The following is a 124,915-nucleotide window of genomic DNA, read 5'->3' on the forward strand; positions in this document are numbered from 1 at the left end:
CGAATTTATTTAGTAAAATAATCAATTCGAAAATGTTTTTCTCCTCTGTGCATCCTCGCTTATTTTCTGTGGCGTTTTCGCGTGACGTCAGGAGGAAATGACTTGGCTTGACTGCGCTACTGCACGCCTCACCGACCTTCGGACAGCGTCAGTCGGCCCAGCGTTTAGTCCGCCGGCCGCCGACGGGTCGGTCGTCGCAATTCGTTCGCTCAGTTGAAACGAAGCCATCACACGTTTGTGATCGAAAGAATGTGCCTTTCTTTACTTTGTTAGTTTGTACACTGTATCTAGCTCCAACTCAAGTTCGCTGCACACAAGCGCTGCACAAGCGCACATGCGACGCTCGGCTGACTGCTACGGTAGTAGGAAAATCTAAGGCCACTTGAAGGTGGGAGAAGAGTCAGCGAAGTCAATATAGGTACTACGGAAATAAAATCAACTGATGCGTTTACCACAGAGTGTAAAACTAAGGAGTACGAATCACTTTTTTGTGTTGGGAGAACAAGCACAACGGGCAGCAGCATGACCACATATCTGCGAACGCTTTTCCGTCTAAGAAATGCAATTGTTAGACGTGAGATGTTGTGGAAATTGAGGGTATGCTTACTACACGAGAGCTATACCCGAAATAGTCACCTAAGATACTTGAAATGCTCAAAATAAATAAAAGTGTACTGGTTTTACAATATATACCCATATTTCGAACGCTGACAGCGCTGGCCCGTGGCTGGATGGTCTGGAGAGCTAGGTATATATATTATTTTGCAAGCAAAACTTTGAATCCCCGCAGGTACTTTTTTGTTTTTTTTTTCTTTTCGGCCTATGTTTTGTATACTCAGTTCACCAGTTTTGGGCGCCAACGTTCACTGCTCCACGAACGAGTTCTCGTTGGCGTGCTGCGGTCATAAGCACCGACTGCTTGCGGGTAGTGGGCACAGGCCAGAATCAACAGACCCGTGGCCTGGTGCGGACACGCTTTTTACGATACAGGCATGCATAAGGCAAGCTTCAAATATGGGGGAAACGCGCATGGCATTTGAGCGTCTGCGTTGCCGCGGAAGGCATTCACCGATTGCGTAGACCTCGGCTAGTGATTGTTACAATTCCAAGCTGTCCTAGGAGGCCTATTTTAGGCACTTTACAGCCGACAACATGGCGAAAGCGCGGTACAACTATTACTGAGATATCGAGAATGCCCATCCAACGATGCCGTCAGATGTCAAGCATGTTGTTTTACAGAACCAAAATAAAACTTGTTTGAATGCTAACCTTGGACATCGTCCAATAAAGGTGCATCTCCTGGTGTCGTCACAGCCTTCAGTTGGTGTAGCCGCCGCAGACAGCGCATGATAGTGTTTCTTCCTTCGCGCTTTTTAAAATAGGCAGCGTCTTCTGCCACGCGCGTGGCAGCAGCCACGCCCCCCTGGCAACGGCTGCTGCCACGCGTGACGTCATAATGACGTCATAACATTAATAATTGTCATTATTTTATGTAGTGTAGTCCGAAATACACATTTTTTTTATTTGCAGTACAAAATAACGCACCATTGAACTGCTAAAACTTTTCTAAACAAACAATTTTTGTTCTTGCGGGAGCAGCCGGCGATGCTGCTGCTGCTGCCAGCTGCCGTATCGCGCACATGGAGTCGCGTATCCGAAAGCGTGACGAAGCTCCGATTTTCTCGGGCCGACAACGTAGATAAACCGGAGTTCATATTGTTAGAAGCACTATCTGAAAACGTGAGAAAGTTGCTTGTGATTATGTATTGCGTGGGGACCCAGCCAGCCTTTCCAGACCGCAGCAAAATAGCCGCTCTCGAGTAATGTTGACCTGTGACCGCTTGGTTATGCTTGGTGTACGCCGATGGTACCTGCGTGCAGTTTCAGCGTACGTGAGACGACATCGCACAGCCGACTGGCCTCGTTCGAACAAGCTACGTTCCACACAAGAAAAGACACCGTCCGAGCGTAATTCTGTGAACCTTCCGACGCATGTCGGCGCGGCGGCATCTACTATCAACAGTTTGCACCACGGCAAGTCCAGAATGCTTAAATGGGCGACCTGAAATCGCGGTGTGTGTTCTCGAAATGAAGACAACTTAGCAGCGCCAAAAGATAATCAGAATGTACAGTGCCGAGGACGAAGGGTAGTGGCGGCAACCGTTTTTTACTAGGCACATGTGCGCATTACAATTACAGACAATTGCGCCGAGAATAGGAAAGGTAATCTTTGGTGTCCCCACACATGTACCACGTACGTACCACTACAGTAGATCTCCTCTTCTGAAATATTAGCAAGGAAAACTCGAAAATCGGGAAGTTCTTATTTTCTAGTGGGCGAAATTGTAGCTTAAAATTTGTTTTACACCCACGATACGTTTTATGAGCAGAAAAGTCTTGTGAGCATGCGCCACAAGGATCATAATTGCGTGATATTCAGTGCTTAAAAAGATTTCCTAGTAGAAACCAAATATTTCGTAGTAGGATACATGATTCTACAACAGTTTAGGACCTGCGACCTTCAAAAGGTAGACTAGCTAGACGCTTCATCTCATAGCCACTGCACTGGTATAACTTTCACGTCTCACTGTACCGTGGTGTACGCTATGTTGGCCAGACTTGACTGAGTCCCTCATGCAAAGGAAGTTAATTCAGGACACACACCCAGACGATAGGGTCAGAGAAGAGGCTGTAGAGACGGCAATAGGAAGGGTATATGCTTGGCCGGCCATCATGTCTAATACACCTACATGCACTCCAGCATATGAAAACCTATGGGTTCTGCACAGGCTCAATAAGCAACGTCAAAGAGAATCTTAAGATGTGCCTGGAACGTGAAAGCATCTACGGATTGTTTGTGTAAACAGGTATAAGCAGCGAGCATGCTGCAAATGTAATTGATAGGCAAACGTCAAGGCTATCATGGGGCGAATTTAACAAAAAGAAATGGTGCAAAAGATCCCAATTTCAAACTACATTGATGTTATATGTGCATGCACTATAAACACAGTCATCAGTATGTTAACTGTACGTAAACACTCAAGTGATATGATCAAACGGAACTAGAGGCCCCACTGCAATCGCCCAGTTATGTTTCTTTGCAGTGGAATAGGTCGGTATCTGTTAGTCGCACAAACAAGATTCTCTGATGGCATGGAGAAATACCTGGAAAGTGGCTATGGAGCTCCAGCTGCTTTACACATTTTCTGTAATACCAGTTGTTTGAAGTTTTGCAATAAAATTGATCTCATTTGTTAGTCTTTTTAATTACTGGAAACCAGTGCGGCCCACAGGCTCCATAGGTGGAAACCAGTAGCCCAACCACAGTGCCATAAAACAGCTAATGAATGGAGTGAGTCTCTGCTAAATATTAAGCAGGTTCAAAGGGTAGGTTCGCATTGATAGATTTTGTGCCATCGTTCACTGTGCGTAGATTAACTATTTAACGGGCACAATAGTCATTTTTGTTATTTCGGACAGTTGAAGGGTTGCCTAAATGTTCTTTAACAAAACAAAAAGTGAAAGCTCTCAGGGATTTTAAAAACATTGTTTAGCCTCTCCAGCAATTGTCCCAGCCTGAAGGAACTCAGCTGATAGTTGGTGCCGACTGTCGTCCTCGCTTGCTAGATCCCTGACCAAGCACATGAATGCAGTGACTAAGAAAGATGGTGACCAAAGTGAGAAGAGAAGGTGGATCCCGTACAACAGCCCTTGATCATCTAAACACCAGAAAAAAGCGCCGATGACTCACAGGCCACGACTAGGGCGTTAAAATACCTTTTGACATACATTTACAGGGCATTTACAACCTTTTATCAAAAAAATCTTGATTACACACACTCCCTCCATGGAAGGGGTTTGTTTCTGACAAGGTCGTTGAAATTTGTTATTAGTGACAACATAAACTCATCATTGGTCCCTTTCATTCAGCACACTTACTGGCTTCGTTTTAAAAACCCTGCTGTTTCTATTTTACGTATAAATGAACTGCTTATGCAATATTCTCTTATTTACCTATGTTCGAAGTAAACTGTGTTATACCGTAAAATGTGACGTGCCGAGTGCATGCAGGTGTAACATTCTTCAATGGGACATGCAGAACATGAAGCTCAGTGCTGATAAACTTAAATCAGGGAAAATAAAGCTTCCCATGTTGCTTCTTTATTTTTGTAACTATTCTCTCTACCAAATACCTTGGTGGTAAACTCAACTAAGCTCACCTTTTCCCTAGGCCTTTATAATTGTTTTGCTCTGCAATTATACATTCTCAGCGGGAGCATGCCTGCTGAATTCAGGCCCCAACCACGCTTTACTATTTCTCAATTGCAGCTGTATGAAATGTTGTTCTTTAGGTTTTGCCAATGATTTCCAACAGGCCATTTAATTGGTGTCAGAACCATTTTATACCTTTAATTGCTATTTATAGCAAACAGTATTATATCATTTTTCATAACACATTTTGTTGTAACCTCATTCAATGATTTTGTTACCCCGCCAGCCTGGCTCATAAATCTTTGCGTGAACATGCCCGTCTTGCAGCTAATCTGCATTAAGACACCACACATTTTGGCTTTCCAGCGTAGCTTTGGTGTCCGCAAAAAGGAATCTTTTTCTTGGCTCCTCTGCAGTGCTTTGTAGAAAAAGATCACTTTCTGGTTTGGCTTTCCCGTAGTGTAGTGTAGTGCAAGAAAGTATCGCGTGCTTATTCCTTTTTTGTTGAGGTTTTAATGCTGTGCATCTTCCAGAAGAACCCTGGCATTTTGTTTAGAAATGGAACTTCACAGCACAAACAGTGCAGAGATAGTAGAGCTACTCACTTTTTGCATAGACACGGAAGTTTGGCAGATCACTTGTCATTGACAAGCAAGTGTTTGATTTCTGGCTTAAGGTGCAACGCTGGGATAGTTTACTAGCTGGGGGGAAAAAACACAGCACTGATAAACGGTACTGAAGTACTAGGAAAGGTGCCGTGATCAACATGGTTTCCATGTGTTGGCAGCTTTTTGGTCCAGTGTTTTTCATGAATATTTGCCAGGGGGCCTTAACATGGCCTGCTTTTGTGTAACAAAAATGTCAACAGTGAAGCACTTATCAATGCTCACATGCTGCTCATTGATACCAGAGCAAAAGTACGTTCAGCAGTCATTTTATTGTTAAAGCCACCCATGATCCATACACCTTACAGCCACCCATGATCCATACATATAGATGTCACAGCCACTTGGAATTTGTGCAAAGACTGCAAGCCTCCGAGATAAGCTCTCATCATCATTAGCCCATCCTGCTGAGAGTGAATGAAAGTATTGTGCCTGGTTATGTTCAATTCCAACCAAGCCAAACACAAGAGTAAAGAAGGAACGAGCCTATCAAAATACATACTCAAAGCAGATGCAGGAGGAAGTTCTGTTGCCTAACCAGGTTAGAGGAGGCAAAAGGTACTGGAGCGAAGGAAAGGGAAATAAGAGCCAAGCAGTAATTTTAAGCCTTGCCTATCATTTCATTAAGACTTCCTAAGTTGAAACCACAATAGTACTAAGCAACAAATCTGAGCATAGATGAACAATAACTGAATTGTCACTTGTTAACCTTATGCACACCAGACTTTTAAAGGACTATTAGCAGAAGTTCCAAACTTGGCTCACACGGCGATCTTATCGGCTGCACTTCTCCCATGCTTGCACAGTTGGAGCTTGAGCCTCCTTGCACAAGAAGCCAGCCAGTCAGCGAATGGTTTCAGTGGTATCTTGAATAGATATATCTTTGGACGGGCAGTTGGGCTCCACCCACGGAAGTGCAACTGCGCTCCCTGCACGGATTCTGCAGCGCTACGTGCACAGATCGTTTCTGTGGAATAGTCAGGATACATTTCTCGGCGACAGTACTACTGCCCCGGGGGAAAAATTGCAGAAGCTACATGCGAGATCGGATTGCGTTCGATGATGCCGTGCGCTACCTGACGACACTCGATTCGTGCACACGCTGACACTACGTCGCTCGCTACGGCGCGACGCGATGGAAAATACTGATCCCTACGTTTTATAATTGAGCCAGCACTCCAGAATCAGAACACAAGGCTTGGCATGGAAGAAGCGAAGCACAAGTAGACAACAAATGCAGGCGCGTAAAGCAAATAGCACGCGAACTGCAAAACAACGTGAAGCTTACAAAATATTAAACGACAACAGTACAGTTCTAGGAGCATGTAAAAAGCAGGGCGAAGCAGCGTGCAGAAAACAATGCGTTAGGCTTACCAAGACGTGCAACAGCAAGTTCACAAAAAATACCCAATCTCAATAATTACAAGCACACCTCCCAACAAGAAAAAAGCGCCGCGAGGCAGCCGCTGTACAGGGAGATAAGGACGTAACGATGCGTCAGGCCTGCCATTCGAACCACGGGCGGAGAACGTCGGGACACAAGACGCGAACACCCGGCTGCCGTCGTCAACACAAAAAAGTGGCATGATCAAATGACGTAAATATGACGTTTGTTTTGTGACGTCACAGGAAGTCACGTGATTACTTTAGCTTGACGTCACTTCTGCGTGGCAGCAGCTGTTGCCAGGGGGGCGCAGCTCGTGCCACGCGCGTGGCAGGAGACTTAACCTTTAAAATAATAACCGCCCTTTCAACCCAAAAAACGGTGAAAAGTGTGTTAATTTGAGCCAGTATACACAGTGCAAACAAAACCGGGAGCTTCACAAATTCACTTCAGTGTCCCTAGAAATATATCTAGTGATAAATTTTTCCTTTCTATCTTTCCAAGAATTTATTCCTTTGTTTGTAGTAGCTCTGTCTCTGAAGACCTATTTTTCCTAATCGGAATTGTTCATTCCCAATTATGCTGTTACAACTGCAAAATCCAACAGGCCTTTTGGTTATATACCGCTTGAATATTTTCGCAAATATCGATGACAGAGATTGGTTGACAGTTTCTGAATTAAGTGAGTGAACTCCCCCTATGAACAGCCGTCCCCTCGGCTAATTTCAGTTTGTCTGGAGATACGCCGCACGGTGGGACTAGAATACTTACATACGCAAGTGTCATGCTTAATTATTCAAGAACTGCTCTAACTGGTCGTGCTTTCACGTCATCGGCAGAGGAGGCGCACGAGTCTTTTAACAATAAAATCTCTGTTATTTTGTTGTCGTCTGTGGGATGTAAAAAAATTGCAATGGGAGGGTTGGAGTGGAGAAACTGCACGCATGGTACTCAATCACTATTGTTTGAGGGTCTGCCATAATCAGTAAAATGGGAATGAAATACATTTGGTACAGTGACACTGAGCAAACCATTCCTACGAAACTGAACTTTCTTATTGGAAATATGTAAACTGATTATTTATTAATGGTCTGCCATAGCACGCGAAGACTTATTCTCCTTTGCATAAATTTGGCAAATAATATTCACGTTTGGCCATTTTAAGGTAAGACCCCAATTTTTTTCGTACAAACTGGTACGTCCAAAGGTCGCTCTGAATGATGAGACAGTTCTAGTGGGTCTTTCATTCACATTGATTGACCCCTATCAATAAAGACCTCTTCAAATCGTATTTAAATTGGGCTATCCAGACCGACATTGATGTTATCACTGCCGCTAGCACGTTTCACAGTTTTACTTGAATGCTAGTTTAAAATATACTATCCAGAAAAATCACAAAATTGTTCAGCGTTCCAGTCGGTGGATGGCATAAAACAACAATCATGACGTCGTAACACTGTAAAGCTATGAATTCATAGTCGTCGCTTATAATTTTATAATTGGAAATCTGTCTATACGGTAAACATTACCTCATGTACAATGCTGAACCGCAACCGCGCTTTTTCTAACGGCATGCTGAGATACAGGTGTACCCAGAAAACAGAACGCAATCAGTATCACACGAAAACCAGCTTTCAGTGAAGCGTACCACATAGAGACAACAATTCCAATCACACGAAAACAAATCGAGCTCCTCGACCTTACTTATCAGACATTGAATTTAAATGAGATAAGAACTGTCTATTTTGCACTCTTGTCAAAGCAGTATCTCGTGAAAAGTTTTAACGAAAGCCATTAGATTAGTTTAGAACGAGGGACCAAATGTTATACAGCCACCACTACTTCAGGCAGTTGCTCGGGGGGTAGCGTACTGGCACCACTCATTTCTGCAAGGTGTGCTTCACAAGATATTTGCACGGCAGCAGAATTTCCTGTCCGTTTCGCGAAACTTTACCAGTGTATGTCCAGACAGACTTCCAATGACTGTCATGTTTTGTTTTAACCCCCTACCTGAGCAGCCATATATATATATATTTATATATATATATATATATATATAACACAGAAATAAGGGTTGGCAGTCGAGACTGCCAACCCTTATTTCTGTGTTATTTTCAACGAGCCCCTCATTTCCTATTCTGATTCGCTATATATATATATATATATATATATATATATATATATATATATATATATATATATATATATATATATATATATAGAGACAAAACTGAGGGTAAGCAGTGAGTCAACAATGACAAGGAAAGCAATGGCGACAAGGCGGTAGTTCATTTATTGTTGAAACACATGAAGAATTTAGAAAGACAGAAAGAAAGTGGAGAAAAAATCACACCCGGGGGGCATTTTGTTCTAGTTTCTTTCAGTATTTCTAAATTCTTCATCTATCTCAACGAAAATAAGTTACATACCGCATTCTCTGCATTGCTTTCCTTGGCATTCTTTACTGCGAATCCCCACATTTCTGTCTTAATTGAACATCGATTGCCAAAATTGCCCCTACAACTAAGGCTCACAACCAAAACTGCAGTACTATGTTCCCATTTATTGAAAGCCACCTGTTACAAAATTGCAAATTCACCAGAATCGTACCAGCAAAAAATTCCTATTACCCATAGCGCACACTGACTATGGTAAAATGACGTCCGCTTTTTCAGCTATTTCATTTTAGGACATTCCTTCAGCAAAACAACAACCATCATCATCATCATTTTATTCCTTCGAACACATGCTACAAAAATGGTGAGTAGATGAACGTGTTCGTTTGGTCACCAGTAAGGTTATTTTACTGTTATTACATTATCCAAGTTCCCTGTCGAAGCTAGTACGTATGTATATTGCAAGAGCCCATTTTAGTACTGTTTTCCCCAAACTATCTTTTTTTAATTAGGATTCTTCTAATAAAACCTATTTTTGCTCTGCATTTTGTGAAGTGGAGTTCTTTGCTTTTTTATGTTGTACTTGACGCTTTTATTGACTTGTTTTTAGCTACTCCTCGTTTGATTTTTGCTGCTTTTTCTGTATTTTTTTTATTTTGCAATAAAAAATAATGGGTCCAGTGGCAGTTTCTTGAGTTGAGCACCTTTGTCTTGATACTAGCGTGATTGTATTTTGCCGCAGTTTTAAGTAACTAAAAATTTATGTCGACCATGCGGGGGCAGGTATTTCGTAACAGTCAGTTCCATCGTTTTACCTCGTTAATACGCGTTCTACTGGTGCTTAGCGCAAAAAGAGCGACTGGGTGATCAATCCGCATCGGAAAAAAGAAGGCGGAGGGCTCCTTTCTTTCTTTCTTTTGCTAACGCATAAGTTGTCATTTTAATGAATCAGTACAATGCACATCTCGAAGCCCGCACCCCGAGTTTATCGCAGGCCATAACTCATGCGATGAATATGCACCGCAAGCAGCACACCTTCGGCCGCTTCGATCCCCTACTTTGTGGCAGAGCGACATGCGGGAGGCTCGCAGCAGATGCGTCTCCTAAAGCTTGTCACCATTACAGTTGCAGGATTATCCTTATGGCTTCTTTAAACATAGCGCTAGGTTAACATGACAGACAAAATCAGCAGTGCGAGTTTGCAAACAGATGCATCTTACGACACTTAGAATAAAGCGAAACAGCTACGTACCTCTATACACGCCGCTTATTTGCGTTAAAATGCGCAGACGGAGCTGCGGGAGAAAAAATATTCCTTCGTACTACGCTAACTTCTGCAGTGAAAGCACGGATAAGGAAATTTGTCACTTCTAAATGGCTATTTCGTAATACCCACAGAGATGGTGGAAGAACGGATAGAAAAACGAAACAGTTTACTCTCAAAAGAACCCAAGGACGATGACGAGAAGGCCTCCCCCTTTTTCGCCACACCTGGAAATCACAATTTCGTCCTTGGGTCGACTTCGGTAAAAGGGCAAGACGTCTTATCGCAGCCGGGGAGTACAGGACTGTGACGAGGGGGGAACAGCGATATTTCCTTGCTTTTCTCGACGTTTAAGATGCGACTGCATCTTATTCACTCGCCTTGTCCCTCCATACGGCGTTGTTGTTGTCCGTCCACGCCCCTCCCCCATTCTCCTCGCCGCGCGAGCTGCGCTCTCCGCCGCTCACCCCCTCTCCTCTCCGATAGCGAACACTCTCTCGCGAGGGGCATTGGATTTGATTCGATTGGCTTGGCTTGGCTTGGCTTGGCTTGGATTGGATTTGGATTGTATTGGATTAAAGTGGATTTGGTTGGATTGTGTTCCGTCATAGCCGCGCCACGTTGAGTCATAGCCGCGGTCGTTTCAGCACCGGCATTCCCATTTCCATCGATGTGTTTAATGGAGCCTAACAATTCTGCTATCGCTCGCGCAACCGTTACAAGCACTGATCACTGTGACAACAGGAATGCTAGCCCCACTGAAGACAAGGCGGCAAAGCGGCGTGAACGTGACGCTGAACGCAAACGATTGAAGCGAGCAGTCCATTTCGAAATTCGTAAACGTGATACCGAACGCAAACGGTTGAAGCGAGCAGCCGATGCTGAACTTCGTCAACGTGAAGCCGCTGCCGTACACGAGAAGCGAGCGGCAACGCGTTGGAGGAGTCTCACTACAGCGTCAACGCGACCACACTGTTCCTCTTGGCCGGAGGCTTCAACGTGGACGTGCGCAGGCACGACTGGTTCGTGCGTCACATGGCGGTCAAGTACTCTCTGGAGTGCATGACGACTAGTGCCCCAACAACGATACGGGGCACGTGCATACACTTGATCTAAGCTGGAAATTGCACGGTGGTCCCGTTACTTCACAATCCACTACCCGTACACTTCAGCGACCACAAGGCCGTCATCGTTAACGTTACGCCGCGTGTTAAATAAGTGAACCCCCAAGATGCGTCGCATCTCCACAGGGTTCCCCTCGCGGGAATGTGGAGTAATTTTTCAAAAGCCTGCAGCATGGCGATAATTAACACAGCGGCTGCTCCGCCCACTGTTGGCTCCACTCCGCCCACTGTATGTTGGCTCACACCACACTGATTGCTCGTATACCAATTACTGGCAGGGGAAATGATGTATTACTGCCACTTTCAAAATCTGCCCGTGAGAGAAACGTTACGATTATTTTATTTCACGGGGTTCTCGGTTTGCTAAAAGCTGAGAATAATATGTCTGAACGGTGGGGGTGGTCACTATTTTCTGGGTACTGGGTAAGCCACCATGGACGTGCGTAATGATAGCTTGCTGGGAACATTTTGAGAAAAGCTTGAATGGCTGGGTTCCGGGATTTTATGGCGTCTGCACGGGCACGAAAAACACAATGTGGCAAAGGCAGCTTACAAAGACCAAGCTTCTCGGTAAAAGAAACGCGTATCACCGCTCGCGTCGGAGAAGAAACTCTCCCCTTAGAGCTGGCAGTATAAAAACCAAGTAACGAGATAAGAGCGCACGAACAAAGCAAACGCACACGTTTCAAGCGAACGGATACCATCGCCAGTGTCAGAGCTATGAGTCATAGTGAATGCATGATGTAGTGCGCGACGTAGTGCGTGATGCAGAGTACAGCTCGTATACAAGGCGACCAAACACGTGGCGTTGGAACGCTACCTTTTCAGTGTGTGAGAACGCGGTCACCGAGAAAGTCGTGTGTTAACCTTCAATTCTATTTGTTTGCATCAACGGCTGCAGTTTCTGCAGCCCGTCGGCACATTGATGGCTCTTACGGAGATTACTTGTTGACGAGCAGGAGTAGGTTCAACTGCTGCACAGGAAGCGAGGCAGGTAACTCTGGACAAACGCAATATCTTCCGAGAAGAATAGCAAAATTCATAAATGAACTATAAGGTAATATATTCATAGGAGTAACTGGTCTACGAAAAAGTACTTCCCCTAAAATAGTCCTTCCCTCATCGACTACCACACTCTCACGTGCGGTAATCGATGATTGACTTGATGTGATCGCCGCTGGCGCTGTGACCTTGGCGATGGCGCAGACCGTTGCGAAGGGGTGAATGGGCATTGAACCTCGTGCGATGGCCAGTCGCGTTGCAGAAGCTCTAGGGACGTGGTTGATAATCTTGAAGTCCATTCGAAGGATGTGGCGCAGCCTTGAGGTCTTCTGGTCGTTCTTGCCCTGCAGAGAACTTGCCGTTCGCTCGTTAGTCCTGCCTTCTACTTGCCACCTCCCTTCCACTTCCTCTATTCTTTTTTTCCGTTTATTTTTCTCAGACAGTGCCTAAGAGGGCACCGAGGCTAAAGGAAAAAAATTTCTCACGCGGCGACGGAGCCTTCACACAATTCAATACATACATTCTGAACATAATGAACAGTTCAGCTTTGCGGTTCTTTATATCAAACGTAACCTCACAAAAAAATGCAATCAGAGGCAAATACAATGCCTATACAATACAGGTTGTACATAAACTCAGAGATCATGAACTCGGAACTCATAAATCAATAAAGCAACACGTATTCAGAAGCAGCATTTTCATGATCAGAGAACATAGCCCATTCATCAAATTGGGACATACAACATATATATAGAAAGTGGCAGATATTGTAATTACTGAATAGTCGTCAGTTGAAGCGTGTGATCCCATTATCCAGGAGAGGCCTGAATGAATGAGAAATGTTCGGGATTTCTTTTTAAATCAAGTCAAAGATTGATAAAAATTTACGTTCACATCTAAGGTATTCCGCAGTTTATTGTTTTGATACTGTATTGTTTGTCGCCCGTAGTGTGTTCGTATCGAGGGTACCTTTCTTTTTTGATGAGGAATTGCGTATGTACTAAGATTTCCGTTTGTAATTTTTTTAGTATTATTGTTGTGTATCCATTGCATAGGTTTAAAATTAAAGACTTGGCCGGCTTTAAATAAAAGGTGTTTTTTTAAGAAGTGGCCCAGTTCTTAGATTACGTCTGTCCCCTTTGTAATTCTCAAGTATACGAAGCATTTCTTTCCAGGATAACAAGGTTCTTATAAATATAAGCCGTAGTAGTGCCCCAAACCAACATTCCCTAGATTAATTTGTTTTAAAAAGGGAGTAATATCGTATACGTTTAGGCCAGGTAGGCACCAGGTTCTGAATTTTGTAAATACACCCAATGACACGGGATAAATTGTATTCACGCTTGTTAACGCGAACAGTTTACGACAGGTCTGAAGCAAACCACACGCCTAAAATTTTAACTGCTTAACCCGTGTAAGTGAAATACCTTGATATTCTATACTAATATCCGTGCAGTCTCGTTTATTTACTGATTTGAAAATTTTATAGTTGGTTTTGGTTGTATTAAGGCTCAAGTGATTTTGCTGCAGCCAATACGACAATTTCAGAAGATATAGGTTTTTTTTTCAAGCATTCTTAAGTTTGTCCCGAGAAAAAGACTTTTGTGTCGTCAGCAAACATTATTACATTAGAAAAATCTGTTATTGTCGCAACATCATTAATAAAAAGTAGAAATAACAGTGATCCCAAATTAAAGATCTGCGGAATGCCGTATTGTATTTTCATTTTCGAGGAGATTTGATTGCCTACCTGAACATACTGGCACCGGTTTGTGATGTAATTTCTAAGTAAGGTTATAGCTATTACTCGTACGCTTATTGTCTCAAATTTTTTCAATAAATGTTATGTTATAGACGCGAACGTCTACAGCCTGTCATGAGCGGTCAACTGTCGATGGCTTTTCGCAAATCCAGAAAAAGTTGCAGCGTGAGCAATTGATTTTCAATATTGTCGCTTATGTTTTCCTTAATGTGCACAAGATCTAGTTCAGTAGACTTATTTTCGTAGATGGCGTATTGAGATTGGCTTATTATTTGATGTTTTTAGAAGAAGTGACTCAACCTATCATTAATAACTATTTTAAATATTTTTGACAAAATGGGAAGACCTGAAGTAGGCCTATAATTAATAATGTCGGCATCTCCGCCTTCCTTTTAAACGGGGGTAACTTTGGCTATTAATTCATCAAAGAAGTCGCCTGTCTCAAGCATACTGTTTAATTTGTGTGTTAATACTGGGTTAATGATATTGGAGGTGTACTTTAATGGTAGGGATTTTATTCCGTCATATCCAACGGCTGAATCATTATCAAGGCTGCCAATTATACAATCAAATTAAACAAATGTAACTGGTGAAAGAAAAATTGCGTCTTGGAGGTAATTGCATTCGAAAGGGTAATCTGTTCTTTGAATTTGTCCATTTTATTTCCCAACTCTTGTGAAGTGATTATTCATTCTTTCAGCGAGTTCTTCCCCAGTGACACGCCTCGAATTTATATTTATTTCTTGCACAGAGCCATGCTGTTTCTTCCTGTTCAATAAGCCATTAAAGCTATCCCACATTTTTTTAAGGTGCCCTCGTACGTTAAAAAATTTGCTCTGATAGTAATCGCTCTTCGCCTTTTCTAAATCCGCATTTACCTTATTCCGTACTTATCTCAACACAGAGATTAGTTCAGAATCACGCTTCTGATGGAAATTATGAGTCATCCTATCTTTTTCTTTGATTCTTTTATACAGTTCCGATGTTATCCTCAGCTTACCAATGTTTTTGTGCTGTGTTTTGCATTCTTTAAGAGGGAAAGCACAGTTATAAAATATCTGAAACTTCGTAAAAATTATTTGTAAGCACTTTTCGGGCACTCCTATGCATATACATCGCTCCAATTTGCTTGTTCTATGAAAGAAAGGAAATGCCTTAATGATTCCTTTTTTATAATTTGTACCCAAATTTAGCACGTTTTTGGGGGAATCATTTTTGATTGTCAAGTACCCGAGGCAAACAATTTCTAGGTGGTGGCTAATATCATTTAGCAGAACACCTGCTGAAACATTCTCAATATCTATGTTAGTTATGCAAATATCAACACATGTGGCAGTGTTAGTGGGGATTCTAGTTGCTATGTTGATCAGGTTATTACACCCATGTGCATTGATATTATCTCTAAACTCCCTTTCAGAGCGTCTTTCTGACATGACATCAATGTTTATATCTCCAATAATCATACATAGTACATTCATAGGATGAAGACAATAAAATGCGCTTTCAAGAAATGTAATAAATTCACACCCATCGCCCGCTTTCCCGAGGGTGGCCCCTACAAGGCGCCAACAAAAACATTAGCTGTTATAATAAATAAACTTTCCGCGTTTTTATTGGTTCTTGGTACTCTTTTTTTCGACACCGGGACAGGCGTTTCGTCGTATTCACTTGTATTTCTCTGGCTCCTGGCTCATGAAAGGGCATTTCACAATGGCACTGTCATGAGCATTTATACTCAAGTTAGCTGTTATATCTATCGGAACAGTAATAATAAAGGCATAAACAGCAGCGACCTCACAACTGTTCCTTGAAGCCCAGTAGTTATGATGAAATTTAAAAGGTTGCCTATTCATATACACTGTTTTCTTGCACTTAAGTAGAACGTGAGTAATTTGAATAGTTTTCTTCGATTACCAAAGTTTACCTCGATTTCTATCAGGCGCTATGATTGAATTCATCAAATGTACCTGTAAGTAAAACATACCAATTGCCCCAAGGTGCAAATATTATTTATGCCTTGTAAAATGTCCTTTTTCCAAGCGACTAAAGCGGTTTGTGTTGATTGCTTCTTTTTACAAGCAAACTGCGTACCGCATCAAAATATGCTTTATTTGCTGAAGATTTGCATTACCTACCGAAAAATAATTTCGGCGATCTTTTGGGAAACGCAAGCATAATAGGCATTGTCCCACAATTTGGCGGCAAATGGCCGTCGCAACATTTCAAAGTAAAAATTACTTCGTAATATATCATCGCACTAGTCAATACCTATTTTAGAAACTAAATACCATCAACCACAGAAATTATAGTTTCTCCTATTTATTATGCTTTATTTTCAAGCTTCAGCCGCTAACGCCTTATTACACTCACGATCATGGCTGTTGCAAAAATCTCCATTTATTGTGTTCGTCATAAAAACATAGTTTTGCGTATCCTACGTGCAGTTTTATCCGCTGCCCGCAGTTTTAGCTACCACCAAAATGCTATCTCCCTGAGTGACACTGTTAAAAAAAATATGCACTGAAGAGTCTATCCATGGCTTTAACAATCATATTAGGAATGATACCCCGAGAACAGCATTTCCTTTCATAGCAAGGACAAGTACAATAATGATTAAATCAGCGCCAGGATGCCTGCGAGTGACAGCAGCTAAAATTAATTGATAGCAAACCTTTCCTTGTATTGTTTGTCTTTTACTTTCTTAAAAATCACCTCGTCTGGCTGGTTGAAGCATGCGCCGAATCTTGTGGTTGCGATATCTCTTCTTTTAACTCGGTGGACGAGCGTTGTGTTGATGCAGGGCATTTTAATTTTGTTGGATTGCTGTTTTTCTTAAAAAGAAAAACAGCCTTTCGAGTAGGGACCGAAACCATCGAAATGCGTGGGTTCGGTCCCCACTCTGGGCGCGTGTTTTTCTTTCTTTCTTTCTGATGTAATAAATAAAAAAATAATGTACGTCACTAATGGTAAAAAATAGTCCAACCTTTCCCCAGTGCCTTCTTTGGCATTGTAGACTGCAGGCATTTCTTTCTGTATATATATATATATATATATTAATATATATATATATATATATATATATATATATATATATATATATATATATATATATATATATATATATATATATATATATATATATATATATATATATATACAGAAAGAAATGCCGGCAGTCTACAACGCCAAAGAAGGCATAGGGGAAGGTTAGACTATTTTTTTACCGTTAGTGACGTTACATTATTATTAATATTTATTAATTACGTGAGAAAGAAAGAAAAAAAAACACGCTCCCAGAGTGGGGACCGAACCCACGCCTTTCGATTAGATCTCGAATGCCTTACCAATTCGGCTATCTGGGCGACTGTGTTCTGCTTCACTTTCTGGGGTAATTTTTTTTTACTACAACTGTATCTGACGCTTGAGGGTGGTAGCCAGCGCCACTCAGACTACACGGGGAGAAGGGGACCTTCTTTTTCAACCCCCGGGGCGTGACGCGAACGTCTACAGCCTGTCATGAGCGGTCAACTGGCGGGAAACCCTCTTATGCTACTTTGGCATCAAGGCTACCAGGACCGAGGCCCTCGCTAAGCTTTCGCGCGATAATAGGGTTTGGAAATGAGGGGCTCGTTAGGAAATACAGAAAGAAATGCCGGCAGTCTACAACGCCATGGAAGGCATAGGGAAATGTTAGACTATTTTTTTACCGTTAGTGACGTTACACTATTATTAATTTTTAATAATTACGTGAGAAAGAAATAAAGAAAAACACGCGCCCAGAGTGGGGACCGAACCCACGCCTTTCGATTAGATCTCGAATGCCTTAACAATTCGGCTATCTGGGCGACTGTGTTCTGTTTCACTTTCTGGGGTATTTATATTTACTACAACTGTATCTGACGCTTGAGGGTGGTAGCCAGCGCCACTGACAGGCTGTAGACGTTCGCGTCACGCCCCGGGGGTTGAAAAAGAAGGTCCCCTTCTCCCCGTGTAGTCTGAGTGGCGCTGGCTACCACCCTCAAGCGTCAGATACAGTTGTAGTAAATATAAATACCCCAGAAAGTGAAGCAGAACACAGTCGCCCAGATAGCCGAATTGGTAAGGCATTCGAGATCTAATCGAAAGGCGTGGGTTCGGTCCCCACTCTGGGCGCGTGTTTTTCTTTCTTTCTTTCTCACGTAATTAATAAAAATTAATAATAATGTAAAGTCACTAACGGTAAAAAAATGGTCTAACCTTCCCCTATGTCTTCATTGGCGTTGTAGACTGCCGGCATTTCTTTCTGTATTTCCTAACGAGCCCCTCATTTCCAAACCCTAAATATATATATATATATATATATATATATATATATATATATATATATATATATATATATATATGAACAGAAAGATACGGGATGAGGGACTCAGTAAGGACACATATCAAGGTTGCAGTCGTCATTGCCAGTGCTATTCGGTTGTTTACGAGATATTTAATAGTGCCGAATGACATGTCGAGAAAAAATCCGCCGTTTTTCCGGGAGCGTGAGTCGAACCCACATCTCCGCTTAACGCGTGCGGTGCGTTAACCAATTACGCTACGCCGCAGCGGCTCCCCTCTCGACTTTTACCGGGGGGATCTATATTTACTAGTGCTCTGAGGCCGGTCAACTAGCGCTACCCCTCGACTACCGCGGCAGACGTAGAACGTCCTTTTTCCCTGCGGCCGCCACGTAAGACGTGGTCGGAGGTCGGGGTTAGCAATTGGCATATCCGAACTGCTGGAGCCAGAGTCCTCGTAATGCATGTAGCAGAACAGAAAGATACGGGACGAGGGACTCAGTAAGGACACATATCAAGGTTGCAGTCGTCATTGCCAGTGCTATTCGACTGTTTCCGAGATATTTAATAGTGCCGAATGACGTGTGGCGGCCGCTGGGAAAAAAGACGTTCGACGTCTCCCGCGGTAGTCGAGGGGTGGCGCTAGTTGACCGGCCTCAGAGCACTTGCAAATATAACCCCCTCCCCCCCGGTAAAAGTCTAGAGGGGAGCCGCTGCGGGGTAGCGTAATTGGTTAACGCACCGCACGCGTTATGCGGAGATGTGGGCACGACTCCCGCTCCCGGAAAAACGGCGGATTTTTTCTCGACTTATGTTTTCTCCTATTTAGCACTGTATTAAAGAAACATGACAAACACACGTCATTCGGCACTATTAAATATCTCGGAAACAGCCGAATAGCGCTGGCAATGACGACTGCAACCTTGATATGTGTCCTTACTGAGTCCCTCGTCCCGTATATTTCTTTTCTGCTACATGCATTCCGAGGACTCTGGCTCAAGCAGTTCGGATATGCCAATTGCTAACCCCGACCTCCGACCACGTCTTACGTGGCGGCCGCTGGGAAAAAAGATGTTCTACGTCTCCCGCGGTAGTCGAGGGGTGGCGCTAGTTGACCGGCCTCAGAGCACTTGTAAATATAAATCCCCCCGGTAAAAGTCGAGAGGGGAGTCGCTGCGGGGTAGCGTGATTGGTAAACGCACCGCACGCGTTATGCGGAGATGTGGGCTCGACTCCCGTTACCGGAAAAACGGCGGATTTTTTCTCGACTTATGTTTTCTCCTATTTATCACTGTAGTAAAGAAACATGACAAACACACGTCATTCGGCACTATTAAATATCTCGGAAACAGCCGAATAGCGCTGGCAATGACGACTGCAACCTTGATATGTGTACTTACTGAGTCCCTCGTCCCGTATCTTTCTGTTCTGCTACATGCATTCCGAGGACTCAGGCTCTAGCAGTTCGGATATGCCAATTGCTAACCCCGACCTCCGACCACGTCTTACGTGGCGGCCGCTATGAAAAAAGATGTTCTACGTCTCCGCGGTAGTCGCGGGGTGGCGCTAGTTGACCCGCCTCAGAGCACTTGCAAATATAACCCCCTCCCCCCCGGTAAAAGTCGAGAGGGGAGCCGCTGCGGGGTAGCGTAATTGGTTAACGCACCGCACGCGTTATGCGGAGATGTGGGTTCGACTCCCGCTCCCGGAAATACGGCGGATTTTTTCTCGACTTATGTTTTCGCCTATTTAGCACTGTATTAAAGAAAAATGACAAACACACGTCATTCGGCGCTTTTACAAATCTAGGAAACAGCCGAATAGCACTAGAAATGGCGCCTGCAACCTTGATATGTGTCCTTACTGAGTCCCTCGTCCCGTATCTTTCTGTTCTGCTACATGCATTACGAGGAGTCTGTCTCTAGCAGTTCGGATATGCCAATTGCTAACCCCGACCTCCGACCACGTCTTACGTGCTGGCCGCTAGGAAAAAAGATGTTCTACGTCTCCCGCGGTAGTCGAGGGGCGGCGCTAGTTGACCGGCCTCAGAGCAATTGTAAATATAAATAAACCCCCCCGGTAAAAGTCGAGAGGGGAGCCGCTGCGGGGTAGCGTAATTGGTTAACGCACCGCACGCGTTATGCGGAGACGTGGGCTCGACTCCCGCTCCCGGAAAAACGGCGGATTTTTTCTCGACCTATGTTTTTGCCTATTTAGCACTGTATTAAAGAAACATGACAAACACACGAAATTCGGCACTATTAAATATCTCGGAAACAGCCGAATAGCGCTGGCAATGACGACTGCAACCTTGATATGTATATATATATATATATATATATATATCAAAACTTGGGCGCAGACACTTGGAGAACACTGAACAAGGGCTTTAAAGTTCCCAACAGTTTCGAAAGGCGGACCTTTCTTCCCCGGCGGGTTTAATACCCCCGATCAAGAGCGCCATACGCCTCCTCTTTATTAAACATTATCAATACAGTTGACCATACCTGACGGAAAAAAGTTTCTTTAAGAAATCCAACACATCCTTCGTCAGGTGTTATAGGATCATAATATGACTGACTATTCGGGCGCCATCCCTCTGTATCGAAGGAAATAAAAGTAGGGCAGTGGTCGCTTATATCTGACGGTACGCTCCCAGCGCCTTAAATGGCGGCTTGAACATTAAAATAGACGATGCCGATGGCGTACCCAATTACCAATTGCTGTGGTAATTATCAGCAAAACCTGCATTGGCTGACTTGCACTGTCCGTACTGGCGCATGCCGAAACGCCGACGTGTTTTAATAAAAATGCTAATGATGATGGCGCTGACTTTGATATTTTCGGCCCAATCAGAATAGGAGGTATTGGCGAGCAAAAAAGAGTTGACTGTGCCCCTATCGGAGGCTATCGATATAGTGCCGGAGCTGGGCCTTCGCAACTGGCGTGCATGCCGTTTGCGCGCCCATCGGCGAGCACACATACATGTGTCGCTATATTGTGCGGTAAAGATAAGGGTAGGGAGGTGTCTTAAGGATTGTCGTACCTGCGGATGGGTATGGAGCGTAAGTAACAAAAATAAAAACGTGGTGCCTTGCCTAAAAATTAACATTGAGGATTTGGAACGATCCGCGGAAGTACTATTGTTAGGTGCATTATTGCCCACATTGAACGTCTATAGGCGTACACAGACAACCACCGCCATCTAATGCTAGATATGTGTGAAGAACAAACCTGATCATAGTATATAGGAGAGAAAAATATCAGGGTCAACTAACGTGGGAATGTGGTAGGAGATAGTCGAATACCGACTGCTGCCATTCGCGGAGGAGATTTATGCATGGTTAGATGGAGCGAACATCAATTACGAAGGGGGTTACTGTCTGGCAGCGACCACAAGCATATACAGCTAAATTTTGGGAAACCGGGACTGACCGGGACAGTACAGAACGTCAAGCAGTAAAGAAATTGCGGCTATAGCCAAAAGTATGGAAACCGACGTAGCAAGAAATCGGTGCGAAATATGGAAATGTGACAGGCTCATTAAAACTATGCGGGAAAAATTAGTCAAGGTAGAAAGGGTAATTTAATGAAAAGGGAAGAAAACTCCCAGAAACTGGTCGAAAGCAAAAATTGAGGAGGCTATAGAGAGACGTAAGCAGGCGTCTAGAGAACACAGGCTGGCCAACAGGGCCGGGAAGCAGCCAGAAGAGGTCTATTTAAATGGGAGCAGCATAAGCCAGGAAAAGTGGAAGTGCAACTGTTGGTGCAGGCGAACATAAAAGGCGAAAGCGAGCGATGGGTGGCGAAAAAACGAGGGAACGGTAGACACGCGCCCAAAAAGTTCTGGAACGTTGTTTGGGCATTAGGGGAACGCACAGGACCTAGAGAAACAGGTACTAGAAAACGAAATCTTGGCAGATGCCTAAGGGAGAGAATGCGTTGGCATACCTTCATGAAAAAATTGCTGGGAAAATATGTAGTGTTGGTAGAGCGGCACCGCAGTGCCACAGCGATGTCATGACGGCGAGGCCGAACGCTCCAGAGATAGGAGGAAACAAGCTCAAGTGGGAAAAAGCAGAGGGACAGGTACCCAAAATACCATAGTGGGCACGGATTGGATATCGTTGTAGTTGGGCAACCCGTTAGGACCAAAGAGCAAAGGAAGGCTACTACAAGCCAGCAGCAGGGAATAGAAAAGAAGGCAATACCGAAACTGTGACATACTAACAGGGTGAGCTTAATCTATAAGGACGAAGGATACAAGACTAAACAAAGCTCGTATATGCCAGTCACCTTCACGTCCGTGCTATACACGTTGGGAATGAAGGCAATGAAATTTTAAACATAGCAGTGGGTAGAAGAGAATAGAGTGTTAGAGGAACTTCATAATGAGTTTCGAAAGGACAGAAGATTAGATGACAACCTATTTCTAGAAAGACAATGCATAGAGGGGTGTAGATAAGAAATTTAATTTTGGGGTTAGTCTTTCTAGACATTAAAGCAGCGTTGAAAACGAAGACTGGGAGAAGCTATGGAGGATAATGGAGGACGAGGGAGGGGGGCAGAATTTAATATCTTACTCAGGGAACTACTATACAGGGAGAACCAGATGCAAATAGTGTGGGAGATGGTAGCATACAATAGGCTGGTATACACCTTCAAGGGTTTTGAAATCAGGATGTCCTCTTTCGCCACAGCTGTTGATGATCTACATGTCGGGTTTAGAAAGGAAGATAGAGAACAGTAGGCTGGGATTCAATTTATGATACATTAATAACAGACTTGTGGTGGAACAGTGAATTCCACGATTATTGTAGGCAGATGACATATTGTTGATGCCGGATGACCGGATAAGTATACAGGGACTGAAGGATATAGCGGAGAGGAAGCGACGCATCATGGGCTATTTTTAGGAGAGAAAAAATAAATGATTATGGTCTTCAACGACGACACGGAGCACAAATCGGCGTCAGTTCAACAAGTAGAAATACCATGGATAAAGGAGAATAAATATCCAGGTGTATGGCTTAAGGACGGCGCCGACTACACGCTTGCGCATGCGGCCCACCTTAAAACAAAAGGAAGACGGCACGCGGCTATAATAAAACAAAGAGCATTGTGGGGCTACTAAAAAGACGAGGTGGTACGGGGAGTCTGGAAAAGGGTCGTGGTAATAGGATGGACTTTCAGAAATTCGGTCATATGCATGAAGTTTGAGACCGAAGTGGTCTTGGAGCTAAATAAGACGGTTGTAGGCAGGGGACCATTGCAAAGCTTCGAATGAAGTGGTACAGGGGGCTATGGGCTGGTCGTCCTTTGATGCAAGCGAGGCGCAGAGCAAGATCAAATATGAGGAGAGACTACGTGACATGCAGGAGGAAAAATGGGATGCGACAGTGTTTAGGTGCCTGTATATGAAAAACATGAACACGCGGCGGCGACCGCTGACCAGGCTGGACTGAAATTCTGTAGGGGAAGGTGATGTATGCACAACAGTTAAAAACAGGTAAAAACAGCAGAGACGACAAACTGGGTACAGAGAATGGAAGGAAAAAAACCCCTCAGACTTATAGAGCACTGAATGTAGAAATCAGGAAGGAAGGTTTCTATGTCTACGAAGGTCTATGAACACAGGCATACACGGCTAACTACAGGCACCAGGACGAAAATTGTGTATGCTGCGGTAGGGAACGGGAATTCGTAGAGGATATTGTCAGAGACTGCACTGAGATATGATCGCGGCGGCAGGATGAGAAAGCGACCTTCACGGAGCCTTTGGGATTTGGTGTGAAGGGAAGCCTCAACTTGAGGGCCATAGCGGTGACGAATAGGCGGCTGGAGTCGTGGTGCAAGAAAAGTAGGGAAAAGAGTTGGACGTAGGAGCAGTGATATACCGAATTAGAATTTAAAACAGAAGGGCGGGATGCAACAGGTGTGCAAGGGCAGGAAATGGGAGGAAGCGATGGGAGCTTAGTAAAGGATAGGGCAAATAAGTAGAATAACGCAGGGAAGTCAGTCGATTGGTGACAACCGATGTCCCGATACAAAGGGTGGGCCTCTAATCATCATCATCCTCATCATCAAGGGAGCCAGTCAGCGCCGTATCTCGCATCACGCCACTTAGCATCTGCTGTAGCTTGGTCTCCTCGAGCAGTTGACCTCTAGCGCGGCAGGCATAGGCCGCGAGTAGTTCAATCTGCGGAGGAGGGGCAGCCATTCAAGAATGTAAACGTTCCAAATAATCGCAGAATAATAATTCACAGTAACATATACGGAACATTTGCATTTGTTCAGCTTATCGAATGGAACGGGTCTCGTATTTGTCAATCGATTGTTTTGCAATGTCATTTTGTCCGTTGCGTTTTGATTTTGGGAGAAGTGTTTTCTTTTTTGCTTTGCGTACATTAGGTTTTATTTTGGTTTCTTTATTTACACTAAAAGCCCTTACGGGCGTTATATAGGGGTCACAGTGAAAAATAAAGCACATTGTAACATGAAACACAGCAGCACCCATAAATGCGAATACAAACACATTCATGTCGAAATGCATACTTGCAAAAAAATGGTACACAAAAGGGCGCACAACATTTATCCAATTTCTAAAGTACGAGGGTTTAAAAATGACCCACGCTCAAAATGACACAAACATCAAACATTGAACCAATCTAAGGGGTTAAAAAAGGACACGAACACTGAAAAATGATTTATACATTGAGGAATAACTGTAACACTTTGATAAATGAGTCGTGGTTAATGAGGGTGACGATGTTACCTGGGAGCTGATTCCAGTGACGAATAGCAAGTAACAGTGGCGAGAAGAAGAATAGGTTGGTACGCGCAAATATTGGTTGAACTTTGAATGCATGATCTAAACGGGGAAAAACGCGACGAGCGGATCTTATGTGCGAGGCAGCGAAAGAAGACCGGCGGTGGTATAGCCTATAAAAAACCAATAAAAGACTATGAAGCCGGCGTTGTTGTAGAAGTGGTAAGTTCAGGGATTGTTTCATTTCTGTTATACTTGATGTTCTCGAGTAGTTCCTGAGAACGAATCGGGCAGCTTTATTTTGGAGTGCTTCAAGTTTATTTACGAGATACGATTGATGTGGGTTCCAGATTAGCGCTGCATATTCAATCTTTGATCGAACAAGTGTTCGGTAGGCCAGAAGCTTTGTTGATGTGTTAGCTGAATGCAGATTGCGCCTAATAGATCCGAGTGATTTAGAAGCTTTGCTGGTTATTGTATCGATATGGGTATTCCAGTTTAGATCAGTCGTTATGTGAACCCCCAAGTATTTTACCATGGTCACGGTTTGTACAGGCATACTATTGAGAAAATAGTGACGGGGCTCAGACGCCCTAGTTTTGGTAAATATTATGGCGTTAGTTTTGGGCACATTTACGTCCATCTTCCAATCCCTACACCATTTCGTCAGTTGATTAATGTCGTCTTGCAAGGATAAGAAATCTGGGGGTTTGCAATTTGCCTATAAATGACGCAGTCATCTGCAAATAATTGGATAGTAGAACAGATATTATGGATAATGTCGTTGATATATATTAAAAAAAAGATAGTATCCAAGACAGAGCCCTCTGGAACACCGGAAGTTACTTGAGGAGGAATGGTCAGTATTGGTTACTGACTGAAACCAATAGGTTAGGAAGTTCTTAATCCACCTGTTAACGTTTGTGTTGATATTAAGAACAGTAAGTTTTTCCATTAGGCGGATGTGAGGGACCTTGTCGAAGGCCTTGCGAAATCTATGAATATAGCATCTATTTGTGAGGACGAATGTGCTGCAATATGGAGATCAGTCATTAATTCGAATAACTGAGTTTCACAAGAACGGCCTCGCAAAAAACCATGATGATTAGAAAAAAAGAAGCTCTGTTTTGTTAGGTAGCTCATTACGGCAGATGATATTATGTGTTCTAGAAGTTTGCAAACTATGCTGAATAAGAAAATCGTTCTGTAATTAAGAGGCACAGATGGGTCGCCTGAATTGAAGATGGGGATAACACGGGCCATTCTGCAAGCAAACAGTACGCATCCTGTGTCTATCGATTGCTGAAATAAAGCAGCTAAGATCGGGGATATGACCACTTTAGTCATTTTTAGTAGTTTGGTGCATATTTCATCGGGGCTTGGTGCAGAGTTGGTCGGGAGTCTATCAAAGGCTGCAGCAATACCCTCCTGAGTGATAAGCAAGTCTTCCATTGCTGAATCTAACGACTGTATATTAAAGGAGCCATGAAGAGAAAATGCAAGTTGGTTTTATTCGAAAGATTTTGTGTTTTATAGTGCCCCCAGCGCTTGTCCGGATACAAACGGTGCTTTATTCACTGAGAAATTAAACAATTTAGGTTAAAATTTTGATTTTCCCGCTCAATCGTGCGTTTTCGTGGTCCCAAGTGACATCACTGGAACCGACTGTTCTGCAGCCTAGAGTACCTTCATTCACGCATCCGCCGTACAGGGTAGAGACACGTATACGCTGGCGCCGCCATTTTCGGTTGCTCGCTCGCCGCCGAAGCAAGTAATTGTGTCAAAACCGCGCTAAAATTATCGCCGCAACGCGGTTTACTGAAGAAGTTTGAATCATATTGTCTGTTTCGCGTTGCTAGGTCTCGTGGGAAACGAAAAGAATAACGCGTTGAGCCCGTTGGCCCAATTGCGGCGGCACGGGACCGTTCAAAGGTTGTCTCCACCCTGTACAGCGGTGTTGGTTAGTTCCCGCGTTTCTTTACGTTCCGTAACCTAGATGGCGCCACCATACCGTGGCAAGCGTTTGGTTTGTTTTTGCCCGCATTTAAACCTGGCTTGTTTTTGTTCTGGGAGAAAATATTCGTTCCCTGAAACAGTGCTCGCTCGACAAATGGGGTCACGTAAGACACCGTTGCTTGCGCCAATCGTCCAGTGTCGTCTGAGACAACCCCAAGCCCCGTAGTGCTGTGCAGCAAAACACCAAGCATGCTGTGCGCAGTACGAACAGCAGAACGCATCAGTAGTTCTATGTTTACATGTGCTTTCGTAACTTCCACTGTTTGTCTCATAATTCTTATTGCTTTGTAAAGAATGTGCCCCAAATTTAAGCGCAAATCGCTCGTTCGTGTCGTTTGTAAGTTCTACCAAATTTGCGTCTGCTTCTGCCAGCCTCCGCCAATCGCAGAGCTTAGCTCATGTGACGACATAGGTTCTGTTGCGGGAAATGAGCTGGTGGGTCGCATGACCATTCCCGTTTTTCCTAATTATGTAGCTTATTTGAGCGAAGTTTACGTTAAAAGTGGTGTCAGTATGATTCTAACGAGGCAATCTTTTGAATTAACCAAACTTGTGTTTTCTCTTCATGGCTCCTTTAAGAGTTGCTGGTAATGGGCTTTTATTCGTAAATGCAGAACAAAAAACAGAATTGAATTTCCCTGCAGCCTCTGATGAGGAAAGGCCTGTACCGTTTTTAGACAATGATATTGACGATGATGATGAGTACTTTGGATTTATCCCGTTCCAAAATTTTCTCGCGTTGGTCTGCAGTAGGTTTGTTATATCGTTGTTGAAAAATTTTTCTTTGGCTGCCTCAATTTCTGCTTTCCACAGCTTAGAGCGTTCTTTATAGCGCTTCCAGTCATCGGCTGAATCAGATCGTCTGGCCTGAGAATAAAGTCGCTTTTTTAGGGGCGAAGCTCCTTAGGGCGTGGGTCTGTCCATCCTCGACATATGTATGTAGCCACCTATAGTTTAGTTCTTGGATTGTTTACTAGATGGCGTGGCTACCTCTAGTTTAGTTCTTGGATTGTTTACTAGATGGCGGTACTTGTATATGATGAAAAGATGCGCTTGGATTGTTTACTAGATGGCGTGGCTACCTCTAGTTTAGTTCTTGGATTGTTTACTAGATGGCGGGGAGCGTTGCAATAAAATGCGTTCGCTGTTGGCGCGCGCTCGGAGTCGCCCGATGGATAAGGCTGCAGATGTGCGAGCCCTCGAGGCAGAAGCGCTCCGTGAAGCTGCGCGACGCCGCCGCCAAGATCCTGCCGTACGAGGGCGGGAGGCCGAAGCGTGTCCTCTGGCTGCGCGACGACGCCGCCAAGATCCCAGCGTTCGAGAACGAGAGGCCCAAGCGTCACGGCAACGGCGCGAGGACCCTGCCGTACGCGAAGCGGCACGGCTGCGGCGCGAAGAGGATCTCCAAAACGTCAGAGAACGGGAAGCGGCGAGAAAGCGCGCGTATCGGCAGGCAGACCCCGATGCAGTGAGAGCTCGTGAGGCGTCTGCAAGACGCATCAGGCGAGCTCAGCCCCAAGGTGCCGACGCGCGGTTTAAGCGAGACTTTCTAGACGTTACGTTCGGACACAGATGTAGTGGGCGAACTTTCACTGAAGAGTCTCGGTTTTACCGATGATTTCCCCTCAGGAGCTTCGCCCACTCATCATCATTCACCCCGTGGATATGCTGTGAATTTTTTTATGCCGCGTTTAACGCCGGTCGTAAACCACGCGCTTTGCGTCGATGACGTGATACTGATTGTTGAAACGTATTTTTCTTTCACTTCGAGAAGCTTATCGCGAAACAATTTGCCAGTTTTCATTTACATATCTGAGAGCAAAGGAAGTGAAGTACTGCGCGGAAAATGATAACAATTCGGTTTCTATCATGCCGCGGTTCGCGTGGCTGTAATCAAAAATTGTTTTCTTTTTATTATCCGTTTTTCAGCTTTGTAATGTTATCTCACAATGCACTACGTTGTGATCGCTGATGTTATCTAAAACATGTACGAGCATATGGCTTGGTTCTGTGGTCAGCACAAGATCTAAACATTTGTCGACACGTGTAGGCAATCTGGACATTTGACTCAAACTAAAGGAAGATAACACATCAACAAATTCTTGGCATTCATGCTTTTTTGTGCTGCTAGGTGTTAGTCCGGACCGCCAATCAATCCCTGGGTAATTGAAGTCTCCAGCAAGAATTTTTGGGTATTTTGGGTGCTTGTTTTGTATAAAGTACAGCGATTCGTTTAAGTGCTCAATAAATTTGCGGGAAGAGTCTGGCGGACGGTAGCACACCCCGACAGCACAGCGTACAGAGGCAATAGGTGTACTATCACCCGTAAGATCTCTATACATAAAATCGTATCGACTAAATGGGCTTGCAAATCATTTTTAACGGCCACAATAACACCACCACCGCGAGACACTGTTCTATCTTTCCTAAATATAGAAACGTGTTTAGCCAATGGCAATTCGCAATCACTAACATCAGGGGAAAGTCACGTTTCAGTTCCAAGCACAATATCAGCAGAGCATGATTCTGAACGAGCATAGGAGGTCCTGTTTATTAAATAGGCTGCGAAAATTTGCCAGGAGGATTGACAGCTTTGAAGACGAACGATTTTTCAGTCACTTTTCTTTAGCAGCCGTGGCGCTTGACTCCTCTAAAAGTGTCTCACTCTGTTCCGTAGCAGGGATTCCGCGCCTCGGCAAGGGCACGACAATATTACTTACCGGGTCGAGGTGGTAAAGTCGGCCATTCAGGACAAGCTTATCTGAAAGTACCTTGTATTTTTCTTCTGGTCGCTTCGTTGCGTGGGCGAAGTCTCTGAGCTGTTTTCTATTATTTTCATTCTTGGCGAAAAGTCTTCCTTGAATCATACACGTGGCGACAATACGTCTTACAGATTCCATGCATTCTTTAGGAAGTAATGTTTATCTTTGAGAAATTTGAGAAAGTTGAGAAATTTGACAACTGCAGGGCGGACAGTTCCCTCTTTCCATTCACATATTCTGTGTGCCCGCTCCATCTCACCGACGTGTGTGTCCAAGTTTTCGCCAACAACCTTGGCAATTGTTTCTTCAGTCTCTGCCCACTTTTCCACACTGGTCTCAGGAAGGCCCTTAAAAATAAGGTTATTGCGCCGTATGTGGTTGTCTAGGTCGTCAACAACAAGGCTCGATCACTGAGTTTGCTTGGAGTCAGTGTTCCTGAGCTGATCGCATGTTTCCTTTAGAAGGGAGCTGACACTACTGACGTCTACACGGAGGTCCCTGAAAGAATCAGATTGCTCGAGCTCACACTGGCGTCTCTTGATATCCGTCACATTTTTTTTCATTATGGTCAAGTATTGGGTGCATCCTTGCTTACTGAGAGGCCTTTGTTAAGCTCATTTAAACGCCAAAAGAGATGTCTAGCGGCAATGTTACCTAGCAATGTAATGTAATATCCACCCTAAATAAGACGACGTTTGGGGAAATTCTTTTCAGAAACCGTTTAAAAAGAGTACGAGAGTAAACGAAAAATGTGGTTGATCCCTGTGTCACAGGAATCGGTAACACACGCAAGTGAAATGTACATTCACAGGAGCAGTTGAATGTTAAAGCAACCTCGTTCATATGCGAAGGGTTCGCGAGCCTGACCCCGCGAGACGGAGTGACGCCGACACGCAAGAAATAAAAATTAACAGGTTAATTCTGGGACAACAAAACCATAAGTGACATGCACAGAAACACCAGTGTAAAACACAACGGTCATGGGAACAACGCCACGCGGAGCCTTGCCTCAGTTCACGCGCGTCCCCCCTACACGAAGGCGCTGGCATCGAGACGCCAACTGTTGGCGCTCATTAGCGTCATGATTCGCTACTTCGCTTCGCCTCTCCTAGACGGCAGCACTATCTGAATGCGGCATAGAGATGGACATAAGGCGCGTTCGTAGAGCTGCTCGCGTCGCTGCTCATAGCGCAGTAGGAAGAGCGCCATGTACCTCCGGTTGCGGCGAGAGGGCTTCAGAGGACATGAGCTCGATTCTGGGCACCGCAGCATCAATGGCACTTTTTCGGGCGGCGTCATTTCCGTGACGGGAACAACGCGAGTGAGATCTTGGTATACCCGGGCATAAAACACTTTCGTGTTGAAGCGTTATGTTTTCTGAGCTATGATCCACCTCCTCTACTTCCTCCTTATATAACCCTAAAGCTAACACTTCTTAATCTTTGGAGTTTTCGGAAATTCTAATATTAATTCTTTATTTTGACCGAAACTAACGTAAAGACCGACAGCGCGTCCTCGTTGCTGAAGCCCATTGCTATATTGGCTATTGTCACAACTAAGGCCTAGCTTGTTGTAGTCGTCTTGAAACCACGTTGCTGACACTATTATTACATTAAATAAAAAAATTTCATCAAGAATGTTGATGTTTTCCTCTTCCTTGTTACAGGCTGAGCAAGCATTCATGTGCCGTAAAATAGGGAAATAGAACACCTAAAAATATGCTACCATTTTTGAGTAGTTTTTGCATAATTAGCATTTTTAGAAATCAGTGTGTGGCGCCGCTGGTATCCGTTGGTCGCCAAAATTTTTTTTTAGATTGGAAAGCTTGTTTTGTAAAATTGTGTAGTCTTACCCGAACAGGCTGCATAGTTGTCATATATTTCCTGCATAGCTGGTATTCGTCATAAATCAAATAAGTTAAGAGTGGTACCCCATGGTTTGATGGCCAATGCTTAGCAAATTCACTGCCTCTAACTCAAGCGTGCCATTCCTTAGCGCTCGTTGACGTCTGTTTTGAGGAAAGTTCGTTCGAAATGGACACTATGTCTGGTAAAATGTGATCGTTCGCTGTTGTTCGCCATATAATTATTTGTTTGCAATGTTATCTGTACTTTATCAGTAGACAATGGGTAATGCTGGCGATTAGCGATTTTTCGGGAGATATTGTTCGCCGATCCCATCTATGCGATTCATAGATGCGTGCTTGTAGATGCGTATATCCCAATGAGCGGCCGCTTGGTTTTGAGAAATTTATTCCGATCAGAAAAAAAACGATAAATATCGCTCATGTAGTTCATGTAGTACCGCTTTCTTTTTATGGCTAAATATTTCTAGGCAAGTAACGTTGACTATGGCGCCTACCACAAACGGCTTTGGCGTTTCGTGTTGCGCAGGGCACGCAATGCCCCAAGTTTGGCGGATTGATACACCTAGTGCAGGGACCGATTCCACCTCAGAGCACGCTGCAGAGCACGCCGCACGCCGCGGTTTCAGTTCCACTTCATTGCCCAGTCATCTTTAAGCTATTTATATTGCACCGCTTTGAGCAAGTGCGGCTATCTCGAAGATATACCTGATCCGTAAGCACACTTATTGAGGCGTGTCCAACCACGTCGACGTTTAAAAAAGTACCAGCGCCGATTCTCTAAAAAAGTTGTTTACGCTTCAACCTAGAGTAAAATCAATAAACAAAATCCGAAACTACTGAGCTACAAATATTCTATTCACACACTGATCACAGTTAAATTACCCATTATGTTTAAGATGCAATACATTCGACTACAAACATGCGTTTATTTCGTACAAAACAGCAAAAGTCAGGTATATAACTGCTATGCTGCGCGGTATTTCCTTAAGGCATCCTGATTAGATAGGGTTCTTTAAAAGATAGGTTATATTGTTAAAACTGGGGCTGTTCTGTCAGACGAAGGCAAACAAGTCACAGCCAGGGCGCCCACGTCCCGTTGTTGTTTTCCGGGTAGCCGTTTTCATCCGGTGGCAGGTTTCCAGGAGGAACCGCTGAGGCAGCGTAGCGTTGCAACTTCATTTTCAAGGTAGCAACCAACTGCATGTACCAATTCAAAGTTCGCCGTGAGACATGAAGCTGGAAATACTGCGTTTGAAATAAACGTTTAATGGCTTCTAGTTCGGTTTTCAGGTACGCAAAATGCTGGGGTATATTATGTATATATGGTCGAGGGTATGAAAATTTGGCAATTAACACTGTGAAACCAACTATTTCTACCACTCTAGCGTAACCATTAGAGTGGCTGAAGTAATTTTTTCATTTATTTACAAATACCGTGCAGGCCCATTTTCAGGGCATTGAGTAAGGGGGCTTACCAGGGGTGAGTTTGGCGATAGAATTTTAAGAAAACAGCAAATTTCGAATGAACGCAAATTGAGCAACGTTGTCACGTTATACGTTGAAAAAGATCAAAATAATACATTGCACAAACAAGTCACTTATATATACACGTAGCGAGAGAATTGCAGGATAATGTCCAACGTCGAATGAACAAAAACGGAGCAACAAATAACACGGTATATGTCGGTTCAGAGCAAAACACGATAACGCACAAAAAGGGTTACTTCTCGTCGCACATGGGAACATTTCATAGAAAAAGAAGTAAAATATGCGGAATTGCTCGTCAGAAGAAAACTCATGGAACCCACCTAGCCGAAATTCATACAGCTAGACAGAACATATTCTATTGTTCTATTTTTTAAAAAACTCGGTATAGTAAAAAACGATAAAAGGCAATAAAACACAGAAAATTATCTAGCACGTATAAGGACATCATAAAATACAAACAGGGTGCCGCAAAAGAGAAAGGGCGCGTTGTGGTACAAAGGACAGATGATCCTAATCTATAATTGGGAGGAAATAGATTAATAACAAATTATTTTAAACACATCTAAACGATACTCAAGGTGGCAAAAAAGTTGCCGCGCAAACAGTTTTGATTTTTTTTTATTAGGGAAAGAAAGAGTGCAGAGGTTGTGGAAATTTTTCAGGGTCTCATTGAGATGCCATGTCATTGGGGAAATCGTTCCACAAACGGATAACGCGAGGACGAGCTGATGAGTTGAAGGCATCGGTTGAGCCGTATAATCGTATGAACCTTTATTATGCAACATGCGCGATGTGACGGAAGGTATATCGAGTTGAAAGCGGAATGGTTTAGAGCTTTAAGCATACTTATACAAAAGTATAGAAGAGAAATGTCCCGCCAAGTACACATTGCTTGGAGAGAAAGACAGACTTTGAGTTCCGTTATGCTGTTATGGTAGCCATAAGTTCTCGAAATAAATCTTGCTGACGCATTTTGAATCACTTCAAGCATGTTGATTAGGCAATTTCGGCGAGGGAACAAGTTGGATGCGGGGAATTCAAGTTGCTGGCGAACGAAGATTTGATAAGCTATCTGACCAACATGGGCGGACCGCTATGCATGTTACGTCGTAAGTATCCCAATGATTGGGAAGCTTTTTATACTTATGGTGTTGATATGGTGTGACCAGGAAATATTTGGTGTTAACTAAATACCAATATACTTGTATGATGACGCCTGTGACAGGGGGTAATTGTCATTGCGGTACGGGTAGCTAGAAATGTTTTCCTTGCGTGTGAATGACACAATTTTGCATTTTTTCTAGTCAGCCACATCAGCCATTTTTACCTCAGTCATGAATCCTGTTGAGGTCATTTTGCAGTGTTAAATGGACATCAGTACTGGTTATTGATCGGTGAGCGGTGCAACCATCGGCGAAAATTTGCATGCGAGAAGGGGTGTCTATTGCTAAATCGTTATTATAAATTAGGAATAGCAGGGAACCGAGGACGAACCCTTGTGGTACACCTGAGGTTACTTGGGAAAAGGGAGATTGGAAATTGTACGAAGCAACAGAAAGTTCCGACGCCCAGATAAAGTGAGTGAGCCTACTCGAAGTGCCGATAATAAAGAAATTGAATGGCAGTAGGGTACGCGATCGAAAGCTTTTGAAAAATCAAGGAAAATGCAGTCAGCCTGAAGGTTGTTGTTCATGTTGCAATGTAGTTCTGACACAAATTTGCGCAGCTATCTTCCGCAAAAAAAAACCTTATCGATGTTCATGTTGGCTGTAAAAAGAGAGGTCATGAGATTGTAAGTTACAGAAAAATGAGAAGCGATTATGTGTTCGAGATGTTTGCAGTAGGTGCACTTAAGGGCGATTCGCGATAGCTTTTGGTGGAATGTTATTCCCGGCCTTAAACATGAGGACTGTTTTAGCAGTCTTCCAATCAATGGGGAGTTAGCCTGTCACCTAAGATTGCCTGAAAAGGTGATTTAGAGTTATCACCGAGACGGAAATGGGGTTTCCGAGAATTTTGGAATTGATATTGTGTACACCAACTGATGTGAATAATTTAAGATTATTGACAAGAAGTGCAATACCCTCGGCAGGTTTTTCAACTGTTTGCTTGTATTCCATGTCGAGATCGAGAATGTACGGAACGTCCCAATGGTCTTCCCAGGTTAAAACGAATGAAAAAAATGTGTGAAATGCTCAGGTGCTATGACAGTCTGAGAGGTCAGCATGGGGGTCTCTAGCAAAGAAATCCGTTCTAGATTGTGTTCCGATAATAATAGTTTCCAAACCACCCTGAAGTTTATTTGAGTAGGGAAGGCAAAAACTTTTGTTTAGCAGATTTCATTCTACCGGAGTCGGTTTTCATAAAATCTCGAAACGCCTGCCAAGCCGCGGACGTGACAAGTAGTTTTGGGAGGCGATATGGGCATTTCTTTTTGTTTTTGAGCTGTCGGATTGATTTAGTAAATCATTTCGTACTTTTATGGTTTTTGACCAAAACAAGCGGAACGTACCGATTAGATAACGCTAATCATTTGTCTCTGCTGACCACCCAGTTATCATTTGTCTCACGACAGGAAAAATGTGGCAAGTATATGTCATCGTAGAAGCTTTCTGATTCGGCGTTGATGTTGCTGCAGTTAGCTTTATTGTTATTTTTTTTCTTTACAATTCCAGTGATCGGTGTCTTAATGTTAAGGGTTACTTGAAGAAGGCTACGATCGCTAAAACCTTCTATGCACAGTACGGTAGCAACTGTTGCTGGAGCGGTGGCGAAAATCGGGTAGTTGACGTTAGAACCCCCAATGGGCTGATTCACCATTTGGGATAGGTTAAAGTATAAGACTAGGTTGATTTATTCCGCAGACATGCGCCGAAGGGAAGACCCCTGGTCTTCCCCTTAAAAATAAAACCGGCAAAGATATAATTAGCATCGTTGCGGTACTGCCGAATGCTTCCAAAATAAACGGCTAGAGTCAGGAGGACGTCAGCAATTCCGATTAGAAGTATGGCCGACATAGTTATGCACGCTACCAAGAGATAACTTTCATGTTGGAGTGTTCGATGGCAGGCTATTTCAGTCTTTTTACGGCGGGAAGAAACCTCCACCCGCTCTGCGTATTTATGCGGTCATTTCAGTGTGCAGTATACTCCGGTTAAGACGATTTGGAAGAGAGCTTAAAAAATTGTTCGTATTATCTCAAATTTGGTTTAAGCGAAAGTTTTTTTGCATTCTGGGTGTTACATTGATTTGATTGATTGATTGTGGGGTTTAACGTGCCGACGCAACGCAGGCGATGAGGCGCGCCGTAGTGGAGGGCTCCGGATTAATTTTGACCACCTGGGGATCTTTATCGTGCGCCGAAATCTCGTACACACGGGCGTTTTTGCTTTTCGCCTCCATCAGAAAAGCGGCCGCCGCGGCCGGGAATCGAACCCGCGACCTCGTGCTCAGTTCTGGGTGTTACAAGAGAGCAAAAAAGTGGTTCGTCTAACTATAGTGGTCGTCTTAACCGAGTTCCTTTGAACGGGAGCCTACTGTATGTTGAAATCGCTATGGTTAAGGAGAACTTTGTTATCAGTTATGTCAGGACATAGCCAGAGGACGTGGATTTGAATCCCGGCCGTGGTGGCCGCTTTTCTGACGGCGGCGAAAAGCAAAAACGACCGTGTGTTCGAGATTTTTGTGCACGTTAAAGATCCCCAGGCAGTCAAAATTAATCCGGAGCCCTCCACTTCGGCGCGCATCATCGCCTGTGAAGCGTCGGCGCGTTAAAAACCCCCCAATCAATCAATCAATAAGGATATAGCCAGGTTTCGATGAGGGCAAGAATATTGCAGTCACAATCATCTTGGAAGGAACACACAAAATCCCGCTTTGGCATGAGGCTGCAGGTGTTAGCGGACGATAGCGATAATGTGGGGGTGACTGTAATTAGTGAAGTCATATTCTATTGTTGCAGGCACGTGTTATACTTTAGCCATCTGCTAGCTAACACAACTGCGTCAATGTTGGCATCATAGATGCTACTTGTAATGTGCAGGTGATTAACTGAAAGGCTGTTATATTTTTCTGCAGCGTGCTTCCTCGTGTTACAAAGCAAAGTTCCTTTCTGACCAAAGCTCACGGGGACAAGCGATGGTAACATTATATACGTTGTGCATGGCTCATAAGCAATATTTTCGGCTAATGTGAACCAATATCATCATAGCCGCGAGCTGAAATAGGATTAAATATTGCCGCGAACCATGTATGGTATTGTTTATTTATTGTTTTTGTTTTCCTTCCCGGCCGCTCCCGGCTCTGTTATCTGTGTCCCAAGTGAAGCGCGTGTTCTATTCTTTCTATTTATTCCGCACGGGCTATCTCATTCCGATAAGGAGACTGATTCGCCCTAACGTCACTAGCCTAGAACAGTCTTTTTTGATCTGCAGTTTTCCATATGTGAATCGACGGTTCGGGAACCACGTGCACCGAAACATAAAAATTAGCAGTGGCTTAGCTTGGCTATGCCAGGATATACGTAGCGTGAGCTAACGTTCAGCTGGTTATTCTTAGGTTCCCTGGTCGTCTAGGAAGCTTATTATCATGCTTACTGCTGCTAAAACGATTTCCAATCCAATCCAATTCAATCCGGTCCAATTCAATCCAATCCAATTCAATAAGTCCGGTCCAGTCCAGTCACTTCTGCTCGGCTCTCCAGGAGCCACGCGAAACGGCTATCAAGCGGCTCCGGCGCAGCGTCAGACTAGGCTACTGCGCAACCGAGGCATACAGCTGGGAACGCGCCGGCGCCAGTGCTTCTGCCGGGGTTATGACGTCACTCCTCTGGAATGCACAGACCGGCGAATGTGCTGACCCATTTCTCTACACACCCGTACTCCAATTGGATTGGATTTCCAATCCACTCCAATTTCAGCCAAGGCAATCCCATCCAAACCAAATCCAAGTCAAGCCAAGCCAATCCAGGCCAATTCAATCCAATGCTCCTCGCGCTTGCGCAGCCCGGCCTGGCCCACGCGAAACTGCTCAACCTTGGTCAGGGGAGCTTACGCTACAATAGCCCGGAGAGGAGATGCCGCGGTATTCAATTCGCCGACACCAGTCGGCGCACGTCACTTTGCTTGACTGCTGTTTAACCGCCTGTGTTTTCTTTGAGTTGTTAGGGGAGCAGAAGTTCGCTCCAATACACTTGTTTTTTCTTGAAAACAACTGCGCCGTCTTTGGCTACGTAACAATATCCTAGTCGGTGAAACAGTCCCGTCGCTTCAGTAAGGGCTTGTTGCAATGGCAATGAAAACAATGCCTGTGTAACGCTGGACCTTTAACCTGTGTTCAAAACAAATAGTACTTACTTTACTCACGTTGTTGCCTAATCAAGCTGGTTGTAAATCTACTAGGCTCATGTTTAATAATTGTAAGCACAGAGCGAAAAAACGGCGGTTGTGTTACCAAACGTGCTACCTGACGACAGGTGACAAAGTGCTCTTGCAACACGCCTGCCCAAACAAACCCGTCGATTGTCGTACGCTACTCTTTATAAAAATGGAACCCTCCAGAAAAAGTCAGTCTATTGAGCACCTGATGGCCCAATTTACCATTTATTTCATAAAGGGGCAATGAAGACAGAATATACGTTTGCTTTATTCGGAACATTTCGTGTTTTATAGTGCCCCCAGCACTTCTGCGGAAGCAAATGATGCCGTATTAACTGAGAAATTATCCGATTATTGCTAAAATTTTAATTCTTCCTCCAAATTGTGTGGTTTCGTAACGTCAGCAATGAAGACATAAGCGCGTGTATTCTAACGAACTTACACTGCGTCATTCCGGTTTGCAGCCTTGCTTGCTGTCAGCCCTCGCAGATGGCGCTACAATACTCACCCACGAACCGTTGTCCGTCGTTGCTTTGTTTTTTAGCGTATTTGCTCCTGGCTTGTTTTTGTTACTGTAGAAAGTAATTGTTTCACTAAACATGAGGTATGCTCGACAAACAGGGTCGCGTAAGACCACTTCGCTTATGCTAATCGGCCAGTGTCATGTAAACCAACTTCAGTGCGGTGGAGTGCTGTGCCGTAAAAACAAGCCTAGCGCGCCCAGTACCAACAGCAGTGCGCATCGGTAGTTCTATACTTACGTGAATATTCGTAACTTTCAATGTTTACCGCACGATTCCTGCTGCTTTAAAATGAATATGCATTACATTTAAGCGGAAATAGTTCGGCAAGACTATAAGCCGTGCCTAATTTGCGTTTGCTCTTGCCGGCCTCAGCCAATCCCACAGTTGGGCTCATATGACATCTTGGTTCTGTTGCGCGAAAGGAACTAAGGGGTCGCATGGCTATTCCCTTTCATAATAATTATATAGCTTATTTGAGCGAAGTGCTGGTTAAAAGGGGTGTCGGTATGATTCTAACGCGGCAATCTTTCAACTGAACCAAACTTGTGTTTTGTCCTAATGGCCCCTAGCCCCAGTAAGCACCAGTTGACACGACACGTTTATTGCACAAACCATTAGGCACAATTGCCACAAGGCTGTGCATTCGGGACACCCATTATAGGGAAACGCAGTCATAATTTCTGAATTTATTGGACTGAAGGGCTATTTGGGGGATACAGCACTTCCATTCTTGTGAAGAAGTTACTGGCCTGAGAAAGCGCGTGTGTCGTCACATATCTCCTCACAAAAATGACGCAAACCGAATAGATATACTGACGCCCAACGCGAGTGTTCAACGTTCTGTTCGCACCAATGGCCCCACTGTCATTTTCTAATCTGAGCCCATGGGCGCCGGCACGATTCTATCTTGAGGTGGGCAAACCCGTTGCTCTGGCATGGGAGGGGACAGAGTTGGAAGAGGGGGATTGGTAGTAGGAGGAGGAGTTAAAAAACATCGGCAAAATTTATCCAAGCATATCACCCAGGAGAAGGAATGAACCATATTTATCTTTATAAGGATTGGAGGTTTTAAAATATTTAATAACGGTCGTCACATGAAACTGCATTCTATAACGGCAACATTGTATTAAAAAAAACAACCGAAGGCAGAGCCTTTTGAGGCAAATTTCTTGCGCCGACCAAGTAACAATCTGAAGCTAAATACTGCTGCGTGGAATAACTAGAGAAAATTCGTACTGGCTTTGTGAAAACCCACTGTTATTGTAACTCATGCGTTTACAGACACACCCATCGGAAAACGGTTATCTCTCTGAACGCTCGTTGTCCTTCTGATGGAGCAAAGTAGTCCGATCGCAGACAGATGGTTGTTGGTGGTCGGGTCCCAGTTCGGATTCGTGCTGTTGGGCCCTGTTCAACCTCGGTAGACATCAAATTTCATTACCAAAGTCGATGTTTTGGAAATGGCAATATTTACTAACTGGCTTGCTGAGCTCTGTCTTGAAATCTTACTCTTTTCCACAATACCTTTCATGAAGTAACAAAAGTAAAGAAAATTTGGGGGTCTCCAAATTTTTTCCCCCGCTGAATGTTGAGAAACTGGACACAGGGCCATGGCACCGCTCCAAACGCCTGTCATGCCACTTCCTCCTCTCTAACCTATGGTCGTGATAGTTCCAACCTTGACATACTCCCGCCCGCGATAATGGTTTCTGCGCAAACATGCAGAGAACCTGCGGAAGAAACGCCACAAAAATATTGTGATTGATCCTTCTTTCATAGGAATCGATAAAACACCAAGTGAAACGTGCCTTCACAGGAGCATTTCAATGTTCATTATGCGTGGAGATGAACTTGCACATTATATTTCTTCGGTATGGCACCGTTAGGCGCATCAACATTAGACACTGGATTACACGCACCGGAGCATTGCGTAAATTCGATTGAAAACACAGGCAATCGCAAACCGTCCGAACGAACCCGAACGGGTTGTCAGCGAATTGTTTGGTGAAGTCACAGTATGCTACAGCGAGAGAAGCATGATTTGCGGGTCAACAGCAGTCTTGCGGGTGTGCTTGGCGAGCGACGCCCTGCTGGTGGGTCGCTTAGGGAAAGGCTGCGACCACATTGGCCCTGCTCCGTTGCGTGTACGCCAGACGCTTGCGTTGTGACAAGCTCAGCTTGAGGAACGCGGCGGCGGGGTTCCACATGCTGGCAGCGTTCGACATAAGTGGCGTACGGATAAACACAGCAACTTCTGCTGCTACGCGCTGCCCTATTAAGGTGCCATCTATCGGCACTCAGTAGTGTCATGATCCACTATTCCCTTCTCCTCTCCTAGACGCAGCACCATCTGAATGGTCAAGTTAGAGGGAACGATGTAAGGCGTGTTTGAGCAGCTACCCGGGCATGACTTCATGCCACAGTCGGAGGAGCATTTCACACATACCGTTGTGGCCGGAGTGATCCTGGGCTCGTAACCTAACGCCGCCGTCTCAATGGAACTCTTTCTGGTGATGTCATTTCCGTGACGTATAAGATGTAGGTGAGCTTTGTGTACCCCGGCATAAAACACTTTCGTGTTAAAATAAACGGCGCCAGGTTAGCATTCTGGTTGTGATCATTCAATCTGATTGGTCTCAGCTCGGCAGGCAATTTCTTGTCCACCCACGCTTTGATGAGTGACGTAGCCTCCTTGTCCCAGGTCTGTTTAGCCCTGGCAAGAAAAGCCCAACGCATTTCTGTTCCAGGGTGCAAACTAGATAGCGGGTGACCTTGGGTAGACGTGCTTTGCAACGTTGTACTGACTGGGTTTCCACGTGAATATGTCGCCGTGTACGTCGGTTGGACGGAAAATCAGCCGGCATCTCTCTGCTTCGCGAAAATGAATGCCGTCTTCGTTGTTGGGATTCAGCTTAATTACCTTCTGCACCACAGATCCAGCTGTCCTATGTTGCCATCTCGCCCTGTGCCTACGTTTGCCGGTTGTGCGACGATTTGACCTGATGTTTACGATGGCATCTTTCGAATCCCGAGGAGCCAGAACTGAATGCTCTTTGTCTCCAGTCCCTAACTCGAGGGCACAATGTTTGTGGTTCACTAGGCTCTTCATTTCGCTCCGGTATGAACTCGCTCTGCGGCTGGGACGCGACACAAGATGCAGAGTTGACAGCGCATACAGCGAACTCTGAGGATGCCTGTGATGTTTCTACACTTGCTGATTCATCGGCGTGGACTAGAGACTTATGAAAGAAAACTCGAGAGGTCATAATCAGGCTCTGTGACGTTTGGAACAAGGCAACTATAAAAGCGGTTTCTTGAGTTCTCCGTGCAGAGTTTCCCTTCATTTCCTTACGTATGTAGTCATTGTGCTGAGGGTGCCACTTTTCGATAAATTATCTTGCAGCTGTCTATTAGTTAGAGTAATCACTGCAAGGTATACGTCCTATTCATTATTTTTGTGTAGTCTTCCAAGTCCCTTATGTTTCAGATCTGATTGTCAAGCGTGACGACACGGATCTGTTTTTTCTGTGCGGATTCGTAATGAGATTTCAGCATACTTGGTTTTGCAGATGGTTGTTTTAATGCGATTTCCAGCGCGTTGACGAGGCCCGAAATCTGTACCCTAAGGGCCTCTTTGAGCCGAAGCAGTTGGCTCACGTCGTTCATGTCTTTGCATTTTATATGTTCGGGGAGGAGCGTCGAGCAGCCGGCCATAACGGGCACGTCCAAGTGCAAGGCCTCGGAGCTGAGGGAATCAAGAAGTTTAGAAAGCAGACATTTTCCAGGCCTCGCGTGCCTCGAAGATTCGCTGCGCCTCCATGTAGTCCACTAGACCGTTCCACCCAGGTTTCAAGGTAGCAAATGTTGAGGGACTGGATCCAGGGCCGTGGTATCACTCGGAACGCTTCGTTGCCACTTCGTACTCTCTAACCAATGATGCCGATAGTATCAAGCTCGTCGTCTTCGTTTTTAAATGCAGAGCATTTCTTAGCCTCGCCTGTTCCTACGTCGGACGGTGTCAACAGTTCCGCGTCCGCAGCAGGTGCGCCTCTCCTTCCCTCCTCTCTCTAAACAGCAGCTGGCGCGCGCATGCGACGTAGTCAGCCCGTTCGCTCCGTCGCGGTCTCGGCGTAACAGGTGCGTGATTGCAGCGCGGTGGGGCGTGGAAGGGCGCGCGCTGCTTACGCATGCGCGCTCTCCCCCCCGTACTGCTCTGCCTCTACTGCGCGCGCTGCAAATATAGCGGCTAGCGGTCGCTCGTGTTTCAGTCCCTGCGTTGCTCCTTCCTTCCTTGGTTGACGCTCGTGCCCACGTTTACTCGTGTCTGCTACTCCAACATCACGGAAGAAGCGATGGAAGCAACACTGCCTTCAATCAGTAGTGAGGCCCCAATTCTCTGCATTTACTCGTGTTCCCCTCGCGGCAAGGCGCAGGAATTTTTTTACCCAACACTGATTGCAGAGAGTCAAACTAAGGGATGGAGCTGCCACGAGTATTCTCTAGGTGTGTTTGTCTTGTGCATTTGGTGGGGAACGATTCCAGTCAGACTTACTTCCGTGCCAAGCTGTGTTGCTTTCTCCTCGTTCTCTGAATATCGGTGAGACAAAATTTATTCCACTTTCATTCTATGCTCATTCATTATTTCTATGGGGAGATGCAAGGGGTGCTGAACGTTTAAACTGATCAATTAAAATTCAATTTTAAACAAAGTGTGCACGACAATACCGATACGATAGGTTGACCATTTAGCTTCCATGAGATAACCGGAAATGTCTCTTCATTATGCAAGAATAAAGCTAACAAGAAAGTTTTCAATTAGGCTATCTTAAATATGTTTTACCGAGCACACGTTTTGAAAAAGTACGTTAAATAATTTGCCCTATAAGAATTTAGATCGCAGACTAAGAGGTCAACTTCATGGGCCATATCATGCCGGCGCCACTCAGAGCAACGGCATTTTTCCTCAAAGGATAACCAAAAAAATTAAAAGGAAACAAGAAATGGGGCACGAATAAGCTTCGATTAAGATTTTGCCCAAATAGTGCGTGCACCTCAGTGTTTTCAATGACAGACTTGAATCGCACTTCTAAATGTGGTGACGTTTACCTGTTAGGAATAATTAGAAGGTAGCGATGTCGGATGGCTACATGGATGGTGCAGGGTGCTCAGGTGCGGCGATGGCGGAAGAAATATCTTCAGATTAGGGGTCGTCGACCACTCGGCAAGGAGCATTTGGGGCCAATTTCAGATCAGCAGTAGCACCCCGCTTGTTAAAAACAGCTCTGGCGCACAGAGTTTGCGAGAAGCCCTAGCCGGCCCTTTTTTTGCCGTTCTGCGTACCCTACGGTGTAGACATTGTGGCCACGATTGGCTTAGGTGCGCAGTTTTCTGAAGTTTCAAGGTTATTCAAGGATAACGGGGCAGACAAGATGAACAAATAACCGGTATGCCTCAGGATATCACAAAGTAAGAATTGTTACTATTGGGGGGGGGAGGGGACTCGTAGCACAACATTAGATTAAATGATGTGTAATATGCAACGGACAATGGGTGTTATGGCTTAATTTTCCCACAATGTGTAAGTACGCAGTAGTAACGTGAAAAAGTAGAAAAGAACGTTTTATACAAGTTTTGGAAAAATAACAAAAATAAGGAACAAGTCTGCAATTATTATAAAAGCAAAATTAAGCAACATGTACTATAAGGTTTCGGTTAGATGTGCAAATCTCCACTTATACAATAGGAGCAGCGAAACTCTAATTATACGCGTAGCATACAACTCATCCAATTATTGTGAAACAAGCAGAAAGTAGGAAAAAAGATTCAAATTTACTTTAATAATTACCCGTACATCTATCATTTTGTAAGCTCAGAAATTAGGTTTTTTGGTTCGTCACCAAAATGAGCACTCCCTGAAAGAAGGGTTTCAGGAGGAATCCAGTTCCACACCCAGGCACCAGCAAACTTAGCAGTCAATAATTTTTGGTACTTTGTGCGAACGTTCCTCAAAATAAAATTCTCACGCGCACAGAACCGAGTTCTATTATTATTTGTAAAAAGTTCAGTGGTGAAGCTTTCTATCCTCACATCATGATGAATGATGCAAAAAATAAGGATGCCTAACTTTAAAGTATACATTTGCCTAAGTGGAAGTATGTTTAATTCAATGTATAGGGGTTAGAGTGAAAAATTTCACCCACCTCCCCGCGAGGGGAAGCCTGTGTAGATGCGACGCATCGTGGGGTTCACTTGGTGTTTCCGTTGGATTGATTCTGAAATTGCGTGAAACGTGTCGGGAACGCGTATGATTATTATGTTTTATGATTATTATTATGTTTTATTGGCCAATCTTGGTCAATCTCTCTAAGTGGTATGCTTGGGGCTTCGCTGTCGCAACGACCTTTACTCCGTCATTGTTGCTGTAAGTGGGAGCTTCTTTTCTTTTATTGCATGTGTTAATCATTGCCCCATCATTCGTTGTATCAGTAGCATCTTGACGCAGTTTGAATGAGTCAAGTATATAAGCCGCGTTGGTAGCATTGGATTCTGTCTCGGTTTTGTGGCGCAGTGGGAAGAGCACCATGTACCTCGCGTTCCGCCCACAGGGTCGTGGGATCGAAACCGGGCGCCGCTAACACTTTTTTTACAGTATAGGGGGAGGGGTGTGTACGGATAACAACGCCGTATGGAGGGACAAGGCGAGTGAATGAGATGCAGTCGCATCTGAAAGGTAAGGACTGGACGTCATTAGCCTTCGGCTTGGTCTTGGTTTTGGATGCGCCGTATATTATCTAGATGTGTGTTGTACGTGTTCGCCCATGATGATGTGCAATATGAAAGGTGAATGTGAATATAAGAGTAGTATAGTTACGGGATAACATGTTGTGGAATGTATGGTCGTGCTTTCAGAATGACGTGAATACCGAAAGAAACCTTTTTAAGAAGTGACCGCATGAGATTGGAAGATCACCTGTTTATCGAAGATGACGCCAAGAAACGGAGTTCTCTCCTAAGCAGGTATACTGTGAGAACCTATGCAACTCAAAGAGCCATGGTAACCGTTTCTTTTTTTTTTTTTGGGGGGGGGGGGTGATGAAATGCCATAAATGTTACTTTTGTAGCATTAATATACAACTGATTTTTCAGGCACAACTCGTGAACCTTGATAAGGCCAGAGTTTAGTTCGTATTGAAGTGCGATTGTATTGCTGCGGGATTTAAATATAGTGGTGTCATCCGCATATAGCAGACATTTTGGGCGTTCAAGCACACGAGGCAAATCATTATCCAATAAGCAACTCAGTAAGTAACCGGAGCAAGTAATTAACCTTGCGGCGCTGTTCCAGCTGCGCTGCTGAGCTTTGGTGCCGGTAAATTCACCTGACGTAGCCACCTAGCATCAGAACAAAAACAAAACGCGGGAAGACGGAGACCGCGACTTTTCCGCCTTTCGAACGGAGTCCGCAAGATGTAGAGAAGACAGCAACTCGTCAGCACACTTACAGACGTGGCAAGCAGGGATAAAATAGTCTACGACCATGGCAACCAGGAAATTATTTTGACGACACTCCCAGAAGCACCTTGCCTGAGTTGCGAACGGGAGGGCGTGGCATCGGGGCATCCGGACATTAACGGATGCAGTTTCTTTGTCGGTGGTGGTGGCCCCCCTCGGCTTTTTCGGCTGAACATGGCGGATTCCCGCATGGCAGAACGAATAGCACTACAGTTACACCTTGATATAATAAATTTTACAAAAATTTGCATTTTTTTACATTCAGGTTGTCGTTGCATAGAGGTTTTGATTTAAGGCATGAGGGAAGGAAACAGAATCAAAACCAAAATGCAAGACATCGCCGACGGTGAACTCACCTTTGACACGTTTATTTCAGTGAAAAATGGCGGCATTTCTCAGCCTGCTGTTTTTCCATCACATAAGACATTTCACGACAATCCAAATAAACAAGGTCGCATGCCCCCATATTTACAAGCGTAACGTAACTATACCTTTTGGATTTCTACACTTTTCGGTGCGTTAACGCGTTTCAATGGCAAAACATGTACTGAAAGAATGCCTTTGCGCAACTTTACGCTTTTTTTTTCTCACTCAAAATCAGAGCGTGCTCGCTGGTATACTGTACCGGGCGGTGAAGGCGTGAAGGCGGTGACGAGGGAGACGGCATTTAAAATTGCGAGCTTGTCGTGAAAAGAGTAATCTTTTCGTTTTTAGGCGGCGGAATTCTTATCACCGGCGAACCCATACCACAGACAGCAGTGACGACGCGCGACTACACGACGACAGGCAGGCGCAGCACTTAAGCGACACTACACTCACACGTGGAAACGCGAGGAAGTTTGCGATGCGGGCGAAATTCGCTTAATTAGTGCATCTCGCCAGCCTATTTTTGCAGAAAAAGTGCAAAAAAACAATGACTCATTAGCGTATCGAATTCGTTACATCAAGGTTAACCGTCGCAATACCTTTGTTGCATAAGAGTCGCCAACCAATTGGCTTCAATGAGGCTGGCAATGGGGAATTGAGAAACTTTGTTAAATCCAGGAATTCTTTACATGGAGCTGCGTTACATCCAGGTTTAACAGTATTCCCCGGAACCTCGTTCCTCGCACTCGTCGCCTTGCAAATGTGGCAATGGTGTGCAGGAAAAGTAAACGTACGTTCCGATGCCAAACAGGAGCTCAGGACAAGAGTGTTTGACCGGAGCAAAAGGCTTCGAAGCCAGCCTTTCGAACACGTTTGACATCGCCCTCAAGTCGCTCAGCCCCTGTCGTTAGGCGAGGAAGTTGTTAACAATGAACTCAGGCTTATCAAATCTGCAGATGGGTAAGACAGGTTCCAAATCTCTCCTAAGTGAAACGTACACTTTAGCAGGAAAAATTCCAGGTGCAAAATTGCCCCCATCTCCCCGCGAGGGAACCCTGGTGTGAGGCGGCGCATCTGGGGGTTCAATTGGCGTTTCCATTGGGTTGATTCTCTACATCGCGTGAAAGCGTATTGTGAACGCGTAGGATGCTTTCCATCACATACGGATGTTCTCATACGCGGACGATGAGGCCAATTTTACATTTTCATGCACATGCATACGTGAAATGAGAGAGTACACGTGTTTTAGCGACCACAAAGTGACGCGAAGTCGAACGAAAACGAGCGTGCGCTTACTGAACCGCCGCGGAGCGATACCCGCTTTATATTCACAGAGCTTGAAGGAGAGGAGACCGCGGGAGAGAGTCGCGCATGCGCGCACATGCGCACTGGAGCAGCTGTTAACGCAGCGTTAACGCAGCGAAGCGCGCGCAAACCAAGCGCGCCAGCTGTTGTGATGCTAATGCGCCGGAGTGATGGTGTCGCGAACAGGTGTGGGAGAGACCAACGGAGGAGAGTCGCGCATGCGCAGGTGGCGTGCGGACGGGCGCCGACGACGCAGGAGGGACATGCCTCAGAGCAAGAGGTGCGCCGCATCTAAAAATTGCGCTACAAAAAATAGGAGCTCTGCCTCGCTTACATCATTGTTTTTCGACGCATAAAGAAATTTTCTCCCCCTTTTTTGACGTCAGGGTTGCCCTACTGAACATTCTGAAAAGTTTCTGATACCACCTTGCTGTTCTAAGAACTTTATTCCTCCGTCTCCCCTGATTACCAATGGCAGTGGGAAAATAAGCAAGCAAGGAGTGAGCAGTGGTGCTGAGTGCGAGCGAGCTATGGAGGCAGAGCGAGCTATGGAGGGAGGCAAGGTAGGCGTGCGGGGAGGGGAAGGACGAAGTGCCTCTTTGTCTGAGCCGTTTAGTTCAAATCTGGTTTTAGATCAAAATAATTCGTCTGCATCCATAAGCTTATCGTTGCTTCCAGAAAGAACATAACGCGAGTTAATGTTCTGTGACAGGAATTAGGCCATGCTTACCACACTCTTGCCGAAGCATTCCCTAAGCTACATGGCTAATCTATGATACCGACGCAACCGCGCTTGCGCAGCAGTGTTTTGAGTGTTCACACAGACGCTTACGTCTAACGTAGCCCAGAAGTGGTGTTTATCTTCCGCAGCCATTAATTTGTCTGATTCTTGGTCAAATACGCAATGGAAACAACCTTCTAGGCTTCATGGCTGAAAGTGGGAAACCGACAGCATTTCTAGCTTGTGTGATTCGTTCGCACCAACCTGTTTTGTAAGGCTTCCGCATACAATTTATTCGAGAATTCACAGTTTTGAGTTATTGATGCGATCCTTCTGGGAAAACGTACAGATTGCCCGTGTGTGTGTCCTCCGCGAATATTCAACAGAAGCCTTGTTTCAATATATTATCTCCTAAAGACCTCAAAAAGTACCGCTTTTTTAGGTCAACAGATTAACAGCAGTAACTGTAGCACAACATAAGGAAAATTTTGTTGCACCTGCGATATGAAATTCCCGACTCTCTTGGATATTAGCATCCAATGATAGTACTGTGCAGAATAAAACGTTTCGTCAAACTCGAAGTAGCGCTTCCCGTTTCCCCTCTTCCCCTTCCCGACGATTCCTTCAGCGACAACGGCACTCCTAATGGCCCTACAGCATCAACGGAGCTCAGTGAGCTCAAGCGCCTGCGGTATTTTTCTAATGGCCACAACCAGCATCATCTTCGGTTTGCATAGTTTGCAATGTTGAAAACCAATAACTGCTACTATATACATTAGGTCACCTCAGCATGTTTTCATAGCCTACTTCGTGTCAGGTAGAGGTTACCACACGCACGATAACAAGAAAAGTTATTTAGGGTTGTAGTATATATATATGTATATATATATATATATATATATATATATATATATATATATATATATGGGGCGCGTTGAGGAAATACAGAAAGATAGGTCGGCAGTCTACAACGCCAAAAGAGGCATAGGCGTGTGTTTTTTCTTTCTTTCTTCGGTATATTGAAAAAATGTCAACTTCATTAACCGTAGTAAAAAAAAGAGAGCCTAACCACACCCCTATGCCTCCTTTGGCGTTGTAGACTGCCGACCTATCTTTATATATATATATATATATATATATATATATATATATATATATATATATATATATATATATATATATATATATATATATATATATATATATATATATATATATATATATATATATATATAAATATATATATAGTATAATGGTTGGCAGTCAAGAAAACCTCGGAAAGCAAAGAGAGGTAGGTCATAGAAACAGATGACGAATTTGTTGAGTCAGAAAGAAAGTGGTGAAAAAATGCCCGCCGGGTGGGATCTGAACCCACGACCTCCAGAATACCGGTCTGGGGCGAGGTCTGGAGGTCTGGGTTCAGGTCCCACCCGGCGGGCATTTTTTCACCAGTTTCTTTCTGACTCAAAAATTCTTCATCTGTTCCTGTCACCTACCGCATTCCCCCCTTTGCTTTCCGAGCTTTTCTTGAGTGCCAACCCTTATTCTGTTGAAATTCACCGAGCCCCTCATTTCCCATTTCTATATATATATACCTGAGGTATATATATATATATACACACCTTGATTCCTGAGGAAGACCTGTCTCAGGTCGAAACGTTGGAAATTAAGTCTCCGAAGAGCGTACTTCTACTTTGTGCGTATTCCTGCAGCAACTAAGGACTCTACTTCACGACTATATATATATATATATATATATATATATATATATATATATATATATGGACGGTTCTTGTTTGATCAACCATTTGCTAGATCTAGTTAGATTCGGCTGGCAAGGAGAGTGCGTCCGAAGAATCGAATGCTGGTGAAATATCACAAAATTGTTTAGCCCACTCTAGATATCGGGCCGCACTTCTGTTATTCTGCCAATTGATTGCAGTAAACGAGTTCACTGAAGTTAGTTTTACTTAATAAAATAACATTGCTTCTTCATTTTCTCTGCGACGCTATGTACAATGATGAGTAAAATCTACATAAACGACTCCTCTCCTGCGCATTATGGTGCTCAAGCTTTACCTTTGGGTGAGTGCTTGCCAGGTTGATCAGCTCACACGGATCTTTGGCCAGGTCAAATAGGTACGGTGGTTGATCGCTGACGAAATTTGAGTCCTCCTCTTCTTCCTTGCCGCAATCTACGGTGGTACGCTGACGCCAGTCTTGTGGGAAGTTGAGGTCTTTGACGCCGTAAAAGCTCCTGCATTTGTTTGAAAAGTATCCGCATTTAGTTCGACCAACAACGTGACACGCCTAAAGCTAATGATTATTCCATGGAGTGAATACTGACACTGATGCGACATTGAAGTGCAGCCTTCCTGGACTGCTAACCGGCAAGATCACTCCAGCCATATAGAACTAAAACAATTCGCGTTTATTGGCTGTGAAGCGTCCTTAGCGAAAGCAATGTTCTTCGGCAGGTTGGTGGTTTTCGCGACGGGGAACTCTGTATGTCTAGTTTTTTCGCTTGCCACAAAACACCCCTACTATACCTTACGAAATACGGGAAAGCACCAGCTTTTATTTTTCGTTACCATTAGCAGCACAATTTGAGAGACCTGCAACATAAAGTAAGCATTTCGGTTGGGCGGGGATTACCAGGCTACAGCCGGCAGTGTCGTTGCGCCCCTAGTACAAATTCTAAGTCACTGGTGCAAGTTATAGGCTTTCTCTTGGAGGGTTCCACAATAATGATAACCGATTAATTCCGCAGTGGGAGGAAGATTCTAACAGGTGTCGAAATATTTTATGGGTGAACATTTATGGAACTACTGTAAACCTCCAAAAACCTGAGAAAAATTTCAGGGTTTTAAACGCGTCAAGGCTTAAAGCGAAGCTTATTAGGGACTTTTCATCTTTTGCGCCTAGAAAAAAATTAGTACTCTCTCCCACTGGGTTCCTTGCGAACCACATAGCATGTTTTGTTGTTACCGCACCTCGCATCATGCGTTCTTTGTTACTGCTATTCAAGCAGCGAATACACCTGCTCTCCTATTTTTGTAAACCTACAGCAGTATTCATAGCAGGTTTTTCATTTCATAGCAGGTTTTTCATTAATTTATGCATAACATATTTTTGGTGCCCGGCCTACCAGCACCGTAGAGATAACTAACTTGTTGAAAATAAACTAAAAATTGTTAATTTGAATTCGATTAATTTACTCTTACGGTTAATTTGGACGGACGCCCTGGTCCCGGTACAGCACTGTATATTTCAATTGGGGAAAACCCCGGATAATTGGAAAAAGTTGGCATCAAGAACGGTTAATTCGAAATGGGAACCGCTGGTTTCCATCGCTCCTCGCAAAAGAAGTCGGCCAAGAGTGACTACAATGGGTTGCAAATCCACACAAAACGAAAGTTACTAATGAAGCAAAATAAAGAAAGAAAAAACAACAGAATAGCGCGTGGGCTACACCGCTGTGAAAGTATATTTCGCTTCCGCGGTGGCCGCCGTATCGCCGGAGCCGTTCGCTGTTATTTACTAAGTCATCTGCCACAATCGTGCAGTTGGGCCTCATTCCAAAGGTGGCTTCCTTGTGTTCGGCTCGCCCAATGTAGCGCGATGCTTATTCATTCTAGCGCCCGCTAGGTAATTCAAACAATTTTATGGTCGCCTCCGAATTCAAATTAACAAGCTTTTACTTTATTTGCCTTTTCGTATTATTGGCCGGCGCTACCATAGACCCGTATACTTTAGCTCTGCAAATACAGTCGTATTATTGGGTTATTTTACAATACAGCATATACGTGCTGTCCAATGGCCTGTATTTATTATTCCTCGCCTGAACCGGTACACTTGCAGTGGCAGTGATATGTCGTGAGAGGGTGCGAATGTGTTGAGGCTCGGTTAGGTCTCACTATTTGAACTATGATCAAACTTCCTTCTTTCTGGAGAAAAGTAGCGTCGAATTCAAATCGCTTTTTTCTATATAGGGAAGTTTTCACAATGGAGACGCGGTATTACAGGATCCATGCAGCACCACTACGTACAGCAAGTAAAAGCAACAGTGGTCATTCCGTGGCTACCACGGGCGTGCGTGTGTTGGGTTGGTACCGGCTGCCCGGTTCTTCTGTGCAACCATTTCTGCTTGGGGGCAAGCCGTGAATATTTGATTGATTTGATTGATTGTAGGGTTTTAACGCGCCGACGCAGCGCAGGCGATGAGGCGCGCCGTAGTGGAGGGCTCCGGATTAATTTTGACCAACTGGGGATCTTTAACGTGCGCCGAAATCTCGTACACACGGGCGTTTTTGCTTTTCGCCTCCATCAGAAAAGCGGCCGCCGCGGCCGGGAATCGAACCCGCGACCTCGTGCTCAGCAGCGCAACGCCTTAGCCACTGAGCCACCGCGGCGGGTCAGCCGTGAATATTTCTGCAGTTTCTTAGTCTCTAGGGTTACCGGAATCGCCAAATTTTAAAGAGTACCCGGCGGCTCAATGTAATCGCGAATTCAGAAAAGGATCGAAATCGGTACTTAGACCTTTCTTGGAGCAAGATGGGAGCTATCAGGGAGACCACGGACGTACTTCAAAGTATGTCTACTTGAGAATTATTGTACTAGCAGCAGAGCCATATTCTGTGAAACTCGAAGAGTTAACCAGAAAACGTTATGCTAATGGGCTAGAAAACAGGTCAGAAAACAGATTAGAATAAAAGGCACGCCGTAGACGAGGCTGAGCGAGTGCCGAAAATGGTATGTTTAGCACCGAACAGGAGTAAGGTGCACAAGGTTTACTTTTTATGAGTACTTTAGGATTTTATAAAAAAAAAACACAGTGGAGGTTGGGTTGGCGGCCGGATTGAAAGTACCCGCTTCAGGTTTAAACTTGTTATATATGTACGCAACACAGCTGTTGGAATTCCGGAATGAGGTTTGGGTATATTAGAAACAGTCCCGAAAAATAAAGCAATACTCAACCCTTTGAATACCGCACAAGCATATCGTAAATAAACATAGAACTTCACTGTTGCGGAGCTTTAAGAAAACAGTATGCGTGAACACATTATCAAGGCTTACAAAAAAAACATCATGCATTCCACAATTCCACACCATTTTTAGAGTTTGGTGTAAATTATTGGTGACATTGACAACAAAGATACCTGTGCAATAGCGTAGTTCTACACCCCCTAGGTATGCTTATAGGTCGCCGTTAAATTAATCCAGATGATACCTTAAAACACAGTACAAACGTGGTACCCAATGTCTCTGGACTTCCGGCATTGCCCAGCCTTGTTGCAACTTAACAGCGCAAAACTTCAGAAGTTGAACCATTATGTGTTTGATTAAAAGGAGTTCAGAATAATTACCTCAGTACGCGAGCCACCGTTGAGTTTGCCGTTAGCTCATCGAGATCGTCATATGGCCGTGGATTTCCGGTTGTCTTATATCGACTGTCATACTGTCCGTCCTCCTGATGTCCTAGCACAATCTTGTGGTTTCTGTCACGAAGCGCTGCTGTTTTCTCGACAGGGTCAATGTTGTACAACATCTGCGTTCGCGGGGACGGCAAGTCCTGAGAAAGATGGCGCCACATGTCTATTCCATCCAGGTGGCCTCCCAGCTTGTCTGGATAACCACCTACGAACGAGAAGCGGGGAAATTGTAAATGAAAACTTCGGTATGTGCATACATAGCCACCGTAAAAAGTCATCAAAACGGAAACTAATACACTCGATAAAACGGACAATGTATTTTAGTTTCTCCTAATTGCTTGACTCAAATATCTGAGAAAAACGCGCGACAACCTTAACCACAGTCTGTTCATCAGCTGAGAATAGTTAAATAATATTTTCATGAAAACAATTTTTAACGACATTTGTTTTTACCAACTCAACGTGTACGAATGCCACGGGGCAAAATTTTATGTGAACAATGATTTCATATTTGAAGGATGCAGCTGCCTATCACTGACCTTTTATTAACGCTAGGACGATGATGATGAACGAGAACTTCGTAATTTTGCAGACTTTGCAAATAATGCTACCGAGCCGCCTCGAGGGTTTTTAGTTTTGTAATTGGAGGAATTGGATGGTTGGATGCGTAAATTAAGTTCTAAAACTATCCACGTTAAGTTTTGCACTGTACGCGTGAGTTTGTGAGAATATGTGAAAGATACTCCGTATTTTAACTACCACAGTGGGAGTAATGTGGTTTTTGTCATAAGGCGGAGAAACAGCTGCGGATATAGATCCCTTCCAAAAAAGGCATACGACGACGACAAGAGTTACTACAGTTTCATAGAGTATTTTTTGCCTTTCACGTGGTCGGGAACTTATTTTGAGTTGACTTAATGTGAATATGAACTTCTTGTACAATGTAATAAATGCTAAGAGTTGATTTAGGAAACCATGGCGACATCATTACCTGTGGCATTCCTTTGCATACTTTGTCTTACCGTCGTATAAGCCGCTTGGCATTTCAGTAGAAGAAACTTTCCATTAACAGAAGAAATACCGCGTGGAGACCTATTTCGGAACAGTCACGCTTAGCAACGTCTTTTTTGAAACATTTATTTTTCTTCACTTGCATTCATAAGGAAAGTTGTTACGGCCAAACTTTGAATTTGCATTTTTGAAAGGAAATACCCTATAAAGATTTTCCCTCTTATTTCATCGTATACAATAAATATTCTGCTTTTAAGACTTTAACTGTCGATGAATCGACCCATGACTACATTACAGAAAATTTGATTGATTGATTGATTGATTGATTGATTGATTGATTGATTGATTGATTGATTGATTGATTGATTGATTGATTGATTGATTGATTGATTGATTGATTGATTGATTGATTGATTGATTGATTGAGTGTAATGTCTAACGCACCAGTGCAAGGCAGGTGATCACGGGCGCCGTAGTGGAGGACTCCGGATTAATTTTGACCACCTGGACATCTTGAGCCCTCCACATCCGGGAATCGAACCCGCGACCTCGTGCTCAGAAGGCAACGCCTTATGCACTGAGCCACCGCGGCCGGTAAATTCAGTTAAATGTTCCGCTGAAGTCGGTGCAGTAAAAGCAGCACTGACACAAAAATTTTGCATCTTGTTTTTTTGTTGCCATAAGTAGCTAGTGACCTACTTATCACCTGTAGAAAACTCATTTGCTTCAGCGTGCAACCGTTGTTTAATTGGAGGCATTTTCAATGCGGCCAGTCGCAGTTTCGGTTTCAGCGGTGCCGCGAAACGATGGATTTCTGGATTTTATGTGAACAAAGCTGACCACGTGACCGTCGGAGGGATATCACAGAGCAAAGCTGCCGTAGCCCTGTCGAATCCGTCTCGCCGGCAGTTTCTGCCAATGCCCCCACGTACTGATCTCGTGAGCCGCTTAATTAAAAAGCGACCGTGGACTTGACGCAGGCGCTGCGAGTGCAAATGCTGCCACGGCTAGAGAACGACGCGCGCTGAGAGCAGCCGGGCGGTCTGCCTACACGTCCGCCTACAGATGTGTTCGGCTTAGCACTGCGGCGGATATTCGATTGCCGCTCTCGTAAGCGGTGCAGATGACAATTTTTGATGCAACCCGCCAACGCAGCATTAACTCCTTTCTCATATAAACTGCCGTGGTTGGGACTTAGGTGCAATTTCGTGCAGCTGTAACAAACTATCACTCGACCTACCGGCGCCGGCCTGGGCCACTTCGCGGCCGTGGCCGCCGCCTGCACAGCGACCGTGCGGCTCGCTCAGTGGGCTTTTCGTGTCTCCGGTGCGTTTTCGCGTCCAATGTAAATCAAAAGTAATAGAAACAGAGTGCCTGCAATCGCTGTAGAACTTTGGTCGCGGCAAGCTGCCCGATGAGCTGACGAATTCACGGCGCCTCCGCCGCCAACGATCGGGTCGTTCGTTCTCGAGAGCAGAAGCTCCGCCCTCCGGCCCTCCAATTGGAGTGGCGAGCCGGGCGAGCCGGCGAAAAGCGCCGGCAGTGCGGAAGCGGCAAACACAAACTCATGACGTGTGTGGATGTTGTTTATTTGCAAAATACACACGGGATCTCGATTGCGCGTGGTCCTCTGCTGGCTGCTCGGTTGCGTTTCTCACACATTAAAATTGATTTTAAATATGTTCTAGGCTGTATTCGCCGCTGATATTTTGCAGATGATGTATGTGTGTCCACGACAATCTATTTCCGAAGTTATCTCGCCTTCAAAATTTTGTGTCAGTGCCCCTTTAAGGCAGCCTGATTTGTTCTAATAAAATCCAGGCAAATGCAGATCTCCGGCATGTCCCACAAGATTTTGTCAATATACATCAGTATCTGAGCCCTTCTGCACCAAGAAGATTCTCAGAAGCTTCAATAGGAGGGCGAAATAAGGGGATTCATTAGTCCAAAGAATGCAGTGATGCTTATTACACTTCCTAAAGGGAAATTTGTGCGCTCCGCGAACTGCAGTCTTCTCGGTCCCGGCGCGTATCTGCTGCGCCTCAGGAAGTCATAGTGTGATCAGCAAAAGCATGGCGACGCCCGCTACTCTTCTGTTATCTCTCAGCGCATCAGCGCTGCCAGCTTAGAACGTTGTTGTAAACCGTGCTGGATCCTCCCGCGCAACTGTAATGTGGCTAGGATGACTGGCCAACGGACCAGCGTCCCTGTAATGTGTGAGGAGGTGGGTGCGAAAGAGGTGACGCGATCACTCTCAATGTCTCGTACCGGTGATGCTCGTACGACACTCCTTTCCCTTTTCGCTTTCTGCTTTCGCTTCTACGTTCGCTCAATCGGTTACGCGGACGGCGACGGTCCCCTACTGCGCCACCGCCCCTAAATCCAGGTTCCGGGTGCCAAAAGGACTGCGCACCAAAACTCCCGCATCCTACAGCCGGCGACCGCACCACAAATGAAGCAGGCAAAGGGATCTCACACGTATCATTGCTTTGTACAGAAATCCCATACGCACCCACGTGTATTAGCCAACGCTCTCCTGGGATATTCCCTATAACATTGGGCTTAACGTAGTGCTTTGAGGTCTTACCCATTTACCAAGTAAAGGCAATTTGGCGTGTAATGTATATCAACGGCGTGGTGTGTATTACATTGCCCATTGCTGGGTCCCTCTTGGCTTAGCGATAGGGCTAGTTAAGGTGAGAAAAACGCGGGTTTAGCAAAATGAGACAAGTGCTTTTTCCGTTCTTCTCTATTTTCTAATAGTAAGCACAACGCTACGCAAATCGTTATTAAGACGTTCACGTGACTGCGTTCTGAAGTATAATAGCTCTGTGTTCTTTGAAGCGTTCTCAACGCAATGTTAGAACAAAAAGTCAAGCCCCACAAGGCCAATAGCACAAAACCGCGGAGTAGTATTGGCAAACGCCTACTCCTAATTTTTTGTTGTTTTGTGCGAGTCTTTGTACGAACAAGGGGATTCGTACCCGTTTAGCAAAATGCAATCAAATCCATCAACGGCCCAACAATCAAGCGTGGCTCATGCCGCTTTGAACTCCAGTAACTGCCGTACCGTTATGAAATGTGTAGCATTTATCGTGTCAGTTGCCTGAAACTAAGCAGTAGCAAAAACAGAACCTGCTCTGCCAATACACAGCATTTACCTTGTCTCTAAACTACAAAACGTTACTCGAAAAGGAGAACTAGAAGGCGCACTCGGAGCTTTTTTTCGCCGTAAAAACTCACGAGAAGTGCTTAGGTCTTTTCTTAGGTTGGGCCGGCGGTGAAGAAATGTAGCAGTGATCTGCCTGCTTCTCAGCTAAGCATAAATGTACACTTCGATGTCAAAACGTGCGTTTGTCTCTAGCCGGCTTCTCATAATGACACGAATATTCTGCACAGCGTACGTTGTGTCGCGATAGTTCGATTGCCAATCTTTAACAAGAAGCCAATCGCATCACTTCAATTCGCTTTCTACTGAAATATATCAATTTCAAAATATTTAGGACGCAAATAAATAAATCTTCGCATGTCCACGCGGCGCGGCAAAAGGAGACTCGTGCGTCTCTTGAAGAAGCCTCCGCCCCGGGAGTACAGATCGGAACGCAGTGGATGCAATCAAAGAAAACAGAACAGTGCGAAATTCTCCCCAGGAACAAGAACTTAACCTTGAGTTCGCTTATATTTTTTCTGATATTAAAATGTATAGAAGATCAATAGTTGTTGAGCTGTTAAAGCCATTGTTGCTTGCTCTAGCGCACGTAATGGCCAGCTTGACTTGAACGTATAGTAGAGGAGACTCGCTGGTGTTTGGGGTAATGGCAACGCGAACGCTTGACGAAGTTGAGTGCTACATGCGTTAAGGGTTTTTGGGGTGAATTTTGGTACCATCGAAGTTTCTTGGAAAGGTTTACCAAGCGTTGAGGGATTACCAGGCTTCTTTAGGCCTGTCGCTACGAACACTCTCTATTGAGAGTGAAAACCACCACACACCTGCCTAGTTCTTCACAATTCGTTGCGAAGAACAAACATGCCACCTTGAATACGACTTTACATAGTTTGAAGATGAAGGCTTCTCTGGAGCTAACCGATGGTTTTTTTTAACATGGAGTGGTAGACAAAAGAGTGGCATAAACGACAGTGTGTTTGCCAGCTGCATCAACTCTGTTAAATTACCTCTAATCGAGAAATTCCTCCAGAGAGACCCACTGCATTACTGGGTTTTCCTGCATGCTTACATGGTCGATTTTAATAAAAACCACGAAATTGGCATACACACGTGTGAATGCATTTATTATTGAGATGTCATAATTTAACCGGAGTTACTACCCGGCCGGCGCACGCTTTTAGAAAAGTGCAGCAGTTTGAGATTATTCAGAAGTTTTATGGTAAAGTGTTTGGCGATAAGATGAAAAGATCCCTTTATGATCTTGAAATATAATTTGATTCACTATAACAAGCTATAGTTGCTATAACGAAGTAGCTTTAGGAAACAGGTACGTGTAGGGGTGTCATAGAAATCAAAGTACCTCAGGCCGTTATTCAGCTTCCTCATACTACCCACGCACTATTCGCAGGAAACGTTTGCCTGCACTAGCTTCGACATGTGTCTGCAGTCGTCTGGTGTGACGAAATAACGTAATCTGCGCCGTCATTATTGCTACAACACATCGGTACTGGCACTGCTGGATGACAAGTATAAAAAAATACAAGCAGCGTGCAGGGTGTAGATTTCCGTCCTATGTAGCGTTTGAAGTCGTTCGTGCTTAGATTATTTCGTGTGCTAAGAACCTGGAATGATGATGCCGACTGCGGCATGCTTTCAAATATTCTCGCCACCAGTGTTATTCTTCGCAACGCATTTGCGTGCCATATTTTATTCAGGGCAACACCAGCAACTATTTGTTCAATGCACGAAGAAATTGAAGGAGTAATGCGGGTGTATGCTTCAGAGCAACCACCTCTCATTTCCAATGAAATGCTTACCAGCAGCGCGGTACAGCGTTGGAAGCCAATCCGTGATGTGCATCAGCTGCTTGTACACTCGACGCTTTTTGTTCAGCAGCGGAGACCAGACGAAAGCCGGCACTCGGTTTCCGCCTTCCCAAAGGGAAAGCTTGGTTCCGCGGAGGGGCCAGTTGTAGCTTCGAGTGGACAAAGGGCCAAATGGTGAGCCGCCGTTGTCGCTGCTGAACACCACAATAGTATTGTCGAGCATGTTCTGCTCATGCAGTGCTTCCATTACTTCACCCACGGATTCGTCCAGTGTATCCAGTAGAGCTATGGCCAGCAAATAGAAAGCCACATACGTTATTCCGTCACACATATAATCATAAGTGATTTACTAGAAATTATCAGCATTGAAGCTGCGCCTGCAAGGCACGCAATTCAAATGTGAGCAGAAGTACTGCCATTCAATAAAATTAGTGACAATAAGAAATTAGCTGTCGGCAAAACATTTTGAACAATCCAAACATGGTTATAAGACAACAATAAAACCAAATGGCACGTAGCAAACGCGCTTTTTTATGCTGGCGTCATTACCTTCGCAAGGATAAGTTATGAGATGGTTGAACGAGTGGGGCCGATTGATAAGAGCAACGCGTATTCGTCTTCACCTGAACAGTTCCTCGTATAATGCCCCTCTCTACCTTTTTAAAGCGAAGCTTTGAGCCTCTTCTGTCACCTGTGGTCAACCCAAAATGAACTGTGGAAAAGCAAACTTTCTGGCGGTGATGATAATCGTGGTTGATTTGCAGAAAATTTAAATCGGTTTTCTTGGCTAGAATAAGACCTTGGTCTATCGCGTTACAAACTACGTCTATCCAATAGCGCCTTTTGGGCATGGTCGAGGAAGTTTGGTTTTGGAGAGTGGTGCATGAACGTGGAAACCTATACCGAAAACGCACTCCTCCGTCCAAGGGTGACGATGATTCACCCCTAGAAAATCCATGGAATGCACGTATCAGTAAAGCAAAAGAGTGAACAATCACAGGGCAGTGAACCGCAGCAATAAGAAACAGGTGCTTCCTTCTTGGTCGCTTAGTTTGGTGTTGGACTTTTGCAAAGATTCCTGTTCGTAATCGTTGTCGATTCGGCAGAAGGGCAGTCGATTTTTATTGTACGTCTCTTACGGTTCCACGGAATATTGGCTCTAATGTGTCTCTAGATGTGGCCAGTTGTATAATGTCATGCAACTGCCGAGCAGAATTTTCGTTCCCCGATAAATTACCACGGCATGCAAGAACGAGCAACTAGATTGTTACTTTTTCGTAAACTCTTGCTGCAGGCTTTCCAAATGGCGTACAGCTCCCCGAAAATAGCTTATAGCGGTGTTTTATAAGCCAGACGGATTCTCTTTGTAAATGCAATATCAAGCACTTAAATGGAGAAGAATATAAATTTTTTCGGATAGTGACATGTGCTTTCTTTACGGAATATAACTAATACAGCTCTCCTGTACGTATTTTTAAAAAAGTATTTGCATTCGTAGAACCTGGTATCTACAAGCTTTAAACGCAATAGTACAGATTTCTCAGTTTCAGGAAATAACAACATAGCAAAATACTATGTACAGTGCAGCATTTCCAGGAATCAGCGATGCTTTGGCTCATCTAGAAGTCGCGAATGCGTTTCAAGTGGCTCCATGTTCGTGCTGAGACCCCGTGCATAGCTAACATTGAAAGGACTACTATGAATGGACATAATTTCTACCAGGATTCCGACGTTGGCACGCCAACGATGCTCACGCTCATGCAGTTGCGGAAGGCTTGCACTGCACTCGAGTCTGCAACCACAAATTGAATTGGAGTAATTTTAGTGCAGACCTCACACACTAAATATTCCATAACACGCTTGCTGGCAATATGCTGGTTCAAACCACCAGCAAGGAAGTGTGATTTCCGGCAATACGTCGTTCGCTAGCAGACAGCGTCGCTGCCAATTAGGAATAACAGGGGTGGGGTGGGCTTGTTCCAAACTTTGTGGTTTCAAATCTGGACGGTTTTACAGAAACAAGCCTTGCAGTCAAGGAGATGTGGAAACAATACACGAACATAATTGGTGACTAAACGTTTTGGCAAAGCAATCGCTGCCGACGTGGCGTCTTGATGCACATTGCGGGTAAGGACAAACGGAAAACCTCAGAACGAACGCCCTGTTGCAATGTGGTATCAGCACGGAAGATTGGCGTAGAGAATCTTTATAGCTATGCTAATAATATATATTACTATGCACGCACACACTTATGTACACACACACACACATATATATATATATATATATATATATATATATATATAGTAAAAAGGGGCGCAATAAAAAACATAACAAGTTTACTTCGAAAACATAACTTTACATCGACGTTTCGGACGGGGACCGTCCTTTATCAAGCGTCCTTTATCACGCTTGATAAAGGACGGTCCCCGTCCGAAACGTCGATGTAAAGTTATGTTTTCGAAGTAAACTTGTTATGTTTTTTATTGCGCCCCTTTTTACTATTTAACCTTCACTAGCCTAATCGTTTAATATATATATATATATATATATATATATATATATATATATATATATATATATATATATATATATATATATATATATATATATATATATATGTGTGTGTGTGTGCGCGTGCATACTAATATATATTATTAGCATAGCTATAAAGCCTCCCACGCCAATCTGCTATATACTATATATATACATAAATCTAGAGAAAAAGAAAACTCACCAAGCGCGCCAAAATACTATAAGTAAACAGTCGGATACACAGTAAGCGCAAGCTAACAATAACATGGAAGGTTTACTCACGTAGCGGCAATGGGACTTGCCTTCATCAGAGTACAGTTACATGATATTCCTGGGGCAAAATCATGTAACTTTACTCTCAGGAAGGCCAGTCCCATTGCCGCTAAGTGAGTCAATTGACGTGTTAAATTTCTACTATTGAAATTGGGTTTTACGCGCTCATGCTCCGTCTCGGTTTACTGTTCATTTTAGCGGATTGCGGCCCCAACACAACTCTCGATCGTTAAAATCATATCGTCGGACAAAATTACAAACTAAGGCCTAAATGTAAAAAAATCCCTGGGATATTCCCTCCACGGAAATGTCCGCACCGAGACATGTCCGTGCACCAAAAAGTTGGCGAACCAAAGTACCCGTGCACGGAAATGTCTTAAACCAAAACGTCTGGATACCGGATGGAGGGCCCCCTTCTTGCTTGTTTTTCCCGTCATTTTCATCACTTTAACTACACGACATAGACATGTTCGCCAGCTCAAGCAGCGGCTGTGTTGATTTACTCGCATCATATCATTCACGTTCTTTTTTGTGCGGATTCCGTGACCACCCGTGACGAACTCTGGGACTCGTTGCGGCTTCAACGACGATCCAGACGAGATTGAACTCGCTAGCTCACTATATCATGACTGCTTCTGCCATCACACGTTTATTACAACTTCGTTTGCGTGCATTTCAAGGCGACGTTACTACTCTCTGGCAAACTGCCAGCTATCGGCTCACGCCGGCCGACCTCTCGGGCCAAGGTCTTCGTAAACAATCCCATTTTCCCAACGCGTCAGATTTTTCCCCTCCAAAAGAACAAGCAATGATGACCCACGCCAATGCAATGACTACCGTCAGTGGCTTGCGGGGCGCGCGGAATTCCTTCCTTAGAATTTGGGTTCCGCCAACTTTTCTCCCCAAGCCGAAGTCAGCACATAAAGTTGGTGAAACTAAGGTGTCCTGTACAATAGCGGCTCAATTATTTCGCTCGCGCTCTTCGCCCGCGACCTGCACGGCCGCGTGATTCCAAACGCTTCGCTGCACAGAGCACCACGTGACACGTGTGATGTCACTGCGCGCGCTTTTCTTTTGAGCGCCTGCTAAAGGGTACCCGCCGTTCTGTCTCTGTAGCCATAATTAAAAAAAAAAAAAAAAAAAAAAAAAAAAAAAAAAAAAAAAAAAAAAAAAAGTCTCTGTAGCCATGACGTAGAGCACTGAGTATTGGTGCTGGCGGCTTGGGTTCGAGCCCCAGCAAGTCGATGTGTTTCTTTTTTTCCATTGCCTATTTTATTTCTACACTTCATTTTTTTCTTCTAAACTAAAATCTACGGGTCGTTTTTGTTAATAATGGTGATTTGGTACGTTTTAGGTCGCTTTAAACTTGGGTCGCAGCCAATAACTACGTTTAATTACGGTTCTCCATCGCGCGAACAGACATGTCACGTGGGTGCTCTGTACAGCGAAGCGTTTGGAAATACGCTGCCCGGCCGCCCCCCCTGCCTTCCCCCCACGCTTCTCATCTGCGGCGTTCCTGGCACGAAAAACATATGGAGACTTTTGCAGGTACTACGCAAGTATATGCGCAGACTAAGGCATAACAAATGCATAATTTTGTGGAGCTGAGACAATTATTCTTTATAACAGTGCACCGGAGACAGTTGGTCCATTGAAGTTTTCAACACCAAAGAATAGCAAGAGCAAAACTTACAAAGAATACTTAACCAAATAAAGAGTGTGCATTTATACATATACTAAAATCCCCAATGACTGAAATAGAACATCCGGGAAAAAACCATTGAAAACGCGATTACAAATGGCACAATTATAATTGCGCGTGTTTTTTGAAACCGTGTGCTTTGCGATTATTTAATGAGGATCGCTCGTAGATCCTGTTTCATTGATCAACCTTTTTTTTCAACGCTTTTTCAACACGCACGATTACTCAGCTGTTGTCGCAGGTTCCCCAAAGGGCTCTTAAAAAATGCGGTATAAGTCGTTACAAGAAACGAGTGAAAAAACACGATGATAGTGTCTCTGATGCGTTCTTTAAATAAAGTCCCCAGAAAAAAAGAAATAAAGAACAATCAGATTGACTGAAAGCTTCATATATTCCGGCTCATATTCCACAAATAAATATAATTTTTTGGCAAGTCCGCATGATCATCTGCTCGACTAAAATAACGCAAAATTTTTAGCAAGCACATCTGTTAAGAATAGTTAAGAATTGCGTGCTTGCTCCATGTAACCACTCTCCAAACCAGTCTAACCTCTGAATAAACCGAATTGAAAGAAATCAATCGTAAGGGCCCACTTTCTTTATTTTAACCACAGGAAGCTTCGTTTTTCAGCCATCTTCCTCGTTATATGACAGGGGCTTTGATTATTTTTTGTTTCCCGGAGCCGTCCTTGCATAGAGCATTTGAAATGCACCAATTCAAACAAGGCGGGCATTTTTGCCACACTTAGAAAACGCATTCATACCCAGAAGCCGAGAGAGCTAAGCCCTTCATAGGAAGACATTTCTTTGTTTTTCAAAAAATAAATGAACTGAATGGGTAGCTACAATGTACAATAAAAAGAGAACTCAAACATTGCTGTCGAAATGCCAACTTTGGAGGCAGTAAGCCAGAAGATATAAGCGAGCGCCAATACAACAACCTCGCTCATCTTTTGTCCACCCCCGCAACAGACGCTTCTGTAGATGTGTACGATTTAATTCAACGGAACGTCTGGACAGAATTCTCGTTCTACCAAACACAGTTCGCTAAAACGGCATTTATGTGGTGGCGGTTTATTTTGGCGCGTGAACTGATTGTAGGCTTACTTGTTTGAAACCAACGCTATAGTTTCATATACACGGTGGAAGGGTTTTGCTTTGAATATCAGCCGCGGAAGAATAATTTGCGTTGCATTGAATAATTACGGGGTTTCCAGCAGTGCATGCGTATATACTGTTCGGTTTGAAACCTGCTACACTGAATGTCATTTATGATAGGTTTTAGCCAAAGATATCATTCTGTTTTATTCGCAATCACTGTCCTTTATATTCAACCAATCATCAGTCACTACTTCATCGTACTAGGTTATGAGTATTTGCTTCATGTTTTGAGGAATGAAGCTCCTTAAGGGATTGGGCTCTCTGCATCTCCTGCCGCCGTCGTCTCGTGTCATCGTCGTCGTTGTAGTCACTGTACTAAAACAGGGGGCACTGGTTTTCCAGCGTCTCGCGCTAGGACGCTTCATCCCCGTGGGAAAAAAGGATTACTAAAAGAACACACCGGGACACTCGTTTTCCAACGCCTAGCGCTAGAACGCTTCGTGCTTCAAACACATGCGCAAAACTGCATGTGCAAAAATGCCAAAGCGCAAAGAATACAGTTACACACGGCATGCTTGGCCCCTTACCATATTTCACGTTAGTGGAGATGGTCCGGAATTTTTTTTCTTCTTTCGGAAACACTGTTCGCTATCATATGCAAACTTTTAGTGTGTTGGTTGTTATACCTTCTGTATCCTTGTATCTAGCGAATCTGAATTTTCTAATTTTATAAGGTACACATTCTCGGTAACATCATATTGTTTTTATTATCAATATTTTAAAACTTTAGGTTTGTTCAGTGTAAGCAATGCCATGTATTGAATCCTGGGCCTCAGTCAAGCTATGTTTGAAGGTTTTTGCCTTGAGACCCATCTACGTCTTTTAGAAAATAGGTAGGTAGCTCAGTTAATTGGTTTATTAAGAAAGGTTGGAAGACAGTAAACCCCGGCTACACCATTTAACTGAATGACGAGCCACAGACCCTGTTCAAGGAATCACAAGTACACGACAAAGTCGACAAGGTTCCTGAGGTCTAGTTGGTCCTTGTGGGTTTGTATTCACGGACTCGCGGTGAAAGGCTTACACTATCCGTTATCAAATTGAAGGGATACCCATACCCAGCTTTCTCGCTCAAATTTCCGACCTCTCAGGAACCTAGAAAAACCACTTCACGAAAGTGATATTTGGCATAAAGAAAGGCGTCAACGTGAACATCAAAATACAAAAAGAATATTCCAGGAATCTGAATATTTTGTGTGTAATTCTATGTCAAATCTTACTCCCCATGCATTTCAATGGGACAGTTTACATGGCTCAGGAACCTAGTCGCGCAATATGCGAGACTTGAAACTGCGCACAGGGGGCACTGGTTGCCCATGCTGTTGAGTTAAAGAATGCATTGAAGGCACGGACAACCTTGTTTTGACGGCCCGCGTCAGGCCGTATACCTAATAGTTTCTGGACCCACCATAATATGGTTAGCTACTGCTGGTCTTTGTGGTAGAGTTCACGTTTTAGCCGGTAGTAAATTGGGCAATCTAATAACACGCTGGAAACATCTACCTTGTGCTCTCCGCAGGCGTGGGATGGTACAGGTTCAGTCAGTTTAACAGAACAGCTAGTCAGGCCGAGCTTTGTCCGTCGGCACCACCACGAAGCATTGAAGGCTGAGAAATTATTGTGGTTAGGTAGGTCCCAGGAAGCGAAGAAGGAAACGCTGGCCCTTAACGCCGTAAAACGGGCAACCTAACACTGTGCCACCCCAAAGGACCGAGTGGTACGGTGGTAGCGGTGGTAGTGGAGAACACAGAAACAATAATTGAAAAAAAAAATACCGGGTCATCCCCACAAACGTGAACCTTGGGAAGGGGCGAAGCTTGCAGTGCATAAGTGTATTCTAGGTGCCTTGGTGTTTTTGTCAACGGAGATGAAACCGTTGGGAGGTAGAGGTATACAGCTTTGCTGTAAAAGTCGCTTGTCTTTAAAGCACGACGCTCTCTAGCGCGAGGCGTAAACGAGTGATCCGGTGTTTTGTAGTACACGTTACGAAGCGCTCCCGCACGATGAGTAAACAATTTCCACGATGCTTTTTTAGTACGGGTTACGTGCCAGCTCGAGGCGTAAATGAATTTCCGGGTGTTTTAACACGGTGACTACATGAGACGAACGACGATTACGACGACGACGACGACCACGATGACAGGAGACGCCAACAGTCCCAGCCCGTGAGGCACTTCGCCCCTAAAAAGCGCTGCCCATGGTCAGAATCGAACCTGAGTTCCTCGCGTTATGGATAACGATTGAGCTCTCTTAGCATTCCGGGCGCACAGCATTTCCTTTTGGTTCGCAGCGCCGGAGTTGACTTTAGACTGCCATTACTACACCGCCACTTCGCCCGCCAGTTCGGCCGCCAGTTCTAGCGCGGGCTAACGCGGTCCACTTTGGAGAGATGTGAAAAGCTGAGGACGAAACGAGCCGGGCCTGCCAGACTTGAGAGCTTTCAGCGGCAATTTCGAAAATAAAGGTGAGATGCAACAGCTTGCTGTCTGACGAAGGAAGGGGGGCGCCAGCTCTGCTTTTTATCCTGCCTTGCACCACTAGTGCACTCTGCGCCATTTTTTTAAACAAAAAAAATGTGTAGGCAACGCCGAGTCAAATGAGGTTAAGAGACTTTGCACATATCGTGGCAGCTCAACATTCAATCGGAACTGTAAGGCTGGAAAATATTTTAATATAATGAAAAGAACTGGAATGAGCAGAGACTTCGAAGAAGTTTTGCTAAGGGGTCTCAAGGCAATAGCTTGTTATTGTTATTATTACTATTATTATTAGTTGCCTATTTTTGAAACTGTTTCATGTGATATGTTCGTATTATCGTTTTCCTCTGTCCACTTGCCATTGTTTTTGCCGTTTCTGCCAGTACCAAGACCCTAGGGTTGTTCCTGGGCATCGAAAATAAAGTTTGTTTTATTGATTGATTGATTGGTTTATTGATTGATTGATTCATCGATCGATCGATCGATTGATTGATTGATTGATTGATTGATTGATTGATTGATTGATTGATTGATTGATTGATTGATTGATTGATTGATTGATTGATTGATTGATTGATTGATTGATTGATTGATTCTGTCTTCTCAAGTTGTACACGACTATTTCTCGTCCGCCGCTAGGCTATGCCTGTGTGGTGTGAAATAGTACATGCAAAAATGAACAGTATGCTTATTGACAGTGCCGATAAAACTTTGTCTATCTTTAACCATCGCTTTGCTATCAATTATAATCCTGGATCATCTCTTCTGCCGATGCTACTATGCTAACTTCCAGGTGCACTATCGCGGATATTCTATTCCTACTGAAAATCCTTCATGGCAGAGTGTCTTCTGGGGAGTTTCTGCAACATCTTCACGTGTAGCAAAAGTATACCACACGAAACGATACATTCTTTATTCCCAAATGTCTGCGTGGCTTATTCCTCTTGTTTCCATGGCAGTTTGCATACAATTGGTACTATGAATATTTAGAGATAGTAATTTATTCGCCATCTGTTCCGCAAATACGTCTCTGGACTTGTCATCTAAAGTACTCTTCTCTTCTTTGTCATGTGCTGTCAACAATGCTTTCTAGGTTTTTCAATTCACATGTCTTCTTCACATTTATATTCTTTATACACCCCACTCCTCACACATAAGCTATCCTGAGTGACTCAGTTTCCGCAAAACTTGACATTGTTATTATATATGTACATTTTTGTTATAGGATATACGCACGTGTGGTGTCTCATGCCTTACGGTAAGGTGCTGGAATTGTGTTTGTGTATTTGAATGTGCGTGTTGTGTGTGGTTGAATGTATATTTGCGTGCCGGACAGTGTGTCGATTTTTGAAAAAGAAATGGTGTCCCAAATTGCATTACTTGTGAAGTGTGTGCTCATATGTTGCTTGTCTTTTCTTCGTGCGCCAGCACAAGGGCCCCCCACTGTTTCTGGGCAGATAAACAAACGATTGATTGATTGATTGATTGATTGACTTGTTGATTGGTTAATATTGTACTATTGTTGCTGTGAACTGTTTAGTCCACATGCCGCAAAAGCGGACCAGAAAACACAATGCTTAAGTAATCCAAATTTCTGTGTGACTTTTGTCCCCTTTTTTGACTGCAGCTTATGTACGGCCACTACTCTGAATATTTTTGTATATTTCATAATGCCCCAACTATAGTTCGCAGCCATATCAGTGAGCGTGTCATGCCATAACTCTACGTTTTTTTAACCTTGTCTTTGCGATCTAAGACTGGCTATTACACTGTCATTCCGGCATGAAACGAGCAAAAATATATTTATTCTTTACTTGTTATTTGCTTTATATCTCGTATCCACATGTAGGCTCATTTTTTGTTCTCTATCTCAAGTGAATGCTATCATAGACTCCTTTTGCTTTTGTACGCCTTGCATTAATCTATTTGTCTGTTTCTCTGTACTGTATATGTGCTTGCACAATAACTGTTGGCATGGAAACCTTATTGCTTTAAGCATCACACGTGAATAGAATTATATTCGCGTGCAATGCATTGCACATTGTATGTATGAGGGCAATGTGTCTATGTGTATTCAAGTTATTGTTCAGCGTAACCAATGCTGTTCACTTTATTTCTTTTGTAAAATGTGTACATCTTGAGTACCTTACTTCTATTGTTGTGTTTCTCTTGTGCTAGCACACAGGCCCTTCAGCCGTTCCTGGTCACATTGATAACCAATTGGTTGACTGATTGATTGATTGATTGATTGATTGATTGACTGTTAATATTATTGTCTACTCTAGTATCATCACTATCATTGCAAGAACTCTCCCTCCACTTAGGGCTCACCCATAACCCTGCCCCTGATGTATGCCGGCGCCATTTTTTTTCCAACAGCCTCCCCTCACTTGTACTGCCGTATACAAGACTGGAGATTGGTGAATTCAGCGACTGATTGGATAACCGATTGATGTGTGCTTTTAATCAAACAAAATTATACAACCCCGACAAGTCAAATACTTCAATACCTTAATACGGTAGCTTACCCCATGTCAAAACCTAAACGAACTTCAATGCAACGGGCGCTATAACACTATATCTACCAATGACGAAGGCCTCATTTTATGCATGGTGTGGGACTTTCAACCTTGCCTTACGTTATCAGATGGAGTACAGCGTTGTAAGTATTTACCACATCTACTCCTTCCTGTGTTGTAGGTATCATGGGCCAAACTCTTACAGAGATCAAGCTATGACAAGCCTGCCGTGCCTTCTTAAACCGAACCCTTACCGATTCACGGCGCCGTGATTTTTGAGAACCGTGTGCGCGTTGGTAAAACCCGCATCAAAATATGTGGACAACAAGGAAGCTTCTTGGATAATCCCGCGCCCACAAAAACAACTATGGTAATGGCGAAAAATGTGAGCCTAGAAGACAGTGACAACCGCAGGCCAGTTCCTTCATTCAGCTACTTCTGTGAAATGGAACGCACAAACAACGAGTATTCTACCAATTCGCACGTGTCTTCACGTGGAAAATTTCAATCCACGAATTGGTATTCAGTGAGACCAAAGACTTCAAAATTCACTTAAACCTGATAAACTGATCACCACTTTACTTACCAGCGTACATTATGCGCTCCTCTTCCCCAATGTAGAGGAACTTCTCAATATTCCTCACTGGAGCGGCATATTTAACGTCAATACCTGAGTGGGTTGCCTGGTGACTAAAGTAGAGGAAAAATGGCTGAAAGAAATGTGTATGAGTTTATCGACAAGCAGACTAGACGGCATGGTAAATATGCATAGCGAGTTGGGAAGTTCACTTAAAGTCGGCAATGATCATCCAACACTTAGAATGTTTAGCCATGTATGCGCGCCATTGTCCGTGTTCGCTAAATAACAACTGCTATTTTATCAGCCCAAATTAAAATGACTGATAGATTAATTGATAAAGAACATTGCTGACGCAATTTTGTGCAACAGCACACGAGGCAAGCCAGCAGCTTAGTCTTACGAGCGTGTGTGTTACTTGTAAACTAACTTACAAAAGATGAAATATAAAGGCTGAAATATTTCCCTTAGGATTTTTCTCTATGCTTCGATATTCTTATGGGAGCCGGTATATTTCGTTCTCCATGCCCTGAGACACAAATTTATAATAATATACGTTATGTTTACGTTGAGATAAAATGTTTTGAACCTCCGATATTTTTGTTCTTAACCGCCAACTTTGAAAGCGATTAGCTTTTTGGTTGTTCGAGAAACAAGTCAATTCTGATCCGTAATTTGAAATTTTAGGAAGTGTTCTTTCAGGACGATGACTGCTGCACGCATCCGCATTCTAGAAAATTTTTACTTCATACCGCGAAAACAGGTCGCTACATTCTAGGGAGCACAAAAATACAGATGTCATATTATTTCTTTTTTTCCCTCTTACGGAGCATAATTACATAGAGGCACACTTACAATATATGAATGCCCTCTTGGGTTATTGTGTTCGTACTGTGCAATAAAAGCTACCTTTTTAAAAAAAATCTAATATAGTTTTAAAAATATTCTGAATCTAACTAGGCATCTGAAAATTGTTTAATGTTCCTAAAGGAGACGCTGTTCAATTGCATCTAGAAATATTTCTCTTAAAACTAACAACGCAGGGAGGTGGAGGCCAAGAGGAAGTACACAAAAGGGTGAGCGCGCAGGTTCAGCAAGGGAGATATCAAGTTATTGTACACGTCCTCGTCTCGTAAAAAAACCCCCAAAAATGCTTATTGTGACAGAGAAAGCCAAAGAGCACCGCAATCCGTCTGTCAAGTTACGTAGGAATGATCGTATGAAAAAAGACCAAGAAAAGGTGCCATAAATGTCTAAGACGAAAACGTTGCCAACGCTGGACAAACCTGGGCAGGCCAGATGCGCAAAGCAGCGCAATACGTTTTTTTTGGTTGCGACAACAACAGAATAAGAAGATATTACTGAGGTCAAATTAAATCGACTTGAATGGCGAGCCGACTGCCTCAGAATTTTTTAGCGTTCTTGTTGTAGAAGACTGAAACAGTTTCATGCAGTAAGGAAGTGCTTCACCAATATACCTTGCTTTTGTTCCGGTCTCTGATAAGGCTTTTCGCTCGTTCAGTGAACAAAGTGGTGGAGTAGTGGCCGGTTTCATTCCACAGGGGTTCAGAGCCAAACCAAAAGTCTAGACCAACGTGACCATACTGGTGTCAGCCCAGGAGCCGAACAAAAAAGAAAGAGAAAGCAAAAACACCACTTCACATACTACCGCAGTTCACCCGTGGTCGACAACCAGCACTTACGCATACATGGATCTTTCTCCATGGGTTTCATAAATAGCCGAGCAAAACTCAGGCCAATAAAATATATACGTTCGAAAATAGCACTAGCTTTTTATAAGAAATTTGGTTTTGCCGCTAAACAGCCTTTTAACAAACCAGTGTCTAGAAGCAATAAAAAAATACCGCTCAGAGCCCAACCTTTTATGCCGAAAAGTACTTTTTTCTATAATCTACAAGAATGTAAAAAATGTCATGTTGACGAAAAATGAAATATTTATGTACTCTCTATTTCTCGCTTCAAGGGTTTCAAGTCCGACAGTTGTACAAAACGCAGCCGTAAATTACCATGCGGCTGCACATATTACTGTATGTTTATTAGCAGCACAGCTGTTTAGGCCAAGCTTCGTCTGTACGTCGCACAAAAAACCTCGTAGCCTAAAAAATTGCCGTTAGGTAATATCGAACCCGGGACCTTTACGCCTTGAAACCGCAACCTAACCATTGGGTTCCCTCAAAGGGCCGAGGGGTGCGGGGTCGGCAACGGTGGGGAACAATAGCATGTACGGCCAGTTACAAAAAAAAACGCTTCCCGTGGTGGGAATCGAACAATTGTCCCTCACGTTATGAAACCGGCGTCTATCAAACTGACCTATCATTGCATTTTGGGCGCAGACTTCACCATTACATCATTTAAACGTGTGTTCATTCGAAGTGTGAGGCCGAACAGCCTGCTTAATACAGCCCAAAGCATTGCCGCTGCACGACAGTAAAAGAAGGCCTGTTGTAATGCTTCAGTATGGCGGCATTGCGGACACCATGCGGGACGCACAACGCCGAATCTCGTTAGACAGTCACACATCGGGAGAACTTCCCAGCCACGTTGCCCCGAAGGGCTGCCGAAGTCAGGTGATGCCAACGGACACCGCGTGATTTCCCTGAGTGTTGATTGTCTAATTCGGTTATGGATAATGTTTCGCACACTTCGCTTGCCGTACTTTCCCTGAAACTTTGGCTTGGCAAGGAAGACTGGGGCTTTCGCAATGTTTTTATAAAGTACGCATAAAATGGCGGCGGCTGCTCCGCAGAATGACCGGCGATGTGTGCGTCATAAAATATTGAGCGGGAAATTCCCAGAACCAACTGTAGCAGCGCCTAGCCTAGGCATTGGTCTGGGTCTACAAGGTAGATCGCTGCGCGTACCGCCAGCACGCTACACATGGTTTGCATGCAAGGCAGAATAAAACCACCGATTGACTTGGGCAGCCTTAGCAGCGCTCGTGACATTATTTTTGTCTTGCCCGGTCAAAGGAGAGATCCAGACTGTGATGCGAGCTGTCGGAAGAAATGGGGCGGCGGCTTTGCTCCGCGCGGTACATAACAGAGTGCCGCGGAGACGGACGACTTAATTATGTAGATTCGGTCTGCAAGGGGGGGGGGGGGTCTGCGGGGGAACTTTGTTGCAACTGCAAGACGCTTCTCTGGAGTCTCGAGGAGGCGCTTCCACATACTACGTGGCACTTCACCGGAGGACTGAAACACCGCACCAAGTACTCGAACACCCATCCCCCATTCGCATCGAGGGCTTCTACGAAGTTTACTGCGTCTTATTTTGCGTCCGAAAGCCTACTACACTTTCCTACTAAGCGGTTCCTTCAAGCTAGTTATTGTGTTGTTTTTGGACAAATTATAACATTCTCTTCGCACAGTGATGGCGTAGAGCACTAACTGTGAATATGCCTGAACGCTCATTTTGTATATATATACATTTAACGCCAGCTTTCTTGGGTTATTTCGTTTGCGGCTTTTAAGAGCCTGCTGAATTTATTGTAGAATAAACTTCGTTTCACCGCGTTGATACCGTTGCAACCTTTAATTTCAGGGTACCATGGCTTCTGAACAATAAACAAGGCTTTGTATATTTACGAACGCCTATTTAAAAACACCAAATCTTGTGGATTAGCTGCGTGAACTATGGAATAGAGTGGAGTGGAGGAGATTTTAGCTGAAAGTATGCGAAGAAAATGGGCATGGGCGGGACACGTCATGCGCATGAGGCCCAACACGTGGCCCATCCGTTTAACGCAGTGGCTGCGAATTAACCGTAAACGTAATAGAGTCGGCTAAGTGTTAGATGGAGAGATGAACCATAAAAACTCGGGTGCAAAGAGTGGATTAAGCTCGCACTCGGCAGATGTGGCTGCACATCTTTTGTAGAGGCCTTCGTCCTGCAGTGAACACGATCCAGGTAGTGGTGATGATGATGATTTACAAACACCGCAGGTCGCGGCTAGCCCTTCATGTTTCTGTGAGGTTGCTTATCATAAATCTAGAACCTCTAGCAGCGAGACAGAGGTGCAAGAGGCCACGAAAGCAGGATAGTTGTTAAAAATGCGTCTGCACTTTGAGGCTGCCTTTGTCCTCATACACTAAAGATACCTTGAAAACATTTGGCGTTATGAAACATTTTTCTGTTAAAAAAAACACGATCACCCTGCAGAAGACGACTCAGACTTGCAAATATAGTCATATAACGAAATAGAACGGGAACTATGCGGTACAGTCTAACGCAGTTCCTTGGTTTAGCTTCACCACTGCACAATCGAATAACCAGTAACTTGCGGCAGCGGAGCCAATTCAGCAAATTACAACAACGTGCACATAATTTGACCCAAAATGTAAACTTCGGGTAGTGATTGCGGATTACAGAACAAAATGCTTTCCTGGCATGATGCCGCTGTGCACACAGAACGTTTTATTAATTGGTTGTTTGATTAATTGGTTGTAGCATTCAACGCACGGGCGCTAACCAGGCGATGAGGAGCGCCGTAGTGGAGGGCTCCGGATTAATTTTGCCACCTAGATATCTTCATCGTGCGCCTAAACCTCTGACAGATGAGCGTTTGCTTTTCTTTCGGCCTCCTTCAGAAAAACGGCCGCTGCGGCCGGGAATCGAACCCGCGTCCCTGTGCTCAGCAGCAAAATGCCATAGTCACTGAGCTACGGCGGCGGGTCACTACTTTTGACTGAAACCTTTTACTCACCGTCGCCATACGTCGAGATGTAATTATTGCTTGCATGGACTGGTGATAGCTGTGCACTCCGGGGGGGTGCTTAACCGCAGGAATGTTTACGCCGCATGGAACGAAGTAACCTAACGCACTGGTAGAGGCATGACACCCGACAGTACATATTACGCAGCAGCAGTAGACAGGGCTCTCGCCCTGTATCGAATTTAAACAAGAAACTAGGGAACAGCGGTTCCTTTAGGCGCTGATGTTGCGATACTCGCTACAGTTGACAAATAGCATACCACGCAGACACAACAGTTGCACCATAAAAAATGCCTGAAGTCCCCATCCTTACAGATACACGGTAGCATCTACCACAAGTTCTGAGAAGAAGAGGGAAAGTGTCTCTTCTTGACGCACACACTCGCAAGTGGTATAATATTAGCGCTGCTGGCCATGAGGAAGTTTCTGGCAACGAAAGGGCTAGCGCACTCCTCTTGGTATGAAACAAAGGTGGAGAAGCGATTCTTCGGACAACCTTCACACGGCGATTGAGCAAAGTCCAGCAGCTTTTGAGAGAGAGAGACAGAGAGAACTAACTTATATTTACATAGTGGACTAGGGCGCGGTGGGCGCACCATGACGGTTGCGAAGACTTCAGCCGCTCGAGTCACGAGCTCCTTCCGGAGCTGGGGGTCCGAGCGGCCCAACGCCTCCACTCCATCCACTGGTCAAAGGAGTTAATGGTAGGGAGTGGGGCCTCTGCACAAGCTCACATTTCGTGTACGACCGTGGCCCTTTCACCGCAGCGAGCGGGGCCAGAGTGGCGATGGGTACAGGGAGGAATGAATATAATGCAGGACGGCGCTGTAGGATAGAGACTTCGCCTGTAGTTAGCGCCAGGGGTGTTCTTTCTCTAGAGTGAGAGATGCGTGGGCGGGTGGAAGCTTGCGGCGGGAGAGGAAGTAACGCTGCGTGACCCCTCTGAAGGTCAGGAGAATATCCCTGGTTGATCTGGCTCCATGGAGGGTAGAGCCCACATCGTATGCCCGGGTGACAAGTGCTCGGGGTGCCGTGTGGGCCGTCTCTATCCTTCCAATTCCCAGTGTGAGCAGGGGACCATTCGATTTCGACCTCGTGGGATGGCGACTTTAGACAGACAATTTTGTTTGCCTAGGCCGAAATGAGACTTTTGGTGAAGTTTTGGACGGCCGTTTTCGAATCCGAGAGTTTTTGGGGTAGGCTTTTGTGTTAATGCCAGCGCCATTGCGGCCTCTTTCGCTACATGTGTGTGTCGGGTACGGAGGGTGAAGGTAGCAAGTGAAGGAGACGACGACGAGTGAATAACGGCGACAGCGAACGCCTCCTTACAACGATATTCTGCAGCGTCCACATAAATGGCAACTCTAGAAGGGGGAAAGATTTGAGCTAGAGTGACATGGATCGATGTGTCCGCCTTTTGGTATGGAATGATGGGTGCATATTTTTGGGATGTGTCGAACGGGGATATGATTTCTGATTGATGATTCAATGCTGCACACTAACGCATGCCCTTGAGCTGGGCCTATCCCAAGTCTTTTTAGGAGAAATCTTCCCGCAGAGGAGCGTGCCAGGCGGATGACATGGCCTGTGCGGGGCCTTCTTTAAGGTCTGCTGTCGTATTGTATGCCTCTGTTTCCCCGAGCCTGGCAGTGGAAGCATTCGGCAGTAACTGCAGTACAGCTCGAAATGCTTTGTGGCTTAGGCCATCCACTTTTCGTATCTCGTTGTCAGCAAGGGATAGATAGGGAAGGGCGTATGTAATTCTGGTGATAAGAAACTCATGAACAAGTCTCAGGCACTTTTACTCTTTGAGGCCTTCTCTCTAGCAACAATCCTTCAGAGCAGGCCGATTATGTTGGTGACATGCGCCGAAAGCTTTTTGAGCCCCTCCGTGTTTCGCCGATTACTCGGCAGTATGAGTCCTAGAATTGTGAGCTGGTGACTCGAGGTGCAGGCTTCCCGCCCACTGAACGTGGATGCAAGCTTCTCGTGAAGGTCCTGATCTTTTAGCGGGCAAAACTAAAAGCTCTGACTTGTTCGGGGAACACTGCAGATCCGCCACTAGGGCTCCTTGTACAACGGCTCCAGCGCCAGTTTGAAGGGTTTCTTCTATGCAGGCATCACTTCCCCAAGTGACCCATAGGGTTATGTCATCCGCATACATACTGCACTGTAGGCCAGGCACTTGGTCCAGAGCGGAGGCTATGTGTGTTACTGCTAGATAGAATAACCGGGGAGATGGAACAAACACCTGAGGTGTGCCACAAGATCGAAGCTGGAGTTTTGGTTATTTCAAGTCTCCTAGTCTTAGCGTGGCTGTTCTGTATGACAGAAATGCGCGAACATAGTTGTATGTCCGTACGCCCGGTCGTATGTGCTCCAGCCCTGCCAAAATGGCTTTGTAAGATACTTAATCGAATGCCTTTGTTACATCGATGGCCAGGATCACTGCTGAGTCACGCGAGGGAGGGTTCTTCGGGAGACAGTAATATAGTCTCAGGTGGTCATCGTTTGTCGCTAGCCCGGCCCTGAAGCCATACATTTTCGGTGACAACAATTCCTGTTGTTCTGCTAACTTGTTTATTGGAGTTGAATGATGTGCTCAAATATTTTTCTTATACGTGAGGTGAGCGATATCGGCCTAAGATTTTCTATCCAAAGCTGCTTGCCCGGTCTGGGGATTAGGGTTATGTTATCATGACGGAATTCTTGTAAAAGAGTGCCCTCCATACAATACTTAATAAACAGCTTAGTGACGTAGGGGATCGAGCCGTCGTCGAGAGTTCTGAGCATTTTATTTGTCACTTGGTCTTGTCCTGAGGCGGAAAACGCACGTCCTGCAGCGCTCCTATGACTTCTGCCTCTGTGATTTCCTCGTCCAATGAGGGGTTAGGTGGCCCGAAATAGTCCGCGTGCTTTTCCTGTTCTCCGTCTGGTACGTATCTGCCGATGAGGTCTCGAATTGCCCGGTTCGGATCGGTCGCGAGGTGTCTAGTGAGCTGGGTAATTTTGTTGACCTGCTTCTTTTTAAAGCCGCTTGGATGTAGGAGGTGCCTAAGAAGGGACCAAGTCCTTTTCATGCTCAAAGAGTCCCGTAGCTGATCGCATAGCTGTTCCCATCCTGATCTGATTAGTTTGGCAGAGTATCATTGGATGTCCTTGACTAGGGCGGCTTTCCGTTTCCTTAGGCGCTTGTTGTGCTTTTGAGTGCGCCATCGCCTTTTGAGGCTTTTATGAGCTTCCCACATATGGTGAAATTTACTGTCGGTGTGTGGCGTCGGTATTTCCGGATCCAATTCTTGTTGATTTCTTGCATCCACCAGGAGCTGAGCCGTCCATTGAACTAGGTCAAGCGTCGGGAAGGAGGACAGGTCCTAAGCTCGTCGTGCCTCCCGGAAAGCGTGGCAGTCTGTGATGAGAGTCTGCCTGCGCGGTGGTGGTGTGGTGTGTTTGAGTGTCGTGTGTAGCTGTATTATGTGATGATCACTGCCTAGTGCGTTATCTAGCCTACTCCATTCGGTATGGCCCACTCTGTAGGTTTTTGTGAGGTTCGGGGTGGTGTCTCGTTGTACACTTGTTCCCTCCCTGGTTGGTAGGTTCAGTGGAATTTCGAGCGTCAGCTGCTAGGACTGAATTACATCCCAGAGTTGCCTGCCCAGTTTTCTATCCCTAAGATAACCCCAATGACGTTGTGGAGCGTTAAAGGCTCCAGTGAATATGATGGGTAAGCCCGAAGCTGCTTTCTTTGCGGCCAGGATCAGTGATCGAAAATTATGTGCGTGTTGCTTGGGGCTACTGTAAACGTTTAGAATATGAATGACCTGTTCTGTCCTACGTTGTGTGTAGACCGTCACAAAGACGAGAGCGATCAAACAGCTATCAAAGTGCGTGTGTTGAGCAGATATAATTCACTGTACTGGTACTGCAGTGTCGTGTTGTGTCTGTAAGGACTGGTATCCTAGACACTTGATCCGCTTTCCATGTTCCTGTAGCGCTACTATGTCAGAGGGTTATCCACTTGTTCTAGCACTAACTGTAGTTCCGCTCATTTCTGAGCAATACCCCGACCATTCCACTGCCAGAGCTTGACTCCATTTTGAGAGGCCTTCATCAGTGATGTCATAAGTTGGAGCATTGTAGTGAATTTATCCATGCAGCCATGTCTCTGACACTCGACAATATTTCTTGGGGCTCATTTTCAATTGGCTCTGCATTTCTGCCTGGGCATTGAGTATGGCTTGTACCGCTTGAGTGTATTCAAGCTTGTGCTCCGCTAGCGATCTTTCTAGACGGCCCAGGCGCTCCTCTGAGCGGGAATATGACGAGTGAGGTACTTCCCCGTCGGGTGGCTTAAGTTCTTTCCGTTTGGGCCGGGGCTCCTCTAATTACGGAGTTCATAAAAGACTGATCTCTTTTTGGAGGACGGCATTCTCAGGTCGGAACGTGGCCATTTCAAGGCGCATGGCTTGTAATTCGCGTGCTATGACAGATGAGAGGAAAGGGGTTGGTTGGATGGGGTTGGATGATGAAGTCCAGGAAAATCTATGTCCCGGTCGTCGGAAATTTGGAACAGGGGTCCTTGTTCAGAGACCACCTGAGCTTACGAGGGGGGTGGTTTGCAGGGTTGAAAGCGTCTTTGGCAGTCCGTGTAGCCCGCGGGGTGAGGGTCCTCGCACACTATGCACCGGGGGGTGCACAGGTGGTCATCGGAGTCCGGGTTGTAGTTGAAAATACTGTCCAGCAGTTCTTCCGGGGTGTCTTCTTCTGGAATGTTGCAGATGATTCCCATGGTGGTATTGACTGGCACGGATACGTGAGCGGATATCTCCAATCGCTAAACGCGAAGCACGAGACATTTAATTCCGATATATTTGATGGAAAATGCAATCCTGGCCCAAGCGGGATCGCCAACGAATCGTGAGAATTAAATTTGAGTGCACCACGTGGCTAATTATCTCCTCGTCACAACTTTTGAGACAAAACAGAACAGCACCCTAATACCTGCACCGAATACTGAGTTGATCAAAACCTGCACTGGTCAGATAAGGCAATCACTTACTCTATTTTTGTCTAGATGACTATAACGTAATCATTACGCCAAGCACTTCTTCCGATGGAAAATATTGGTGTGCTCGAATTCAGGCACACACAAAAGGCGAAGCCCGATCATTAGAACCTTCATTTACAGGAAATTGATGTTTTCTATTTTACAAATAACCACCCAGGTCACCTTTGTTGCCTTGAAGGGCAACAAGGTTTGCCGATACGTGGATGTTGGCATCTTCAAGCAAATCAATCATCCAGAAATTACCCTCTTCAAGAATTCCCCTAAGACTATGAATATTCGTGGACGTATGGCGAATTAAAACAAGGTATTTGCACCTGCACCGCAAATCTCCCTCCTTCTATCCTTGCGCTCCCACCGCACGAACGTGACTGCATATGATGCTTCGCTTCTCAGTGACGCCTGCAAGAACATCCGGTTGCGCACGCCTGCTACTGTGATATTCTGAACCCCAGCATTGCTTGATACGGGGCCTTCTGGCTATCTTCGTTCTGTTTGCGCTTGTTTTGTTATCATGCTGCGTATGATTACTGCACTCCCCTCACGGCTACAAAGGTTGATGAAAAGAATAGGGCGGGACTTTTACGCTTTCACGCCACGCCGAAAGATCAAGCAAAAAGATAACTGTGTCCGACTCACTCCGTGGACGCAGCGACAGCATGTTTTGTACGTATGTGAGAGAATTATTAAAGAATCGCCTCAAAATTTGTTCGAGTGATTGCGTATATGCGCTCGGAACCGATGTAGGTTGATTGCTTAGGTGGCCGCATGTTCGTGCCAAAATTGAGCTTGGTGGTGTTGTGGTGAACATGGCCTCGCGTTCACAGGCATTTATAGTATTAGATTATGTTATTCAGATCGGTTCTAAACATTTATAAGCGTAATAAATAAGCAGCCGAAGGGCTGCCTGCTTAGGCACAGGGAATTTTTTTAGAGTGTGTTGTGCATTCAATTCCCTTCCCACCCCGACTACTTTCCGGAAAACGTGTGGGCGAACGTACAGCCGGTAAAAGGCTTGTCTATAACACAGCGTTCGTACTCTCATCCCTATCCTGCTCCGCCAGAGCGCGATTTGAATAAAACTACTGCGGAATTCTGAAGTCTTAGCCCTTCGCTTTTGCCTCCGACATGTCTGGAACAAGTATGTTTCGGCAGTTTTCGGATGTAGCAGGTTGAAGTTGAAATCGCTGTTATAGACAAGCGTTTTACCGGCTGTACGCTGATCAACCACTAGACAAGTACACCGTAGCCGATATTTAGAGTGGTATACCGGAGGAGTATTGTGAGTTTTGGGGCCGCGCCTGCACCATTGTTCTACCCTGCATATGATTGCATAATAGATATATTTCACCGTAGCTTTTTCCTCTGATGGCCTTGAGTCCCTTTTTTCCACCCCGTCGGAGGCCGCCTCAGCAGTGACTTCAATGGCTCAAATAAAGTTGTATCTATCTATCTATCTCTATAAAGGCTGTTCGTTCAATTGTTTACGTGCTCAGTGTTGCGAGAGTCTTTATGTGGGGCGTTTGGTTGCGGGCCGCAGCCCTATAGGCCTCCTGCGCCGGAGTTTTAGGGACATGCAGCGCCCCTAGTGGCCGACGTCTCTGGGTAGTACAAAAGCAGACGGCCCTCGCACCCTCCATGTGTTTTCAATAACAAGCCAGAGTGAAAGTTCGTTGTACTTAGTTTTTTCGCTTTGTGGCGCGTTTAAATGACTGGATACTGTATAAAATAGCCCTTAAAGTAGTTGCAGAGGCTAAACAAAATAATATCCGCAAAAACAAGCCGATTTATCGGCTTTCTTTTGAGCGAGCTGTCGTGATGGTCGCGGCGTGGAACAGTATCATCAGGTGGGAGGTCTAACTTCTTGACTACCATTACCGTTCTTTCTTCTTGCGTGCCGTCGACAGAGGAACGTTCACAAGTAGCGTAAACACGGAATGCTGCAGGTAACTACAAAGGTTTGCTTCAGCGGGAGCATGCAAGCGAACGCAAGAATTGCGGAGCCGACTCAGCTGACACTGCTGGCCTGGCACCGCCTTGAAAACGAGTGGAAGTTTTGTTTTGTATTTTTGTAAAATAATTGATTTTGAGTAACGTTTTACGTCACACGATTTACGAACGGCAGGGTACATGTATACTAGCGAGTAGGTGAGGCAATAGCGTCAAATGAACAAAATAAGCGCTATTAAAGGACGCAAAGCAAGCACCAAATCGCACGCCCGCTGCCTGAAAAGATGTGTACTTATATGTTTGCATAACATAATAGCCTCACACACGGCGCGCGGCCCCGAATATTTGCATACGATCATCACTGACTCTGTTGGTCATCTTCTTGTTCAGGGGTCGTTACTAACAATCTGAACGCGACGCGCCAGTTTTGTCCTCAAATTATGTTAGGCAGCGAGACAAGAACAGAGAGTTGGTCGCTTCCAGTTGAATTGTCCCCCATCTTCACACTTCGCCAAATTATTGTCAAATATTATTGGGAATTCGATATTTTTTTCGTTCAAATCCCCCTCTCTCTCCCACGCGATTTGCCGTCCAGCCCTCCGCCATGTCGGCTAGCATGCAACTCGGTCCTAAAATTCAAAACGTTGCTGACACTAATTCTAGCCTATTAAGTGTGAACTGGGAATATATAATGAAAGAGCGTAATTAGGTAAAGTGAGAGAAAACAAGGAAAGTGAGCTGCCTCTCAGTTTGCCCGACCACCTCGTTTTACCGCCACTAATTTCGGAATGGTAATACAGATTTCACGCTTCTGACGCTCGCTGCATTTTTTCACTGAGACACGCAACAAAACGGCAAGCTAACGCTGGACAATGTATTCATAACGGCGACGCAAACGAGCACTGTTTTAATTAAAGTGCACGCACAGTGCGCAGGTACGCAAAAGAGCGGCGCACCGCAGCAGGCGAGCCAGCGGTCCGCCGGACTCGCTGGCTTTTTAAACGCGATCATCGCCGAAAGCGTCCCTCTTATTTTTTTTATCGGCTGTTGTTAAAAAGTCCTTGTAACCTGCAGTATTAAACTAGACGGTTCACCTCAAATGGTCATTGAACCTGCGAGTGGGAGAGCGCCGACACCGTCCCGGCACTTTCATAAGCGCTGTAAACGTATTTAGCGCTGAAAAGCTTTTCACCCTAATGCCAAGTTGATCGCCGGAAGAGACCGGACTCGTCAAGGATGGGCTGGTGATCATGTCGCAAAACAATCGGGAACATCGAGCTCATTTTGTTTCTATCAACACGTGATTCTATGGGACCCGTGCAGCTTTGTACTACCCGGAAGTACTGCCCAGAATCCGCTTGCGCAGCGCCCCCTGGGCAGTGCAGGAGGCCTACATTCTCTCCTGTCTCTCCCTCCCCCAAAGCCTACCTCCTGTCTTGTTTAAAGTGGACAGAAGAAAACTGTTTACTCTTATACAGGATGTTTCAGTGAACACGTTCGAAACTTCCTGAAAGTAGGCTTTTCAAGAAAAATAGGAATTCTCTTAAGTAACAAGCTATCAGGTTCGGCGGACGTCAGCAGTTATGAGAAACATGCGAATTACATAGTTAATTATCTAAAACTATCTAATGAACTTTTAATTAGCGAAGTTGGGCGGTTATTGCCAATGGCGAGTTTGTAGCTACGGAGACGACGATAATCAATCAGTTTTTAAAGCAAATGAAAATACACTCTGTAGAGCCCTGCAGCCCGCGAAAATCAAGTATTCCCCCCCCCCCCCATGAAACCAAAACGCAGGGCACATGGTGCGCCAGACGTCTAGTGCATACGTCACATCCGCTGTTGACGTGTTGCAGTGACTGTGTCGCCCAATTCAAGAATGCTCTGGTGGTTCCCCACGCTAGGGAATCAGCTGATATCAACGCTATCGCATCCTGTATTTTTTCAATGATGAACGCTCACCTTACACCACGGCTAGCGTTATCTTTTCTTTCATTCGTAGGCGCAAGAAAGAGGACAGCCATTGCCCACAACATGGTCGCCAGTTTCGACAGCCCTAGCGGAAGTTGGTGACAGTTTTGTTTTTCTTTTTTATTATTGTCTCGACCACATCTGACGTGGCTACCAGACGTGCAAGATGTGAAACGTCACCATCCGTTCATTTTGTTTTTCGTAAGGTTTATCTGCTGTTCGTTTATAATCGCTGCGTGTTAGAAAACGCATTAGAAAAAGGAAAGGTTTGTTTGCTGGGCGAGGAGGGCTTCCACGGCTGTGGCTGCATGCCGAGGCTTCCTAGCTAGGGAAAATTAACTTACATTTTGAATTGGCCGCCACATTCACTGAAACACGTCACCAGTTGACGTTCCGTTCGCTCAAGACTTCCAGCGCTCCTCGAGCGCCGAGTTTCGTTTTTGAGCGAAAAACAACGGCAGGTTTTCTCGCTTTACAGGGCTTTAAACAGCGACTTTTTCATTGTTCTAAAAACTGATAAAAAATCGTCTTCTCCGGGGCTACTAAATCACCATTGACAATAACCACCAAACTCCGCTAATTAAGAAGATTATTAGTAGAGTTTAATTACCCACCTAACTAATGTGCATACCCTTGATACTATCTGGCGTCCGCCGTAGCTAGCAATCTCCTTCTGAAGAGGGTTTCTTTTTTTCTCGAACAGCCTATTTTTAAGAATTTTTGAAAGTGTTCGCTGAAACACCCTGTATAAAGACAAACCAATTTTGGGAAATACGCACATCAGTATTTCTGCCTCTGAAAGTACAATTACCTTTTTTATAAAGGCAGCACGAGTTTAAAACAAAAAATGGTGCCAATGACATAAACTATGCACTGACGTTTGATATGGTTGTTCCACAGCTCAATCAAAAAGTTTTGTTTGGTATTCGCGAATACGATACGCATACCATGCACAGCAAGTTGCAATGCATCCGATGCAGTGATCGCGGTCTTTTCTCACCTATATTGAAACGCAAGACCTTATACAACGTAGAGGTCCCTTGAGGTATTAGTGAAGATATAACCTTCCACGGGAAATATCAACATTTATTCTAAGCCCACAAAAATTGGAATAAGGGCTGTTTCTACAGGAACCACGATGAATATGAATGATGAGTAATATTTCGCTGCTTAAAAACCAGGTTTGATATTTTAGTTTTAGAGGTGATGAAATACCCCCTCCGCTATTTAATTATGAAGGCGATCATATAGTTCTGCGTAGGATCAACCAAATCGCCATCTTGAATGGCGATGTTTTTGAGAATTGCATGTACACAAGAGATTCAGTAGCCAAGCATATGTAACAGCTGGCTTAATTTAGTACTTGTCAATTCTGGTAAAATTCTGATCAAGGAATGCGGTAGAAGGACACTTCCAGTCTGGTAACGCTGCAAAGCGGTAAGACGACAAGCTTGTAAGAAGGAGAAAGATTTCTGGTGACGCGTACCGACTAATGTCTTGTGGGGCACGTCAGCTCTTCTAATCTCGTAGGCAGCTATTTTATGCTTTATGTCCACTATACTTTCGTTCTGTGATATCTCTGAGTCTGTTGCAGAACGGCACGTATCGACGCAGATATTCCGTCTCCAGGTGTTATCTCTTCATCACGAAATCATGATAGTACCACCGGCTCTTCTTAAGCCAGCGGAGGGTTAGCGGACAGTGCTGGTCCGAGAATACTAGGCCAGCTCTCTGCTTCTGTGTGGTTAAAGACACTAATGGGATAAAAAAATATTGGGAGAGCCACAGAAATGTACTATACTGCTTAGCTGGACACGCTGCCCCACGCCCGTCGATGACGGAGTAGTATCTAGCGCACAGCTTTACTCTGCGCTCTCGTGGCCGCTTTTTATTTGAGCGTCAAATTTATCTCCCATGATTCGCCGTACTTGTACTGCCATCACGCGAGGTGTCACGGAGCTATCCCCATCCGTGACCGAGAGCTATGTTGGGAGGAACCAGAATCGTCCATAGAAGATCAAAACCCTGTCTCCTGATTTATGCCTGCCGCCCATGAGATGAAAACCACTATAAGGGACCTGACGAGGCAAACCTGTCTCCTAACGAGGCTGCAGCAACCTTGGATGCTTCACCATTGCTTTGAAAACAACGCTTTTGTGGGCACGGATTACGTCAAGGCCTCGTCATCTGCGGTGGGAAGCGGTTCTTCTCTGCTAAATCTTCTCCCGTTAACAGCCTCATCTTAGTCGCCATAGTCAACGTGCTGTTGCCTCGACCGGGATGGTCGCTCTCGTCTACGGGGTTGAGATGACGAGCCACAGAAGTGACCAACGCTCCATGGCCCCATGCTTTCCCACCAAAGACGATGACGGAACAGTGCCCAGCCCGCACCTTGCTTGGGCTCTCACGAACGCTTCGTAAATGCACCTTCATCTTCAAGTCTCATAGTTTTTGCCACTTGTTCAGTCGCCAGGTATCAGTGCGTAAAGAAAGACGTTACGAATTTTACCGTGCCCGTGTAATCCTCACGGCGTCTGTATAAACTGATATTTGTTCACATGTACGTAGCCCCGAACGCGCCAAGTCCAACAGTTTATTCGTGGGAAAACACGTCGTTTATCGTTCATATAAGTTTTAAGAAAATTCAGCCGTAGGAATAACTCGGTCGACGACCGTGACATTCATGGCAGAAAAGAAAAAATCCAGAAAGACGTCAAAAACCGCTGCCTTTACGCTGTTCCTTTCTGCTAGAGTGTTGAAATAAGTACAATCGATAAAATTACGAATACAACACTTTTCAACAACAGTATAGCTGGCTTAAGCAGTTCCTTTTTAGCTTGATTATTCAGGCTTATTCAAAAATTGTATATATTTTTTACGTATCCCTCAAAATATTACCAGCAATATCCCTTTGGTTGTCTACATTACGCTGTTGATAACCCACGTTGGCCCCTCTCTATGTGTCACTGTGGATGGGCGGCATTTCAAGGAAAATCATCATACCATTCTGATAGTGTGATTGTAGTAGTCGAGTGCGCCGCTGTAGAAGCCGTAGAATGTGTCGAAGCCTCGATATGTGGGTGTGCATTCCTTGGAAAAAGAACCCAGATGCCACTGCAAGTATGAAGCATACAAAAGTATTAATTAGTTTCCAATATAAAAAGAGCTGTATTTAGTTTCGTGCCGTATACTTGACATGTTCAAGGCTGTTTTGTAGCCGTCAGAATAAAAACTGGCTAGCCACGACCTCGGTACAAAAAAAGGCATTAAAACCGTCTTAAAAGCAGTTCACCCTTTGGCCTTTACTCTACTCATTTTTTTAAGGATTTCAACATAATTGACGTGGTGCTAAAAGCCAATGGTGCTAGCAGCTATGTGAGGTGAAGAACTTTGTGCAACATTTCTAGCCTACTCGATCCTGACAACTAAAATTCCTAGCTGCTAACACAATTGCTGACTAACTTCATCTATCAGTCACGTCCTATCAAACCTCATCCCATCTACGATATCTGGTGTTTTGCATTTCAACATTACGGATCACTACAGCATCTTTTTACTTTACGAGTATCAGAACAATACAAAACGTATTATTCTGCAACCATCTTCATTTACCTCGGCTCAGTTTATTCAAATCATTTCTACTACAGATTGGGAGGATATAATTCAGGAAGAAAATGCTGAAAAGGCATATGACATGTTTTCTGATGAAATAAAAACAGCTATTATTTCATGCACATCAAGATCAGAGACCTACAGGCGTTCTTGCACCCCAATAAATACCTGGGGTACACGCGGCCTATTACATACCATGCACAAACGAGATGTTTTGCACAAAAAAGTGAAACTGCGTCCCTTCAACCTAGCTCTACTTGATCGCCTAATGAACTACTCTGGCACATTGAGCAATTTGTTCAAAGAAGCCAAACAAACCTACTACCAAAATAAAACCCGAAAAAACGGTAAAAATTATTACAAGTATTGGAAACTAATAAGAGAAGTTCTAAACTTGGCTAACCCAGAACCTGCAATCAACGAAATAACTGATGGTATTCGGTGCTTGACTAATACCAGTGATTTCGCAAATACGTTCAATGATTTTTTCGCAACGGGTATTCTGATTCAGGACTGTGATGAAGTTTGCCTTCCCCGCTGCCACATAGTTTCTTCTTACGCCGCACGTCGCCTGATGAAGTTTACGTCGTACTGAGTAGCTTGAAAAACCCTGCAGCTGGGCTGGACGTAATCATACCATCCAAAATTAAACTTGTATCCGGTGAGCTACGTGGTGTGCTCACTAACACCGTGAACAAAATATCCAAGAGTGTTATTTATCCAGCCAGCTAAAACAGGGCAAAATTGTTCATTTGTTTAAAAAAAGAGAGCGCGATATGTTTTCCTATTATCGCCAAATCACTATCTTGGCGTTTTGTAGCAAACTCATCGAGAAACGCAACTCATTCGTAACCGCCTGATGAGCTATCTTAACAAATCTGACTTGCTCACATTTAAACAATTCGGTTTTCTTCCTAACTACTCTACGCAATTGGTGGTCACAACATTTACTGAAGCCATCAAAGCATTTATTGACCAGGTATACTGGCCGTAACCATGTTCAATGAGTTTACTATGGAATTCGAAGCCATTATTCACTCTATACTTTTTTGTAAATTGGAATCACTCGGGATATTTGGACCAGTCTTAAACCATTACGCAGTTATTTGGCTAACCGGAATCAAGTCCTTCAAATTAGATTCCTTATCACAACCAGCACCTATTAACAAAGGTGTACCACAGGGATTCCTGTTAAGCCCTCTCATTTTCCTTTTTTTACATTAAGGATTTACCTGTTTGCCTTAAATACACTAACCGCATCCTCTATGCCGATGACCCCACAGTATTTGCTGGGTATGAAAGCTTTAGTAACAGAGCGACTCACAAACGATTCAAAATATTTGTCTCTTGTGTGAAAAAACCCAGCTTCATATAAACCCCTCTAAAACCAGCGTTATGGTATTTCCCTCACATCAAAGGGAGCTTCCTTCAACTCCGTCAATTTCTCTTGTAATCACAGCAAAGTCGCATCAAGATCAGCTGCATTTCTTTGAATTACCTTAGACTCCTATTTGAAGTTATGCTTTGATATGCGTGATTTGTTGCGATGATGTTTTAATTTCTCTGTTCACATACTTAGCTTGGTTTTCTTTGCCTTCGTTCACAGCCACATGTCATATTGCATTTAATCATGCGGAAACACTTATGAAGCACATCCCTCTGCGAATGAACACTTAATAAACCAGGATATTTGCGTAATCAGCTTCAGCACATAAACGGTGCCTACATATCCCATTTACAACAGTTTAAAATTCCTTCCACTCAAGTTAGCACTATTGATCTATCGCCTGCGCTGTCATGTCATCGTCATTGATGTCTTTCCCCATGATTACCTCACAAACTCTAACAGTACTAGGTATCATAACCTCTTTTTTCCAAACGCACGCACTAATTACGGCAAAAACAGTTCTCTTTTCAGGCATTGCATTCTCAACATAACACCGGTTTAAATTAAATTGTCTCGCTCTTTAAGTTCTTTTCACTGTAGATTAAAAAGCGATAAATTTGGGAGCTATTTGGAAGACGCCACTTATCGCATCAGTGTGCTGTATTTACTAAGTAAGCATTCTACGCTACCTGAACAACTCACACAAGCAACCCTGCACCGATCTTTTTTCTTTCTGTGCCATGTTTTCGCTTCATATCTTATAATTTTTGTTACACTACCGAAATCTGATGCTGCTACACCTCTGCGAATTGTCGTAGCGTATAACGTTCTTACAGGATGTCCACCTGACAGTGTTTCACTCTGGGACCTCCTTCGGTATATTTCGATCATTGTTTTCATTGTACTAACTATTCTTTTTTTTTCAATAATCGTTCAACCCAAACCTAACAGCGTTTACCAAAAGAAATGCCTTGTTTAGTTGTTGTATACAAACAATTCTTTTTCGTAGTCAGCAGCGGATTAAAAACTCAATCATAAAGATTCTATAATGAGCAGCAACACGATTGTGCGCCGTTTTAGTGCTTTAACAAAGTCCAGTAGTTGGTAATAATTTATTGGAGAAGAGAAATAAAAGTGTGAGGATTGCCTCGTTATGTAAGTTCTCTTCGCTTACACAACCTCGCATAGAATCAAAGAGCCAACTTGCAATTGACGCGGGGAGCCGTGCGGTAACGATACAACTAAAACTGCCTAGAAAACGTTTCCTCTGAAGATATGACTAACCTTTCCCACTATATGTGTCTCGTAGCCGAGGTCTTTGAGGTGCTGTGGCAAAAGCTTGTGCTCTAGGGGAAGGCCCCAAGGTTCGGCTGGATAAATTACGCCATGTTGGGTACCTGCGGCACGAAGGAAACAAAATAAGTACAAGGCGTTGTTTCACGCCCAAATTAAATACCACAAGGCAGGATGAAAGAAGAGATGAAGTGAAGGCACAAAGGATTAGTGCGTTCGTGGAGCGCAGGGAACACGACCTTCTTGTGTGCCTTCACTTTATGTCTTCATTTTCGCTGCCATGTAGTATTCAAGATGGATTAACAGCTCGCCCAAGCTTACTTATTGGCTAAATCGAATTGCCGTGGTTTGTACCCTGAGCACGAATGCATTGTATCGACCGCGCAATAAAATGAAAAGAATTAAGGACAGTGGACTGCATTTTACTAGCGAAAAATAGACACGGACGAAGAAGTACACAGGACACTCGCTACACTCCTGTGTACTTCTTCTTCGTCCGTGCCTATTTTCGCTAGTAAAATGCAGTGAGATAACCAACTAGCTCAACTTTATGCCTTAAGGACAGTGGAGAACACTGTTCGTTCTGACACAATATATTCGCACCCAATATACGCCGAACCTTCATTGTGTGAGTAACGTTTTACGAAAAAATGCAAGAGTGCCGTGACTACGCGGCTAACAGTGCGCAAGTATTGAATGAAAGTCCTCACAAGTGAAAGCTTTCGCAATACTTTCGCGGTTCAGCCATGAGAAGTACTTACTATGACCCACTCTATCCCAATGCAGCAAACAAAAGTTTCAGGATAGGTGAGCTATGCAAAATTTGAGTAGTATTGTTTTATTGCACCTTTTATTATCGAATGCGCATTGCCTGCGAGCTAAAAAAAGGCATTATCTGAATGTTTTGGTGCAAAAGCAGTCAAATCGCTAATGGTAACAGCTTTCACTTGCACGGGTTACAAGGGAAAAAACGTTTTAAGGTACCAGGTTTCACAGATTCTTGGGGCTGCAGAAGCGCAAAGAAGGCGATGCACTGGATACGAAAAGAGGGAATGTTAGGTATTTGGTAGCTTTGTGCGAAGAAACGGAAAGAGAGCTTTTTAAGTCAGTGTACGTGTTCAAGTTGTGCAGGGGCGCGTTGGGAACAATTATTTATTGGGGCTAGTTTATCTCTCGTCACTTAGTAGTTTTTTTTTTTGGAAAAGAGGAGGAAAGGGAGAAGTTATCCTGCAGTTGAAGTGATATACTGTAGCGTACTCCTCACAGTCTTAACATGCAATGTACATCATAAGCGTGGTGATCAATCTGAACAGCATTGAACAGAAGATACACCAGATGCCTGCCAGTTAAAAAAAATGTTCGGGACTACTTAGGTGTGACTGGGGCGTTAGGAGATAGCAGCGGTCGTGCGCCACATTAACGTGTAACAATGTGTTGTGGCCATTACTGAACATAATAATAGTTGCTTCCAATATCTTCACTATAGCAAATGACAGGGTCACCAGAGGGTCCCGTCGCATACATTGCGGTGTCTTTCTTCTGCGCGCACTGTTAGTAAGTATGCACCAGAACTACAAACTTCCAATGAAAAAAAGTTCCCCGAAGCATGCGAAATCACGGGCTTTTTGCGGTATCTCCCCGTATCGCAGACAATAAAGGTAGAATTTTCCAATGAAAGTCTATGGACACGATGGCTTACAAGAGAAAATGCACCAGTCAGTAGGATAAACCTATTCTGGTGATTCTGAATAGGAACGTGAAATAGGGGTACTGTGTATTACTTCAAAGGTATTTTATTTGGCAAAAGACGAGCGCTGTTTTTTTTTTGGCAAGAGACTTATTATCCAGAAAGTACCGCGAGTACTTTAGAAAATTGCAACCAAGTGTGAAGGCACAAAATTGCAAAAAAATGTATTGTTTTTAACAAGGAAGCTTATAAAGACGATGAAACCAGTAGGTCAGCGGTACCGCACTGCGGTGCTACGGTAGAGAAACGGATTCAAAGTTCAACAAATTAGACATTCGTGTTAATGCAAATACTCTCAATTGACCCACTGCGAAAAAAACCAAGTCGTTAATTTTGCTGTCCAACAAAAAAAGAGGACGATGCTGTAAAAACATAACAAAACTAAACAAAGGCGCGCCGTATTTGGGTCTAGGCGACGTTCCGGTGTACGGAGCGCCACTCTGCTTCGTGTTTGTTGAGTCCATAGGTCGACGCCAATGTACAGTCAGGGTCGATGGGGAAAAGCAGCGCGTAGCTGTATGAGAGGCGAGCCCACGTAGAAAGCCTGACCTACATGCAACCACGGACGCAAGTGCGGCTCGTATTTCATCTATACTAGTCCAGAAGTAGGATGAAGTAAACGGGTATGAGTTGCGGAGGCCTGAGGCTGTTCTGCGGCATTGTGTCGCACTGCTGCAGGTTATTATACTTTAGGTGGACATTATTAGCGTCCTGTCTGCCCTCCCTCTTCCGCATTAGGACTTCGGGTCATTCATTCCTAATACAGATTATTCCTTTATTTCTTGCTGTTTGGAATTCATGGTGGTACATTAGAGTCATCCCAACACATCGCCATTGGACCAAAGCTATATTGACTGAGCTAGCCGACATGGGCGCTGCTTTCAATGGCACCACCCAGCCGGCAGCCTGCACAAGGGTCTTTTACATAATCTCAAACGGCCCTCCAAGGCATGGAGTATATACTCGGGCCCAATTTTATAAAAAAAGGGGCGTCGTGTTGAAACGGCGCGGTGGCGCCGTGCAAATACACGTGTTCTTGGGCTGGCGCGTCGCTTTGAGGTCTTGGCAAACGAGAATGGCCAGGCAGAGGAGCACTGTATCAAGGGTGCAAATCAATAAGCGAGGCCCAAGAACACGTGCTTTTGCATGTCGCCACCACACAGTTTCAAAACGACACCCCCTTTTTTATAGAATTGGGCCCCTGGAAGACCACCACGTTTACGATACCAGGCTTTCGCGTATTAAACCGTTGTAAGATAACGAGTCATACGGAGACCGGCATACTTGGAGACTGGAGTGCGAACCCTCAAACTATGCTTAGCGGCACGGCACAGAAACGTAGCCGATGCCACGCGGCTGTTCCCTCCTCGTGCAGTCGGTACTCACATGCCGGAAGTCTCCGATTCTCGCCACTTCTCGGCGCCGGCCCCCCGCGTAGCGCGGAGGTCAGGCGCTCAGCTTTTCCCTTTAACAGTACACCGCATTGTACATGCACTCATTGTATAAAGGTTCGAGTGACTTGTTATTCCCACCGCAAGATAGAAAATCACAGACATATGAAGACGCCAAAGGGCGATTATTTCGCGAAAGCAGCATACGCACTTCTTATTAACTAATATTTCAACGCACCACCCCGAATATATTATACTCAGTGATTTTATTATCCTTTGATAAAGTGGAGAAAACTCGGAAAAGATTCAAAGCTCTGGGCCATTTGTTTCCTGTCACCTTTTCTTGTTTTTGCGCTCTAAAAAAATATTTTGTTCGGTTCAGCCTTTTGACCCGTTTAATATATTAAGGTAATAGGGCGTGTTACAACTGGTGATTCAATAGAGGTTGCGTGTATGTGACAATGTTTTTGGCGCATCATGCAAGGTTCAGAGGACGTGTGACTTGTTTAGGTTAAGAGATACTCGTGAAAACAACATTACTATCCCTTTGTTCTTGTGTCTTTTTCTGCTCGGTTTCTATGGCTGGGGACATTCAAACAACATCGATGGTACGATTATGTTATTTCTGTAGGTTTGACAGCTCCACCGTAATCTAGCTTCAAGCGACTGGTTCCGAATGACCACTTTAGATACCAAAGCAAAACTTTAGGCGTAACGTCAGTAGGTAGGCGGCCAGTTTCGCTTCCACTAAGCCGGGAAGATCTCAAAATGGCTTCCTAATGATGGTGACGGCTTCACTGAGGATTTGTGTTTTATCCGCGAGATTTATGAAATTAAAAGAGTCGTGAATTTGCATTATTATACTTTCAGAAACCACTCACCAGTGTGAATAGGGTACAGCCCAGTAAGAAGCGCCGATCTCGACGGTGTGCATGCTTGCTGCACGTAGAAATTGTTGAGTATGACACCATCTGCGGCTAGGGCGTCAAGATTGGGCGTCGGTATTTGCGTCGAGCCGAGAAAGCCGACATCATTCCAGCCCTGAAACGTGAACGTCAATATGTGATTCAGGATTCTGGAAAAGAAAACAAGTAGGAAAGTTGGGAAATGTGGTGTGATTAAATATGTTGTAGTTTCGTTCTACATTTTCAGAATACCCTTGCTTTATGTTTCTTTATGCCTCTGTAAATCCCGGGCGTTGAAAAAACCTCAAACAATTTCGGTAGGTATATTCCGAGTTATTACTTTTTTATCAAAATACATGTGCCGTCACAAATTGTTAAGGTGGCGCATGGGAAATTTTGTATCCTCCTCGGAGGCAGGCTCGCGGCTGGAGAAAAGTACATGGCGCTATCAACAACTCCGCCGTTTAGGGAAATTATTCATCGTACAGGGTATTTCTGCAATGGTACTGGAGGATCCTAAGCGTCTTGTTCTGTTCCACGCAGCGCCCGCACTGATCATGCGAAAAGCGCCGTCTCACATATTGTCCAGGTGGCGCGGGGCCTTGTAAAGTGGTGATGCGGTAATTCTCCAGCGGACTGGCAAAAACTAATTTGGAAGTGGCAGAGAGGCCGTGCACAAAACTTGCCAGTTCGGACAGCTTTATCAGTCGCAATGAACGGCTTCCATGGTAAAGTACAGATGAAACCAGAAGTGCTCTCAAAAAGGGTGCACGCGTGTTTTGACAATCTGCAGCCATGTTTCGTAATGCGATGTGTGGGGATAAAGCAAAGATTAAATAAAAGATAAAATAAAAATGTCAACACAGAAAACAGGATAGCATGTAAAAGTGACGCTGGAAGAGGTAATTAATCAAAGGCGCCGCTCTAATCCGCTGACACTAAACAGACGACGCTTGTCTTCGCCGGAAGAGCAAAAAAACAATCCGTGTAATGGCAGCATCCCTGCTGATTAAAGCCCATGGAATAATCGATAACTGACACGTGTTTAAATAGCGGTGTCCAAAACACGAAACATTGCAACGTTACTGTGAGCTTCCCGCTGCACGCGGAAAAGTTATTCTTGGCACAGATAACGTTGAGCATGCTACCTAATGACTGTGCTTGCTAATTTAGTTTTCTCAAAACACCTTTCAGGACCTCTTGCTGCCCCAATATGCAAAAAAAAACCGTAAATGTTGCCTGCTACAGGCAATATAATGTTGGTCATTAAGGGTAACAGAGTGGATCCCTAGAGAAAGCAAGCGTAGCAGGGGGCGGCAGAAAGTTGGATGGGCAGATGAGATCACGAAGTTTGCGGGGATAAATTGGTCGCGTTAGCACACAACCGGGGTAATTGGGAATAATGGGAGAGGCCTCTGCCATGCAGTGGGCGTAAATAGGCTGGGTATGATGATGATGATGACAGAAAGTGGCCTCCGCAAAAACAGTAGCTGAAAAAAAAACTGAGGTTTTCACTTAGTTTGAACAGTGGCTTCCTGTGCTCTACCACCGCGTAACTCCCCACGTCGGAACAGTGGAACAAAAATTTACATATTGCGTGTCCTGTTACATGTAAAGGGGACGACGCGCCAATACAATAGGGGCATCCTAGCAGCGCGGATGCCGATTAGGAAGATGTATGGTGTAGCACGAGTGAATTGCTTCGGTTAAGTCGCGCCAATAATAGACAAACGAAAGCGCGGAAAGAAGAACAATCTTGAAGCTGCAGTAAAGACGTCTGTCTAAGTAATTGAAATCATAGGACGGAGAAGCAAAAGTCTAGAAAGTGACACAAAGTACCAGTGAAAAACTTTTCGTTAATATCACCAGGCTTTCGTTTTCATACCATGTATGAAGACTTTATCACTTTGAAAATTTTTGTTGCTAACGGAAAATGTTTTGAAGCTTCCTTTTTTCCATTTTTGTTTGCCGGGTTAGGGGTTGCGTACGTGCCGCCAAACAACGATCTCGCGATTTTCAATGTTGTGTGGCTACTAGCCTCTGCACTAACGTGTCAGCGTTCTCAATGATAAAAAAACGAATGCCGTATCACGGAAATAATTATCTCCTCTACTTAAGCATGAGAATTTCAAATTTTCCGAAAAATGTGTCAGGAAAATTAGTAATTGACTGTCGCTGCAGGTTGGGAAACATTCCCAGCCTGAGTAAAATTAATTGGCGATTTCTAGGTTTGTTTCCTCGATAGTATCTTTGGTTTTCTTTTTAATAAAATTTGATATCCGCTAACGCTGTGTTTGTGGACTCCGTAGGTAAGCAATCAGGTGCAATGCTAGGAGGAACTACCTCAAGCCCAACCCATTCCGTTGAGCCTGCTAATTCTGCAGAAAAGGTTTCACTTTAACAACGGAAAGCTTTGACGCTCTGAGATGTACCTTAAGCAATCTGCAATATTTCTGCTTTATGTATACTTAGTCACTGTGTATCTGTTGACGATATACTTACCACTTCGTCGGCCAAGATGAATATTATGTTTGGTGCCTGCCCGTTGTTGATGCTCTTGCACGCCACCATGCTCAACACCACTGTTAGCAATGCCCACAGATGCATCTAAATTAAAACCGTGCAACAAAAAATAGGTGTTTTCGTTACATAATTGAAATAGCTAGAGCAGGATTATCACACAGAAATACAACAAAAAGAGTAGCATTGTATTGCATTTTTTTACAAAAAATTGGATTTATGCGGTCATATTTTTCATTTACACTGAACGATGCACTGTTGGTTTCTTTCCCCGTTTCATATACGAATATGTTTAATAAATCAGGTCAGCGCAGTTAGAAGGAAAAACGTGTGTTGATCGACTCTCTTGAAATCGTGACAAACGCTTCCGTAACCCGCAACATTTTTTTTCTGATGGAATCACCACACAAAAGAATATTTAGGCCAGAAAAAAAATTATTTGAGTACTACTGACAAAAAAAGGTCCCACAATTCCAAAAATTCCTGTGACGAACGAGCGACTAAAGAGACAAAAGCGGCTTCGTGTTGTAGGCTCTCGGTTCAAGGACTTTAAGAGACTGGATTACTAGAACTTGATGTCTGCCACACCGTGTTAACTCTTTCATTTAGAGTGATTTGTTTTATATTCGCAGAATGGTGGAGACATTTCTTTCAATTTGATCATGGCGAAATGACTAAAGCGGTATCCTCTATTTCTGTACCAAAGGTCTTTCGTAACGTAGCTGTAGGTCAGCCTATTCGCTCGTGAGTATAATCATCTGCAATCATTTGTCGTCAAACTCGCGAGTGAGTGCGAGTACATGTGAGTACAGACCCCGGTCTATAAAACTGAGTACGATGACGAGTTAGTTACTAACAGACGTTGGTTCTAAGGGACGTTATTTCTATACTAGGAGTTTAGTGTTGGTGAGTACTGCACTCATGAGTATTGTACTCGTTAGTACTTCACTCTGTGGGGATCGCGACTTTCGCGGGAACCCCTTTCTGGCTAGCTTCCCATCGCGGCCGGCATGCGCAACGCGCCTCGCTCACGCGACGGGAACCATACGGGAGGGCGCCAGTGACCGGACGGTTTGTTGTCGCGCTGGTGGAGGCGTCGACCCTTTTCCCCTCTGCCTTACCCGAAAACCAGTTCTTCCTCGATACTAGCTCGACCAAAAGGCGAGAGGTCTGGTGGGTTGTCGGATGACGTGAGGACGCTCTCTTGTCTTGGAGATGGGGTAGCGTGCGGATGTTTCGGCGAGCCGGTCCGGACCTGGGGGACGTGCCACAATGGGACACGTCCGGGCAATCTTGGAGACTGCAACCGCGCTCGCACGCGCAGCGCTCCGCTGCTCCAGTATGCCATTGGTGGATCGAACCATCTTGATCTCTAGCGTTGTTTAATGCCTCGCTCACAGTGTTACCGTTATGGCATACGATCAGTCTGTATGCAGTGTATTTGATTTGCACTTTGCAATAAATGCTGCTATTGATGTTTTGCCCTCGCCGCCTCCTGCCTATGTCTGCCTCGGCAAACAACGGACCCGTCCGCAGCCGGCGCTCGCAAGGCATGTTTGCTGAGCGCGGATGGCTGCGGGGTGAGAAAATCGTAGTGTGTGAAATGTTGAATCTTCACATCTGGCACCCCAACTTGAGGCCGTGTTTGCGGAGACGAGCAGGAGGCACGGCAGCAGCCCTTGTTCTGGCGTCGGACGATCCGAGGATAGACAACAGTCTTCAGGCCTAACTGATTGGAGCGAGTTCTTAGCAGAGGCGAACTTTCCTGAGAGTGAAACGAATTTTTTATTGCTGCGGCGTTTTGAATTTGTTAAGTGCCGAGTTTGCAGAAATAGTGTATATGGCAGGACATCGCTGCCAGTTAACACGTGGTCTCCGATTTTTTATCGGGATGTGTTTGTTTATGGAAACAAGGGTTTCCGAGTTTGCATTCATGCGAGGCCGGGAGGCCGCATCGTTGTGTCAGCCCGAAGTGAGTGTGTACGGAAGCTGCTATTTGTGTCCGAGTTTTTCTTTTCGTTTTGTCGACTCCGGGAGCGAGGCTCTGGGAGCCGTGTGGCCGGGCCACGTGTGCTGCGAAAGGCTAGCTGGTATTGCAGCCTGGCACGGGCGCTCCGATAACGCTGATTGCGGTAGGCGCCGTTCGCTCATAAGCTGCTTGTGTTGCAGCGAGCGTGTAGGACCCCAAGCAAAGCATGTCTCCTCACGGCTGCACGTACGAGCAAGTTCAGGGTTTCTTTTTGTTTGGTCTGTTTTATTATGTTGTGTTTTTGGATGCGGGTCGTTTGCCGAAGTGAGAGACCCCAAGGCTTTCACAGCCGGTCCTCCCGGAGAAGGCACGACCTTGGGGACAATGTGAGCGGGGCACGGCGTGCTCTCTCTTTTGTTGATCACCTCGCGTGAGAGGAAGGAATCTCTTCCACCCTCCACAAAGACTGTTGCATTGACCCCTCGCTAATTGCTAAAATCCTTTCTGCGGTGCAGCTGTTTTTGTTGTCGCACCACGCGGGCGACTGGACTGAAGGGGTGCCTCACCTCTTCACTAACGGAGAGAATTACGCGGGACAAACAATCCGTCCGCTAATTGTAACATCGCCGCAGGGGCCCTCTTGTTGGGCTCGAGAGAAAAAGCGCTGTTCACGTGAACTAAGCGCCAGTGTGTTGAAACATATTTCAGTATTTTTACGCAAGCGGTATTCATATGTGTGAATATAGGGCTGCCGTTGGCAGCAAATACTGTTTCCGCGTTCATGTGTATGAATGAAGTGTTATTGGTGTGAGCAAATAGTGCTTTCGCAATTGTGTGGTTAAGCATCACGCCGGGCGGTCGATGTGACCGTATGTGTTCTTTGTTCCCTGTAGCGTATAGGGTTGGAACCGGTTCTAGCTCTGTTTACATTAACAAATCGATGGCAATGCTGACAACTCGGCAGTTGTCGTTAGGATCGCGCCACGAAGGCGGTGTGGTCGGAGAGGTACTTTTCTGGCGTAGACTGAAGGTGCGGGGAGTTTGTTTGTGCAGCTAAGCCATCCCGGCTTGGACCACATGACGGAGCATGTTTATGCTTCTGTCTACTGTTCCGGGCGAGCTGCTGAGGCTGCTGAAGCGGTGCGGTGCGGTATGCCGCCACCAACCTGGCTGAGAGAGTCGGCAGTCTTTTGTCGCTCTGCGTCCACGGGCCATCACGGATGTGCCGCCACTTGAGCAACGCTTGCTTGGGTTGGCTGGTGCGATTCTTCCCGGAGCTACCTGACTGCAGACATCAGTGGGCGACGACCGGACCTGCTGGTACACTACCAGCGGTGGCATTGGACGGGTGGAAGCCGGCCTAGGCAACACGATGCAGTGACTAACGATTTAATCGACGAACTAACTTTCCGTCGCCTCTAGTCCTGTAGTCAGCTCTCACCGGCGTACGCAAAGAATTTAGGAGGGAGGGATGTGGGTATCGCGACCTTCACGCGAACCCCTTTCCCGCTAGCCTCCCATCGCGGCCGGCGTGCAAAACGCGCCTCGATCACGAGACGGAAACCATACGGGAGGGCGCCAGCGACCGGATGGTTTGTTTTCGCCCTGGTGGAGGCGTTGACCCTTTTCCCCTCTGCATTACCCGAGAACCAGTCTTTCCTCGATACTAGCGCCACCAAAAGGTGGTCTGGTGGGTTGTCGGATGAAGTGAGGACGCTCTCTTGCCTTGGGGATGCGGTAGCGAGCGGACGTTTCGGCGTGCTGGTCCGAACCTGGGGAACGCGCCACAACGGGACGCGTCCGGGTTAGCTGGGAGACTGCAACCGCGCTCGCACGCGCAGCGCTCCGCTGCTCCGGTATGCCATCGGTGATTCGACCATCACGATCTCTAGCGTTGTTTAATGCCGTGCTCACAGTGTTACCGTTATGGCCTACGACCAGTCTGTATGCAGTGTATCTGATTGGCACTTTGAAATAAATGCTACCATTGATGTTTTGCCCTCGCCGCCTCCTGCCTTTGTCTGCCTCGGTAAACTACGGAACCGTCCGCAGCCCGCGCTCGCAAGGCATGCTTGCTGAGCGCGGATGGCTGCGGGGTGGGAAATACGTAGTGTGTGAAATGTTGAATCCCCACAACTCATAAGCACTGTAATCGTGAGCACTGTACCTGCGAGCACTCTACCCATAGTAACTGTACTCATGAGTATTGTGCGTCCGCGTACAGTACCCGGGAGTGCATTATTTGCTATTGCGTGTACTCACGAGTGAGTGCAGTACTTGTACGTACAGTAAGGCAATCAAGTTTTGATCACGAACTCTCTTGGGACGCCATGTACGAGTCGCACCAATTCAGCGTTTTCGCTAAACCACTCAACAAAAGGATAACGAAATCAGAAAAAGAAAACTGTTCCTCTCCCCGTTTCCTGTTGGTGTTACCATCTTTGGGTGGTGGCAAGCTGGGGTGTTTAGCTTTGGAAAAGGAAAGAAGAGGGGGTGACCGACGGGGTGGCATACAGCCGCCGGGGCTCTGCGCCCATTGCACGTGTTCATTGCGGCCATTGTTTTCGTTTACATATACGTGGCCTGGAAAAGTGTGGGGGGGTCTCTTGAGCTTCTCCATTCAAATTGTTATAGGTGATAGGTGGTGGAGGTTGGTAATCGTGCATGCACTAGGCGTACTGAAGTCGCTCTTTCTCGGTCTTCTACAGCTTCCGTACACGCACGCCTCGTCGTGCTCTGTAGTTTTTTTTTGCGTGCTTAACCACCAAGTTACACCATCGCGATTAATTTACGTGATTGGCGCTCAATCGGCTGCATTGTTTGTGCACAGAAATGGTCCGCACCGTTCCCCTGTGCGTATTCAAGCTAACATTTTGCTGATGTACGTGCGGCCATCTGGACTTGTTAGGCCCCCATTGTGAAATATCCCGCTCAGATACGCTAGGAGTACGGTCTCGTGCAGAGCTCATTTTAAGTGGACATATAGCACGGCCCTGCAGCCGCGGAGGTGACATTTTTTCCTGTGGTGAAAATAAAATTCGCTTCAATCTACGTGGCATAGGTGGCTGGACTGCAAACCTTTAAACGACGCCCACAACGATTACCAATGCGGCGTCACTTGAACTCACACGCATGGCTCTACAAAGAGTGAAATCAGAGACTCTTGCAGCTGTTACCTGGGATTTGCGGGGTGGTCTTCCCAACTGTAGCAGCGTCGGTAGAAATAAAACTGACAGGAGCGTCTTTCGAAGGGGGACGTGGAGGACGGCAAGTGCAGCTAAGGCGTCATATCTCTACCTGGCTCCCTCACACTCTTGTTTACTGTGTTGCCTCTAAAAAGCGCCCTCGCACTCTTTACATGCTGAATCCAAACCATCCTCTGTATTCCCGTCTTCACGCGTGGTCTTAGCTTAGTCGGCAAGACGACGGGATCACGCTCTGGTTCTCTTGTGGCCCAGGTTCCATCTATGATGGTTGGAGGAGTTTTTTTGTGTAGTCTGGGTGCAGCCAGCATTGGCCTGGGACTTTTGCTGACGCGGAAAAGAAGAGTTTGTTCTCTATTTAGAGCTATACTGATTTGCAGTAAAAACAAAACATCCGAGTACACTCACTGCCGCGTGCCGGTTGCGAATCTGAAAGCACAATGTACAGCTGGATGCCTGCGACGCTTTGGTTCACCTCGCTTTGTCAAAGAGCTCTGCCACTTTGCCGGTGGAGGAGCGCTGAGCTTCCGAATGGCTTGCACTTCTTTCCTACTTGTTCCGCTGCTCCTCGTTTACGCCGCCCCGTAATAAGGGAGTTCACCACGGCGGATAATGTCGCTGCTAGTTCTTCCCAATGCCAATTTGCCAATGGCCAAACAGGCCAAGCATCGGCCAAAAATAAGCCAAAGGCTGGCCACGTTTTCTGTGCTGCCTGGGTATGCACTAGTTGTGAATTCTTCTATGAGTTACAAATATAGCTTACTTTTCGCAATTTGGGAGCCCTTGCCGAGTGCTACTTAACCCTTGCGTATTCTGCAGCGGATTTCACTTTGCTGGTAGGGGCCAGCACTAACCATCTGTCCGAAATAGTTGTATTCTGTTACATTATCTACAATTTTGTTTCTTTCGCTGACGAGGACGTTTTGTGCATGCTTATTTCTCATCACTTTAAATTTATTCGTATTTATTTTCTGCCCACCCCCTGCCATACTTTCTGAGTTTAGTTCCTCAAGCGTTGTATGCAGGTGTCGTGCGGTCACACTTTGCAGTACCATGTCATCTGCAAACCTGAAAGGACTCAAGTATTCCCCGTTTATCCTTAACCTTATGTTGTCCAGTCAGGCTTTCTAAACAACTCCTCCAGACATGCTGCGGATAGTTTTTGTGAGATAGTACCTCCCTGTCATACTCCCTCCCGGATCGGGAATTTATCGCTTTGCTTGTGGATGTGAATGCTTCTCGAGCCCGTGAAATAATTATATGTGTCTTAGAAACCGTTTATATGTTTCGTCTATTCCTTGGTCTTTTAGCGCTTCTAGCACGCCTGCAGCGAGTCTATAGCACGGCTGAGGACATCATGGCGTACGCGTTTGTACGGTGCTGTGCAAATTTTCCAAGTTTCGTCAAGCGATCTTCCACTTAAGTTCTAATCTTTTAGCACACCTGTTTTATAAAGTTCTATAGTTGATTACAGGGTAAGAGCGTAACAGGAGTTTCGCCGAGAAGCGCTGTGTGGCCGCTACCTGAATCTCCGCGGTAACAAAAAATAGTTCGTTATATTCCAGCTGTTTATACCTATGACTACTAATATGAGCGGCCGACAGTATAACAACTTGATTATAGAATTGTTTATATATGTATCATTCCCAAGAATGAATGATTTTCAAAGGAAAAAGAATACGTCACCCTCTTCGAAAACTTGCTCAGGATAAAAAGATACTTATTTGAGCAAAGGTTATTCCTGGTGATAACTATTTCTGGTGTATTTTGTATTTAACTCAAGGCTACCTGTGATTGTTTTGCCGTTTCACAACCGAAATAATCATATAAACTACGCACATAAGGTTCTTGAGTTTGAATCGTTCGAATTTCGATCGCTGCACGTCGCTTATTCATCCTCTGCTTGAAGAAACATAATGGTCGCCTGTTATGTTTCTACGGGCTCGTCGCAGTGCGAATATTTCTCGCTTTGCGTGTGCACTGATTGTCAAGAAATTTCGTCCATACAATACCTTCCACAGTCATCATCCCCTTTGAATGAAGCGTCGTAAACGCAGGGTGGAAGAGAGCGGCGGTTCGTCGCCGCAATAGTTGGGTGCAGTGCACAGAGTGTGTAACCCCAGGGTGGAAAGGAAACCAGCGGAGAAAATTCAGCGGTGGATTTCCGAAATCGGCTGCGATATCAGCGGGTAACGTAGTGTTCTGTGTGACCGTTTCGAACGTGGTGACGCCCTGCAAACACCAATCGTGGCGACGCACGCTGACGGTGAAGGTCGCGATGACACATGCGATGTCCTGCCTTGCAAAATCAGCAGTAGGTGCGAAGAAACGCACGTTACCTTATTCCACTCAAAGTTGACGACACCAACACAATCGCAAGGAGAGAATATCGGCAGGCGGAACGTCACAAGTCGAATTATTGCTACTTCACGAGACAAGCCAGTGGCAAGACGCTGTGCGCCATTTGGTTTGATTGACACTACGGGGTCATCCTTTCAATCCACGCGACGGTTTCTGAGGTGTTTGCAAGCGATGTATTCAAACAGGCATCCACGGTTTCTTCAGTTTAGAGTGGAATGATAACGAGAACCCTGACTGGCGGTGAAAATTGATAGAAAAACAGCCTTGGCCCTAGCAGCCTTCCTAAAAATTACTATTGCGACCTTTTATCGAAAAGATGAAGTGAAATACCAATGCACCCTTCAAAAGTTCTAATTTCAAAGTATGCTAACTAAACTTTCATTGGCTTTACACTCAAATGCCACAGCCTGCCGTGAAAATATTGTCACGAAGACAAGGACGACGCAGTTGTCTTGAAGGAGAAACACGTTTATTGGAGCGAACTTGTGCTCCCCTAACAACTCAAAAGAATATAGAGGCGGCGAAGCAGCGGTCCACAAAGTGACTTGCGTCGGCGAGCGTCGCGGAATCGAATGCCGCGGCGTCTGCTGTGCAGGCTTTTATCTTTCGTCGCGAGAGTTTCTCGAACCGTCGATTCAGATCCAGAACATTAAAGATAACAGAAACGTATTCTGGGCTAGCGGCGTTAGGGTGAAACCCTTTGCTTATCTGAATCAGATAACCCGTGCGGCATAAAAAAAAAGAATGGAACACTCGCTTCACATGGGACACAGATAACAGAGCCGGGCGCGGCCGGGCATTAAAAACAAACATAAAATAAACACACCCGTACATGGTTCGCGGCATTACCCCCCTCTAAGATTGCATCGACCCGATGCTAAAATAAAACGACAGTCCGAACAAACAGCCACAACAAAACAATAACAAAAAGAGTTCGTCATCTTGCGAAGTACGGTTTGAGGCGAGCCACGTGGACGACTTCGGGTCGCGTGCATCGTCGTGATGTGCCGGAATCACTACTGGGGATCACTTCGCAGGTTAATTGGCCAACACGTCGTAGAATCTGGTAGGGTCCGAAATACCGTCGCAGAAGCTTCTCACTCAGTCCGCGGCGTCGAATGGGAGTCCAAACCCACACACGATCCCCAGGTTGGTACTCGGAGTCGCGGCGTCGGAGGTTGTAGCGGCCGGCATCCACCAGCTGCTGGTCTGTTATACAAATTCGAGCGAGCTAGCGGGCCTCCTCCGCACGTTGAAGGTATCCTTGGACGTCGGCGTTGAGGTCGTCGTCTTCTACATGCGGAAGCATGGCGTCGAGCATCGTAGTCGGCCGTCTTCCGTAGAAAAGTTCGAAGGGTGTCATCTGCGTAGTTTCCTGCGTCGCTGTATTATACGCAAACGTGACATACGGGACGACTTCGTCCCAAGTCTTATGTTCAACGTCCACGTACATGTTCAACGTCCACGTCCACGTGCTGAAAGGATCTTCCAATCTGTTTCGTCACTGGCAGTTCCGGCAACTCCGAACGTAGTGGGTGACGTCAGATTAAGGCAGGGCCAGAAGTGCTTCGCCTTAATTTTTGCAATAGTGCGAGCTGTGCCGAGATGTCCGGAAGACGGGTCGTCGTAGGACGCTTCCAAAATTTCGTCACGAAGGTCTGCGGGGATGACAAGTAGATAATTCGTTCTCGTTCTGGGGCTGAAATTCTTCTTCACGAGGACGGAGTTTTTGAGGCTGAACGCTGGTAAGTTCCGCTTGAACGGCCTAGTCACGGCGACGTTTCGTCCTTCGAGGTAGTCGATCGTTACGCGCAAGTCGGGGTCGGCACGCTGCTTGGCGGCGAGGTCGCTCTCCCTAACAACTCCGAAGAACGCGCTGTCTTCATCGGCGCCTTGTGGTGGTGGGTCGACAGTGGCGCGGGACAAGCAGTCGGCGTCGGATTGTTTCCTGCGGGATTTTTAGACGATTGTAACGTCGAACTCTTGCAGGCGCAAACTCCACCGCCCAAGACGGCCAGAGGGGTCCTTCAAATTGGCGGTCCAACACAGGGCATGGCGGTCTGTCACAACCTTGAATGTTCTACCATACACGAATGGGCGAAATTTTGAAATAGCTCATATGAGTGCCAGGCAATCTTTTTCGGAGGCAGAGTAGTTTTTCTCCTCCTTCGACAGACCACGGCTAGCATAGGCGATTACTTTTTCGCACCCGCTTTGCTTTTGGACGAGGACGGCCCCCAAACCTATATCGCTGGCGTCCGTGTGCATTTCTGTTTCGGCGTTTTCGTCGAAATGAGCGAGCACGGGCGGGTTTTGCAGGCGTTGTTTCGGCTCGCAAAATGCTTTTTCTTGTCCGTTTTCCCAGGTGAAAGGGGTGCTATCTTTTGTCAGGCGCGTGAGTGGCTCTGCGATGCGTGCGAAGCTTGCGACGAAGCGCCGGTTGTATGCGCACAGTCCGATAAATCTTCGCACGCTCTTTTAAATGCAGAACATTTCTTTAACTCACCATGTCATCCGTTCTAGTTGTCCGTAGTAGTCCGCACCCCTCCCCCTACACTATATAAAAAAATAATTTTTACCGGCGCCTGGTTTCGATCCCACGACCCTGCAGGCGGAGCGCAACGTACATGGTGCTCTACCCACTGCGCCACAAAGCCGACACAGAATGGACGGCTACGAACGCGCCTTATATCCTTGACTCATTCAAATTACGTCAAGAAGCAGCTGATACAACGCATTCACTACCTCTGGGTGGAACGCGAGGTACATGGTGCTCTTCCCACTGCGCCACAATAATCATACCCACCTGCTAATAAATGATGTCACGTGACCACGTAATAACGTCTCCTCATTTAATTACAATACAACAACCAACAGCAACAAGTGCAACAACATTAACGCAACACAAACTACTTAACGTCGTGCGCCCCCGGAAATGCTCCGCATTTGATCGTGCCCCTCGCGAGGGGGATGTTTAGTTTCCTGCCGCAGCAAGAACGAGGCGGCCTCCTGCGCAGACATTTCAGCAATCGTTAACCCATGACTAGCGAATTAGTTTTTTTTATTTTCGCCGCCATCTTAAAAGCGGTCGCCGCTGCCGGAATTCAAACCCGGGTCCTCGGGCCCAGCAGGTGCGGCTGAATTATTTTGCTAACTGATGTTTTGGACGGGTAGGATGTATCTGTCTTTCGGTCTTGGGAATTTCGCTATGGTTGATGTTTTCGACGGGTCAGGCAGGACTCCCGCGGCGTTGACGATGTGTCCCAAAAACTTGAGTTCCTCGTAAGTGAAGCGGCACTTTTCGGGCTTCAGCGTTAACCCCGACGTACGGATAGCCTCGAGTACAGATTCCAACCTTGCAAGGTGTTCGTCGAAAGTCCAGGCGAATACCACAACGTCGTCGAGGTATACGAGGCAGGTGTCCCACTTCAGACCATCTAGCACAGTGTCCATGACTCTTTGAAACGTTGGTGGCGCCGTGCACAGCCCAGACGGCATCACCTTGAACTCGTATAGGCCATCCGGGGTTATAAATGCGGTTGTGAGGAGGCGCTGCTCACCGGACAGGGGTCGGCAGGTCGAAGCAAAGACGACGAGGTGTGTGCGGAGGCCGAAGAAGGGCGCGGGAGAGAAAGAGGAGGAAAAAAGCCAGGCGATCGTGGCACGAGAGCGGAATGAACGACTTTTGAGGAGCGACCTGCCGGACGAGAACGTTCGGGGAACCTCCGTTGCGAGCCGCATCTTCCCCGCGGACATCAAGGCAGCTCAGCCGAGACTGGCCACGGAGCACCCGGGCCGAAGCACTCAACCGTCGCAGCACCGGTATTGACAAGGCCACCGCGGCAGCGCCCCGAGCCTAGCGCACGGGACCCGACTTTGCGGCGGCCAGCGCCAGCGTCAAGGAGACAGCGCCTGCAGCCATCACACCACACCGATCAAGTGTACCGCCACACCTTCCTACCGCCGAGTACTGCAAGACTGCAAGACGTGAGCGGGAACTCTATTGAGTTAACAGTGTCTTGTCGGACATCTAGTCCTTTGATTAGATTAGGTCATAGCTAATTGTGTATTTTTTTAAAATTCTGCCCCGTTAATATACGTTTTCCTTGTCTGACGTCACGTGCCTCGCTTCTTCTTCGCCAGTGAAACTTTACCTCCTCATCCACACAACAACCCGCATCACAGCGGTCTTTTCTCAGTCTCTCTCGTCCACCTCAATTTGCCAGTAGCCGGTCTTCAGATCCATCGATGAGAAGTACTTCGCATGGCAGAGGTGGTGGAGAGCGTCGTCGATTCGTGGCAGGGGGTATACGTCCTTTTTGGTAACTTTGTTCAGTCGCCGGTAGTCAAAGCAAAACCTTAATGTGCCGTCTTTTTTCTTCACCAGTACAACCGGCGCAGCCCAGGGGCTTTTCAATGGCTGTATAATGTCGTCGCTGAGCATGTAGTCGACTTGAGTCCGGATGGCTTCCCGCTCGTGGGAAGAGACGCGGTACGGTGACTGTCGGGTAGGTCGGGCTCCATCTTCGGTTTTTATCCGGTGCTACACTAGAGGTGTATGACGTAGTTTTGAGTTCGACGAAAAACACTCCCTGTAGTGACGTAGCAAAGCCAGTAATTTGTTTCGTTCTGCTTGCCGTAACGTCGGATTCACGTCGAAGGGATTCGGAAGCTTGAAGGTATCTTCGGGTGCGCGTTCAAATTCGGCAACCGCGATCACGTCACTTGCTTGTTGCGTTTCTTCGAGGAACGCAATTGAAGCGCCCTTGTTTAAATGCTGGTACTCCACAGTGAAATTGGTGACCAAAACGTGGGATTTGCGCTGCTTAAACAGCGCAATGCCTCTTGCGACAGACACACCGCGGTCGTGAATCAACATTTGGTCACTCTCCGCGACAGCGTCAACGTCATGAGCAGCACCTTCACAGTAGACGGTGATCATCAAACTTGCGCGGGGTGGCAGGGTGACATGATCATCGGCGATCCTTACAGCTGCACGGTGTTCGGGGTTCGGTTCCCGCGTCATGGAGTGATCGGAGGAAAAAGTTATCGACTTGGTCTGCAGATCAATTATTGCGCCGTTGTCCGTCAAAACGTCCATTCCGAGAATTACGTCGCGGGAGGAGTTAGGCAAGATGACGAACGCGGCAGGGTACGTCGTGCCGTCTATGGTGACGCGGGATGTGCACGTTCCACTTGGCGTCACGAGGTGTCCTCCCGCTGTGCGTATGTGCGGACCGTCCCATCTGTTCATAACTTTCTTCAGCTTATACGCAAATGGTCCGCTCATTACTGAGTAGTCGGCTGCCGTGTCTACGAGGGCGACTACGTCAAAGCCGTCGATGGACCTTGACGTCGGATGCCGCCTTCCTCGAGTTCCGGGTTTTTTGGGGCGTCGCATCTCGGCTTGTGTGTTTTGACGGTCGGGCACTGTGCGTCGAAGTTGCCGTCGTCTTCTCAGCGAACGCCTCGGTCAGGTCGGGTACGCGTCGCGCCGTGTAGCTGCCGTCGTGTTCGGGAGTCTCGTCAGGGTTAGGTGGGGTCGTCGGGATGTTGGCATGTCGTGAATCACTGCCTTCCATGAGTCGTTGCGTCGTTGAAGGGTTTTCATTTTTCCGCGATCGTGCAACTTTACCTTCCGAAGTTGCTGCTTTTAATTTTTTCACGCGTAGGCTGGGGGACCTTCCACGTGCGAAATCAGCACTGCTACGGCGGTTGGGCGACTGGTATGGGTAGGGCGACGGCGATCGGTTGAAGCGGGCTGGGCCTCGGTTAGTGCTGAACAGGTATTTGTCTATCTCAGTACGGCGCTGGCCGGGTCGGGGGCGTGAAGCGTCGACGGAGAAACCACGCAGTCCGAGTCTCCTGTACGGGCAGCGCCGGTAGCTGTGATCGGCCTCTCAGCAGTGGTAGCACAGCCGACGATTATCGGTGGTTCGCCATACGTCCGTCTTCCTCGGCGCCTGGTTTTCGCGTGCAGGGGGTCGGGCGGGCGACAGTGGACGGCGGTACGGCGGGACTTCTTGAAGACGGGTTTGAGCAGGGCGGGGTCGTCGAACAGCCGCGGAGTAGGTCATAGCTTGAGGCTCACGTGGTACTTCGGGAGGCGCAGAAGTCCCCAAAGCGAGTTTGAATTTCTTCCCGAATCACGTCGCTCATAGAGGTGACTTGGGGTTGCGGCGTTGTTGGGAAGAGTTTCCGCAGTTCTTCAATGACGATAGCGCGGATTGTATCACGTAGTGGGTCAGCGCTAAGAGCCCCGGCATCGATCGTGTCCACAACTAGCGCATTGTTTGGACGGTGGTACTGCCTCGTGCGCATTTCCAACGTCTTCTCCATGGCGGCCGCCTTGGATGCGAATTCGGCCACCGATTTGCGGGGGTTGCGGACAAGGCAAGCAAAACGTTCTTGCTTTACTCCTCGCATCAGAACCCTCAGTTTCTTTCCTTCCGTCATGTCCGGGTCTGCGCGACGAAATAGTCGCTTCATTTCCTCAACGAAGATTACGACTCCTTCGTTCGGGTGTTGCGTTCTGGTTTCCAGTAAAAGCGCAGCTTCTTCTTTTCTTACCACGGTCGTGAAGTTCCTAAGGAACTCGCTTTTGAATTGCGTCCAGTCGGTCAAGGCACTCTCGTGGTTCTCGAACCAAGTTCGAGCTGCATCCTCCAAGTAAAAGAAAACATGCCGGAAGGTTTCTTCATCGCCCCACCTGTTGAAGGTCCGCACGCGCTCCAGCTTCTCCAACCATTCCCCAGGGTTTTCAGCTGGGGCTCCCCGGAACGATGGCGGTTCCCGGGGATGCTGCAGGACGATTGGCGACGTTGTTTTTATGCACCATGGTGTTGGTTGCAGCGTTTCGTCTCTTGGGCCCTTCTGGCATAAAACCGAACTCGGGTAGCAATCCTTGCAGTCGGCGGCTTTCTCTGGTTGGACTGGCTTGGCGGCTTTCAGATGTCGCAGGGAGGATAAAGGGTGAGTACCCCGCACCTCTACCAGATGCCACGAAGACAAGCACGACGCAGTTGTCTTGAAGGAGAAACAAGTTTTTTGGCGCGAACTTGTGCTCCCCTAAGAACTCAAAAGAATAAAGAGGCGGCGAAGCAGCGGTCAACAAAGTGACTTGCGTCGGCGAGCGCCGCGGAATCGAATGCCGCGGCGTCTGCTGTGTAGGCTTTTATCTTTCGGCGCGAGAGATTCTGGAACCGTCTATTCACATCCAGAACATTGTAGATCACAGAAGATTATTCCGGGCTAGCGGCGTTGGGGCGAAACACTCTGCTTATCTGAATGAGATAGCCCGTGCGGCATAAAAATAAAGAATGGAACACGCGCTGCGCATGGGACACCGATAACAGAGCCGGGCTCGGTAGGGCATTAACAACAAACAATAAATAAACAAACCCGTACATGGTTCGCGGCAATATTTTACACTGAGAAGACTATTGAAGTAGAATGCATAAAGAAAATATTCGGTTCAACATGTAGTTTCTGATAATGTTCCTAAAGCAAATACTCTTGCCATATCAACACCAAACAGTGACGTGGAACCCTGACTGCCCCATACAAAACTCGAACGAACAGCTATACAAATGCATTCAATTCTTACTCCACATATTAAAACACCTACACTCAGCAGTCACAAAATTATGATTGTAAAGATGAGATCAACGTGACCTATTTAAAAATGCGCCGACATCTCCATGCAAGATTTTCATTATTTTGTTCATTTCTGCAATTAGTCAGGGCACCGAACTGGAACAGGGAGAACACATGTTTAATTATCACTGCCTTTTGACAATGTGTCATGTGCTGCCGCACGAACATTTTTTATTCCCACCATACTTTACAGCCAGAAGCAGCAAAGTGGCACACTGAAAGCCCGACGGTGAATACCTTCTGATTTGCAGCACCGGTGTTTTAAATGCCTAATGCAGCTTTAAAGCCAAAAGCAACACTTTGTGCGCCAGAAGCAGCAACTCAAAGCGTGAAGGTGTGGCATTAATTCCTTCTGACGTACAAAACCAGTATTTTCAGCTCTCCCCACAACCTAAAGGCCAGAAGCTACAATGTTTGCGAAAGAGACGCAGCGGCTTTACAGCCCGAAAGTGTGCACGAATTTATTCTAACGTACTACGTAAGTGTCTTCAACTCTCACAGAAACTTTATGGCTAAAGGCTACAGTGTGTTCACAATGTTTAAAGGCGCAAGAATAACGTGGACACTACAGGAGAAAAACAACCAGGACAAATGAAACGAAACGAAGCGCTTCGTTTGTCTTGGTTGTTTTTTCTCCCCTCGTGTACATGTTTTTTCTTGCGCCTATAAACCCTGTGATGATGTCGAAACAACTGGCCCACATTACCCTATTGCTACAGTGTGTGCATTAGAAGCAGTGACATCACAGCGAATTGGACAGGTATGAACCTATTCCAACGTACTGTATCATCCATCTTCGAATCTCAACGCAACTTCACGGTCAGAAGCTTTAATGTGTGCGTAAAAAGCAGCGACATCACCGCCTGAAAGACTGTCAAAAACAAATACCAACGTATTCTATGAGAGCTTTAATATCTTGCCATAGTTTTCTAGTCGGAAATAACAGTTCAACTTTGCAAAAGGAGTTACCTAGCATCTTGAAGAAGTAACGTAAAAGCATTGCGACCTGCTGAGCAAATTTTTCCAGTTTTTACTGCGCCTGTACAGCCAGAAGCAACAGAGTGGGCTCAAAAAGCAGCTACATGACACTGTGAAGGACTGAAGGTACACCATTTTCATATGCCGCATCTTTGTTTTCCATTCTTCTTGGAGTTGTTTACAGAAGCAACTGAGCATGCTTGAAAAGTACGGACATTGCACTCTAAATGGGTGACAACATATTTTTACCTGCCACCCAAGTGTATGCAATTATTACTGCAGCTCTTCACCCTGAATCACCTTCAGTCAATGTTTGAAGGTTCTCCAACTCTTGTCACGATTTCTGGAACAATAGAAGCACCTAAAAGTGCCAGGCGGTGTTGAATTTAGGAAAATGTATGCTGCATGGAGAGATGCTCAAACATGTATTCCACACTGTAAAATATTAACGGTCTACTATGTCACAGACGCTGGAAATCGGTATGCCCGCCAATAAACTTTGTAACCCCTTTGTTGAAACGTAATCGTACAAACCCGTACATTCTACACTGCACAAGAAACAGAATGCAATCATTTAACTACAGTCATCACTATAAAACACAGGTGCAATAGACAAATTTTTATGACTCATAAAGACCATCACACAAACTTTGGAGAAAGATAAAGGAAATATAAACTGTTGGTTAATTCCTTCGACGTGTGTTCAGCTATTCCAAAACTACCTAATAGATTACGACAGTTCTCAGAAATTCCTACACTGCAGACAAAATACAAGGCAATTGGATGTTCAGTCCAGACATAGTCTGTTTCCCTGATGCCACTTTGTGAAGCAATGGGAACATACGTACCATAAGCATAGCAGGCATAATAAAAAGCAGCGGGAATGTGTGCTTTTGGCAATGTATAAAAAATCTGTTGTTTTTCGCGGAGCCACGCACTTCCAGCTTTCTTCAATTGCGGGGCTCAAAATGCAGCAATTATACACTTCCGATGTTTGCTTACTACTCTTATAGTTTATAAAAATGGTACGAATGATGAAGACCAACCAGAGTTCAGGACATTCAAGGAACGAAACGCCGTCACATTTGATTACTTCAAAAATACTCGCAATTGTTCCTACTTTTGTATGGGCGATAATATGCCCGGTGGCACAAAAATAACGTCATAGGCACATGTCTCTGGCAGGAAGGCAGGCCCAAACGGATTTTTGTAAAGCTACCCAGTCTCGAATATTTTGCACGAGCATTTATTTCTTTGCGAATCTCTACAATAATGCTCTCATCATACCTTTTTAAGCCAGCAAAAATATCGCCACACCGCTGCTCCATCCGTACCCCGGGAACCCAGAGCAACACGAATCACTAAGGAAAGATATATGATGTTGTAAGATTTCACAATCGTCTAATGACGTATAAGGCGGTACAAGCTGTCGTATTTGGCAAAAAAAACACGCCACACATGTTTGCGCTATCCGCGCTGGGCCAGACGGACACCACGTAGGCCTGCGCTCAACATCGGGCACAGCTTACGCTCACAGCAAAAAACGAGAAAGCTTCCAACTTGCCCCCGCTATTGCCGTAGACGAAAGCAAATCGTATTGGTTCCTCAGAGAGGTTGCGTTACACCGACACAATTCCTCCAATCACACCAGCAACAGATATTCGACCCTTCGACGGTCTCAGATCGACTTCGGTGACGACGTTCAGCATAAAAACAGCCCACCGCAATTTTTTCATGTACAAACCACGACGCGGCAAGACACACCCGAGACAGACGAAAATAAGCGGCTTCTTGATGCACTACAGCACATTCGTAATCGTAAAACAGGTCGAATAGATAGCTTTTTGTTCTCGGCAACCTCGTTGTCGCTGGACGACGCAGCAGCGGTCGGCAAGAGAGCGCGGGCATGTTGGAAGTTGTTCTCTCAAACGTACGTCGCAGGCATAACACAAATGGCGAGACGCCATTGTTTGCGGGTGAACACAAAATATCTGTGATCATAAAACGCCGCTGCAGAGTTAAGCTGTCACCGACCACAGAGCACAGTTGCGCCAAGTTTGAACCTCCTGGTATAGTGACTTTTACAGTTATATACGTTTTTGTTGCTAGCTGGCAACATACTGCTGTTGCCTCTATGTTGCTGGCATAGCTGGCAGCATAGAAGAATACAATAGCAATAACGAAAGGGCAGCAGATCTTGTAATTAGGCTCAATAAGAGGTACAATTCTCAAGGTGGTGCAGGGCTACGCACCCACATCCAGCCACGACGACCAAGTAGTGGAACACCTCTGTGAAGATGTGGAATCGGCAATGGCTAAAGTAAAAACACAGTATACCATAGTCATGGGGGACTTCAATGCTACAGTAGGCAAGAATCAGGCTGGAGACAAGGAAGTTGGGAACGATGGTCTGGGCTGTAGAAATAGCAGGAGGGACCTACTAGTTGAGTTTCCAGAACGGAATAACCTACGCATAATCAATACTTTCTTCTGTAAACGGGAGAGTCGGAAGTGGACCTGGAGGAGCCCGAATGGGGAGCATAAAAATGAAAAAGACTTCATATTATGCGATAACCCTGGCGTCGTGCAGGATGTGGAAGTGCTCGAAAGAGTAAGGTGTAGTGACCACCGTATGGTAAGATCTCGAATTAGGCTAGATTTGAGGGGGCACCGTAACAAGCTAGTACGAAAGAAGCCGAAAAATGAGCTAACAGTAAGACGTAAAGCAGAAGAATTCAGGATCGCACTGCAGAACTGATATTCAGCTCTTAACGATGAAGCCGAGCTTACGACACAGGAAGCCAGCGACAACCTTACAGTCATTATTACGGAGTGTGAAGTAGAAGTCGGGGGCTATATGGCTAGACAGGATACTGGTAAACTTTCACAGGAGACGAAAGATCTAATTAGCGCAGAAACCTGGAGGCTCACTAAGAGGGGTCAACTTAAATTGAGAACGACTCAGCGTACAATGGAGCAGAAAATGACAGGTGTAACATTACGGGACAAGAAGAGAGCGGAGTGGTTCAGGGAACAAGCACGTGTTAAGGACATATTAGTAGAGATTAAGAAAAAGAAATGGACGTGGGCAGGGTATGTAATGCGAAGGCAAGATAACAGCTGGTGATTAAGGGTAACAGAGTGGATCCCTAGAGAAGGCAAGCGTTGCAGGGGGCGGCAGAAAGTTAGGTGGGCAGATGAGATCAAGAAGTTTGCGGGGATAAATTGGCCACAGTTGGCACAGGACCGAGGTAATTGGAGAATAATGGGAGAGGCCTTTGTCCTGCAGTTGGCGTAGATAAGCTGTTGATGATGATGATGATACGTTTTTGTTCGGCTTGGGAGGGCCACATGCGTTGAGTCACACGCAAGTAAAACGTACCCAGCCAACGTCCGCTATAGGATTACTTCGTAGAGGCCTTACTCACGTTGTGGCGACGGTGTTCCGATATTTTGACAAGTTAAACCAGCTGGCTAGGTGCCTTTTTTGTAAAGAGACAGCCAAAAGCGGAAAGCAATCAAATCACAGTTGCCGTTGCCATAATCCTGATAGCAGCCGGAACACAGAATACGCAAGTAATCAAGCCGGTGGGACCTTTAAACAATTCAAATAGGTTAAAAACGCTACCGTTACATTGGACATGCACTTAAAAACAAGTAAAGGCCGATTAGTAATAGCCCTCATCTAAATACGATATGAATAAACTGCAGTAACCAGGAGCCTAACTGGCCCAGCCCGCGGCGTTAATTTTGAAATAAAGAAGAAAATTGTTAGCTAGACAGAGGTTGAATATTGTTCGAAAAAATAAAAGAGACAATCCCCAGCGTCGAACACTAAGTAAAGTGAAAAGGTGAAATAAGTTCAGCTCTATGTCGCAACCGTCGCGCCCATACAGAGCTGGGCGCACGGGCGGGATTCGGGATGACCAGGGTAACGTGGCTAAAATTTGAATAACTCGACAATCCCCAGCTGCACAAATACGTACAACCACTTGCTGCGGCCACCAGAGCAAGGCCTAACGAGGTACGCAATCGGATCTTCTGTAGAAAATAACAGAATGTGAGATTTTGAACCCTTGTTGCAGTCCAAGGACTTCCAGTCTTAGGAGAAAACAGGGTTACCTAACCTTCACTCACCCCTATCAAAAGGCGAACGCCGTTGCAATAACCAGCTTTCCCGACTAGAATGATGTTAAAGTGTCGAGGAAGAACGCCGATATAGTTTTAGCGGCCTTTTTGGCCAGCTGATCTGGAAACTAGCCATTTATTGTAACTATACACATGAGCACAGCACTGGCTCGCTTTTCCAAAGGCCAGACGTCAGTGGAGCTCTCATCAGTAAGCTAGCGCCTCAGATAATACTTTCAGAACAGCGGTTAAAAAGGCTAAACAGGAAACGCTGGCTTAATATCAGTTCAGGCGTGCGCAGTGACGCATCCACGGAAAGGTTCTCTCGCTTTCTCTTTTAGTCGTCTGGCTCTGTGCCGTACGCAGGCAGGTATGGAGTGCTGCCCGCTACGGGAATAACTATCATCCCAGATGCCTAAGAGGCTACCCTAAAAAGGTTGAACTAGGAAGTCTCTTAGGGATTCAACCAGACCTCCCTCAACCGAGGATCATCTAGCCACCCTGGTGTACTAGATAGCCACCAGATCCCATTAGCAATCAACTCAACTCGCGGCCCTCAGTTCCCAGCAGCTGTCGAATACATCTGTACATGGGCGGCCAGAACAGCGATATAGCAGAGGACACTAAAAATCAGGACAGGCCGGACAGGCCGCCATTAGAACTTGACCCTGCCAAAGTTCAACAGACGTACTCTGTCTAGGAGCTCTGAGGAGCTCTCCGGCATAAAATGGGAGATGACAAGGTTGAGCGAAGTTAGAAAGGTTAGGCGAAGTTAGAATCTCACTAGCAGGCATATTCTGTGCTAAACAAGATCCCAAAAGTAGAAAGAACACGGGTTGTGACTTTTATTAGACAGAAAAATAAGAGGGACCTTGGAGGACTTTTTCAACAGTACCGAGAGAGTTGGGGCAATCTTGATCACGCTAAACAAGCAATACCGGCTAAACCTAGCACAGAGCTCATGCGCCAACAGCCAGCCATGATGATGAAGCCGTAGACACCTTCGAAGAGGATGTCGAATCAGCAGTGAAGAAAGCAACCACACCGTAACAATTGTGATGGGATATTTTACGCAAAGATAGGTAAGAAGTAAATGGGAGAAAACTCAGGGGGCGACTTCGGAATAGGCAATTTCAACAGTCTGTGAAATATACTGGTGCAATTTCAAAGAAGAAGCAATCTTGGGTTAATTAGCACAGTGTTCTATAACGGGAAGAATTTGAAATAAACATGGAAAGTCCCGATGGTACAACCACAAGTAAAGTGGATTTTATTTTACCTAACAAACCAGGTATTGTGCAAGACATAAAGTGCTAAGTTATATTCAAAGCAGCAATCATATAATGAGGGAATAAAATCTAAGGCTGAATACAAAAAAAAAGACAGGAGAAAACTCGTGAAAACTAAGGAATCCCGCATGGAGTCAGTCAGAGTCAGATCGCAGGAGTTTAAAATAACTCTTCAAACCCAATTCGCGCGTCTGGTCGAGCACAACGAGGTCTCTGTAGACAGGTTCAATGGTAACCTACATCGGCAATCAGCCAATCAATCCTACTGGTGGGAGAAGCAACATCTAAGGTACAAACTGGAATACTAATTAAAGAAACGAAAAATATAATTCTAAACCCTAAGAACGTGAAAGTGCCAAGTGCGGAAAATCATATTCCCGCGAACCAAACCAAACCATGTATGGGTTTGATTATTTATTGTTTGTTTTTACGGCCGGGCCACGCCCCGCTGTGTTATGTGCGTTCCAAACGAAGCGCGTCTTACATTCTTTACTTTTATGCCGCACGGGCTATCACATTCAGATAAGCAGACTGTTTCGCCCTAACGCCACTAGCCCAGAATATTATTCTGTGATCTGCAATGTTCTGGATGTGAATCGACGTTTTCAGAAACACTTGCGCCGAAACATAAAATCCTGCAGAGCAGACGCCGCGGCATTCATTCGACGACACACGCCTGTGCTAGTCACTTCGTTGACTGCTGCTTCGCCGCCTCTGTATTCTTTTGAGTTGTTAGGGGAGCACAAGTTCGCTCCAATAAACTTGTTTCTCCTTCAAGACAACTGCGTCGTCCTTGGCTTCGTGACATCTGGTGAAGGTGCTGGGTACTAATCCTTTGCGCTCTCTACGACATCTGAAAACATTCGCTCCCGTCATGCGGAAAGAACGAGCCGCCCTTTTGTTGGAAACGCGCACGCAACACCCCAACGAAGGGGTCATGATCTTCGTTGAGGAGATGAAGCAGCTATTTCGTCGCGCGGACCCCGAAATGACGGAAGTAAAGAAGTTGCGCTTCTAAATGCGCGGTGCGAAGGAGGAACTGTTTGCTGGACTTGTCCGAAATCCGCCAAAGACCGTCGCCGAATTCGTGACCGAAGCCAGCACCATTGAGAAAGTCCCTGAAATGCGTGCTAAGCAGTACGACCGGAACTATGTTGGCATGGCCAATGCGAATTGCGTCGACAACGTGCGCATTCCCGAAGATAGCCTACGGGAGACTATCCGCGAAATAGTGAGGGAGGAGCTGCGGAAACTGCTCCCAACGCCGCCGCAGCCACAAGTCGCTTCTCGCACCGCCGTCATTAGAGAATAAGTGCAGCAAGCGCTGGGAACTTCAACGACGCCAGTAGCACCTCGCGAGCCGCAAGCCATGACCTACGCGGCTGCTGTCCATCGTCCTCGCCCACGTGCACCCTATCGTCACGAGGCTCCGTACCATCGTCCCTTCTCCCCGGCCCGATCAGCTGCGGCGCAACCCCCCGCCTCAAGGAAAACCGACGTATGGCGAACGTCCGACAGTCGTCCGCTGTGCTACCACTACGGAGAGGCCGACCACATCTACCGTCACTGCCCTTACAGGAGGCTCGGTTTGGGAGGGTTCTCCTTCGACGCACCCCGCCCCCGAACTGGCCAGCGCCCATCGGAGATCTAAGAGTACCTCTCCAACACCAGCCGTCGACCAGCCTGTTTGAACCGTTCGTCGTCGCCCTACCCATACCAGTCACCGAACCGCCGTAGCAATGCTGAGTTCTCACGTGGAAGGTCCCCCAGCCCACGCGGGGGAAACTAAAGGAAGCAACTTCTGGAGGTGAAGTTGCTCTACGGCTAAAAAGTGGAAACCCTCCAATTACGCAAGGATGCGCCGAAGACACCGATTCACGACAAGCCCTCATCCCGACGACTCGACGTAACCCTGACGAGACTCCTCAACACGACGACAGCTACACGGCACGGCGCGTACCCGACATGACCGAGATTGCCGCTGAGAAGACAACAATGACGCACAGTGCCCGACCGTCAACACGCACAAGCCGAGACGCGACGCCCCGACGCACCCGAAACTCGAGGAAGGCGCCGTCCGACGTCCAGTTGTCCATCGTCGCTTTGACGTAGCCGCCCTCATCGACACGGGAGCCGACTACTCGGTAATGAGCAAGTCATTCGCGTCTAAGCTGAAGAAAGTTGCGACAAGATGGGATGGTCCACATATACGCACAGGAGGAGGCCACCTCGTGACGCCAAGTGGAACGTGCACATCGCGCGTCACCATAGACGGCACGACGTACCCAGCGGCGTTCGTCATTTTGCCTAACTGCTCCTGCGACGTAATTCTCGGAATGGACTTTTTGACGGACAACGGCGCAATAATCGATTTACAGACGAAGTCGATAACTTTTTCCTCCCGTCACTCCACAACGCCGGAATCGAACCCTGCACACCGTGCAGCTGTAGGGATCGCCGATGACAACTTCACCCTGCCACCCCGCGCAAACTTGATGGTCACCGTCTATTGCGAAGGTGCTGCTCCCGACCTTCATGCTATCGTGGAGAGTGACAAAAGGTTGCTTCTCGACCGCGGTGTGTCTGCCGCAAGAGGCATTGCGTGGCTTAAGCAGCGCAAATCCCACGTTTTGGTCACAAATTTCACCGAGGAGTACCAGCATTTAAACAAGGGCGTTTCAATTGCGTTCCTCGAAGAAACGCAACAAGCAAGTGACGTGATCGCAGTAGCCGACTTTGAACACGCACCCGACGATACTTTCAAGCTTCCGTATCCCATTTACGTGAATCCTTCACTACCGCAAGAAGAAAAGAACAAGTTATTGGCTTTGCTGAGTCGCTACAGTGGGTGTTTTTCGTCGAACTCCAAGTTACGCCAGACACCTCTGAAGAAGCACCGGATAATAACCGAGGATGGAGCCCGACCTACCCGACAGTCACCATACCGCGTCTCTTCACACGAGCGCGAAGCCATCCGGACTCAAGTCGATGAAATGCTCAACGACGACATTATACAGCTATCGAAAAGTCCGTGGGTGGCGCCGGTCGTACTCGTGAAGAAAAAAGGCGGCACACTGAGGTTCTGCGTTGACTACTGGCGATTGAAGAAAATCACCAATAAGGACGTGTACCCTTTGCCACGAATCGACGACGCCTTCGACCACCTCTGCCACGCGACGTACTTCTCATCAATGGATCTGGATACAGGCTATTGGCAAATTGAAGTGGACGAGAGAGATCAAGAGAAGGCTGCATTCATAACCCCAGACGGCCTATAGGAGTTCAGGGTGATGCCTTTTGGGCTATGCACCGCACCAGCAATGTGCCGAAGAGTCATGGATACTGTGCTAGCTGGCCTGAAGTGGCACACCTGCCTCGTATACCTCGACGACGTTGTGGTATCCTCCCGGACTTTCGACGAACACCTTGCAAGGTTGCAGTCTGTGCTCGAAGCCATCCGTACGTCGGGGTTAACGCTGAAGCCTGAAAAGTGCCGCTTCGCGTACGAGGAACTCAAGTTTTTGGGCCGTGTCGTCAACGCCGCGGGAGTCCGGCCTGATCCGCCGAAAACTTCCGCCATGGCGAACTTCCCGAGACCTAAAGATAAGAAGGGCGTGTGGAGATTTCTCGGACTATGCGCATACTACAGGCGCTTCGTCGCAAACTTCGCCCGCATTGCAGAGCCACTCACCCGCTTGACGAAAGATAGCACCCCTTTCAGCTGGGAAAATGCGCAAGAAACAGCCTTCTGCGAGCTGCAACAATGCCTGTGCTCGCGCATTTCGATGAAAATGCCGAAACGGAAATGCACACGGACGCCAGTGATATAGGCTTGGGTGCCGTCCTCGTGCAAACGCAAAGCGGGTGCGAGAAAGTAATCGCCCATGCCAGCCGTAGTCTGTGCAAGGAAGAAAAAACTACTCAGCGTCTTAGAAAGAGTGCCTCGCTATTATATGGGCCATTTCAAAATTTCGCCCATACGTGTATGGAAGACCATTCAAATTTGTGACAGACCACCTTGCGCTGTGTTGGCTCGCCAATTTGATGGACACCTCTGGCCGTCTTGGTAGATGGAGCTTGCGCCTGCAAGAATTCGACGTTACAGTAGTCTATAAATCCGGGAGGAAACACTCCGACGCTGACTGCCTGTCCCATGCCCCCGTCGACCCACCACCACAACACTCCGATGAAGACTGCGCGTTCTTCGGAGTCGTGACTGAGAGCGACCTGGCCGCCCAGCAGCGTGCCGACCCCGATCTACGCGTCATGATCGACTACCTCCAATTACGCAACATGGCCGTGCCAAGGGCCTTAAAACGCAGCTTACCTGCATTCAGCCTGAAAACCTTCGTCCTCGTGAAGAAGAATTTCAACCAAGGAACGAGAGCAAATTATGTCCTTGTGATCCCGGCAGATCTTCTTGACAAAATTTTGGAAGCGTGCCACGATGACCCGTCTTCCGGACATCTCGGCACAGCTCGCACAATTGGGAAAATCAAGGCGAAATACTACTGGACCCGTCTTGCATCCGACGTCACCCACTACGTCCGGAGCTGCCGTGACTGCCAGCGACGAAAAACGCCACCGACGAGACCCGCCGGACTTCTGCAACTGATCGGCGTCTTATCCAGGCCCTTCCAACAGGTTGGAATGGACCTTCTGGTCCGGTTCCCTACATCCCGATCCGAGAACAAGTGGAATGTTGTAGCGACAGACTACATGACGCGCTACGCAGAGACCGCCACACTTTCCGAGGGGGACCGCACAAGAAGTAGCAAATTTCTTCATAAGCCAAGTTGTGCTGCGACATGGAGGCCCGGATGTCCTTATCACGGACCGCGGAACGGCCTTTACTGCGGAGCTGATGCAAGGGATATTACGCTACAGCAACACGGATCACCGAAGAACAACGGCGTACCACCCCCAAACGAACGGACTAACGGAACGCCTGAACAAGACAATCGCGGATATGCTGTCAATGTACGTCGACGTTGAACATAAGACTTGGGACGAAGTGCTACCATACGTCACATTTGCGTACAACACGGCTATCCAGGAAACTACGCAGATGGCGCCGTTTGAGCTTGCCTACGGAAGACGGCCGACTAGGATGCTTGACGCCATGGTTCCGCACGTAGAAGACGACGACATCAACGCCGACGTCGAAGGATACCTTCAGCGTGCGGAGGAGGCCCGCCAGCTGGCTGGAGTTCGTACAACGGACCACCAGATGGTGGATGCCG

At 45.7% G+C, this 124,915-nt stretch overlaps 1 protein-coding gene across 1 annotated transcript; it reads right to left on the minus strand.

Annotated features, from left to right (window-relative positions):
* Positions 1-32,479: 32,479 nt before the first annotated feature.
* On the minus strand, positions 32,480-98,169 carry LOC144146643 (arylsulfatase J-like). Its single transcript, XM_077678580.1, has 10 exons — positions 98,071-98,169; positions 95,545-95,704; positions 91,517-91,629; positions 88,237-88,347; positions 72,994-73,119; positions 71,525-71,648; positions 60,263-60,556; positions 54,203-54,473; positions 50,916-51,093; positions 32,480-32,742 (listed from the first exon to the last, which is right to left on the minus strand). The coding sequence occupies exons 1-10, from the start codon at positions 98,137-98,139 to the stop codon at positions 32,617-32,619; spliced, it is 1,572 nt and encodes a 523-aa protein (XP_077534706.1). The 5' UTR covers positions 98,140-98,169; the 3' UTR covers positions 32,480-32,616.
* Between the last annotated feature and the right edge of the window lie 26,746 nt (positions 98,170-124,915).

The sequence above is a fragment of the Haemaphysalis longicornis genome, unplaced genomic scaffold, assembly GCF_048455015.1.
Source record: "Haemaphysalis longicornis isolate Haplotype H1 unplaced genomic scaffold, Haemaphysalis longicornis Haplotype H1 scaffold_7, whole genome shotgun sequence".
Lineage (NCBI taxonomy): Eukaryota > Metazoa > Arthropoda > Arachnida > Ixodida > Ixodidae > Haemaphysalis > Haemaphysalis longicornis.

Excerpts from the sequence above, each read along its gene's own strand:
- LOC144146643 (XM_077678580.1), bottom strand. The coding sequence starts at position 98,139 with ATGGTGGCGTGCAAGAGCATCAACAACGGGCAGGCACCAAACATAATA. Across the intron at positions 91,630-95,544 it reads GCTGTACCCTATTCACACTG|GTACCCAACATGGCGTAATT; the intron begins GTGAGTGGTTTC and ends TTCGTGCCGCAG. Across the intron at positions 32,743-50,915 it reads TGGCAAGCACTCACCCAAAG|TTGGTTGCTACCTTGAAAAT; the intron begins GTAAAGCTTGAG and ends TGGTACATGCAG.